Below are 144,179 nucleotides of genomic sequence, written 5' to 3'. Positions count from 1 at the left end.
AGAATCAGGCAGCCAGGCTTATCTGTAAACAACCAAAATGGCAATCCATCAGACCAGGACTGGAAAAGCTTCACTGGTTGCCAGTGGCTCAGAGAGTTACATTTAAAGCTGGCTGTATTATTTTTAAGGCTTTGCAAGGTAAAGGACCCAAATTCATAAGGAATTTGGTTGGCAGATACATCCCTTCACGGAACCTTCGTTCGATCCATCAAGAACTGCTAATGGTCCCTTCATACAAGAAAAAACGACTTGGCGGCAGTAGTTTTCACTTTCTCGCCGCCTCCTTATGGAATTCCCTACCAATATCATTAAGACAGAGTAATGATCTTCTCTTTTAGACAGGCTTTTAAAACCTGGCTTTTTAGACAGGCCTATTTTTAATATAAATTGAGGCGACCATACTTTTGTCCAATCTATCCAAATGTTATGCTGTATTCCCAAAAAACTCCACTAGCGCCATGAAGCCTACTGGCGTACGTGCGCTGTATAAATAAAATTTAACACAACATAACATAACGGCCAGCCTCCAGAAGCAATGGGCACAAGAATGGTGACTGAAGGGTGCAGCTGATATCTTAGGCGGGAGAACGCCAGCCAAAACAATGAATGCCCCAACAGCGTAGCGCCTCACCAGATCGGAGGATGCAGAGGGAGGCTAGCGTGCACACCAAACACCACCATGAAGCAAGGTGATCCTTCAGCGTGAAACCCTCCCCGTGGAACCAGTTATGGCGGGGTTGAGCAAATGGCTGAAAAATCAGGAAGAGGCGCAGGATAGCTCCTCAGTGCCACAAATGCCTCTCGCGTGAGTGCCGAGCGTGGATTGAAGAGAGGCAGGTGCTGTTGCAAAAAGTCTTCGAGATGAGATCACAGTGCGCAGAGGTGCTGACCAGGGGTAGTGACACTTCAAGATCTCACATGTGCGGCCCAGGCCCCCAGGCAGTAACAGATGCTGCCAGCGAAAAAGAGCAGGCCCCACTCCAGGCCAGCGCAATCCCAGGATCCGCAACAGTTCCAGGCACCAGCGGCAGGGGCCTAAGAACAGGAGGCGAGGTGGGCTGCGGAGAGGCAACGCAGAGGAAGTTCCCAGGGCACTGTCCCAAATCACGAGCCGGCTCACGGAACTCCAGCTAAGGACCACAAGGGCAGTACAGTAGGTAAATCAAGTGGGGTCCCAGAGCCCAACACCCCCAGGCAGCAAATGGAGCACCTGCCTCCAGTGGTGATGAAGCCCGTATATCTCGGTCCGCAGATGGTAAGATCCGGGGCATAGTGGAGGTGAGAGCACCTCGCACACCACAGCAGGTGGGAGGCTGGGGGACGCTCGCCAAACTGGGGCCTCAGTAGCAGGGAGACACGGGGGTTCATCACTCCCTTCACCAGGCCCGGGCACCCGCGGCCGCCAAGTAGTGCGACCGGGTTGAGGGGGGAAATGGCACCCTGGCCACAGCAGCCCGGGCCAGGCGGAACAGCACGTAAACCCCCAACCTCACCAGAGATGGCCGCCGCCACCGCATCACTCACCAGACCTCGCAGTGCATAGTCCACCACAGTAGAAAGCACCGGGAGCCCCGCTCGTGAGACGAGGGAGGGCCGACCACGGCCAGCCACGGTGCGCAGATCAGGCATTGTCCTCGGGCGATCTTTCTTGGTCACCAGTTGCCGCGAGGAGACATAAGAGGGAACAAACGACTCCACCGGATATGCCAAATCGGGAAATGCTGTTAGAAAGCAGGTATGGTTTAGTTGTCAGCAGGACAGTGTTGGGTTATGAAGCTTGGCCAGCAGAGCCCACTCAGAGTGCGGCCATCTTGCAGCCGGCCAAGCCCCACATATCTGCAGCTTTTGATTGGAGAACACCAGGTCAATTGAATGACCCGCTGCAGGAGTAGGCTGGCTAATGAATTGGGTAAAATTGAGAGAAGAGAATGTCTCCTTTAAAAGTACTGAATCTTTATTAGTGGCCCAATACACGTGATTATTAAAATCTCCAAGTACTATGATATGTGGGAACTTTATTGCCCAAAGAGAGAGGGCATCACCAAGAGAATCAAGACATGCTCCAGCCTGGCCAGGGGATTCTATAAATTAGGACACCACCAACAGATTGTTGAGGTGCTAAGGAGAGACAAAACACTAAAGCCTCAGCACCTCCAAGATCCTTGAGCTCAAAAACCTAACAGTTATAGTTTTGTTTGAACAGGGGGCGCTAGGTGGCGCACAGCGGAATGGCCGTGGTTTCGTGAGGCTCCCGCTGTCCTGCCAATTATCCTGTTCTACGATCCCCTGCAGCTGACCAAAGTGTCGCACTTGACAGCTGTGAACTTAGTGGTGCGAGCGGTCTAGGAGTTTTGACCCTCCCGCAGAGATATCGGGGACATTTGTGGCTCGAGGCGTCCCTGCGCCGATACCCTGTGGTGAGGTGGAGCTTGGAGTGGGGCACGGCGGCTACGTGAGTGCCGCGGCCTCCACGAGGACATCAGGCCCAGCAGAGGTATATGGCGACCCCTCCTGCGCAGCGGCGCATGTGAAGCTCGAGGGGGTCGGGCGGCTGAAGGAGAGCAGCAGCTCAGAGACATCACCCTGGAGGATTGAAATATTGGCGGTGAGGAGAGGCACTGCGAGAGGTTTGTGGCCCGGAAGGCTGCCATTGCGGACATTCGGCCTGCGCTCCTAGAAATATCAGTGGCTGGCTGGAGCTATCGGGACGGCGGAGTGGAGGAAGAGCGAGGCTGCGGCAACTCGAGAACTGCGGCAGGCGAGAGGTTCTCAGGGGGCGCCGACGTGCTGGCGACACAATCTGTATAGCGGTGGCTAGAGTGAAGAAGGGAACGGCGGCTACGTAAGCGGTGAGGCTTCACAGTCGAGTGCAGGCCCTGGTACAGTGCGACGTCTGAATTATCGCGCCAAATCCTACTTGCCAGTTACAGGAGGAGGAGAGAGGTGCTACCTAACCTCCGATTGCTGTGGTGGGGCCCCATTGCCATGGACGATCCTAGGTCCTCGGTGACAAATAGGAGGTGAGCTGCTGATTCTTTGTGTGCGAAGGCTGCGGTAATGGCGGCGGTCATTTCCTAATGCAGTTCGCGGAGCACGCTCTGCATGCAGCGGCTTAATGATTGTAAGTCCCCTGGACGGAATAGTGGTCTTTCCATTTACTATGCACAGATACATACCTGCTAGCCACTGGGACACCTGAACCCCTCACCTTCTGCTGGGACGGTGTAGACCAATGGGGAGCTGAGGACATATAGTCGCAAATTGTTGGAGTTCCCTACTTTATGATGCCACTGCTGGCTGATAGAACTCTGAAGGAGATATACTTTGTGGGCATCACCAAGGTGCGAGGCTACTTACCTACAAACGAGTGTTGTGCATTGGTCACCATTGCAAGTTAAGACGCTGGATGCAACGGCTTTCTAAACACGCAGGAGTGGTAGCGCTGCATAGGGAAGGTGGCGGCTTTGAACTGACTGCACGATCTTGAGGGTCTGCTTCTCCTGGAGATGAAGCATCGCTGGACATAGGTGTGGGGCTGATAGTATCATCCGCGCTACCCAACTCCTATCCAATAAGACTACTGTAGAATCTCGTGCAGTGGGCATTGGAGATACGCCATGGGCAGGCTAGAATCTCGTCAACCGTGTCTCACGTTTGAGGCTAAACGCAACCCGAAAAAAATCGCCTGTGGAGGAGGCGGCTGGTGCGCCTGAGGTGATGGCTGGCGGGCTTACATGCTCTGAAAATGATATGCAGTTGCTCCTCACTGAGATGCGGCAGGGCTTTGCGACGATTGCGGGGAAGGTGGACACACTCACGACACGCATGGACAACATTACACATAAGTTGGATAATCATGATACCCAAATCAAAGAGGCTGAACAGCGGATTTCGGACTCGGAGGATGTTACGGAGCAATTGAAGACAGCTGTCACACAAATGGACAAACTCCTGAGAATAATAGACGCTAAGAATGAGGATATTGAAGCCCGCAGCCGCCGCAATAACGTGTGAATTTTAGGAGTGCCTGAGAGTACTAACACAGGGCGCCTAGAACAGTATGTTGAGAAAATATTGACGGCAGTCACTGAAGAAGGCACACTATCGGCCCAATTTATAGTGGAGAGGGCGCACAGGTCGCTAGGCCCAAGGCCACCTCCGGGAGCGCCTCCTCAATTACAGGGACCACGACGCAGTCTTACGAGTGGCGAGAGAGAAGAAGCAACTTAATTGCGACCGTGTCAACTTTACCATATTCCCCGACTTCACGATGCGGGTGCAGGAGCAGAGGAAGAAATTCAATGTAGTGAAACAGAAGCTGAGACAAGAGCAGGTGGATTATGCACTACTATATCCTGCACGGCTACGCATCACGGAAAGCAGACAATCCATAGGACGCCGCAGTCGGTGGAGAAGTTTCTAAAAATGCTTAAGCGTCGCAAACGCTCCTGCAGACCGGGAAGAGTTGGAAGAAGCGCCATTGTCGGAAGTTGAATGAACACATACAGTTCTTGCTGTGCTGTCACCTGTGGAGGTGGAGGGGCCTGCTCGACGGGGAGCAGGAGCTATACGAGTTGCGGACAATGGACAACTGTAATGTATGACAGTACACGTTGAAAGGGGTGGCACTACCTGATAATGTATAGGTATTTTCCAGTTGACAGGAGGGGGGGGGTGTAGTTTGTTCAGTTCATGTCACCGGACGCCCTTGCTGGTATTGGGGATTCACTGGAATACGTGGCTTCCTGATTGAAAGCAAGTGTTTGGGTGCGTCCCCTGGAGAGGCAACCCCTATGGGTGTACCCCTATTGACGTCTGGTGTTGCTTGGTTGGGGGGAGGGAGGGGTGGGGAGTATTTTCGGGTTGGCATGATTGGGATGCACCAGTGGGTGGGGGGGGGGAGGGTTTGGGCACCTTTTTCGTATAATGGTTGGTATGGTACTCAATGTGGTCCAACTGAATGCACAGTATTGGTGGACAGGCAGGTCTTCATTTGTTATATGATATGCATGACCTAGGATGACGGAGACTGGCACATAGTCGTCAGTGACGATCCTGACTTGGAATGTACGAGGACTGAATGATGCGAGAAAATGTAGGAAGGTTTTGGCATACTTAGAGCGTCATCAGATGCATATTGCACTATTGCAGGAAACACATCTACATCCACAGTCCCACAACACCTTTGCCAGTAGATGGGCGAATGTCCGCCTTTTTTCTTCATACTCATTAACGCTAGAGGCACTGCCATATTGATTAAAAAGTCAATACCTTTCACGGTGTTGGGGAACTTCCAGGACCCGTATGGGAGATACGTGATCCTGTGGGGAAGACTAGGATCCGACACCATAACCATTGCGAACTGTTATGCCCCTAATGTAGACTCGCCTGCTTTTTTTACGATATTGTGGGGGCGCATAGTGAATATCAGATCAATGCATATTGCCTGGGGGGTGATTTTAATGTGGCCATGGACCCTACAAAGGATAGAGCTGATGGGGTAGCGCACTACCATGCTGGGGCTAGAGAGGGTCTGCATGGCATTGTAGAAGAGGGAGGACTGCTTGATAGCTGGCGCGTTGCACATCCCCTGCATCAGGAGGGCACGCATTTCACATCTTACACCGGTACATGGGCACGACTTGACTACTGTTCTATTTCTCGAGCGCTAGGTGCTGGTCTGTTGGGGGTGTCGCACCTCACCAGAACCTATTCTTACCATTGTCCTGTTCGGATGCAGCTGCGAATGCCTAGGTATGATAGACCTAGACCTGCATGGCGCTGGCAGCCCACCGCTTTGTTAGATGAGGTGTTCAGGACTAAACTTGGGGAAGAGATAGAAGCCTTTTTCCCCTGCAACAAGGGTTCGGTGGATGGTGTGGAAGTCATGTGGGAAGCATTTAAAGTTACGGTCCGAGGGTACTGTATCTCTAAGAGTTTTGGGGTCTTACGTGATGTACAAAGGAAAATACGTACTTTGGAGCGAGAATTGACGGGGCTGGAGGTGCAGATGGCGCATGGGAGACCGGGGACGGTACAAAAGGGGGTGGTGATGGACGGAGCATCTGAACCAATCAAACACTCACACCCAGTCAAAAGATCTGGGTTTGATCCATCACCGTTCTTTAGCCCACTCTGCCACCCCAGTTCAGACATGGCTATATGCAAATCAGTCTGACCCTGTGCCTCATGTGGACAGCGCAAGAGGAGTTTCAGACTAAACTGTCAGAGTATGAAGAAGAAGCTGCACGGGAGGCTAAGTTCCGAGGCTGACATTGGGTGGCACGGAGGTATTGTGAAGGGGAAAGGCCAGGGAAGGCATTAGCTGAAATTACCAGAAACCCTAGATTCAATACTTGTATCTCGGAGATAGGCAGGCCAGAGGGAGGGATGTGTCAGGACACAGAGGGGATCTTGGGCCTTTTTGTGTCACATTATAGCCAATTGTACACTATGCAAAATGGAGCTTGATGGTTTCATGGCGGATATTGCATTATGTTGGCTGAGTGACGTGCATAGGGCATTCCTAAGCGCCCCCTTTACACTAGACGAGATCAGAGAGGCGATAATGTCCCTTAAGAAGGGAAAGGCACCAGGGCTCGATGGATTGCCCGCGGAATTCTATAAATGCTATATTGACATTATGGCTCCGGTGCTGCGAGAGGTTTTTGATGAATCGCTCGAGATTGGTATACTGCCTCGGTCAATGCGAGAAGTAGTAATTACGTCTCTCCCGAAGCCTGGCAAGGATCCACCAAGCTGCGACTCTTACCGGCCTCTATCATTGATTAACTGAGATGGGAAAATTTTAGCTAAAATACTTGCTACCAGATTGTCCCTTTTAATGACAAAAATTATCCTCCCGGATCAGGCTGGGTTTGTCCCTAGCAGATCTATGAACCATTAATGCAGACTGTCTTGCCTGATTTCCCGGTAGCTGCGTTTTTTTAGACGCCTCGTAGGCGTTTGACTCGGTGGAGTGGCGCTACTTGTTTGGAGTCCTGCAGAGAATGGGATTTCCTAAAATGTTTATTTCCTGGGTACAACTCCTTTATACCCAACCCACTGCCCGGGTACTAATAAATGGACGCCTCTTCACCCCACTCACTTTAACGAGGGGTACTAGTCAGGGGTGCCCACTATCCCCCTTACTTTTTGACATAGCGATTGAACCACTAGCATGCCGAATACGGCAACTTCATCGCCATAGTGCGTTCAAATGCTTCCAGCGCCAAATCGCGATCTCCCTTTATGCCGATGATCTAACATTGTATGTTGTAGACCCCCAACAGAGTTTATATTCAGGGAAAAAATATTTGGTTGGTATAAATCTCAAATGAGGGATGGAGTGAGTAAAGAAACAGAACCGTTATTTTCATAAAAATTTTAGAGATGACTAGCAGCAGCGGTTTCTGTACACGGATGTCAGGGCTCCGCCTCCTTTACTTACACAGTGAAAACAAAACTATGATTGCAATGTTAATTTTTTTATGAAATAAAATACTCCGTTGTAAGTTTATAGAATGGGGGCATTGCCTGCTCCACTCACCGACACCAGCATTGTTGTTGCTATGCTCAACAATAGCAATGTGGACATGTGACTGACACAGCGCTTTAACCCCTCCCCTGAACAGGCCCAAAGTCTAAGTTATGGCCAGGCTGACAATATCACAGACCTGAGACCTGTGAGGTCATCAGCTCGGCAAACACTTAGCAACAAGGCCCAGTCTCCACCCCCGATGGTGTGGAGGTAAAATTCGCCCTGGGCGTTTTTTGATACAAGCCCTGTAGCGCTTTGCCTCCATGTCAATCAGGAAGTGGAGAGCATTGTGACCCCACCTTTTCCCAACTTATTACAGGGTGTGGGTGGGACCCCACCCTGTGACGAGTCAGGGTGTGGCAGGCGGGAGGCAAGAATTTAGGAAAGGGTGTGGTGTATGAGATTGCCATCAGGCCCATCGCTCTAACACATGAGAGCTGGACATCATTTTAGAAACACTGCATGCCGTGTGTGTCTGTTCAGACTGTCAGACGGACACATGATTTACTGAAGTGCCGGTATCTAGTGAACTGCTAGACAGAAAACAGTGCAAGTTCCTGTCGTCGTGACTTGTGGATCTAGGTGAAAGAGTCGGGCCGGCACTCTGCAGTTCACAAGGTAAGGAGGACTGTAACACTAAACTGACAACTGCCAGGCCCATTTGGTTAGTTGATATTGGGCCCATTGTATGTGGGGGTGTACAACAGCAGGTCTGGGGGGGGCATTGTTCCTCAGGAGTGGACTGTGTACACATAATTGGAATTTTAGGGGGACATGTTTTGCAGTCTGCCCCACTCGCCAATGTGCGCCTGTGCATAACCCTTGCCATCTGCCATGATTGATTATTATCAGGGCCGGACTGGGAGCCAAAACTTGCCCTGGCAAAGAGCTCGGCCGGTCCCCCTGGGAGTAGCCAAGCTGTTTGCCAGGGCCGGTCATGGCCGATTTTGCAGCTATGCAGCAAAAACGGCCTTGTAACAGAAACAGCCCCCGGGGCCCAACATTGGCCCCCACCCTAGTGGCCCACCGGGGAAACGCCCGGTGCCCACTACGGCTAGTCCAGCCCTGTTTACTATGTGTACAGATAGAGGGTATTGGCCCGTATAATTATGGGACCCAGACCACATAAGTAAAGGCATACTATGGGAAAGTCCGTTTTCAGAAACACAGCAGCTTTTCTGTTGAAATCTGACACTATTTTAAAACATCTCGTCATGTTTTAATAAGTTACAGTTCCCAATGTTAATAATTTAAGGCTGGCATACATGCTGTTAACAAGAAAATAGAGATTATATGAGCGCAACATACTTTAAAAAATGTGTTGTGTTGCATTTGGTGTAATGTAAGTGTATTTTTGTAAGCGCCGAAGGAGATACTCCGAACCAATGTATCCAGCGAAATGTACAGTGCACATATTGTGAAAATTGCATCTGCTTTTTAACATGCACGCACCTGCCTTTCACTCACTGCGCCCTACTTTATTTCAAATCACAAAATGATCATGTGTCACTGTCTATGGTAACCTTTCAATATTGCCAGGAGTAGGAGGCATTTTATATATGGTAAATGCAATTGCAAATCAAAGCAATTCCGATGCATTAATGGCATGAGTACGCTTCGTTATAGGGCCTTCTCTGCGCCGTAGGTGGGTGGTATGGGGCTTTGTAATTGTATGTCATCATAGCTTCCAAGCTCCCAGACTGCTTAAATGTGACATGTCCGTGTTTTGAGTGTGTTTGCACGTGACAATCAAATAGTTATACCTGTGTAATGAGGTAAATGTCGGAATAGAATAGAATGTGAGACACTTTCGGCTATTTTTGCTTTTTTAGTCAAAAGCAAAGTTATATTCTGGGATTTGGCTACTTTTTTCTGTAGCGTTAGGTCCATGCAGAAATGTAGGGGTAGTCCAGCATCTTTTTTTTCTAATATATACTCAGTTAATTAGGTGACATCTGCTGGGGGCAGTCAATCAACCCTTGCTGGTGTTGTGCTCAAACTTACAAAAGCTATTTCTGCTGTGCACGTCAGAATTTGCAAATTATTTGTTTACGGTTATTCACTATAAAATTAACTGTGCAGGAATAGTTCCTCTCGCGTGGCTTTGTGTAGAAATCCATATACAAATAAAAAAAAAGCATCCAGAGCTTTATCTTTATATAAGAGTACTTTCAAACTTGAAGTTGTGACTGACTAAAAGTAAAACAATGGCACTCGAAATATAAGCAAGCTTAAAAAATGTCTCATTAACAATCGGTCAGCAATATGTCTTCTTTTTAGAAAGATTCAATAAAAACAGTGAAGCATGCACAAACAGTGATTTAAATGCACCAATAAAGTAACAGGAAGACTGGCTTTGGCCGGCCCTTAGCTACAAAGCTCCTCTTCAAGCTATACTTACAGCCCTCTGATAGCAGCCCTAGCCCGCATGGACTGCCATATCTTCAAATTACGCGGATGACACTCAACTCATCCTTAGGATCGACAACTCTACCCATTCCCAGGAGCTGGCGCTAAACCTCCTAAGATTTATAGTGAATTGGATGACAACAAATTCACTAAAAATCAACCCAGATAAAACTGAAATCCTTGTGATCCCCACAAAAAACAACCCTTTGAACGATCTCTTCTGGCCCCAAGATTTGGGCAACACCCCCACAACAGCACCTGTTGTGAAAAGTCTGGGCATTAATATAGACTCCCAACTGTCCATGGCCAACCAAGTCACCACAGTGGTCGGTACTTGTATAGGGCTCATGAGACAGCTGCGGAAGCTTGTCCCTATCCTTTCAATAACATCACTTCAGATAATTGTATCAGCCACAATTGTCTCCCGACTGGACTACTGGAATGCCCTTTACATCGGTCTTCCCCAGAGCCTCATCCATAAGCTACAAGTGGTGCTGAATGACGCAGACAGGATAATTTTCCTGCTCCCCCAGAAGTGCTCACGCCACACCTCTTCTACGTAAGCTACACTGGCTTCCCATTAAACAGAGAGCGAAGTTTAAAGGCCTCTGTATTGCCCATAAGGCAATCTAAGGAAATGCCTCTACCTATATCAAAGATCGCCTCAAGAACTACGTTCCAGGGCCATGCACTGCGATCATCACATGCCTGCCGCCTGCACACTCCACTTTGCAAAACTGTATCCAAAGGGGGCAGAGCCTTCTCTGTCCTTCTCCCACAGCTTTGGAATCAGCTGCCGGATCACCTTCGTATGGAACTGGCACTCCATCCATTCAGGAAGCAACTCAAGACTGTCCTCTTTAAAGAAGCCTTGAATATCGTTTAACTCCGCCCCTACCTCCTCTCTCCTCTCCCCCCCCTGCCTTAGATGCGACAGCCTCCCTCTCTACAAGCGTTTAGAGACCCGTCAGTGATTTAGCGCTATAAAAAAAATAAATTAACATAACAAAGCAGGGAGCACACTGTTAGCTCCCCATCTCTCCTCTTGGTGGCTGAGGCTGTGCTCAAAGCGCCATTTGGAACATGAAGGCAGGCATAAGCTGCTACCTTAGCGTGACATTACATTTCAGTGCGGTAATGCCTGGATCCGCACTGAAATGCATTACTCTAACCTGAGAGGATTGGCACTTGGCAGTGCTATCATGCATGTTACATTTCCATTCAGGTAAACCATTACCGTGTGACTGTGTAATTCCCTGTCTGTGTAGAAAATAGTTTTACATGCACTCACATTGTCTCTTAGTGAGATGTGATGTTTGTAAAGAACTATTGCTCTAGTCATTTACAGACAGCCCTGTAAGTGAAACACCGTTGCTGTGCATTTTCACGGTGCTCCAAATGTAAAATACAGAGTCAGGCTCGTTTCCTTATTATCCTGTATGTAAACCATACACTGTTGTGGCTGATCCACGTCATTGCTTGTTATGTTAGACGCCATTGCAGTGCTGTCTTGCTTCTCATCCAGGGCCCAGTACCCAACTCGCTCATTGGTAGCACATTTGCACTTCTCCTCCTCCAATGTGGACATAACCCTCTATGCACTTTGTCTGGAAGTGCATGGTGGGGGTGGTCTTGTGACCCGGCAGGAGCCCAGGTCCAGCTCTGAGCCCCTGAAACGATAGAATCCACTGGTCATGACAAAAATAAGCTCTTATGAGTTATATCAGAATCGCCTGTTCCCTAGTTCAGCAGCAGGATGATAAATATATTTTTTACTCTAAAGTGATTTGATAAAGGAGTAAATATTACTATGAAAGTTATTCCTTTTTGTTCTTTTCATTTAAAAATATTAAGCCGAAAAATGCACCTCGTTATCTCATTTTTGTTAGTTAAGGTGTGCACAGGAAATGGCGACTTACCTCCCGAAAAAAATGCCATGCCCCCTGCACAAACCAAGCCCAGCCTCACCACCCGCCACTGGTGGCTACTTTGACACTTAAACTACTGCAGCAGCCCTTTGAATAATCATCCTTAGTGCATGCAACTACTGAAATCATCTTTCACCCTGCCCTTACCACTCAAACACAAACAGGGCCTGTGATGCCTACATTCCAGGGATAAAAAGTGCCATAAACAATTTTACGATCCAAAAAACAGCATATTGACATTTATATCGTTTCCAGCTCAGGTTTTAAAAACTGGGTGTTCCACTTGTATTCAAATGCAATAAATGTAATTAAAAATCATTTACATGGTGGTTGTTCAGAAATTCTGGGGTAAATCCGGCCCTTTTGGACCCGTTTTGGACAGCCATCATCCACATGGTATAAGATAAGAAACTTTGAAAACCGCTACGAATTAAATGTGCAATTTTACACCACTGGAACGTTCACTTAAAAATATTGTTTTGTAGACTGTAAAGAAACACTTATGCAGGTTATTTGTTAGTATTATGCGGTTCAGCACTTTATGTAACACCAAGAATGGCCTCAAAAATGGACCAGCAATTATGTATTTGCAAAACATGTAGCGTGCAAGGTCCTCATGTTAAAGTAGCGAGGTTGATCTAATGGAGCCAACTACAGTTAGATTGTGAACTATCCTGTGGAACCTTCAAACAGTCTCGGAAGACAACAGTAAACACAAAATCCAGAGATACAACTTGAAATCCCTCAAGACACAATAACACTACTCACCAATGGCAAGAACTTACAAAAAACATCAGCACGACAAAGTTACCTTGACCTTGCACTTTCACAGGAGTGTAAAGTGCTGTTTTTAAAACTACAGTGGCTCTTTTATATTAAGACAATGTTTCTGAAACTTGGTCGCCCAGAACTTTTTGTAAAACCGGAGGGTATTGTCAAAGGGTATATTAGCTGGGTTAAAGAGCAATACCTGTCCTTAAGGTCCCAGGAACGGGAGGGTGAGGAATGAAAAAAAAAAAACACGTTAGGGCTCATTTCCTATTAATTACTTCTCCATCTATCGAGCCCTACTTAAAGCTAGTAACAGGGCCATACCATCGCTGGTTACTAACTAGATTCCGCTTCAACCAGTATCATCTTTTATTGGGAGAGTTTCAAGGTTGGAGTAAGCCTGAGGATGCACCACTTTGTAATTGTGACAATAGCTCAACCCAAAATACCATGCATTTTATGTTCGTTTGCGGTTATTACTATGAAATTAGAAATAAGTATATAACACCGCTATTAAGAGGGAAGGGGTTTTTACAGGCTAAGCCTAGTCTATTTTATTTACAACTGCTGGATAACCCCTGGAACATTTTTAATATTGCAAGTTTTCTTGTAGCGGCCGTCCGGGCGAAAAAATTAAGAAGTCAAATTACGATTGAACCATGAATTTCTCCGTTTTTAAATTGTAATCTTAATCTGCTCTGAATTTGTATTTTATTAGTAATCACTAATATTTTTATTACTCTAAACGTATTCTATGATGTGTTTGACTTGAATGTCTACTTTTATGATTTTAATTAATCGATTAAATTGGTTTAGACTTGACTTGAAAACTACGCTTTGAACTTTTTGATGCGAGAGAGAGAACATGGAAATGTAAGAGCGTAAAAACAGCCTGTCGCTTTTGTTCCTAGCGCAGAAAGGTAATGGCTCACATTCTCTGCTTTTGTAACTGAAAGTCAACAGGTTTATGGTGACAGAAGACCCATAAGCTCAAACCCATGCACTCTTTTGTAACTTGCAAAACACTTGTACAGGGTGTAAAGTTCAAAACTTCTTCAATATAGATCACTTTTTAAAAACTTTATAATTTACTAATGGGTGCCGATCTGTCCCAGTTCAACCAGGAAGGTCCCCGTCACTGGGCAAACAATTACAGCAGCAATATTAACAAATACAATTAGCCTGCGCTCAGTAGAAGTAATTTGCTTCAGAAGAGCTGTGAACCACTGAATATTCAAACTTGTAGTGAGGGATAAATCCAAAGAGGAATGCCGGCCATTTTGCAACCCGGATTACTAAATGCAGTTTCTTTATTGTACAGTTGAGACGCATGGTAAGCCCCATATGCAGGAAAAGAGGACACATTGCACCAAAACACGTAGGAACTAGCACGCTTCGCCCACTGTATCTCAAAATAATTTTAGTTAGAGATGGAGCAAAGTGAACAGCTGCAAAAAGGAAAGTCGTTTAACCATTTTGTAAAAATCTTTTACTGTAACGTCGGCCAAAAGATACCTCAAAGTAAAAAATGTTTAAATTTAGGAACTCAATAAAAACGTTGTAAGAGAAAAACAAGCATTGGCATAGCCAATAGGTCTCGCCTTAGGGACCTTATAAGTGCTTAGCCATGCAACAGTTGATGTTGTTGCACCAAGGACATTGTGGTGCATAACTAAATACTTATGAGATCCCAAAAGCGAGACCTATTGGCTATGACAATGCTTGTTCCACATGAACCCAGGAGATGTGCCAAGGCTCCCAACAATGCATGCACATTGCACCAGAAACCTCAGCCCCCAGGGGCTGGGGTGGAACAAGACATGTGGCCACTATCCTTGAAGGCGTTGCCATTGCCAGCATAAGTATGATGGTCAATGATTTACCACCTCCTTGAAGATGATGAGCATACAGAGTGTCAGGTCATCTCTAATCACCCACGAAGCCAAAGCCAAGTGCCCTCCGTTTCAAGGACTTCAGCAAATGAGAAGTAATACTGAACCGTCCCATTGTCTGGGCGGGAGGGGCATGAAAATGTGTAGTCCATGAGGTGGTGTATGCATGATAATAAGCAATGAGTCCGGGTGGCACATGGCGCCACAAATGTTCCTCTTTGAATCCTCACATCAGGGCAGTGCTTTATCTATCTATCTATCTATCTATCTATATATATATACATATATATATATATATATATATATATATATATATATATATATATACACACACACACACACACAGGGGTCATGGCATTTCACTATTCTACAGAGCCCTTTGCACATTGGCCCCACAATTCAAAGAAGGGCAGTTTGAAGGGCGGTGTTGGTGCACAGGATCACCATATAAAGACAGGCGAGAGGAAATGCTCCATCAGTGATGATGATTTATAACACGAATTTCTGTGCATGAAGCTTCCAACAAGCATTGGCTGAAAAGAGCTTACCTAAAAGGTGTTATTGTAAGGTATTTCGTAATTTTAAATATGATACATTTTTGCCTTTTAATTTTATCTGTTTTCAGTCCACATTTCGAATGTAACGGTTCTTTGACAATTTCAAACGATAACCGATTAAAGGTGCCAAAGATTTACTATTAATATGGTGAGGAATGCAAGCACAAAATTATTTGCTTTCATTATTTTAAAAAATGGCTCTATAAAAACACTACTGCTCTCACTAAGGAAATTACCGGAATAAAGCATAGCAACTTTCCCATTTCTGTCAACTGTTCTCATGTCACACATGGCACGTTCAGCAATACTTTATTTTGTAGCAAAAGCACATTGTAATTTGGAACATAGAGACTGACAGGGCATTATGTAAATGACCTATAGCTCCCAGCATGGAAATCGCCGTTGACTTAAAAGTTAGTAACTTGGCAAAGCAGGAGTACAAATAATTCCTGATCACGATGCTTTTTTTTTTTTAAAGTCTTTAATTGTAATTTGTCAGGTTTACGCAACAGCTGTGAAAGTTTAAACATGGCTGATTAGGAACTGTAACAGCACATTAAATGTTGCCGATCATGCCAGCTTATCTACAAGTCAGAGGTAATTATTGCTTTTTAAACATGGGAATCTCACGCACATGAGCTGAAGGAAACAATGCAATGCAAAGTATATAAATCACCGAGAACAGGAAAGCGGCCGCGTGGCTGCGAAAGTGATCGCGATCAATCGCGGCGAGCGATGCGCTTAATGAGCATGACGAGGAATGCCATATGGCGCCTCTGCTCTTAAGCGCGCGCCGGCGCACATGCACGCAAGCTGTAGGCTGGCCATGAAGCCCTTCCTAAAAGTCTTGCCAGACCAGCGCATGCGCTGGGGGGTAAGGCGAGACCTAAAAAGTGCTGTGACCTGGCTAGCGTTGACCGCGTCTTAGCATTTAAAAAAAAAACTCTTTCATCCATTTTGCACTCGTCAGCACTGCTGTACATGTACTGCAAGTCCCAGCAGGCATTGTGTACTATGCATATGCCCACTGAGGGGCGAAGCTCACCAGAATAAATCATCCTTAATAAGCACTGCGAGTCTGAGCTGTTTGTTTGCTGCACTGACGAAGAGGTTCGCCTTGAAACACGTTGACTGCATCAAATTAGGTGGCGAAGCGAGGCAGACTGCATTTTACAGCCCTTTGGCAGAACATCATCGAGAGACCTCTCAAAGCTTCATGGCTTTTGTTGGACACACAATCTATCTATCTATATCTATATATGTCTACAAACAACAAGGTTACTCTTCAGTGGGGACGCCCTCCCGGAAAGGACATCTCTAACAAAGAGGGCTGCAGGCACGGTAAGGTTTTCACTCCATCCACTTTAATAAGATTTCCAGGCTGAACATGTTTTAAAAACATGCAAAACAAATGAGCCCATTTACCGTGATCGAGGCATTTGCAATGCCGAAACGCGTAGGATTTTGTCATCTCTTTTACTGCCTAAAAACTGATGCATATGGAAGAAATATCTGAATAAACAAATAACTTCATGTAAATTACGAGTGCGGCCTGTTTTTCCCGGGTGACCAGGGACCTTGGTTTATATATATATATATATATATTTATATATCGTTAAGAAAATATCTAAGCCTACAAACCCTGTATAAAAATTGGCTTCAGTTATCCTTTTTAAAGTAGTTGTGACAACCCTGCTCACCTTTGAGAAGAAAATAATGTAGTTGCTCAACTATAAAGACTTCATTATGCCTGCTGCAAGAGCCAGCAGCCAAGGTGAAAGGGAGATTATGCAGCAACATGACAGGCGCTGTTTGAACACTTTTCTTTGTGAACTGTTTTTCTAAAAAGAAAAACGCTTGTCTTAAAGTGGAGAAACATGGCAAATGGTTTATTTATTTGTACAATATGCTACATTACAGGAAATAATCTCTGCTGGTTACTGTTCATTTTGAGCTTCATCCTTTTTCTATCTGATTTACATTAAACTGATTCTAATGTTTTTTGCAATAATTTACCAACTACTTTTTAATTTAGCTGTCCAGATTCATCTATGCTTAATGTCTCCATCTATACTCTTTCGTATGATGGCACAGCACTACAAGGATTTAAGGTCTGTGACGCGGGTGAAGGTGTGACTACATATTACAAGGAATTAAATATCCTCTTCAATAGGAGGACATTATCCCATGTCTGCATACACCTACATATCACCACACACTGGCAGTCACCACTGTGTAGTTCTAGCTGGGTTCAAGTTTCCATAGAAAGGAATTTTTTGGTTATTCTAATAACTTTTGAGCCGTTTGATAACTCTGCATTCAACTTTACAAGAAATATTTCATCCACACCTTGGCAGTCAAAGCAACGTTCGTACCAATCAGTCAACAGCAAGACAAGTAAAAAAGGGAGAGTGGGAGGCAAAAGTGGCATTTCCCATGTTAATTCTCCGAAGAAACGTTGCTCTCTAGTACAGAAATAAGACAGCTAAACAATATTACACCGAATTTGGCAAACTGTTAGAACTTTATTCTGAAAATGTATTTTTTGAGATTTGGTTTAAATCTGTTCAGCAGTTTGAGAAAAATCCACCTCTTAACTTATAATCGAGGGTCAACTGAACTCTTTAAGAGGGTGAACCTGCTATGTTTAATAGAGGACAAACTTCTTGGACGGCGCTCAAGGTTTAAAAAGTGGGGAACACATTATAGTGTATGGAGGCATGTCAGGTAGGTGAATACAAGTAAGAAAAAGGTTAACATACACCACATGCGGATGACTCAACATATGCTATGCATTCAGATTTTGGTGAAAGGTAATGTCCATTATCACTTGATTGCTGATAGGATATTAGACAGTTGCAGCGTGTTGAATTCCTTGTAGTCCGCAAACCATGTAAGTTGCTTTCACAATGACAGGATAATGTCATCAATGCAGTCATCAGTTATTTCATTTAACATGTCATGAGGGATCTAATATGTGACTTCAGCAGTGCATGACAGGGTACAAGTTGTAGTTGGTTCACTAAATTATAGTGGGGAATTTCAGAAGGTTTTACATTTTTAAACGTTAGTTCATTTCAATACTGAACTTAAAAGTCAATTCAAACTTTGTTTTTTTCCAGTGAATTTCAATTTTTTTTGTTTTAGTTAGAAAACTATAACTTCACTCACCCTAACCACTTTCTGTATTACATTTCTTTTTTAAACAATGGCAGCTGCCTAGGTCTGTTTATGTTTCAGGCACTTGCAATTGAAAAGGCATTAAAAAATAATTTTTGCCTAGAACATGCGTACATGGATAGATTTGCATGAAACCTGGCAATCCGTTGGCATAGTCCGCTAAGGTACGGCACGCCAAGCTCCGTGAAGATCTGTGCAGGGAAGGAATATGCTACTTACCAGTATGCTTCTGTTCTTGGCATGTAAAGCTGCAGTCTTATACTGTGCATTAGATCGCCACCTGGTGTTGGGCTCGGATGATTGCAGGTTGTTGTCTTCATGGAAGAAGTCTTTGTAGTCACAAGATGGGTGACTCCTCCCTTGGACAATACTGCGCATGGTCATCGACTCCATCCTCATTGTTTTTCGCCATGATGGAGTTAGTAGAAGTAAAGATAGAGAAAGGATGTCCATGCATGTGCATCTAATTAAGATCACTGGAACGGATACAAGCCCCGGGGAGGCGGGCAGCTCTACATGCCAAGAACAGATGCATACTAGTAAGTAGCATATTCCGTTCGAGGCATATGAGCTGCAGATCGTATACTGTGCATCGATTGTGCAGCAGTGTCTCCCCTAGCGGTGGTCGCCTGTATCCGTTGCAGTATTCTGAAACAGTATTCTAAGGACAGCTTGGCCTACTGCAGCTTGCTGCTTGGCTTGCACATCAACACAATAGTGTTTAGTGAAGGTGTGTATTGTAGACCATGTCGCTGCCTTGCATATGTCCTCTAGTGGTATATTTCCTAAGAAAGCCATAGAGGCTCCTAGTTTGTGAGTAGAGTGTGCTCTAGGAGGAACTGCTAGTGTACGTTTAGCTTTTTGATAGCATATTTGTATTCACTTTACAATCCTCCTGGCAATTCCCCCCTTAGAGATGGGGTTGCCTTTGTGTGGAGGAGAGAAAGAGACAAACAATTTCTGAAGGTTTTAGTCCCATCTGTGTAGTATAACAGGGCTCTTCTAACATCTAAGGTGTGTAAAGCCATTTCTGCAACAGAGTCCGGGTTTTGAAAAAAACACAGGTAGCTTTACTGATTGGTTAAGGTGAAAAGGAGTAATAACTTTTGGCAGGAATTTTGGGTTAGGCCTAAGAACCACTTTGTTAGTATGTATCTGAAAAAATGGTTCTTGTATTGTGAATGCTTGTATTTCGCTAACTCTTCTGAGAGAGGTGATGGCAACAAGGAAAGCAGTTTTCCATGTTAGGAACTGTAATTCACACTTATGTAAAGGCTCGGAAGGGGGGTCCCATAAGTCTTGTAAGGACCACGTTTAGGTTCCATACTGGAGCAGGTGGTAACCTAGGTGGGATTATAAGTTTTAATCCTTCCATAAAAGCTTTGATCGCAGGTACTCTGAATAGAGATAGATGTTGTCTATTCTGTAAATAGGCTGCTATTGCTGCCAGATGCAGGCGTATGGAAGAATACGCTAAATTGGACCTTTGTAGGTGTAGAAGGTAGCAAATGATATTTTGGATGGAAACATCCAGTGGATCAATGTGATTATTGTTGCAATATATTGCAAATCTTTTCCACTTAGCGGCATAACATGCTCTGGTAGTGGGTTTTCTAGGTTCTTTAATTATGTTCATACAGTCTGGTGGTAGGTTTAAGTAACCAAACTCTGAGACTTCAGGAGCCAGATCGCCAAATTCAGTTGGCTTGGTTCTGGGTGTCTTATTTCTCCATGGTTCTGTGTTAACAGGGAGGGCGTGAGCTTTAATTTTTGATGTGGAACTAGTGAGAGCTCCAGCAGTGTGGTGAACCACGGCTGGCGTGCCCATGTGGGAGCTACTAGTATCAGTTTGAGAGACTGTTGTCTGAGTTTGCGCACTACTAGTGGAATGAGTGGGAGAGGTGGAAAAGCGTACGCAAATCTGCCTGACCAGTTCATCCATATCGCATTCCCCTCCAATCGTGGGTGTGGAAACCTGGCGGCGAAGGTTGGGCATTTTGTATTCTCGTGGGTGGCAAACAGATCTATCTGTGGATGCCCCCACATTTGGGAAAATGGCTGAAGAACTTGTGGATGTATCTCCCATTCGTGAATCTGTTGTGACTGTCGGCTCAACAGACCTGCTATCTGATTGTGAATTCCTGGTAGGTGCTCTACCGTCAGGTGTATGTTTTGAGGAATGGCCCATCTCCAAATGTTCTGTGCGAGCTGGGACAGTTGCAGAGAGTGTCCCCCCCCCTGTTTTTGTATATAGTACATGGCTGTCATATTGTCCGTCGGATTAAGACAGCTTTGTTTTGTACTTGCACTTGAAATGTTTTGAGTGCTAGGAAAATTGCTAGCAGCTCTAGATGGTGGATATGGAACAGTTTTTGTTGGTTGTTCCATTGGCCTTATGTAGTATAGTGGAAGAGATGGGCTCCGCATCCTGTGAGGGATGCGTCTGTCGTGAGCACTATCTGTGGAACAGGCTCTAGGAACGGCCGTCCCTTTGTCAAATTTTTGGTGTTCCACCATTGCAGAGAGCGATATGTACGGCTGTCCACCAACATCAGGTCTGAGAGCGACCTTGAGCCTGATTTCACGGTTGTGCTAGACATTCTTGTAATGGGCGCATTGGCAGTCTTGCATGTGGAACTATGAAGATGCAAGACGCCATCATGCCTATTAGTCTCATGAACACTTTGGCTCGGAGAGACTGCTGGTGTTGAAAAATGCAGACTAAGGTTTGAATGCTTTGTATCCTAGTTGGACTGGGATACGCTAGAGCTGTAGATGTGTCTAGGATTGCTCCTAGATACTGATAAACGTGCGAAGGCTCTAGGTGCGACTTGGTGTAGTTTATGGTAAACCCTAAGTCGTGCAATGTTTGAATGGTTTGCTTTGTGTGATGGACACATTGACTGTATGTTTTTGCTTTTATGAGCCAGTCGTCTAGATCAGGGAAGACATGTATCTGTTGTCTTCTGAGATGTGCCGCTACTACTGCTAAGCACTTTGTGAACACTTGTGGTGCTGTTGTGACCCCGAATGGAAGGACTTTGAATTGATAGTGCTGTCCTTGTATGACAAACCTTAGATACTTCCTGTGAGCAGGATGTATAGGAATGTGAAAGTAGGCGTCCTTTAGGTCTAGTGTTGAAAGAAAATCGCCTTGTTCTAGTAGTGGGAGTACTTGCTGCAGAGTGATCATGTGAAAATGATCTGATTGTATTTAATGGTTGAGAGGCCTGAGGTCGAGAATTGGTCCTAGTGTCCCGTCCTTCTTGGGAATTAGGAAGTACAAGGAGTAGACTCCTGTTCCCTGTTCTTCTAAAGGAAGTACTTGAATAGAATCCTTTTGTAGAAGTGCTAGAACTTCTTGTTGAAGTAGAGTAATATGGTCCGTGGACATTGGACGCTGCCTGGGTGGTATGTTTGGGGGGGGGGGTTGCTGTGAGTTCTAGGCAGTAGCCATGTTGGATAATTTGTCTTGCCCACCTGTCTGTTGTGATGGAATTCCAGACAGGTAGGAACTGTGATAATCTGCCCCCCACAGGGGTGGAATGCTGTGGGGGAGGCAGAGGGAAGTCACTGTTTGGGAGTGGAAGGGGAGCGGTTGTTATTACCTTTACCTCTTCCCTTGTTATTATTTCCTCTGTATCCTCCTCTGAAGTAACTCTTGTTAGAGGAGGTCTGTGTATTTGTTTTAAAAGATGACGTATCTGCGCCGGTTTGCTTAGAACCTCCTCTATAAAAGGAGCAGCGAAAATAACTTCTAGTCTGTGTGGATTTTAATGCACCCATAGACTTAGCTGTGTCTGTCTTTTTATCATCTTTTCTAGTGTGCGGTCTACTTCCGGCCCGACCAATTGGTATGATTGAAGGGCTGGTTTAAGATGGTAGTCTGTACCTCGGTTTTAAAACCTGAAATGCGTAACCATGCATGTCGTCTGAGTATTACACTAGTATTGACTGCTCTGGATGCTGTGTCAGCTACATCTAGTGCACATTTAATTGAGGCATTGGATATCAACTTGCCTTCCTGTATGAGCTCTGTTGCCTGATCTTTGTACTGATCTGGGAGGTGCTCCATCAGTTTTTCTAATTGGTCGTAGTGAGCCCTGTCAAAGAGTGAGAGTAGGGCCTGCGTATTTGCTATGCGCCATATGTTTGTTGCTTGCGCAGCAATCCATTTCCCCGACGCGTCAATAACTTTAGATTCTTTGTCAGGCGGGGGCGTGTCACCAGAGGTCTGGGATTTGGCTCTTTTTCTTGCATTAGACACTACTAAAGAGTCTAGTGGCAGATGTCCCTTAATATAGACTGGATCAGATGGTGCTGGTCTGTATTTCTTTTCTATTTTTGGATTTAATACCCTACAGCGTACTGGGTCTTTAAATATTTCTGGAGCATGTTTAATGACTCCTTTGATCATAGGTAGTATTTGCGTAGATCTTTGTGACTGCTCAAATGTATCCAGTAAAAAATCCTCATCAATGGCATCAGAGTGCATTGAAACTCCGTGGTAAAGGGCTGCTCTATTTAATAAATGATTAAACCCAATACTATCCTCTGGAGGGGAAGGTTTTGTTGGATAGGACAGAGGATCAGGAATGTCGGGCACATTGTGTGGTGGGAAGCCATATATGTCATCCTCTTTAGGATCTTCAGGATTGACATCTTCATCTAAAGGGTATTCTTGTGGCTCTGGTATGTCATTCCCGCCACCAAGATCATACTCCTCGTCAGTGTGGTGTGATGATGCAGGAGATTGAACAGGAGAAACTGTAGGTTAAATGTAAGGAGGGATAGGAGAGGAAGAAGGTAAAGGAGAGGAAGGGTGCATTGGAGAAGTTGCACAGTCCTTTTTGGCAGGAACCACAGGTAGAAGTGGTGTGTCTGCTGGTCTTTTCTTATAAGGAATAGCCTCTACATGTCCAGTCTTTGGATTGATATAGACTTTCTTTTGTTTAGGATCTAGTCTAAACAGTTCTTCCTCCTCTACAACCTTCTTTGGCGTCGATTTTTTCGGTGCAGATAGGGGTTGTTTCTTGTGTTTTGCTGTAGGAGGCGTTATTGAGTCCCATGGCAAAGTTTTCGGTGCCGAAGGTGGTTTCGGCTTAGTAGGAGTCTTTGGTACCGAGTTTGGAGATTTTGGAGTGGAGACAGGTCTCGTTGGCCTTGCGGCGTCGGACTCTGGCTTCCCATCTTTTTTTTTGGAACCGGAAGGCTTTGGAGTCGGAGCTCTTTTCGGATCCGGTGCATTTTTCGGCTTCGGCACCGATGCTCTTTTGGTTTGGGTGCCGAAGGCTCTTTTTCTTTGGGCACCAAAGGGAGTTTTGGCGTCGAGGAATCCTTCGGTGCCGAAGGATGTGTGTGCTTCGGTGCCAATGGAAGAGGTGGAATTGGCACATGTGGTTTTGTCGGTGCCGAGGCACCGGAAGGCGTAGTTGTTTCCCTCGGCGACGAGCCCGAAGGCGGGGCGTCGGAGGGGGTATTTCGGTCCCGACTGGGCCCCATGGGCGGAGTGCTGACCGTTGCCTTTGGATTGGGTAGTGTTTGTGGTGCAGGGGCAGGGGTACTCACGGGTTGTTGAGATGGAATCGAGTCGTCTGAGTCCTCTGCCCCCGATATGATCTGGAGATCAGGCGAGTCTTCCTCGGCGACGAGTGGAGCCTCGTCCTCCAAGATGTCTTCGAGTGGATCCTCATCCTCGGAGACGTCTTCTTCGACGATCTCCTCCTCAAAGATGGCCTCCGGGGCTGATCTCTTCATCTTGTGTCGACGCGCCCTCTGAACCTGAATGGTCTTCTTCGATCGGAAGGACGCACAAACTGTGCAGGTCGACTCGTTGTGTTCCGGCGATAGACAGAGGTTGCAGACCTCGTGATGGTCACTATGAGGGAACTTTGATCGACATACCGGGCATCTCTTGAATGGAGTTCTGTCCATGAGGCGTAAGCCGTACGACGCCGATAGGCCCAACGGCCCGCGTCGACGCACCGGAATGTAGTTGATGTCGAAAGTAGTTCATTCGATGTCGATGTTTTTATAAAGTTGTTTGCGCTTCGAAATTGCTGAAAAGTATTTTCTAGCCGGAGAGGAAAACTTTCATCCGAACCCAGCAGCGGAAAAAAACAATCTAAGGATGGAGTCGATGACCATGCGCAGTATTGTCCAAGGGAGGAGTCACCTATCTCGTGACTACAAAGACTTCTTCCAAGAAGACAACAACCTGCAATCATCCAAGCCCAACACCAGGTGGCGATCTAATGCACACTATACGATCTGCAGCTCATATGCCTCGAACATAAAGTTAGCTACACTAGGAAATTTTGCTGCAAACTTGAGATGAAAGCAGAAATTTACTTTAAAGCATGTACTCATTGGTTTGGTGTAAATCTGTTCAGTAGTTTTGGCAATCTAAGCATTTTGAACAGTTACGGGACAGCGTTGAAAGAGTCAACAATTGCATATTCCGCCATTTAAAATTTTTGAGTCCGAAAATGTGTCCGTAAAAAAAAAAGAAAAAACCTTTTTCAGCCCATCTTAAATTGGGATTAACAAACAAAACACTGGGGAAAAAACAAGGAAAAATGGGATCACTGATGGCTGCTATTTTGTGGACAGGAAAAAAGGCATTCCGCCCTGAAAGTTTCACTAAAATAGGGGGAAATAATATTTCCATAAAAAAGAAAAAATCTTTAAAGGACACATATAGCAGGGGTTGGGCGCAGGGCATGGCCAAAATGCACTGCGGTGGCTGGCAACCTGTGCGGAGTTGGTTGCTGTGCCGTTCTGTGGCCAACCACCACCGTGCATGGTCAAAATCCATGGTCAACGGGGTTTCACAATATTGAAAATTGTTTTTTGTAAACTATAAATTCAATGAAAGAAACAGCTAAACAGAATTTAGCTTTAAGGTGTTAAACCCTTTAAATTAGACAGTAAAGTTTAGAAATGCAAAAAACACATAACTCACAGTCTGCCATGCTGAATACACTCTTTTGCCAGTGCCCAGGAACAAAAGACTATCTGAAGGAAAAAAAAACAGTGGGTGATGATTTATAGCATATGCTGTGTGTGTTGTCAACCAAAACTGGTGACTCAGTGATTTTGCATGTTTGAGTGAGAACCATAACTCAGTTTTTAACAGGAAAGAAAACAAAGGTTAAATTGGAGTCATGCTTTGGTTATGAAACCAACATAAAGAAACAAACCTTAGAAATTCACTTACCCATATTTAAAGTAGTTACTGTTGAGAATTAAAACTGAAAAACACTAGGGGCCAGATGTAGGAGCCCAAATACCGGTCGGTAACGGCCGAATTCGGCCGTTACCGACCGGTATTTGGTGATTGAGATGTAGGGGCATCATTTTACAGATTCGGTAAATTTTCCGAATAGGTAAATTTCCAGAATCTGTAAAATACCGAATCGGTATTTTTACCGATTCGGTAACTTCCAGATGTAGGTGGGACTCTTCTGAGTCCCAAAGGCCTTTCAGATTCGGTATTTTACCACCCAATCCAATTGTGTGGTAAAATACCGAATCCAGGTGTGCATGCACACCTATGCCATGTTACAGACAGACATGCCCTTAGGGCATGTCTGTGTGCCACATGGCACACATGCCTGTATTTGGGGTGCTAGAGGGTGTCAAAGTGACACCCCCTGCACCCTTGCTGAAATCGGTATTTACCGATTCTGTAAATACCGATTCGGTAATGCCCATTGATTCCTATGGGCTTCAATGCCCATAGGAATCACTGGGCATTACTGAATCGGTATTTACAGAATCGGTAAATACCGAATCTTAACGATTCAGTATTTACCAAGTCTGTATTACCTACACCCCCCCCCCCTCTATTTTACCACTTCTTAAATACCGAATCGATATGATTCGGTATTTAAGAAGTGGTAAAATAGAATTACCTACATCTGGCCCTAAAATTCGTAAATCATGGTTAGAACAGCAAACAAACACACAAATATGTGGTGAGAAAAGGCAAATTATCATAATGTGATAGTATTACTCCATTACTTGGTCACCTTTACCATTTACGTTAACCCTGTCTGGAGAAAGGTTTTGCCTCATTACTATCAGTTTAACACCACAAATACAGCACTATGCAACTGAAAGGTGACCAGTCAATCTTTATGCAGAATGAGGGAGCTCGACATTAACATGATAACCTCAATCACCAAAAATAGATAAATAGACTACAGCCCACCACCCCAATTTGACCAACCTTGACGATCTTTCCGAGCATTACTTAAACACTTTTTCTAACATTCTACACTGTGTTGCTCCTAAACAGCTCAAAAGGGTCCCACTCAAACTCTCTAAACCATGGTTTAATGGTGCCCTAAATGATGAACGGCACAATCTAAGACTCTATGAGAGACTATGTAGAAACTCCATCACAAAGCTCTCTCAACTGAGGAAAGTGAGATGCGTTTACAACAAACACATACGCTTGGCAAAAATCGAACACTTCAGATCATCTCAACTGGATGGAGCCACAAATATACCAAATAAACTCTTCAAAATCATTAAGGAACATTCTAACCAATCTTCTAACCAGAGCTCTACTAAGTTATCCCTGCTCCCTAGTGGTGGTGATTTTACAGTTCACTTTGCTGTAAAAACAATGAGAATAGAGCTTGAGCTATTACCCACCGCCCCAACTTTGTTATCCAAAACACCACCCGCAGGATTAGGGGAGGTGGCAAAATCCATGACAATATACCACCCGCCTTTGGGCTGCTCTCTCAAAAACAACGCCTCCTGGAGCAGATTTCTCCTACCAGACTGCACTGAGATACTTCGCAACATGGCATCCATCAAACCCTCCAATCACGTTGGTCAATCTCTACCCGCCAAGCTCTATGAAGATTTAATCTCAGACGTCCTCCCTCTTTGGTCCAGGATCATGCATGAATACCTCTGACAGGGAAAGATTTCGGACTGCCTAAAAGTTGGGCAAGTTACCCCCATTCCTAAGAAGCCCAATGCAGCCCTATCAGACCCTAACAACTTCCCATTTATCACCAGCAGCATGACTCTAGCGAAATTCCTTGAAAAATGCATTAATTCGCAGCTCTGCAAACATATTGAGAAAAATCAAGTCCTGGATTCTCATCAGTCAGGATTCAGAGCAGGACACAGCACTGAAATGGCACTAACTCAAATTGTTGATGATGCCGTAAGACCCCTTGACCAAAATGTCCCTTGTCTCCGGATACTTCTAGACCTGTCTTCAGCCTTCGATCCCATCAAACATGAAAACTTGATTGATCTCCTACAACATAGGATGGGACTGACGGGGCCCGGTACTAAATTGGTTTGCCTCCCTCCTTCACAACCGCACGCAAAGGATCAAAGTTATTCATGCCCTAGCTTCCTGTACCCCAGTCCTGATAGGAGTCCCTCATGATTCTACGCTCTCGCCCACTCTCTTCAATTAATTTATGGAGCCTCTTGCAGTCATGCTGAACAGAGCCAACATTCAATATAACGCATGAGGATGACACAATTTTTACCTGAAGATCTCATTGCAGGAGGACATAAAAACTTTAAAGGCTGCACTTGCCCAAACTCATCAATGGCTTGCCCAGAACCATCTCTTACTAAATACTCTCAAAACAGAATTTCTTTTGATCACCCCACATAATCACTCAGCTCCCACCCTTCACTGGATTAAACACCTAACTGCTCTGAACTGCACACCTCACGTTGTAGACTCTGCTAAATCTTTGGGTGTCACCTTAAATAAACACCTAAACATGCAAGCACATATCAGCGCTACTACTAGGGGAGCCAATTTCCAACTCCACATACTGAAGAAAATCAAACCATTCCAACCCCCCGAAGACCTCAGGCCGGTGGTCCAATCCCTGATTAGCCCTAGATTGGAATATGGGCTGGTGACCCTCGCAGGACTTGCCAAAGCCAGCTAGACCCCACTCCGAGCTATCTTAAATGCTTCAGCCAGGCTTTCAATGGGTTCTAGGAAATTTGATCACATTTCACCGACATTTTGCAGCTAAACTGGTTATCTATTGAAGCTAGAACCCGACTCAAGATAGCTTGTCTGACTCAGTCATACACAACAATACCCCATACTACCTCGCAAATAAACTTGAGCTATCGGGCTTTTTCCAGAACCTCAGAAGTACGTCCACCCTTGTCTTGAAGCCTCCAAGATTCAAAAAGAAAAGATCCTACAACTGCGCGTTCACCGGTCTTGTTCCGAGAATCTGGAACTCCTTGCCATCCGAGATCAGATCCAATCCTTCCACTATTTCCTTTAAAAAAATTGGTCAAAAGACTACTAATGATCGAAAGTTAATCACACTGATCATGCTAGTGTGTTTTGTTAATACCCAAAATCTTGAAGTATTGTCACTGATGATCTATATGTATTTACCTTATTTTTGCATTCTTTTTGTTCCAGTCCTCGATAGCTCCTTTACCTGCATCAACTGTTGATTTTTGCTCGATCCCTCTTTGTTAATATTCCTTGATGCTCATCGCACATCTTGGTTCTTTCTATTGTATTATGTTTTACTTGGAGCGCTCTACGGTGCCTCTGATCCACCCTACTCTTTAGTCTTGAATGTTTTCCCACAGGTTGAACTTTCACTTACCTCTTTTATGTTTAGTATAATGGCTAAAGTCAACTCTGTACAGCGCTCTGATACCCATTTGGGTCTTGCACGCGCTCTATAAAAGTTTTTAAATAAATACATTTTTATCAAGCACCTTCCACTGCAACATGTTTTTACTATCTTTTAATCAGTCTGAGGTACAAACAAAATGTTTCTGGTTAAGATTTGTAAATTATACAATAACATTTTGTGGCAAATGTGACTAATCCATAAAGATGTTGAAAACGTCACAGCACTATATAAATACAGTTTCCCAGTCTATGTGCTCCCATATATTCAGGGGTCACAAACCGGGATAAAATTCACCGACGGCTCCTCAATGAGCTAGCACGGCCACCACAGACATGAAAGAAGATGTCCTGCCACAAGCAACGTGGCTACTGGAGAGAAAAGGATGGGGATAGCATTAGTTCTTCGAGCCGTGGCTGCGCCAGAACTAGGTGAAAACGCGGGGAGTCGCCAGCAAGCGAACGCTGACGTGAAGAATTCCCCCACCACGGACTCATGGGGTTTTTCTGTAGGATCTATGCAGTCCTAAAGAGAATGCTCGTCTTTCACTAAAATCTAAGAAAAGACTGGAATACTAACAAAATTCCATAATCCTCACAGAACAGAGGTAACACATCTGAAGTTTTTTCCAGCACAACGAACAAAAGTTGGTAAAAACATATTGCCTTGAACATCCATCCAACGTGAGTAGGCACTTTAGGGGGTGTACTGCCGCGCTGGGTGAGTAATTTTTATCACTGGTCCTGAGGAATGCTGGGTCGAATAAGACCATCTAGCTGAAACATGTCAACCGTTTTTTAGGACAGGGGGTTCAAATTTACTTAACTCTTCACTGTCCGCACAAGCACATTGATTTTAACCAGAGTTCGAGTCACCCCTCTATTAAAATTGTTGGTTGAGGGAGTGATCTACACTCTTTTTAATTTGCACTTCTGTTTTTCGTACCTCTCACATACGAAATAATGGGAACCCGATGAAGACAAACGGCTACCTACCGAGTGTGGGTGCCTGAGGGGCCCATTTTTTCCTTTTGGTATACTCGTTCTTCCTTCTCTCTCTATATATTCATTACGCTTATTAACACAGTTTCAGAACCACGCATGGGGCACTGATGTTGGCTGGTGAAAGGTCTTTTCAACATCTCTCCCAGTGAGTTTGTTATTTATTGATTATGGTACTCTCTAGTTGTTTTTGATAGATAGCATTATAGCATCAGAGCATGGGTTTGTGTGGGCTATTTTTGGAATGGGTACCTATGCCAATCTGCACATCACCAGAAGAGACAAGAAACAAAAAAACAAATTTCACAGGATACAGAATGGAAAGGCTGCTTGCAAAATTGTCCAGTTTAAATGTATCACTATGCGACCCCAAGCACTTACCGTGGCAATATGTTTAACATGTCAAGCCAATAAAGTACACCTGGGGAGTTTTTCCTCAAGTCATCCTCCTGGAGTGAAAGTCATCCTCCTGGAGTGAAAGTCCAGGACCTGTGATGTCCACGTCCCACAGACTATCGCTGACCTGTCAGGCAGAAGTATTGAGCTCTGGAAACTACATCTACATCACATAAGTGAGGGGGAGAAACAAGGTTTGGATTCCATGTCTAGAACACAGTTCTCAATTTGTTTCTCCTCCTGAATCTCAAATTCCAGGTAAATGAAGTGGGTTTGAAGTAGGATATGAACCTAAAAGCCCCTCCCCTGATCTTCAACCTCCACTTTTTACTGAGCAGTGTTTCCCATGAACCTCTCATCCAATCATGAACCATGAATATGGATAAAAGGGGATGCACGTGTGGCAAGGGTATGAATAGAAAGTGGTCTATCTTGTCTAGGATCTCTGTCACTGCCCCCAATAATTTAACTACTTCTGTATTTAAGCCCATGATACCTACTAGAGACATTCTCTTGCACCACGTTAACTACATGCTGTTGGATACTTTGAACTAATGCCAATGTTCAGTTACTCATTTCGCACTATCGCTCCATCTGTCATGCTAACTTCTTAACCTCGGTTGTCCCTCTGCTGCGTTTGCCAAGAATTGCTATAAAATGTAATTAACAACAAAACCAGAAATGTTTAGCTTTTTGCATACTGGGAAGGAGACTTGACACAAAACAGGCTGATATTTAGCTTATCATACATGAGTTATGTCAGAAGTTACACCTTATTATACTGAACGTAGCTGTGGGGAAAAGGGGTTAAATGAAGGTGCATTTTAGACTTCTTAAAAAAGAGAAAAAAATACTTTAAAACGGTATCTAAATTGAAACATTTTCCTGCATAAACAACAATAAAAGGCATGAAAAAGCAAGCCAAAGTTAGATTAACATAGTTAAAAAAATCTATCAATAATGAAAATAAAATGACTTTCCTATATATTAATGATTAAACTTCCCTCTCTGAAGAAACTCCTGACTGCGACAGACACCGGTATAAAACAATCATTTGCAATGCAATAGGCCTCGCATTTGTAAGAGTTTAAGCTATTGGCATTGTAAAGGCCAATGCCTTTTATTTATCGGTTTTGAGAACTAACACATTAATAAAAGGTATTGTCATTTTAAATGCCAATAGCTCAAACTCTTGTTAATGCGAAACAGACTGCATTGTAAAGAAGCGGCCGCCATTGTCCCAGGCTGCTTTTAAAGTGAGCGTGCCCGCAGAATGTTAAGGGAAAGCACGTTGTGCCTGCAGTAGGACGAAACTCATTAGAGAAAATAGTGCTTACAGACTAAAAGCACCCCGTTAACAACAGAAGAAAAAGGGTCAGTCCTCATGGGAGGTTACAAATGAAGACACAGTAGTACTTAGGAGGGACTAACAAGCCTATTAACGAATCAGAAGCCAGCATTTACAAAGTACAATGACACATGCAAATGAAAAATATGGGCTGGGAGTGGGCGGACCTTCAAGCCCATACTCTAATACAGCATGCCTTCCAGAGCAGCACATGTGCTGCCCAGGCGTGACCTAAATAAAATGATTTGGAGACATGCTCTAATGCATGTTGTTCAGTTTGTCATAAGCAATACATTTTCCTGCCTCTTTGTTAACAGCACCAGTGTGGGTCTCACAAAATACATTCATGTCTACACATTCATCAGTATCCATGGCATTATATGAAGGGACGCAGACAATCTGGTATTGAAGCGAAAATTTATAGCAGTAACCAGGACAGAAAAAAATACATAAAACAAATTAGTATTACAGTTTTAAAAAAAGGTATGACCTATTCATAATCCGTATTCGTGCTTTCCTTCTCAAGTTATCCTAAAAACGACCAAATGCACTTATGATCCACATAATGAGATTGTTATGTGACAACATGCTTATAAACTTCCAGCAATAGTCCTTCCACACAGTCTTCCACGCCCAAGAAAATTACTTTTCTTCAATTGAAACCATATCTGGGTTTGAGCTTGAAGCAGAATTTCGAATCTGAATAATTTTAACCAGGCTTAATTTTAATACAGAAAAAAAAACATAATACCAATTAGGAGTCACTGGATTTAACAAACATCATTTTATAATTTCCTTTTTTGTCTTGCGGGTTGTTCTCTTCACTCTTCTTGGTGGATTGACATTTGTCTGCAAGATCTTCTTCCTCAGAGTCAGATTCCGACGACACAGACTCACTTTCACTTTCGGAAGCTTCTGAACTACAAGGGCTTGGAGGTCGCACAACATGAACGGGTTCCTCTGCGTTATCCTCACTCTAAAATGAAAAACAACTAATGGTTAAGGATTTTATTATCACTCATTACCCTGCCACAGTATTAGATTTAGAAATGTCCAACTCGCATCACCCTGTTTATAATAGCACAGTTCAACATTTCTAAGACTCATCATTACTGCTCTAATATGCAATTCTATTTACTAATATGTAAACGAGGACATCATAGTATTAAAAACAAGACTAAGCCCTTGGAAGAACATATACAGATGTGAAAGGAAAACAAACTATTTCTAACAAACAAATGGATGGTTGTTCTCCCTAATCATAACTTCAACTGTGATAATGTACATACACAAGAGTGGTTGTGTACAAAATTAAAGAGATTAAAATTAATCACCACATGCATATTTTGGTCAGAGAAATAAAAATCTTCAGCACTGCGCCAATTATTTACACGAGAAAACTTTGGGCCAAACACAAATTCCCTGGGGAAAGTCTGACACGTACTCCTGCAGACTTTTGCCATTTGACCATGTTTCACTTTTTAGGAATTCTCAAAAAATTCCATAACTCCTGGAACTTTGCTAACTTTAGTTTTTTTTCTTTCCCTTGGCAAACAATTTCCCCCTAGAGAAACCTGCACCTCCCCTTCGATATGAGGAGATCCTCTCAGTCCTTAAACCCATACTTTTAGTCAGGTCCTGGAGGTCAATAAATCTACATGAACGTTCCGGTTGGGAAATTCCCAGCAAATGTGAGGCCAACATACTAAACAGTTCACTAGATTGGTGCCGATAGACCCACAAAGGAAAGCGAATAGACTGGTAGGATATTCATGTAAGCAATTTCCATTTGGGGAATATACCACCATTCTTGGGCCTGTTCATCAGGAACATGATTTGGCTTCACAAATTGGATATTCTTGAGTAATTAAGATGGACTTCGGACACAAGAAACAAGATTTACTAAGGATTTGCACTGGTGCTAGGGTAATAAGTGGAGATTGCTTTTTATTATCCAGCACAAAAAGGTGATTTGAGCTGGAAAGGTTAATTTTTCACAGTACAAAACCCACTTTGCATCATGGGAAAATTAGATAGGCAGATCAACGTAAACAGCCAAAGTTTTACACAAAAAACCCCTATCAACTAAGAAAGCTAGACTGTGGTGGGCATTAAAAAGAAGCAGCTACTTTGGTACTGGGAGTTAATAAATGCAGAGGATTAAAACGTGAAGACCCCACACCACCCATGAGAAGGACCCTTTCCAACACAGGATTAACTGAACTTAGGGCAAGCTTCTCTGAATCTTTTATACTGCGCTATGAAATATGCTATCTTACAGAAGATAACATTTTTATACCTCATACAGAATACACCTGACACCAAAGAAGCTCACTACATTTATTAAAGGGAAAGAACCCCATTGCAAAAGGTGTGGCGAGACAATTGCCAATGATGAAAAATTAGGAAAAGTCCTATGATTATGCAGAGAAAAGCTGAATTAATCCAGTACAAGGTTGTTTCTATCCCCCAGGCCCACTCAGCTGAATTAAACCTTCAGATGGCTAAAGTGCAGTCTTGTTACAAATCTGACAGCCAATAAGGACTTAAAACCAAAAATAAATACGAACACATACTTGAAGTAGGTGCAAAAAAAAGGAAAGATGAACTTTTGCCAATTAAAAACAAAAACATACTGCATGTGTGCTGCAGTTCACAGCACACATTCAATAAATATGAACACTCCGAGCTTGTCTACGGGTAGGAATTTGTACTGGAAGGGTATGCCTCCTGTACAAATCCCATGCTAGACAGAGCTGCTCACCTCAGCACAAAGGCATCCTTGTTTTAACATCAGCACAGGGGAGGACGCAAGCAGCAGGCTAATCTTTGTACATCCCCAAAAACATTGAAATTCACCAGTTGTAGTTAACTGAAGTAACAATAACTTGCCATGCATAGTAATGTCATTAATGATGTAATTATGTTATTTCAGATGTCTTCAGTGAGGTTATCAATGAAATCATAGAACAAGTCATGAGTGATGTAATATGTAAGGTTTATAAGCAATGCAGCTACTTCTGCTAAAGTCTACATTTCAGTTTTTATTTTGTTGAAAGTGCAATTTAACCGACCTTTTCACATAACTATAATGACATTTAACCTTTGGTTTTGTGAATTTCCAGTTTTTTTTTTAATGTGAAGTAAGATTTGAATACCATAACAAACTATCGCAGTCTCTAAGGGCAGACCTTCGCCCAATGAACACTCCACCCAACTTTTTTTTTGGTCCACAGTTATCTTGTGAATTTTCGCAAAGAAGGGGTTGCGCAGTGTACAGCTAGTCCACAGAGATGCAAACATCTTTTTTGCACTTTTACGGAGGGTGGTAATTCCCGTTAGGACCTCCTCCCACAAGGGCCAGGCGGTCAAGGTACCCCCTACCCTGACCCTTATTGGACATTTTAGATTTCAGGACACGGGGATCGAGTCCTAAAATGTGCTGTGCCACATTTCTATTCATGATGCAGAAAGTCACTTGCAGCACTCGGGACTAGCCCATCAGAATGCTTAATTTGTCATGCTCCCATATAAATAAACAAATAAATAAATACAGGAATTTGTAAAGCACGAACAATTACCTCTAAAGGTGTCAAGGCGCGGGGGGCTGTCGGGAAGATTAAGCGATCTATTGCCCAGATTCGCATGGTGCAGGGCTAACCTGCTGGCGGCAATCGAACCGTTACCACTGGGCTCCAGAACCAGCCGCCCTGGCTGCTGCAACACGCTTCTTCCACATATACAAACATACTAAATGTATACAGATGTATAAATATGCTAAAAATGCACACACAATCAGAAGCTAGAAACCGTGATCACAAAGCTCCGATTCAACTGCTTATGTCAACTGTCGAATGAAACATTGCCGCAATCTCACATTGCTACTGCAGTCAACATGTGCAAACGTAAAACGATCACTGCATTCAATCACTTTGAGGATGGAAAACAAGCCATTCAAAGAATTAAGCAATAGAATGAGATGGCATTAACAGTACAGGAAGTACAGATCAACTAAAACTGATCAATGTAATTAATAAACCGGCTAATATATCAAGATTCACCAACAGCTATGAGAGAAGGAGGAAAGTGAGAAACCTTTCTTAAATTATGTACGAGGTAACCAGTGGTGTGTTACAGGCATCCATCCAAGGTATATTGGATACAGATTAATGCATTTATAAAGTTGTAAATAGCGCAAACTTGACCCTTATGGTTATCAGAGCGATTTACAGTTGTTCTGGATATAGATAGAATAGACAGCAACATCATTAAGGACAGCACAAGTGTAACAAAATCCTCAAAGAAATTCTCTCAAGGACCACATTATAAAAAGCATTTGCAATGTAATAGGTCTCATATTTACGCGAGTTTGAGCTATTGGCATTGTAAATGACAATGTCTTTTATTTTTGTTTTGCTTTTTAAAAACATAAATAAAAGGCATTGTCATTTACAATGCCAATAGCTTAAACTGGCGTAAATGCGAGACCTACTGCATTGCAAATGCTTGTTTCATTCCTAAACGGACTGAAGCACAGCTGTGGGTGCCGCTGTGCTCCCAGATAGCCCCATTCCCCGGTTTTCTATAACAAGACTCCTTACATGACAAAGGATCGCACCTTTAATGCAGCACGCACCTCCACACCCGAAAGAAGCCTCATCACCAATAACAAATGCTTTACACCCGGAAGAAGTCTCATTTAACACAGCAGCCGAGACCTCCCACCCGGATGGGGTATTTGTTCTCACTTAGCACTGGATAAGCCTGTATTCCTTCCTTACCACCTAACCCCCCCCCGCCCCATCCCATCAGCCTCGTGGGTCTTAGTACACAATGCTGCCGGTTCCTCCACTCACAAGCCTGCCTCCCACCCCCACAAAAGCTCTATTCCCAAGTTCGGTACAAAAGGGGGTGGTGATGGACAGAGCATCTGAATCAATCAAACACTCACACCCAGTCAAAAGATGTGGGTTTAATCCATCACCGTTCTTTAGCCCACTCTGCCACCCCAGTTCAGACATGGCTATATGCAAATCAGTCTGACCCTGTGCCTCATGGGAACAGTCCAGCCCGAACTGCCAAGCCATGTCTTCCCTGGACTGGAAACAAGCTTCCGGGGACCGGTTTCTGGCATTCCAGCCGTCTTCAGCCCGGCTTGCTTGAATCCAGTGGCAAAGTGAGCAAGGGACTCACGTCTGAGCATACCCTACCACACTCATGGCGGCCAAAAGCGGTACAAAAGGGGGTGGGGATGGACAGAGCATCTGAATCAATCAAACACTCACACCCAGTCAAAAGATCTGGGTTTAATCCATCACCGTTCTTTAGCCCACTCGGCCACCCCAGTTCAGACATGGCTATATGCAAATCAGTCTGACCCTGTGCCTCATGGGAACAGTCCAGCCCGAACTGCCAAGCCATGTCTTCCCTGGACCGGAAACAAGCTCGGCTTGCTTGCTCCCGCTGCCGCCAGCAGCCATGGCGCGGGCGCTCGCTGCGATCCTTGAGATTTTACTTGGACTTGTGGCTGCGGTGCGGAAAGGCGAGACCTACACAGGTAAGGAGAGCTGCGGATGGGGCGGATCTGGGTGCTGGGGGGCGGTCTGCCCCCTGTGTGTTGTGTTTTGGTTGATGGCCGCCGATGCAGCAGAGAACCGGTGGCATGGGACGCCGCCTGCCCCTGTATGCTAACAGTGCCCTTGCCAAGCTAGGGGGGGTGCACGGGGACAGGGTGCATCTGTAGTTTGAGGGGTGGGGGGTGTTCATGTACAGGCCCGTGGTGCTGGTGAGCCCTTCACAATCAGTGCATGCAACAGTGTGCAGACTTGGCAAACTCCTCACTTGTGACTCGAGCGGCCTGGCACGGCACATGGCATCAGCAGCAACTTTAGGGTGGCGCCCAAGGCTGCCCCTTGCCTTGCCCCAAAACTACCCAATGGTCTGTAACGAGATATCTATGCTTCCATTCCTGTACCCTTTCAGCTGCCATCGCATCCTTTGCTGTAACCCCTGGTGCTACCCTCTTCCCTGCCCGAAACCATGCGGGTGCCCTCAGCTCCCTGCTGTATCCCATGGGGGTGTCCAATCCAGTTGTAGGTGCCCTCATCCCTGTTCGACCCTGTGTGGCTGCCCTGTGCCCTGCCTAGTGTGGCCGCCGTCACCCCTGCTCTGCCTCTCGCTGCAGCTGCTCTGTCCCGTGCATCTGACCGCAGGTCAGTCCTATGGGCATATATGCGGTGCCTTTACTCGAGATCTGCCCTTCCAGTTGTCCTGTTCTCTGCTCCTCTCCATAGCTTAGGATCTGTGTATTTTTGCAGTCAGTGCGGGGGTGAATCGAAGTCTGTGTGGGTCACTGGGGGTGCACCGTATGCTCCCCGATGCAAGCGCCCTGTAAGACCACCACCTCAGCGTCAGCGAGCGCTTTAAATGGGCAGGTGCAGTAGGGTACTGAGTTCCTGCACTTTAATTCTAAAGGGAGAGCACCTGCCCTCAGCAGAGCTGCAATACTTTCAGTGGAAGCAATACTTGAAACGTCACTTCTTGTTTCTAAGAAGTGCTGATACTCTCCAATTAAAAACATTACATTTTTCTTGGGACGTCCACGTACTCTCCCTCTCAAAATAAACAAGGCTGTGCATCTGACTTAAGGTTATTCACAAGCTCTATTGCTTGTGCAAAACACACCCAACCGACCTTTGCTGTGAACCCTTGGTACGTACAGACCCTCTCATGGATCTCTGTGTCCGAGCAGAGGTCAGAACTGTGCTTTAATGTTGGTACTACCAATGCTCTAAATAGAAATAAGCTAACAAAATGTCTTGCAGCAACAGCACAAGCACCGTCTAAGTAGAGACCTAAATAATATTGTCTATCTCAAAATTGGGGGTCAGGGTGTGGAAGCAGAAAGGGTAGAGCCAAAGAGACGTGACAATGAAAAGCAGTCCCTATCAACTTATACATTTATTTTTGTCAACTCTGCCATAAAGAAATTAGCAGCAAGCACAAATGTGACAGAAAACCCGTTCAGACTTACTTAACTCAAACTGGCTGTATTCTAAAATATTGTATAGGGTTAAGGAAACTGCTGCAGAGATTTATGTACCCAGCATTTTTTCAGAAATTAAAATAAATGTAGAGAGATCTGGGTTTTCTCTAGCCAGTTTTGTCTCATCATAGAAAGTAATGTGCCTGCGGCAAAGCACAACATGTAACATGCAGGTCACAGATTTACTTTTTATATAGGTAGGTCAGTGGGTTACTGCTTTTGGGATAGACTCTTTTGCTACTTGCAGTTCCTAAATTACAACCCTTCTAGTATAGTTCTTTGAGCTATCAACTGGTCCCAAGGACCCACATGCAAACTGCATGTAATAGTAGTTTCCATTGTTTTCCTCAATCTCTTGCTATTTTAATGTAGCTTTAAAACACAAAAGTTAGTTCAGGTAGCACTAAAGTCTTATTAGTACTGAGAACTTCAACCATTTTGTTACGTTTTTTATCGTATGTATGAAATGTGACTCCTACACTTCGTAACCATCATTGTCTTATTCAACTTTTCTTGTAAAATGATGTGAAGCATCCTGACACACTATATGGAGAGGAATAGCGCTATAAAAGAAAAGAAAAACTAAACTAAATGTGGCACCCTGTGGTGCAACGCACTGGAGGGCCCTTCGAAAAGGTTGACTGGTCTCTTTGCCGTTGCTTATTTCTGTATTTGGGTGTCAAAGTGTTGCTAATAAGTTGAAACCTGTGGCCAGAAAGTGTTAATATTTGTAAAAATACCAAAATAAGGTCACAATACTAACCCAAAATGTGCCACATTACACCACATAATTTGCCTTTGCTACATAATTTAAGTCAACTCTGCTGAAAAATGTAGTCCTCCTCTGCTACATAATTCCTGTGGCTTTGGTTAAAAACTTAATAACTCACAAGGACAGGGGGATACCAAGATATACCACTGTTATGCAAGGGTCAGCATTTTTCCAGGTGTGGGAATAGTTCCCTAGATACCAACAAATTTGCCAAAAAGCACCTGCCTTAGGAGGGGCAGAATTTTAGCAGCCGAGGGCAATTGGTTTCATCCCATGGATGCCCACAATTTGTCTGGAATTAGCACTATCATAGGAGAGTGAGAATTTTACCTGAGGTGCATATAATGCCTTGCTGTACATGAGTTGCCAAGAATTACTAACCGTGTGCCAGATCCAGCATCAGTTGTGAGATTCACCCCCATGAATCCCCACAAGTTGTCAAGTATTATCACCATAATGCGAGGGCCAGCAGGTTTCCATGGTGGGCAGTGCGGCAAGCAGGAATGGTGCCTAGTGAGCAGCTGTGAGTGAGAGGTCAAACATACTGTCTCACAGAGGGGACAAGCAGGTGTGCCTCTGGGCAGAAGACACCGTGTCTGCCACTGGGAGAACCCCTAACTCTATCGGCATATTTCCCTCTAACACGTAGGGGAGAAGCATGTATGCTTCAGCCTGCAGCGAAATGGAGGCAAAACCTAAAAAGACTATAATTCAGGCTCAAAAGCATGGGTGTTATCAGGGTTCTCTGGGATTCTGTGTCTGAAGTCAGTCAGTGCTGAAAAATGAAATACCTCCCGAGCCCAGATGTGAGGCGGTCTGCACAGATCGGAGGTCTTCCTGTGGCGTTCCTTGAAGGGAATTGTAGGGGGCACGCAATGGATCACAGCAGATAAAACTGTTGTGGCCACCTACAAAGGGTGGGGTGTGTGTCTATATATACACACACACACACACACACATACTTATATGGATATATACGTACAAAAGTCACACTTAAACATTTTAAGTGAATATGGCTATTCCTACATAAAAATATACGCACACACATTTGCGTAACATGTTTAAATGTGACTGTGTACGCGTGCACGTATATTGATGATTGTATATTTAACACGCGCATACATTCAAAGTCCCATTTAAACATTTTACGCCGATATACTACACGCTCCCTTTGGGGTGAGGTAGCATTCCTAGCATTGATACTCCCATTACAAGAGCCTCGTTGCGTGCACGTCCTCTTCTCGCAGACGCCGAGCGCGGTCTGAGCTTGCACGCTGCCCCGGGACCGCCCTTTTGGAGGCAGGTTCACGTGAGGGGTCAGCCGATCATGGTGACAAGGAAGTGACACCGAGTGAGTCCTCCCTGCACGAAGTCACGTGACTGGCCAGACACCTCCCAGATGGCACCTCAAAACAGGAAGTAAAGGCCCTGGGGTATTCGGTGTTGTAAGAAGCACCTCAAAGTCAAGAATGGTGTATAGCGCCTCGTAGCACAGGAGGCACAGATCCCACCCCCTCTTCAAAATACAGCGAGCACTCCAAAGAGGATAACACAAGGCCTTCATTATTTGAGTTGCCTTCAACACCTCTGGATAGGAAGCAAAGGACGTGGTGCCTCGAAGCGCTAATAATCCACAACTTGTTTATATTAAAAAAAAATTTTTTTTTTTAAACTTATTGCACCTCATGATTGGGCACAAGGTGCAAAGTCCACAGAGGAGCACGTCGCCCAACGTCAGTGGCGCACTCAGTGAAGAACCCCCATTAGCGGCGGGTTTGGTCTCAGCTCTGCATCCTTGCTCCTGCAGTTTCACTCGTAGCAATGAGAGCGTGGACTACAAACATCACAGCATGATAGGAAGAGCTGTTAGTTAACAAGTCGGCCTGGAGCGCAGAACAGCCTTGGAAAAGACGCGGGAGGGCAGGAGAGTGACGCCGTGAGCGTGCACGTTGGCGTTCCCCGCGGCTCGTGCCAGTGGCAGCACCTGCAGTCTTCGCCCGCTGTGCATGAGGAGTGCTGCACGGCTTGTGAGGCTGTGGGACGGGACCGCGTCTTAGAAGCGCGTTCACAGACCGGAGTCTGCTCGTGCACCGGTCTGTACCACTTGGGGAGGCAACACAACCACAATAAGGCTCGCTGCAACGCCAGGCGAGCCCTAAATACGGCTACAAACTTAATCTGCACGACCTAAACAGGAGTAAATAATATGGGATAGACACTCTGACACTTTACCGTAGAGTAAAGTGTCAGAGTGGCGTACAGTAGAGTAAAGTGTCAGAGTGGCGTACCGTAGAGTAAAGTGTCAGAGTGGCGTACCGTAGAGTAAAGTGTCAGAGTGGCGTACCGTAGAGTAAAGTGTCAGAGTGGCGTACCGTAGAGTAAAGTGTCAGAGTGGCGTACCGTAGAGTAAAGTGTCAGAGTGGCGTACCGTAGAGTAAAGTGTCAGAAGCGTCAAGGGAACGGCGTCCGAGTGGCGCAAAGGGAACGGCGTCCGAGTGGCGCAAAGGGAACGGCGTCCGAGTGGCGCAAAGGGAACGGCGTCCGAGTGGCGCAAAGGGAACGGCGTCCGAGTGGCGCAAAGGGAACGGCGTCCGAGTGGCGCAAAGGGAACGGCGTCCGAGTGGCGCAAAGGGAACGGCGTCCGAGTGGCGCAAAGGGAACGGCGTCCGAGTGGCGCAAAGGGAACGGCGTCCGAGTGGTGTAAACGGAGGATCTGAGTGGAGGAAAGGGAGGAGGAAACAGAGGGTGAGAGTGGAGGAAAGGGAGGAGGAAACGGAGGGTGAGAGGGAGGGTGGGAGTGGGCGAGAGGGAGGGTAGGAGTGGGAGGGAGGGTGGGAGTGGGCGAGAGGGAGAGTGGGCGAGAGGGAGGGAGGGTGGGAGTGGGAGGGAGGGTGGGAGTGGGCGGAAGGGAGGGTGGGAGTGGGCGGGAGGGAGGGTGGGAGTGGGCGGGAGGGAGGGTGGGAGTGGGCGGGAGGGAGGGTGGGAGTGGGCGAGAGGGAGGGTGGGAGTGTGCGAGAGGGAGGGAGGGACAGAGTAGAGGAACGGGAGGGAGGGTCAGAGTGGAGGAACAGGAGGGAGGGTCAGAGTGGCAGAACGGCATGGCCAGTGGCAGAAGGGCAGGGTCAGAGTGGCGGAAAAGTAGGGTCAATTATATTTTACATCTTGAATTAGGGTTACCTTATTTGACAGACACTAATAGATTGCCACCAATTCTTTAATGGTTCTCCATATGGCATAGGACCACGTTCGAACCCAACGTATCATTAAAGATTGTCTGGAACTGGATAAAAAGATCGGATGGCTCAGATATGTAGAGGCGGATCCAAGTGCACTTGGGCTGGGAAATTTATTTTGTGATCGAACTGCTTGTAGGAGGCTGTCCAAACAGAAAGTAATTTAGGCGTATATGCAGAGGGCTAACCTTGCTCATAGAGAAAAGAATTAACAACAAAAGGCGTTCCTCGCCTATGACCTTTCTCCCCCCTAGATTAGAGGATGGATACTCCTACTTAGCACACACTTCAGTAACGCAGCATTGATACATCCTATTGCAATTCATCTGAACCTCATCCCTTTGATGTTAGGGTATCCAGATATGAAATTTAAACATTCAGACCTGATCCAATGACCCTGCGATAAGCGATCCCCCCAATCGGATCTGCACTTACATCTTGCAGAACAGTACTATAAGGCAGAAAGAAGCTTTTATACTTTCAATTTTAAGGCACACGCACGCAACCTGGGCTTCATCCTGGACTCCTCCCTCTCCATGACCAAGCAAGTCAACGCCGTCTCCTTGTCATGCTTCAACACCCTGCGCATGCTACGGAAGATCTTCCGGTGGATCCCCACCGAGACCAGGAAGACTGTCACCCAGGCACTCGTCACCAGCCGACTGGACTACGGCAACGCCCTCTACGCCGGAACCACCGCCAAGCTCCAGAAGAGACTCCAACGGATCCAGAACGCCTCAGCCAGACTCATCCTCGACATCCCACGACACAGCCACATCTCCGGACACCTAAGAGACCTGCACTGGCTCCCGGTCAACAAGAGAATCACCTTCCGTCTCCTTACCCACGCACACAAAGCTCTTCACGATCAAGGCCCGAGCTACCTCAACAACCGCATCAACTTCTACGCTCCCAAACGACACCTCCGATCAGCCAGTCACGCCCTCGCCGCCGTCCCCCGCATCCGAAGAACGACAACAGGAGGAAGGTCCTTCCTCCTACCTGGCCGCCAAGACCTGGAACTCCCTCCCGACCCACCTGCGCCTGACCCAAGACCACCTCGCCTTCAGGAAGAAGCTCAAGACCGACCTGGCTGTTCGGGCAGTAGCAGCACCCCCCCCCCCCCCCTAGCGCCTTGAGACCGTCCGGGTAAGTAGAGCGCTCTATAAATGCCTATGATTGAAGGCGATACAGCTAAAAAAAAAAAAAAGGCCACCCTACACTGTTTGAAGTCACTTCCTGACCCTTTAATTTGTTCCTCTGTAGCCTCCTTTGTATGGGCCTGGATGAGAAAGAGAAAGTTGCGAGTCTGCAAATTGACCCGAATGCCTTAAGCAAGATCACATTTTACATACATTAACTGTCTCCGGTATAAGTGACACTCGAAGCTCACCATGATTTTAAATGTTTTTATACACTGTATTTGTCTGTTTTTGTGGGGTATTTGATGAAGTTGTGCTTTTATGATATATTTTTAAAGAGATCGAATAAAGATTTAGTGGACTAGACAAATCTTTCAATCTGGGTGATTACTTTTCCGCGACCCGTGTGCTGATATCACAAAGCATAAGAAAAGGGGTCACTGACAGGGATGACAGGATTGCCTTGTGCGGGGCGCTTTTCATTGCGGTCCTCACACATTTACAATTCGACAGACGTCCTACTCATGCTTCGTGCAGCATGTCTATAGATAGTGATCAGCTCGGGATACGATGCATTTTAAGCAAGGCCGTCTGCAGTCCTATGAGAAGGTTGGATAGAGTGGGTGAATTTGGATCAACTCCTGCCCCATCCTGAATCCTGATAAGGCTGCCAGCAAGGTATCTTCAGTCTTTGCATAGATGAAGGCTCGTGTAGAAGATTCGCCATGGCACAAAATCTTTGATTAGAAGAGCTGGATGAAATGCATCCTAAAAGTAAAGTGATGATGACGTATTTCAGCTGTAGGTTAATGAGACGTTATACAGTGGGTGTGCGCCGGTTGGTATCCAATGACAGATGAAAAGTACAATTTCTTTTTTTTTTTTTTACTTCGGACTGCAAGTTTGTCCTCAGAAGGATGAAAGGCAATGTTATGTTATGTTATAGGGGCATTTGTTAAGCGCACGGCTACTCCTAGGAGTGTCCCTGCGCTGTCTTAACCCCACAACAGAGCAAGTGAAGAAACAGCCAGGGGTAACTGACTGGACTGCGACTACTGTTGGAAGAGCCAGGTCTTTAAGCTTCGTCTAAAGCTGAGAAGATCTTGTTCCTGTCTAAGGAAAAAGGGAGACCATTACATAATTTTGAGGCTACTACTTGAAAAGAGCGGCCTCCTTTGTAAGAACGGTAAAACTTAGGCACATAGGTACAATTGTCAGCTGCTGGGAGGAGGATCTCCGCGTTCTGAGAGGTTTGTACAGCTGAATTTTGTTCCTGATATACGGGGCTCCTTATTAAAAGTTAGGACCAGGGATTAAAAAAAAGACTCGGTCTCACTGGAAGCCAGTGCAAGGATCTAAGGTGGGGAGACATATGTGACCTGGGTCCAACCATAAGCACGGACCTAGCTGCCGCATTTTGAACAACCTGCAGGCGGTTCAGTAAGTAGTCCGGAAGTCCCAGGTACAACACATTTACATAGTCCAACCTTGATATACTCAGGGCCTGGACCACAGTTTTCCTATGCGGAATAGGAAGCAAAGGAAGAAAATTCCTCATCATTTTTAAAAGGCCAAAGCAGGTGCCAGCAACCGATTGAACCTGGGACTTCATCGTCATGCCAGAGCCCAACTTCACTCCTAAATTTTTTGCAGTGGAGACTGGTCTTTGAGGAGGAGATAGATTTTTAGGCCAACATTGACGCCACTCATCGCCTGGGGTATGTCCAAAAAAGATCATTTCTGACTTGTCGGTGTTGAAAAGCAGCTGATCTTGCCTGAACCACTCAAAAGCCTTGGTTAAGCAAACATTGGCTTTGCTGCCATTTTGCACCTCATCCTTCTCACAGGTGAACAGCAATTGCGTGTCATCTGCGTACGATATAATTTTTGCCCCGTATTGTTCTGCAATAGGAGCCAGGGGGGCCATATATATATTGAACAGGGTTGGACTTAAGACGGAACCCTGTGGGACCCCTACGCTCAGTGGTAGAATGCAGGCTGAAAAATGGGGGACCCAGACTGTTTGCTGGCGGTTTTCCAAGAAGGAAGAACACCATCTGAGCACCGTGCCCCCAATGCCGCTCTCCCTCAATCTATGAAGGAGGCGATCACGTGGCACGGTGTCAAAGGCCGCTGATAGATCTAATAAAATCAGCACAGCCTTTCCGCCTCTGTCTAAGGTGGTTTTGATCGTCTGTGAGATTTCTAATAGAGCAGTCTCTGTACTGAAATTTGCTCTAAAACCAGACTGACTCGGATGAAGTACCTGGCTGACCTAAATAAAATCTGTGATGATGGTATTCACATATTTCTCCAAAACCTTGGAGAAATAAGATAGAAGCGATATAGGTCGGTAGTTGCTTACTACTAGGGGATCAGCTGATGTTTTTTTTTTTAGAAGTGGAAGATTTTTCCCATGTCACGCTATGAGGGGCAAATTAAACCTATATCAGCAGCAGCCCCCTTGCTCCGTTAAGCTATCTCATTAACACATGCCAGGCCTTTGTTTGCCCAACAGATTCATGCACATAGCATTTCCGGTAATTTAAGTTAGGAGGCCATTGTTAGTAAAAATCCGTTCATTAGTCCGTCATCACGGATCAGTGAATCCATCTGTTAGTGCTCTAGATACATTCTGTTTTATTTTCCTAAACATGCATCGGACAAACCATGCCTTTTGGGCTGCTTGAATTTACATTACATAAAAACGATTTGCTGCCCTTTCAATGATGGCTGTACGCAAAACAATGTTAACACAAATACACACAACTGCATACAACACCTTTAATTTGGCCAGGAAGTCCAGAAGCGGAATCTTAGCATTAAAGAAAACCCCAAGCTTGTTAGTTGTAATTTTAATCACAAAGGAAAAATCTAAATAAATACTATTGGTGTTCGTACTTAAGGTGAAATGCCGGATAGTTAAAAGCCAAGAGGGCTTAGCATCTACATATCTCATTCTACTACTCCCCTCTCTTGGCAAGCTTATTCTTTCTATTCTGGGTTTAGTACATGTTTCGTAAAAGGTATTTCTTTATCCTACAGGTGCAGGTCTGGAATAGTCCCCTTCCTAAAATCCATGCTGCAACCCTTGAGGGCACACCCTTCTTGTTTCATGAATCAATTTAAAGTCTGTTGGACCTAGAGACCCTTCCTAGAGTACAGTAGACTATAAATGCATACAGTCAGTTAAAAACCCCATATTTCCAAGAGGGGAAATTTCAACAAATGTCAGGTAGGTCAGTCTTACTGAAGCGGAAGGAGAGATAGATGCATTGTGTGTTTAGAAGATCATGTATGACAGATGGAGGCTGGAGCAAACGCAGACACAGCGTATAGAATATCACATAAGAAAGAAATGGCTATACTCCATTGCATAGGAATATTCTGCTTTAAAGAGAAAGCGGATGGGTAAAATGTGTAGAGTATCCTGAAGGAGGGAGATGGCAGTGCCTCAGAAGCGACTGATGTTGTGTACCGGTCTAACATCCTGATCTGCATGGTAGAGTTCCGGCAGCAGTTGGAGGGTGCAATATTCTATACACTGGAGAGGCCCTGCAAGAGTTAGGCACGTAGTCAGTTTATCCTACACACCAGTGATGGAGGGCCAGGCAGGCATACTGTGTCCCACAAAATCGAGAGTGTGTCCAATTTATTTATTTTATTTATAAAGTTTTACATAGTACGAACGTGACCCACAAGGGTATCAGAGGGCTTTACAGTACATAGTTAAAGACTTAGGAAATGAGGTAGTATACATGCATTTGATATTCATCATTACTCACAAAAGAGGTAAGAAGTATGAGATAACATAGGCATAAGACAACATAGGTGACCAGTGGACGACACATGATGATCATAGAGGGCAACATCACATTACAATTTAAGCGTTTATTACGCCTTAGGTCAATATTGTGGAAATAAACGAACATATAATGATCTCTTACAAACCACACGAGGTAACCAGTTATAAGAGGATCGTAACGTCTTAGGATGTAAATTTGTTCATTAGGAGTATTTTTACTTCCTTTTTGAAGGCGGTAAAGGAAGAGATTCCCCAAACCACTGAAGGAAATGAGTTCCAAATCTTAGGAGCGAACTTGAAAAGGCTCTGCAACCAGTTCTCTCTTTATGAAAGGATTGTGGTTTCAGAAGTAAAGAACTAGCGCTTCTCAGTTGTCTGCAACCTCCGGATCGTTCAAGCTTTAGGGCTAGATAACTGAATGTGTTGTTATAAAGTGCTTTATGGGTCATGCAAGCAACCTTTAGTTGTATTCTTGCCTCATATGGCAGCCAATTCAGCCTTTTCAAAGTCGGGGAAATGTGGCCATTTCTTTTAGAACCCGATACCAATCTTGCTGCAGCGTTAAGTGATGCCCTCAGCGGAGCCAGCTTGTATCTTGATAACACTAAGGCTTGCACTGCCATTTTTAAGTCGGTCTGAGGGAGGAAGGGTTTAACTTTCCTTAGTAAGCTCATCTGGTAATTGGCTCCCTTGGTGGCCTTAATGATGTGCGACTGCATATTCAGGTGTTTGTCTGTGGTGACTCCCAGGGATTTCACGGAGTCAATGAAGAGTGGTGCACAGTCCTTGGCTGTTAGGTGTTTCAACCATTGCTCTATCTTTGGTGTGTGATTGGGTGGGGAGATGAGAACGAATTCTGTTTTTTTTTGTATTAAGCATGAGGTGCTTGTTCATGAGCCAGCTTTGCGTGTTCAGAAGAATAACGTTGAGGGAGATGAAGTCTTCTGGAGCAGAGATTTTCAAATACAGTTGGGTGTAGTCCGCATACAGGCGATATAAGATATTCACTAATTTCAATGGGTTAGCCAGGGGTTCTATTAGTAGGTTGAAAAGAATAGGTGAAAACTGCTGAGCCCTGGGGAACGCCTATGTCGATCCCAGATGGTTGAGAGAGTGCAATCTTCATCTTGATTCTTTGAGACCTGTTATTAAGGAAGGAGGAGAACCATTGTAACACTGTGCCCGAAAGGCCCTTCCTTCCTTCTAATAGTGATAGTAGGTTGTCATGTTTAACCGTGTCGAAGGCGGAGGATAGATCAAGCAGTATCATTAGGCAGGATTCGTTGCGGTCAAGCATTAATAGAATGTCATCCAATATGTGTGTGAGAGCAGATTCTGTGCTGTGACCATGGCGGAAACCAGATTGGTGAATGTCTAGGAGGTTGTAGTTCTCAATATGGTTGCATAATTGTATTTGTACACATTTCTCCAGCAGTTTCGACCAAGGTGGGGATGTTAGATATAGGGCGGTAATTGTTAAGATCAGATAGAATGGTGTTGGATTTCTTAAGTATAGGCGTAACCTGCCCTATTTTAAGGCAGCCTGGTATGGAGCCTTGCCTCAGGGAGGAGTTTACAAATGTTGTCCATAGTGGTAGGATGGATGTTTTTATCATATTGAAATGGGCAGGAGGAAGGGGGTCGGAGAAGTGGTTGGAGGGACTGATTCTCAGAATAGTGTTATACATTTTTTGTTCAGAGATTGGTGCGAAGGTCTTCCAGGAGGCGTTTTTTTTTGTGACTTCCTGTGGAACACTGATGAGGACCTTGAATTGTGAATGACCATTAGCATCATTGGCCAGAGGTTGTGTGAGGGCCTTCTTAGATTGGATGTTGGGCTCGACGACCTTCATCTTTTTACGGAAGAAGTTGGCAAGAGCATTGCAAGAAGGTGTAGCCAGGTCGTTTAGATCCGTAGATTTTGCTGTGTTGCGAGTTTGTTGCTTGACAATTTCGAAGAGTGTTTTTTGGACAGTTAATTGCTTGGTTCAGCTGGGTTCTAAAAAAGTCTGCCCTGGTCTTTAGAATCTTCCTGCTGTATGAGTTCCTTAACGTTGTTCAATAAGAGTTGTAGTGATTGGTCATTGACATTACTCTAAACAATCAATCGGGCGTTTATGGAACGCGCTACTCAGCAGTGAGGATCCCAAGGCGCTGGGGGGAGCCTGGGGGGTGGGGGAGTGGGGTGCAGCTCCAGCTCAGTCGAAGAATCATGTCTTGAGGTTTCTCCTGAAGGCGTGCAGGGTGGGAGAGCGTCAGATGGTGACTGGTAACTCGTTCCAGGCCTTGGCTGTGATGTAGGAGAACGTTCTGCCACCCGCTCTGGCTTTGCAGATCCGGGGACGGGGGTGTTTGCGAGGGCGGCGGAGCGGAGGTTCCTTTAGGGTACGAGGAAATAGACTCTTTCGTTTAGGTATTTGGGTCTGCTGTTATGGAGTGATTTGTAGGCGTGAGTGAGGAGTTTGAAGGTTACTCTCTTCTCGACGGGGAGCCAGTGGAGGTTGTGTAGGTGTTGGGTCATGTGTTCGTGTTGAGGGGTTACGAGGACCAGCGGCGGAGCGGAGGTTCCTTTTGGGTACGTGGAAAGATACTCTTTCGTTTAGGTATTTGGGTCTGCTGTTATGGAGTGATTTGTAGGCGTGAGTGAGAAGTTTGAAGGTTACTCTCTTCTCGACAGGGAGCCAGTGGAGGTTGCGTAGGTGTTGGGCCATGTGTTTGTGTCGAGGGGTTCCGAGGACCAGTCTGGCTGCGGCATTCTGGATGGTTCGGAGCTTGTGTATGAGGGTCCTGTCGATTCCTGCGTAGAGTGCGTTGCCATAGTCCAGCCTGCTGGTTGCGAGTGCCTGGGTTATGGTTTTTCGGCATTCGGGGGGTATCCATTTAAAGGTCTTGCGTAGGATCCGTAGGCAGTTGAAGCTGGTGGAGGCAATGGAATTGATCTGACGGGTCGTGGTGAGGGAGGAGTCTAGGATGATGCTGAGGTTGCGTGCATGGTCAGTCGGAGAGGGCGGGCTCCCGATGGCTGAGGGCCACCAGGTGTTCTCCCATGCGGAGGTGGAAGGTCCGAGGATGAGGACTTCCGTCTTCTCAGAGTTGAGTTTTAGGCAGCAGCCTTTCATCTAATCGGCGACATCCCTCATTCCTTCTTGGAAACAGATTTTGGTGTCTTCGGGGACTTTCGTGAGGGAGAGGATGAGCTGTGTGTCGTCGGCGTAAGATACTATGTTGAGCCTGTGCTGTCTGACAATGGTGGCGAGGGGGGCCGTGTAGATGTTGAGTTTGGGGCTTAGTGATGATCCTTGGGGTACTCTGCATTTGATCTTTGTGGGTTCAGAGATGAAGTGGGTTCGGAGATGAAGTGCAGTGAGATATGGTGTCGAAGGCGTCGGAGAGGTCTAGCAGGATGAGGGCCTGGTCAAGCAGCATGCGTATGTCGTCGGTGGCGGCAAGGAGGGCGCTCTCAGTGCTGTGGTTGCCGCGTAACCCAGACTGGGAGGCGTCCAGGATGGAGTTCTCCTCGATGAAGGTTGTCAGCTGTGTGCTCACGAGTCTCTCAGTGACTTTGGCCGCGAAGGGGAGGAGTGAGATGGCCTGTAGTTCTTCAGGTCCGTTGGGTCGGCCGAGGGTTTAAGGAGGGGTTTGACTTACGCCCGCTTCCAGTCGTCGTGAAACATGCCGGATTCGAAGGAGGTGTTGATGGTTCGTCCTAGTTCGGGTGCAATGGTAACATCAGCCCTGTGGTAGATGTGTGGTGGGCAGGGGTCCGTGGGGGCTCCTGAGTGGGTGTTCTTCATGGTTGCTGTGGTGAGCACAATGGTGGCAGGCTCCAGGCGGTGATGGTCGGTTCTTCGTCGGTGGTGGGGGGGGGATGTGTGGTGTCTGGTGTCTGTTCGCTGAAGTTGTCATAGAGGGCCTTGATTTTCTGATGGAAGGAGGTGCTGAGCTGGTTGCAGAGCTCCTTGGACGGTGTGATGTCCGTGGCTTCGCTGGGGGGTTTGGTGAATTGCGGAATGACGTTGAAAAGTTCTTTGGCATTGGTTGCATTGGTGTTGATTTTGCTCTTGAAGAAGGTCTACTTGGTGTCTCTTATGCGCTGGTGGTATTCTTTCAGGGTACTACGGTTGGCGTTAAGATCTTCTGTGGTTTTGCGGTTTCACCAGGTTTTCTCGAGGAGTCTCCAGGATCGTCTGGCCTCTTGGAGTTCGGTGGTGAACCAGGCTGCTTTTGGGGGGAGCTTTTGTTTGCCAGGGTGGCGGCGGGGAACGAGCTTGTCCGCGCAGGTGGAGATCCAGCGATGACATTCCTTGGCTGCGGAGTTGGCGTCATTCTTTGTGCAGGGTGGATCTAGGAGGAGGGTGGTGGTGTTGAGGTGGTCCTCGGATCTTACTCCAGTTCCTACGTGGCGGGCGCGCAGTGGATTTGGGTCAGGTGGGAGTGTTGAAGGCGAAGTGTACGCAGTAATGGTCCGTCCATAGTGGCTGCGAGGTGTTGGCTTACGTGGATGTTGAATCCTCCAGCGAAGATGGGGTCAAGGGTGTGTCCTGCTTGGTGAGTGGGGTGGTGACTAGCTGCTTTTGTCTGAGGTTGGCGAGGCTGTCGAGAAGGGAGATGAGGCGGGGTCACTGCGGTTGTTTAGGTGGAAGTTGAGGTTTTTTGAGGAGGATGTAGTCCGTAGAGGAGATGGCGTGGGGTGCGACGAGGTCTGTGATGGTGGTTTCGGAGAGGGTGTGTGGTCCTGGGGGTCTGTAGACGAGGGTGACACGTAGTGTCATCTTAGGGTTGGCCTCAATCTGGAAATGGAGGTGTTCGGTGTTGGAGAAGGGGTGGCTCGTGCTGGAGGTGGAGAGTCGGAGAGAGGTCTTGTGTGCGATGTGGAGTCCTCCGCCCGTGCAATGAGGGCGGTCCTTTCTCTGGATCTTATATCTGTTGGGGACAGTGGCGGCGATGTCTGGGCGGGAGGTGGTGGTAGTCCAGGTTTCGGTGAAGAAGGTGACATCGGGTGCGGCGGTGTCCTGCAGGTCTCAGATCTCTATGGCGTGCCTGTGTAGGCAGCGTACGTTGAGAAGGATGCCAGTTAGGGGTGTGGTTGTCTGTGCCGTCCTGTTGATGGTGAAGGAACATCGGCAGTGTCGGCAGGAGAACTGTCCTTGGGTTGCTTAGGGTGCGGCTTTGTGGCAGTCATCGTGGCTTCCGGGGTTGAGATCGTTGTGGTCGGCGGCAGAGTAGCGGTGGGGCTGAGTATGTCCAGGGGTCATGGCGCTGGCTGCGGTCGGGCTTGCCTTTGGCGTGCCAGGGGCGAGGCCGCTGAGCAAGTCTGCTGCGTGACTGCCATAAGTAGGGGAGGAGGGCAGGGCTGGATTCAGGAGACAGGAAACGGAGGCTGTGCCGGGGGAAGGGGCTGGAAAAGTAACCACACACAGTCAAGAGAGTAATAACGGTGGCTTTGCAAGTCACAAATACAGCACAATCCAATCCAAAAAATGTAACCAAGGGCTATGCAAGTCACAACAATAGAGACAGGGGGAACAGTAAGATAAAATTACGGAAGTAGTGGCGATCAGTCAGTCACATCAGGGACACAAGAGACGGCGGCGAAGAGGAAGGGAGGTACTGCGGGCGAGTTGCAGGTGCGAACCCTCCTAAGGCGAGGCTCTGCACTGGAGCGGAGAGACAGTGAGGCGGAGCTGCTGGGGAGAGTGCTGGCCTGGACTGGAGTCTACGCGTCACTCCCTTCTTTCATGTTCTATAACTAGAACAGAGTGTATGACAATAGGTGGAGAGAGGACCAGCGTCTCCCATCTCTCTCAATTAGTCATTGGGGTTGGGCGGACAGCGTCCCCTTGCCCCAGAATAGTTGGGGGGCTTCTGAAGGTCTGGGAATTCCCTTACACAGCAGGGTGTGCAAGAGCCTGCATTACACCCCTGGACACATCTTCCAGCGACAAGGCACAGAACACGGTCTCTTTCCTCTCTCTCTCATACAAGACAGAACTGACGTTTTCTAGATCGCTCCTACTGTCTGGGGCCCAAGAATGTACAACTGATGTAAACTAGTTTCATCTTTTGAGTTCCATGTTATTAAGTTGTAACGTTGCTGTATGAGCATGTAAGATCTACCTAGCACGTGTCGCTTGATCTACCAAGCACTTGTTTCTTGTTTTTGTCAAAATGTAGTAGAGAGCTAGACAAGGCCGAAGACCATTAACGACTAATTGGAGGGGGAGCTAGCTTCTGAGAGTGTAACTTTACCGTCATGTAATGCTCTTTAATGAAATGTGTTGTTAGCTTGCTATTAAGTTTGAAACAGGGTTGGGCTGGCTTCATGGATGTCAGATTGCCATTGTAAATCTTGGATGCTTCGATAGAGAAGGCCTAATGTCTTGTTTTTATCCTTTTTGCACTTCATCTCCGGGTCCATGGTGTCCTATTTGTAGGTGTGCCAAGAACCATCAGAGCTGGTTATGTTTGTCACATATGCAGAGGGTGCTGGTCACAATGGCATTGTAGATGATTCTGCTGGTTTTGAAGGTGGTGCAGGCTGGCAAGGGGAGCCAGTTGAGGCTGGAGGGTCATGTGGTAGATTTTTATGACCTTTCTTAGTTCCTGCCTTTTTTTTTGTAGTCATTTTTTTTTACCAGTCAGAATATTCAAAACTTAAGTCTCAAGGAAAGAAAGAGTGCAACTATACACAACAGAAAGCGTCAATATGGTCACATAAAAATGAACGCCAACATAACCCAATACATATAACAAAACAAAACATATATATATATATATATATATATATATATACACATATATACACATACACATATATACACACATATATATATATATACACATATATACACACACACATATATATATATATACACATATACACACACATATATATATATATATATACACACACACACACACACACACACATATATATATATATATATACACAGAGGATTTACATACTTTTCTTTAATAATCCTCATGTATTAATATATTGATACTATCCGGCTTGAGTATATACCATTAATCACTATTCTTTCCTCCAGGTAGTCAAGTTCCTTGTTACCTGGAGGTTATTTCGGCCTAGTGATTATGTTTAATCAGTTTCCTTATACATCACTATATCTTTCTGATTCCGTCTAGTCAGGGTCCCTGTTAGTCGGAATATATGTAATTCTCTTGACTTTTTCTCCTTTTTTAGTAAATATATGTAATTTATTACCTATATTTAATGTGAGATATTTTTCTATTTTTCTACAAACTCTATTATTCACTGGGTGTTTTTATGAATTTTAATAATTTAAAAACATACTTGCTTGTACTTGGAAATGCTTTTTATCAAATGTATTATATGGAACAAAATGTGGTGGTCAACCCAATTGTCGATATTATCTGATTGAAGTATCATATGTACGAGTAGGTTTCAGACTGCACTCAAGCACTTTTTTTCCCCTTCCTCCTTGACACAATAGTGGTCACAATAATTTTCTTGCACTTTCATGGACATGCACTGTTTGCACTTTTTGAAATTAATGAAAAATATCTAAAATGTTGCCCAAATGTTATTGAAATTATTTAAGTCCCGTTTATGAGATGTGGACATACTTTGTAAGTAGTGAAGAGGGATTGCTTATAATGGCTTTATCCTCTTTTCTTTTGCCCCCTTCTAGATACAAAATGTTGGATGGATTTATCCAGAAACCACAAAAATGGATTGAGATTTCCATGTGATTTTATATGTATTTATACGGAGATTCAGACATTTGAGTTATAAATCTGTCTTTCATGTTTATGGTCACATGATGCAGGGAGGGGTGGCTACACTTGGGAGAATTGGGCACTATAAAAACAGAAAATGTACAAACAAAATGTTGCATGTGAACAAGGGCTCAGGGAGCCCGAAACGCGTAATGCACTCTCTCACGGCGATGAGCAAATAAAAAAGAAGAATTCAGCATTTGGTCCTGTGGTCTGTCTCCTGCGTTTTCAAAGGAGTTTTTTGTGATATATATATATATATATATTTTTTTTACATTAACATCACGAGCCCCGAAGAAAGAGTGTGCATTTAAAAACACCGCCCAGTTGTTTGATAAAGAAGCGCTGCATACTGAGACACTTAGAACTCACCACAATGTCGAATACAGGAGAACTGTTGCAGGAAAGGCAGTCAGCAGCCGAGGTAATGTTTAAATCAACTAAAGAAAAAAATCGGCAAAAGCAGCCACCGCAGCAGTAACAACTGCACCTCTTAGTAACTTAAAGATACTGTATCAAAGGCTAGAAAAACTGATGAAGAGAGAGGTCAGGAAATGGTGGGAAGCCACCTCCCTGCAACGCTACGTAGATTGCGACCGTATTCCAAGAGGTCTGCGTATTTTTACAATACCATCCTATGAAAGGCCAAACCCAGCCCTATTGAAAGAATGGGCAGAGTACACGGCGGAATCTGCAAAGGGAATGGTAAGGATGCTTATTAAATACGCATGGATAGACAGGGATGACTGTCTGAAAGAAATAGCAGACTTGGAAGAAATGATCGCTAAAGAAAAGGACACGAAAACGAGTGATGATTTAAGATCAACGATGACAAAAAGAGTTAAAGACTATGAACTGGTAATCAGAAAGAGGAAACAAAACAAATTTGAAAGAGACGAGCAAGATTACACGTCAGGGAGGATACTGACGTTTGCTAGAAAGTTTGATGCAACAAGAAAACGCTTGGCGCAAGGTATTCCCGGACCAACAAATGTAGAAACTTCTGAATCAGAAGTAGAAATTTCAGATGAAGAAGGTTTGGAGGCACAAACAAACCGAGAAAGAGCTAGAGATACACACAAGGAAAATGCTTTTTTAGACGAATTCCAGATCATCAAAGAGACGAGATTGAGGCCACAACAACGAAACCAAAGAGGAAAACAAGGAGGGGCAAGAGGGGGAAACGCAGCCACCGCCTCACCAAGAGTAACGAGGAGTGCCTCCAGGCGGGCAAAATGGTAAAAGAAACTACAGATCAAACCATCATTAATCTCTCTACAAGAGAGTTGACCAAAGCGGAGGAAAATGTACTCAAAAGAGGCCTTAGCTTCTGTCCATCCAATGACTTCAATCTTGTTGATACCAAAATAGATCTTTTCAGGTATATAAGAAAGCTGAAATTCCAAAAGATTTTCGCAATGCATCCGACCTTATCTTCCCACATAGAAGTCTCATCCAACGAGAACGACATTGCTACTGGAAACCTAACACAACTATTGGACACAATGAATAACTTAGTGTCTCCAATATCAAATAAGGAAAGTGAAAATGCACAATGCTCACAACGTGGAAGCGAACAGATCAGAGACCCCAGCAACTTGAAAAATAAATCGAAAAAGCTCCCAAAACGATGCGATTGATATCTTTAGTGATGCTATTCTCATGGACCTTGAAAAACTGGCAAAAGAGAAAATGAATGTAAAGAACTCAAACATAACACAAAAGGAATGGGAGGCAATAAAATCTTTGCGGAACGATGAGTCCATCGAGATCAAACCCTCTGATAAGGGTGGAAACATCGTGATCTTCACAAAGGAACATTATCAACAGGAGGCTCTTAGACAATTAAGAGACACAGACTGTTATATAACAATTAACAGGGCTGAATACGTCAAAAGCACCACGGACTTCCAAAATTTGCTGGTAGTCTGGAAACAACAAGGAATGCTCAACATGGACGAATTCTTATACTTGCAATGTGAAGCACCCATTCTACCAACGTTCTATCACCTGCCAAAGGTCCATAAAAATCCATTGAGACCACCAGGATGGCCGATTGTCTCTTCAATTGGCAGTCTTTTGGAGAATGCATCGAGATTTATTGATAGATATATTGCACCAATTGTGAAGGAACTTCCCTCATATGTAAGGGACACACAAGACTTTTTGCGGTTAATCGATAACATCGCCTGGGAGCCTGGTTTCCTTTTGATAACTCTTGACGTTGTTAACCTCTATACTTGTATAGCTCACGAAAATGGTCTGGCAGCAGCGAAGTGGTTCCTGAACAAAAAACATGATCAATTCCGGGAACACAATGAAATGCTGCTAAAAATGATGAAATTCTGCTTATATAACAATATATTCTTATTCGCAGGGCAGCTGTACAGGCAGATTAGAGGTACATCCATGGGCTCGTGCTTCTCTCCCAGCTATGCGAACTTGTTCGTGGGCTGGTGGGAGAAGCACGAGGCATGGGGGGAGGACAACGACCAGTGGACAGATAATATCCTGCTCTGGACAAGGTATATAGATGACCTTTTTGTCGTCTGGCGCGGTAGTAGAACCTCGGCTGAGGAGTATATTGCTGCGTTAAACGACAACAGGTGGAATCTCAAATTCACCAGTACAATTAGTGACACCAGTGTTTACTATCTAGATCTGGAAGTTTATGTTAACAGGGGTAAGATTCAAACCCGTTTGTATAGAAAACCGACAGCGGGTAATGCTGTCTTGCATGCAGCTAGCCATCATCCCAAATGTCTCATTGCAAACGTACCCTTCGGTGAACTCTTACGCCTGAAAAGAAACTGCTCGGACGAGGAGGAGTACATTTAGGCGAAGGAGGAGGCCAAAAAAAGATTCCAGATTAGAGGATACTCCCACAACATATTGAATGTTGCGGAGGAGAAATCCGTGAAAATTCGAAGAGAGGAACTGCTGGTAGTCAAACCTGTGCAAAAACAAGATGAGATCTCCAGAATGATCACAACTTACAATGTAAAGTCAGGAAAGATCATGCACATCTTTCAAAAAAATTGGCACATCCTGGGTACTGATGTAATAATGAAAAAAGTTCTCCCAGAGCGACCAGTGATAACTTACAAACGTAGTCAATCATTGGCGGACCACCTTGTACATAGCCATTTTACGTCCAAGAAAAAACCTGTGCAACTCTCCACTACTAAAGGATTTTTCCCATGTCGAGGCTGCAAGGCCTGTAAGAACAGTAAAACAACTAAAACGTACCCAGGTAGAACTGATGAAGATGAGCCAGAGAGAACAATTAAAAAATTGCTTAATTGCAACTCTGACCACACAATTTACTGCCTCCTCTGTCCTTGCGGTAAACGCTATATAGGTAGCACCATCAAACCTACGAAGATGAGAATCCTCGAACACATGCGAGCAATTGCGAATAAAGACAAGTCTTACCCTGTGGCAATACACTTCGCAGAACTCCACCAAAGCGACAGGGACCTGCTCAGCTTTTATTGTATAGATCAGGTGGAGCGCACAGAAAGAGGAGGTGACAGGGTGAAAGCACTCCGGACTTTGGAGTCAAAATACATCATCGGTTTAAAAACAATGGTTCCCTGGGGACTCAACAACAATGAAGAGATGTGGGTACACCTTTAAAACTTAATAATTCAGTAATAGCCTGGTTAAACTTATCACAAAATACAAGAGTCTAATCCTGTTAGTAGATGTATGTATACGAAGAAAGTGAGCACGTTATCTGTTCCTTGGACTGAAATGGCCGATTCAGGGCTTAATTGAATAGTGTCCTTGTCAGGAATGCAAGTATGCCCACTCAGTGTAGTAATTAATTGATTTTGACATGGCTCAGGGTAAAAATGGATGAAATGTGAAATGGAAAATTGCCTTGCCTAGCCGTGTCGGAGTGCTCAATTAACTTGTCTCAAATAGTATGTAGAAAATTACAAATGATTAACCTGTTGCTACAATTGTTTTTTAATCTGCACCCAAGCACTTTATTTACATAACGCCGTTTGATAAATTGACATTTGTTTGCCTATTTGCACACTATAAGATGGCCACTGAATTTGTTCTCCGAACTACAAACAAACCGTCATCTATGTTGTTTATGAAAATGTGAAAGGTGGCTTTAAATGGCGTCTTGTACTTTTGCACTGGTTAACACTGACGAAGCCTGTTGGCGAAACGTGTCTGTTGTGGGGGTTAGGGGCTTGAATTAAAAGAAATCACATCGATATGGCTGTGCTGGTCATTTTTCTAGCCTAATTGGAGTGGATCGTGAGACTAATATATATATATATATATATATATATATATATATATATATATATATATATATATATATATATATATATATATAAATAAATAAAAATAATGCGCAGGATATTTCTAAATACTAACAAAAATGTGTTAGTAATATGTGTCATGTACCAGCTGAGAACAGCCCAAGATTTTCAAATTTTCTGAGTGAATCTATGAGTCAGAGTGACTCGGACTCATAGATTTGTCTCAAAGGACGTCACCATTTAGTTGCTTTAGGGGGTATACCAAGCTTACCGTTAATTCCTTCGTACTGCATTTACACAGACCATTAGGACAGAATCTACAAAATACATCGGGTGGCAGCAACATGTCAAGTAATAATCTCTTCTTTGCAGATTTTAAAGAAAAAGTGATGCAAAAGCCCATAACTAGCCTGTAAACCAGAAAAAGAACAGAAGCCATTCACCCAGTGGTCTGTACCCCATATCGATCCCGTTTGGATCTTGAAACACTGACGGGAAGGCAGGATTGCCCCACAGTGGGGGTGAAATATTTCAAAAGGAAATTTAATATTGGTTACAGATTTCCTGCCAGAAACGAATAGCATCCTTCAAGACCTTAAAGCGGACCCTTTTGTAATAGTTTGGGTCCAAAATTTAGTATTAAAAAAACCTATAGTCTACACCTAGCGAATTGATAGCAGGAATCTGATTTGACCGGGACTAAAAGGCTACGCAAATGCCCCAAGTACGCAGCCCAGAAATAGAACTTAAAATCGGGAAGTTGTAGCGACCCTCTCGTTTATATAGTAGCTTCATAAGTCGGATTGACCGTCTCGCTCACCTGTAGCCTCATAAAAAACTTCCAGTAACTCCTTCCAAACGTCTAAAAAAGGAGCATGGGACCCACAAAGGAATAGCCCAAACTAGATAAAGAAATTTCAGGATGATATTCATTTTGATATTACATCGTCTGATTATAGTGAGTGGTAATTTGTTCTATGCCTTCATTTTGGCGCTGACAGACTTTAAAAGAGGCTCATAGTTTAACTCAATTATTTTCCCCACCTCCAGGTACAAATTTATACAGTGATAAATAGTGGTCGGAATTACTACTGCCATTGGGGCATCTAGCTCAAAATCGTAAGGACCTGTGTTTTAGAGGTATTGAACTTACACCCAGAAAGCTTACCAAACTCAACAGCCTACTTGACAACCTGTCCCAGGGCATTAAGTGGATCTGAAGCATATACGGCCACATCATCTGCGTAAGCAGTGATTTTGAGATCATAGCCACAGAACTCAAGCAACAGAATGCCAGGGTTCAGTAACAATGCTCCCAAATATGATACAATATGTAAAACAAATAACAGAAGAGACAGCGGACATCTGACAAGTTCCGCGATGCATCTCCAGTTTACTTGTGTACCTCTCAATATGTATCATCCTAGAACCCGGAGTCTTATACAGTGCCTGCAGTATTTGTATGAATTTACCCCCAACACGAAAGGTGGTTAACGTAGCCCAAATCAAATTCCATGCACCACGATCAAAAGCCTTTTCTGCATCTAAAAGGATCATACCCATCCTAGTATCGGTTTTCCCTGCAACATCGAACACGGAGACTGCTATATTTATATGACTGGTGGTATCCCTTCCTGACACAAATCCATGCTGTTGCTCAGACTAGCACCGGAACAAAAGAAGCAAGTCTCATTGCTAAGACCGTAGCAATCCATTTGGTATCCGAATTAATCTGTCAGATGGGTCGATAAGCCACCAGAGGACATGGGGTCCTACCTTTCTTCAGAAAGACCATAATATTAGATGCTTTCCAAGAGTCAGAGATACCGCCCCTCCGTCAAAAATATGCTGTGCCAACGTTAAGAAGTCCCCAGCAAGTATATCCTTAAAAACTTTAAAAAACTAAGGGACAAGCATCCTCCCCTGCCGCCTTGCCCGAAGGAAGTGCAGCTAGGCTTTTACGTGGGGCAACCTACACTTCTGTATGTATAATCGCAGTTTTAGACTAGTAGTCTGCATTAGGCTGATAATAAAGATCCTGTAAAATAGAAATAACTGCTCTGAAATAGAGTTTGGTGAGTTAGAACTTGCCCGAACCCATCACCATATTCATATTTTAGCGCTTTATTTTTGACACACTTTGTTGCCATCTGCTCTTAAGACTAGCCCTGACACGGACCGCTTTTAAATTAGTTGTTAACAGATCGCTTGTTCGTCCGTACTGCCTTGAGCAATTGCCTGGGCATGGGTAATTTCAGGCCGTATGATTTCTTTCCGCAGTCGGCATGCAGCATCCAAAGCCATTCGATTTTGTTTGATGATAAACTGCAGTGTACTGACTTGAATAAAAAGCTTTCATAGAATCCCAGACAATAGAGGGTGTCGAGGTACTTGTATTATGGACAATGAATTTCATTAATAAGCCTGTAGTCTATGTTAGATAATCATAGTCAGCAGATGGCGGGGAAATGAAAACTTAGATTGCTAAGTGAGACAGAATGTAAATAAAAGTGAGTTGTGATCTGATACAATCCTAGGGCAAAGATCTACTTCTGCACTTACTAATGGAAGCCTCCTGACGATCACCATATCAATCCTGGAATACTGCCTATGTGGGCATGCATCAGATAGTGTATGTAGGAGGATCAGTGCTTTGATTGATAACCTAATTGTAGTCATACGAGGGGTAGTTTTAGGATAGGTTGAATCAATACTGTAATCCATTACACAGTTGAAATCACCCATAATGATCAGTTCCCCTGCTCAGTCTAAAATCTCGGAGGAAAGCATATCGTAACAGCTGAATCAATGATGTTAGGCCCATACAATGCACAGATAAATCTCTGAGAATACAATAGCAGTTGGGCAATGACTCCTCTCCCTTTTGGATCAGCAGTAGTTTAAGATATTACATTAAAAATTCTTTGCAGATAATAAAGTAACCCCCCGGATAGAAACAGTTTGGGAGGTGGTGCTCACTATATCATAGCCAATGGGGTTTAGTAAAAGACTATACTTATACGTCAAGTGGGTCTCCGTTAATGCGGTATATAAGTCCCTATTTCCCCCCTCAACATTTGTTGCTTACATCACGAGTTTAAGCTGGAAACATTCCAATTCATATATTTAATCCTAGCCATTAATCCAACTGATTATACTGCCTGATCCTGCACCCAAAAAACACCACCCAAAAAAGCCCCAAAGCACAAAATCTAAAAATATTCTGACTTATTTTAGCCCCCCCCCCCCCAATCCTAGATCACATCATAAGTTGTTCCCTCCGTCCTGGAGTAATATAACATAACCAAACCTCCCCACCACATCACCTGCCCTGGTCTCTCCTCCGTGATTATGAGAAATCACCCAAACCCTCGAAGCTGTCTGAGCCCTGACAACCCAGATGGTAGCCAGTGCTTGATGCCGCACCCGGCTTCCCGCAACCCACCAAACCTAGCCTCTAATTCATATCAGGGGAATGAAAACCCAAAATAATAAAACAAAATACATGGGAATCCGGATATAAGCAGAGACAGATTTGAAAGAAAAGGGCATGAAGATGGTAGTGGAAGCAGAATGAAGAAAAACAAATAATCAAGAAATACATCAGTAATATTACGATCATAAACAGTTCTAATTGGAAAAGCTGTTAAGGCTAGTCAGAGCCTGCGAGGTGTCAGACTCGGAGTGGCACATCTGTACGTAGCCATCCTTAATGATCTTGAGCCGGGCAGGTTCCTGAAGGAATACCTGTACCCCAATGGTTTTCAAAGGGCCAATAAATGAACGCAGCTTCCACTGTCGGTTCACGGTGGATTTGCAGAGGTCTGATCGGGCTACAATCGAAAATGCATCAACCCTAATGGGTGTTTTTGGGCGTGTTTTAAGAGAGGTTGCCTGTCTAAGAAGGAAGTTGCAACATAGATTAAAATTGGACGAGGCGGCATGGCGTTGGAGTTATCCGTATAGCGATGCAAAGGAAGGCTGTGAGCACGCTAAATCTGAGAATCACAATCCATTAGGCCTGGAAAGGCCTTGCTAAACAATTGCACGATGAATTGTCAGGGGTCACTCGCCGCCCTTCCTTCCGGTATTGCAAATATCCTCAAATTATTTCTCCTCTGTCGTTTCTCCATATCTTTAATCTTGTTTTGAAGGGCCTCCAACTGTCGACCTCAATAGCCAACTGCTTTAACTGTAGCTGTCCCCACCTCCTCAGTGTCGGAAACAAGTTGTTGTAACTCAGCGACCTCCGTAGTGAGGCTAGTGATCTTTCCCGCCATATCTGAAACTGTATGTTGTGTTTTCAGGTTGTCAAAAATTACGAAACTATTGTGGAAACCCTCTGGATTTTTAGCAAATGCGATAGAAAATTGTGCTATGCAATCCATTATTATGTTCTGCTGCTTAAACATTTTCGCAGTGGGAGAAACCACCAAAGACACCAGGGGTTTAGTTGAATTAGCCCTCCAAGTTCTAAATGAGGAGAACACCTTCAATTGGGAATATCGCTTACTGCCAAAATGAATACAGGTAATCAGCATCCACTTAGTCTTCAGGGCAGATGGTGAGTCATCTGGCCAGTTTACAAGAGTATACTCCAGCCTGCAGAATGCCCAAAGCAAGTCTCCAAGAATTGACAGAAAAATGACCGAAGTTTTTTAACCTAGTTTTCTGAACAGTGCTGAAACAGAATGGCGTTGGCTATCAGGCATTCTGAATACAACCTGTAAGCCACAATAAATCTAAAGAAATTGACAAGGCAAAGGCTAAAGCCTTCCTGGTATGTTCCTGGAATAATAATGGACTGGTTGGCAAAATGGGCGACCCTGAAATACTAGATTACTGCGAACCTTCCAAAGGGTGCTGCTTCAGGAGACATGGGCTGTTGATTCTGTGCAAACGTAGGGCTTTACATACAACTTTGTCCCTGTGACCAAGGCCCTCAAACACAGGCACTGTAAGGGGGGGGGGGTCTTGTAATTTACATTTAGATTGCCCTTGCAATGGAAAGCAAAGAGGTCTGAGACACTAAAAATGGACTTCAAGTTGTGGAATTGGTCTTGGAATCGTTAAGAGGGCACCTTCATAATCCTTGTAGCAAATGTCTACATTCCTCGAAACAAGAATCGAGGTATCAGAAAACCTGGTAGATGAAATTATGTAATTGCAAAACAAGAATGTTCGGTCAGAACTCAGTCTCTGGAGACTTTAATATGTGGCTCATAATTACTAAATGACATACTGATGGCACAACAACGACATTGGAACATATCACAGAAGGAAAGAATGCATCAGCAAAAAGGCAATAAGAAAGGTCAGTCACTACTTGGAAGTCATGAGCATCTGTGCCTCCCAGGGCTAAATGGCCACTGCAGCCCCAACAAACTGCCTGGATTCTCATACCATTCAGAGACAGGAGTCTCGCCGACTGATTATACACTGGTGAGTTTACTTTTAATGCATTATGGGTGCTTTTTCAGACTGGGAGATAGGTCCGATACCGATCATCTCCCCCAGGAGCTAGAACTGTCTGTTGGAGATCATGAGAGTTCTGCCAAACAATCATGTTCAATTTACACAGTTGCTTATAAACCGATAAAATGTATGCCTGCCTCCCTGCAAGCTCTATCCAATGATGCTTAGCAAATTTGAGAGGAAGTTAAGAAGGAGGCACGAAGTCCCACCCACCAGTTACTGGGAAGACTTCAACAGTCAATTTTCAGGACGACATGTCAGATCAGTAAACCATCGGAGGCAGGTGACCAGCAGCAACGGTAATCTTCAAGTTTTCTGGGTGGGAAATATTCTTACTAAGAAATTAAAAAAGCAGATATACAAATTTTAGAGGGCACTCAGGAGAGATCAAAGTGGTCAAGCGATACATCTTGAACTTAGAAAAGCCACAGAATGCTTAAAAAAACAAAAGTGGAAATTGCTGTGGGAGATCAAGAGGAAGAACTATACCTATTTCTGGCACACAGTAAATTATATTAACAAATCTTTATCCACAGTAATAAATTCCAAGATCCCAGAATCCACACAGGTACACAGTCTATCACAGCATATTAACACAGGGAGCATAAACTACACCAGACAAGATAACCCTTACTTTAAAAAGTCTGCGATGAGAATGCAAAAGCTTAATACCTTCGTTGAGGATCCTAACAAAAATACCTCCAAGGACAAAGACAGTTCTACAGGAAATCAGCTGGAATGGTCCAAATGGGGTAAAATGTTCCATGCTGACGCCAATCACAATTTGACCTGCAGCTGTTGAGCACCACCATTGCACCCCATCTCCGCAAGGCCATCAACGCATCCTTCAAGACTGCGACCTTCCCGGAGATCTGGAAGCCCGCCGAGATCAATACCCTACTCAAAAAACCCAAGGCGGATCTGAAGGACCTCAAGAACGTTCGACCCATCACCCTGCTCCCAGTGAAGGTCATCGAGAAGACCGTCAGTCAACTGACCCGATACCTCGAGGAGAACAACATCCTGGACCCGTCCCAGTCCGGGTTCTGCAGCAACCACAGTACCGAAACTGCCATAATCGCCACCACCGATGCCATCAGGGCCCTGCTGGACAACGGCACAACCGTGGCCCTCCTCCTCCTGGACCTGTCAGCCGCCTTACCCTACGCACACGCCTCTACGACACAGGGATACGAGACAAGGCTCTGGAATGGAACCCCTCCTTCCTCTCTGGCAGAACCCGAGTGTCTGCCTCCCCCCTTCTGATCCGAAGCCACAGAGATAACCTGTGGCGTACCCAAAGAATCATCCCTCAGCCCGACATTGTTCAACATCTACATGGCGCAGCTCGCTAACGTCGCCCGCGCCACAACCTCAACATCATCTACGACGACGACACACAGCTGATCCTCTCCCTCACCACGGACCCCCTCACCGCCAAAACCAGCCTTCACGACGGAATGAAAGCCATCGCTGAATGGATGAAGAACAGCCGTCTGAAGCTGAACTCGGACAAGACAAAGTCCTCATCCTCGGCTCCACCCCCTCGGGCTGGGACAACTCTTGGTGGCCAACCACACTGGGAGCAGCACCGACACCCACCGACCACGCACGCAACCTGGGGTTCATCCTCAACTCAACACTCTCCATGACCAAGCAAGTCAACGCAGTCGCGTCCTCCTGCTTCAACACCTTCCGGATGCTCCGCAATATCTACAGGTGGATCCACATTGATACCAGAAGAACGGTCACCCAGGGCCTCATCAGCAGACACTGACCAGAGATGCTGAGGTTCCTGCATGCAGACACTACAGCTCGCAGTGGTCTAACATCATTCGCGGGGTGTCCAGCTCGAGATCCCACAGTCTCACTTAAGGTAATGGGGTTGACTAGATACTAGAGGGGTTCTTGGCTTAACACCTACACCCACGCTAGATACTCTTAGCTACATGTAAATAGGGAAGCATCGTAGGAGTACACATCTTTTATCATGTGTTTTATATACCTGAACGTAATAATGATTTTAGTAAGATGGTAGAATTCTACCATTCTTTTACCTTCGTAGTACTGTTCATCATTTGTATCATATTCTATCAAACTGTTGTTGCAGCACATCTATTTTACACCAGAATAACAACTGTTCAATAAATGATTATTGAACACGCACTAAATAAGATCAACAGCCTTACCCTTAAATTGGGAGGACTCCATCTCTCCAACCTACTTTACGCTGACGATTTAGTGCTTATCAGCAGGATAATGGTGGGCCTACAATAGCTTATGGATGCAACTCTAGCTTTTTCTGAGATCAATGGGCATATAGTGATGAAGCAAAGCTTCGCATATTTTGCGACTTGCTGTATTCATGAACCTCGTTTTTGTGTAACAAGGTAATAATTGTATGTCTTACTAACGTTTATTTTATGTTTGGGAAAAGTTTATGAAGCTTGCCTATGTGTATTTCTAATGCATTTAATCCGTGTCCTTAAAACATGGCCGCCGCTTGTATTTAGTTACTGCGCATGAGTCAGCCACACTCACGTGTCCTGACGTATCTGCAGAATTGGAGGGAAAATAATGCGCATGCGTAATACATAGCTTGTACTGCTCGTGCAGTTCGCTCTTGTTCCTGTGTATGTGTAGCTAACATTTAGACTGCATAAGTATATTTTATGATGATAAGTTGAAAGTACAAACCCAATGATGTGTTTTCATAATGTTATTTCTATGTATTAATTTGTTTTCGCTTGCTTTTCATGTACCGCGGGGAATGGGGGTCTGTCTGTACCGAGAGCCATCTTGGAGGTCCCTTCTGCGCATGATCGCCTTTCCGGGGACCTGACAACTTTGGCTGATGGAACTTAGCCAGCTGGCAGTGATGGGCAAGATGCTCCTGAGAACTGACCTGAAAACCCAGGAAAACGGAGCCATTTGTCCTAACTCGGCAACAATGTTAATTGTCACTCGTATTTCTGCGCAGTTTCTCATGGGAACCCCAATCTTGCTAGGCGGTACCCAGATATGTAAATGAAGCATCCAAATAGTGTGTTATGATTGGTGTGTTACCCAAATCCTACCTTAGGACCAATCCAAATTGAGGGATTCTGACACTTTGCAACATTAGGGGGTGGTACACTGTCCCAAAACTGTATGTCTACCCTGGGTTCACCTAGGGAATCGTCCGACTTGTCTGGTTTAGCTGACCTGTCACTGACCCATCGTACTCAATAGGTGACTGAAGATACAGAGCGCTGCGGAGCACTCTGTCCGAATTTGACCATAGACTAAGGTTCTACTGAACCTTAAAAGTGCTGGCGAAGCACTCTGCTGGGAGTTCGCTGATCCAATCGGGGTCTTGATCGATAGCTGCAGAGAGGGTGGAGCGCAGGCGTTGCTTCCAAACTGCGGGTGCGGTCCAGTCCTGAGCGGTCCTGTCCTGAGGGTTTGCTGTCCTGTCCTGAGGGTCCTGTCCTGATTCCTAATCTGAGGGTATCCTGTCCTGTCCTGGGTGTCCATTCTGCACCTGCTGTCCTTTGAGGGGTATCCTTCCTTGAGGGTTTCCTGTCCTTAACTGACCCGTGGCCAGGGTTTGGTTTCCACACCAGTCTAGGTAAATACTGCTCTAAATTCTTTAAACTTGCACCTTTCTATTTTTCTGTCTTTTGCTTTAATAAAGAGACACCTTTGCACATGTTGATTTTTTCCATGCTTTTGCCGCAAACTATTGAAACGAAAAGTCATTTGCATATTTTCATAACTTGTTCCTATGTTCCCCTACCTTTTAGAAATCATATTTTGCATTGCAGTTTGTCATTTCCTGATATGGTCTAGAACGGCCTTACTTAAATTTTCTAAAGAGTTCTTGCCTTGAATACATAGCATTTTTCTTTTGCATCTCATATTCGCACTTAATGATTACCCTGACTTTATTTCTCTATAGTTATGTACTTTTCATTATCTTGGTTATTGATTGCCTTATTCTTGTAAGTTTGATGCTTGATGAAAACGAACTTTAGATAAACATTTTAAAACTTCCAGTTGTCCGTGGTCATTTACAACAGTATTGAATGCCATTTGAATTTGCATTTGCTGCCTTTCCTTTTACAGCTAGGCCCCTGATCCATTGAGGTCATAGGTACCCGTATCGGTGGATGGTAAGTCGGGTACTCTGAGTAATAACGGTAGGGAACACACACAATTGGTAGCAGCCCGTGAAGTCGCCCTGTCAATGAGTAGTGTGAATTGAAAGTATATGGGCCCTGAAGCCGGAAACGGCGGAATCATTGGCTGGGTGACCTCGCGCGCTCTATCAGTTTTCTGGTAGATCAGAGGCTGGTTAGGGACTAGTGAAAGGATAGGTAAGGTTAGTTAGGCTAGTTAAGTCGGTAGCTGCTAGTACGTTAATGCTGCTATAAGAGCGGTCACTCCGAGAGACCTGATCAATCTCTTGTGAATACGCATGAATAATCTCTTGTAAAAACAATTCATGAATTGTTGCTTCATTATTATTCTTGTTCTTATATTATTGTATGTACTAATCCATGCATTTGTAAACCGTCTTGTATTGTGTTGTCCGAACTCCCCGGGGAATTGAAAGGGCAAGTGGTGAATAGAATCCATTGTCCTGAGGTCACAGGCTTAAGGAAAGTTAGGTGCAGGTTAGGATAACCGGGAAGCACTAACTAGGGTTTTTCTGAATACATGTGTGAATAAATGTCAGTAACGAGGTTCATTGGCAAAATTCCCATAGTGGCGTAACCTAGTAAGGGTCACATCGGAAGAGTAGCAGGTTCATCGGAGCTTGTGTGAAGGCAGAGAGGTCCGCTGGGAAACCTTAGACTCAGATATATCCCGGAGAAGTGGATGAGTTTAGGGAAATAACAGGTTCACCGATGCTAGAGTGAAGGGTAGGCGGAAGAGATCTACCCGCAGCGCGTGAAAAGTAAATGGAAGTAGTTTACTTGCAGTAAATCAAAGCTATCCTGTCTAGACACTTGAGCACTGTGGCGAATGTGTATTTGTTGTAAAATAACCAAGCACTGAGCACTTTAGAAAGAAAGAAAGTTTCCGTTACCTAGTGAAGGGAGGGAGTCAGCCGTGAAGCGTCTGACGTCACTCCGTGCCGCGCTGGGATTGGTAGAAACAGCGGGCGTGTAGCGGGGCTGGAATTGTAAAGGAGGGGTGAAGCGCCGAGGAGTGAGAACTGTCTCACGGAGGGGCCGCGCACCCATTGGCCGAAACTATTTGAACGCGTGCACCCCATTGGTCGCACGGAATTGCAAGGCGCATTCTGAGTGGAGGTAACTTTGTAAACGGAATTAAGCGTAGAAATCGTATGTGGCACTCGTATTGTCCAGAGACTAGACCCGATCCGAGAAACCAAGGGTTTGAAAGGGATCAGTGGAAAGCCAATAGATACGATATTATGTACGGAGGAAAGAGAAAGATGTCCCTTGTAAATAGGGTAAAGAATTATTTTAAGACGGACAAACCGATTAAATCTAGGGAGGGCGTTATTGTCCCCCCACCGAATACTCCTGCCTCATTCATGATGTTTGACCGAGGGTACAATACCTGTGTGTGGTTGGAGAATTGGGTGAAGTACACAAAAGATGACGGAGTATTGGCTTTTCCGTTAGATGGTACTTTTAATGGCAGAATTTTATTTAATTTGAGAACCCGAATGAATGAATTACATCCCAGACCGAGACTAACGCAGTATGAGGCATTAGAGGAATGGGAGATTGAGGCTTTCGAAAGAGAGAAACCCCGGATGGACAAAGGTCTGACCAAGTGGTACCCCAGGCTGAAACAAGAGACCAGGGATAAAAGGATGAAACAGTGGAGACAGAGCATGATTGTTGAAGGTCTGTTTCCCATGATGCCAGCAGGTAACCCTTCGGAGGGAGAGAAAAGGACAGAAAAGAGTAAGCATTGGGGAGCCCCTGGGGAGTCAGACGATGAATTGTTAGATGACATCTTTACGAGAAGTCCGCCACCTTATAATGAGGGAGCCCGATCTTCCAGTACAGGAGAAAATCCCCAGCGTCCATCTATTAAGGAGGAGGACAGATCCCTATGTAGGGGGGAAGGTGGCCAGGTACTGCCCTATTTTGAGAATCCCGGACCCGCGGAGGTACGAGGTATATACCCTAGAATGCCCGCGAGCCCGGAAGAAAAATATTCCCGTGAAAAGCTCTTTTTCCCCAGACCACTTTATGAAAACGAAGAAAAGCCATTAAGTTCAGGAATGCCCTTTTTGCAGCCTCCATATGGGGAGGAGCGCAGGTCATTTGGCACAGGAACTTTGTTCCCGAAACCAAATTATGGTGGGGGACCAAGTGAAACGCATCCTACTGCCCCGAGTTTTACCCCTCACTTGACCCCACAGATAATACCTGACCGAACATTAGGAAGAGCACTAGATGAAAGGGAGCAAGAGGCCATAGCTAGACAGAGAACGGAAATAATTCAGAAAATCTCCCAGTTAAATACCAGTCCTGAAGCTTTGACTATTCCGGTAACAATTGGACCAGTGGTTCCGTTATATGGGAATAATCAAGGAAGCCTAAACTCTCCAGTTATGAACCCAGTAATGGCCCCGCCGAGGCAAGAGCCCCTACTGATAGACGATCAGTCCAGTGAGTGTGAGTCTGAAGTTGCGTTTTTGGACTTGCCAAACAAACAGACCGGAAAAGGAGTGCCGAGGCGGCATAATCCTTTTGACACAAAGGAAATTAAATTAGAAACAGCAACCGGTACCAGGAGTGTCTCTTTGGTAACCCCGGAAGAAATTGAGAATTGGAGTCGTGAATTAGAAAAACAGGCTCCGCAAACGAAACCTTTAGACCTCTACAAACTGAGAGTAGAAATAGAGGAATTGATGGCAGGAAATGTGGGATTAGACAGATTGAATACTTATTCTGAAGAAGAATTGCTGTTTATGTGTAAAAGCCTTACCAGAAGTACAAGAGTGCTCCATGAAAAGCTGACAGACACTGCAGCTAGTATGGGGATAGATATTTCGAGATCCAAGCCCTTGCAGAAACCATACCGAGCTGAGTTCTCAGACAAGGATTTAGAGAACTTGAATGTGTCAGGGAGGAAGCTGCAGATTAAAGAATTACTTGCAGTTTTGCAAAAATGGGGAGACGTGGAAAGATGGAAAACGAGGTGGGCACGAAAGAAAGATGAGGCCCGATCCAGACAAGCTACCCCTGAGTTCCCTCTGAGGGAAGTAGAAAAGCCCGAAACGTTATGCCCCATGCGTGAAGTACCAGGTGGGAGGTATGTGCACGTTCCATGGTCCAGACAGGATATTGTGTCCTTTACTAACGATTTTCCGAAACTGCGCGAGAAACCGGTTGAATGGTACCGGCAAGTGGAAAGGTTCGTAAAGGTGCAAAAATGCCTGTGGAAAGACCTGGATGGGTTTTTCGACATTGTGGTCCCGGTCGATCTATGGACCGAGTGTAAAATAGCAATAGCCTGGCCTAGTGAAGAGTACACAAGAGATAAAGAAACAGGGGAACCTTCGAAGGAAGTCATGAGAAAGTATGAGCAGGTAATTCAGCACTTGAAAGAAAAGGTGCCCGCAAAGGAAACTGATTGGACCAGGATAGATAGAACAACGCAGGAAAGGGATGAGACAGTGCACTCCTATTATGAAAGGCTGTTGCAGGTGTTCAAAACCTACAGTGGTATAGATAACATCGAGATGAAGGATATGACGCACTTTATTTACAGGTTTGTAAACGGTTTAAGACCTGAAATTTGTCAGTGGATAAAAGATAACAAAATCTGTTGGCACTCCAAAAAGGTAGACGAGGTCCTGCGGTACGCAAAGTACTGCGAGGACGAGATGGCAGAAAAGAAAAAGGCTCTCAAAGAGAAAGTCATGTGGGCTCAGGTGAAGCTCGCAGAACAGCAGGAAAAGCAGTTGAGTAACATGGTCAAAAATGCTAAGAACGAAGGTCCTGGAGGAGGGGGAGGAGGTAAGCCCCGGCCCAAAATGAGCAGGGAAGAGGCTATGAAGAAATTTCCCTGCCATCAGTGCGGCGAAATTGGACATTGGCGTAACGAGTGTCCTTACTTGACTGATGATAACCCCAAAACACCTGATTTAACTCCACAGACGCAGAAAGAAAGACTCAACCACAGGTAAAAACAGTTCAGGTGCCCCGAGCACCAAAGCAAGTATACAGGGGAAAACAGGCAGAGGGAGATGAGATAGAAGTCTGGGAAAGCAATGAGAACAGAAATGCAGCAACTTCGCAGTATCTTTTAAATGATACCTTCCTTTGTGATGACCAGTACTGACGGGGCCTGAGAGGGGAGGACGAGGAGTGCGTACTTGGCGCCTCCTTGCCGGTAGACCAGTCCGGACCATACATTGAAGGAAAGGTTGACGGAAATGATGTCACCTTCCTGTTGGACACTGGCGCTACCCGTTCTACTGTGAGAACAGTGGACGTTCCAAACCTACCCCTCTCGGGAGAAGCCATCCAAGTAGTGGGTGTATCTAATCAATTGATTAGTACTCCTGTTACCAAGCCCATGAAAATATCAATTGGAAACTTTAAGGAAATGCATAGATTTGTCGTTTGCGACACCAGTCCAGTGAACTTGCTGGGACGTGATTTGCTGTGCAAAATGAACTGTACCATCTTTTGCACACCAAAGGGTGTTGAAATTCAGACCCCAGATGAAGACGGCATTTATAAATTAATGTTGGTCCGCCCTGACTCGGAAATTAAACGAATGACCATGCAGGATTTACCCAAAGAACTCCAAGAAGCAGTGAAGCCAGAGGTGTGGGACTTTACTGGGAAAGATGTAGGATTAATGAAAAACGTGGACCCCATACAGATAGCCATAAAGGACAATGCAGTATACCCCAATACTAAACCCTACAGAATGAATGCAGAAGTGAAAGCTGGTGTTACTGTGGAAATCCAGAAATTGCTAGAAGGGAACATCATACAGGAGGTAATGAGTAGCCCATGTAACTCCCCGATAATGGGCATTAAGAAGCCTAGTGGCAAGTACAGAGTAGTGCAGGATCTACGAAAAGTCAACAAGATAGTAGTTCCCTGTTGCCCTATTGTCCCGAACCCAGCAGTGATTCTGTATCAGATTCCCTGGGATGCTGAGTGGTTCACCGTGATAGACCTATGTCATGCATTCTTTTCCATTCCCTTGCATCCAGATAGCAAATTTCTTTTCTCATTTGCCTTCAATGGTCACGTGTATTGCTGGAACCGGGTCCCTCAAGGGTATACAGAGAGCCCCTCTATCTTTAATCAGATGTTGAAAAAATGTTTGGAAACTTTGGTCTTACCTGGAAACTCTGTCTTAGTGCAATACATAGACGACCTCTTGGTGGCGTCTAAAAGTCATAGGGATTGCGTGATTGACACCATTGCCCTACTGAATCACCTGAGTGATAAGGGACATAAAGTGGCCCCTGAGAAATTACAGTTCTGTACAAAATCGGTAAAATATCTGGGGCACCAGATAGAAAAAGGTGTCAGAAAAGTGACATCGGAGAGAGTGAGAATAATTCAAAAGATGCAGTTACCCCGTACTCAGAAAGAGATCAGAATGTTCCTGGGTGTGATAGGATACTGCAGGCAGTGGATTCTGGGATTTGCAGTCCTAGCTAGGCCCTTGATAAAAATGACCAAGAGAGGTACCCCAGATATTGTAGAATGGGATGATGAAAGCTTAACAGCCTTCACCAAACTACGAGATTGTCTGTGTACAGCCCCTGCATTAGGAATGCCAGACTATTCCAAGGAATTTGCCCTATTCTGTGACACTCGCGATAATTGCGCGTTGTCAGTCCTGACACAAAATCATGGCACAACGAGAAGGCCTGTAGCATATTTCTCTGCCACCCTGGATCCAGTGGCTGCTGGATTACCAGGTTGTCTGAAAGCAGTAGCTGCTACCTGTGCCAGTTTAGAGCAGAGTGAGTCAATTGTCATGGGACTTCCGGTAACTGTGTATGTTCCACATGGAGTGGTAATTTTGCTGACCAGAACAAAAACTCAGTATCTCACCCCTAGTCGGCTGACTAAATACGAGAGGATTCTTGTGGGTGCTGCAAATGTAAACATTGTTCGGTGCAGTATTCTGAACCCAGCCACCTTACTCCCCGACCCAAAGGACATGGAAGGGGGGGTGGATGATGAGCATGATTGTATTGATCTAACGGAATTCAACACCAAGCCACGTCCAGACATTAAAGAAACACCATTGCCCGAGCATGACAAGGAATTATTTGTGGATGGTTCATGCTTAAGACATGAACAAGGAGGCCTGAGTGCTGCCTATGCGGTAGTCTCCTTAGAGAAAATTGAAGAAGCAGGTTACCTGTATCACATAAAGTCTGCACAAGTAGCCGAATTGATTGCTATGATAAAAGCTTGCCAAATAGGAAGAACTTACGCATAACAGTGTATACTGACAGTCAGTACTGTTATGGGGTTGTGCATGACTTTGGCCAATTGTGGCTACAAAGGGAGTTCCTGACTTCATCAGGTACCCCTATTCGAAATGGAAAAGTTGTTCAGGACCTTTTAGAGGCAATCCAGTTACCAAAGGAACTGGCAGTGGTAAAATGTGTTGCTCATAAGAAGAGCATGGACAAAGTATCACTGGGAAACGATTATGCTGATCGAGTTGCCCAATGGTGCGCCAGAGATCGGTATATCGTAAATCCAAAACGAGGGGGGCCAGGAACCAGCTACCAACTTCAGGTGTTTGAAGAAGTGCCTACATGGGATGAAGTGAAAGAGTGGCAGCAGGTGGCACCTTGGCAAGAAAGAGAGAAGTGGAAGGACGATGGGTGTAGACCAAGACGTGTGGATGGTGTTATCTTAGGTCCAACTGGTATGCCTGTGTTGCCTAGACACCTACTTAGCACCATGGCGAGGTTGATACATGAAGGATCACACATTGGTAGGGATGCCATGATTCTAGTGTTCCAACAGACTTGGTACAGTAAAAAGTTCAGGAAAGTAGCAGAGTCCCTCTGCCAGAGGTGCCTGTCATGTCAAAAAATGAACCCAGGGAAGAAAACTTTGGTGGAACTGGGCAAAATTGGGAGGTCCGGGGGTCCTTTTGTGAGAATACAGGTTGATTTCATCACCATGCCCCGTTGTGAAGGGAAGCGGTATGTCCTTGTCATGGTCTGTTTATTTTCAAAGTGGGTGGAAGCTTTCCCTACTCCCCAAAATGACGCAAAAACGGTAGCTAAGTGTTTGTTGAAAGAACTGATACCTAGGTTCGGGGTTCCAGTCACTATTGAATCAGATCAAGGCTCACATTTTCAGAATGCAGTGATCGACGAACTCTGTAAAGCCTTTGGAATTTCCCAAAAGCTTCACTGTGCCTACCGTCCAGAGGCTTCTGGAGTAGTGGAACAAATAAATGGAACTATCAAAAACAGACTAGCAAAACTGTGTGATGCATCTAAATTGACCTGGGTGAAGGCCCTGCCCCTGGTCCTGATGGGACTCAGAAGTGTTCCTGATCGCAAGACAGGCCTAAGTCCTCATGAAATCATTATGGGAAGAGTGATGAGACAAGCATGGGTGCCAGGAAGCAAACTGTTGAGTATTACTGATGATTTGGTGCTTGAATACTGCAAGAGATTGGGTGACCAAGTGCGTTCTATCTCTCGCCAGATCGGAGAAGACGCCATCCTCAATCCAACGACTCCTCTCCACAAACTGGTCCCAGGGGACTGGGTGAAGATAAAGAAGCATACTCGGAAGAGCTGCCTGGAGCCAAGGTGGGGAGAAAAACGTCAGGTAATCCTGGTAACCACCACAGCAGTAAAGTGTGCAGGAGTTCCACGCTGGGTACACGCCAGCCACACCCAGAAGGTACCACCAGACGAGGTGCCTGAAGCAGAAGGACATCCAGCAGAGGACTCTGCAGGAGCCAGACCGGAAGTAGCTGACGACGTACAGCCCAGTACCAGTCGAGCTGCAGAATCAGCAGACGTTGGCCCAAGAATAGTTGATGACGAACTACCAAGAGTCCAAGAAGCTGAGCCAGAAGTAGCTGAAGACGAGCTGCCAAGCATATGGCCAGAAGAGTGGATTCCATTGATTGACCTCACAGAAGACCCTATTCGAACAAGTGAGAGACTTTGGGAAGGTAGAGAGTGGACTAGTCAGGAAAAGCAAGGCACAGGCGAAGAACCTCAGAATCTTGAGATTCACATCAAAACTGAGGAAGGAGAAGGTCAGACAGGGACAGAGCACGTGATTGATACAGAACAAGTGAATAATACTGAACAAGTGCCAGATACTGAACAAGTGAAGGATACAGAGCCAGTGTTTGATACTCCTCCACTGACTCCTGATATCGGGAAGGGACAGACTAGACAGTGTAATAGTTCGAGCAGAAGAAAGTCCAGAGATCGAAGTGCTTGAACAGGATCAGATAGAATTAGGAGAACGTGTTCAGGAAACAGAAACAGAGACATTTGAAAAGCAAAAACAAAATTCACCTGAACAAGGCCAGATTAGTATCCAGGCAGAAGAAACGGATACGAGACCTGGAATTAGTCAGATAGAAGAAGAAGAGACTGAAACAGAATTGCCAAACGTTAAGGAGAACAAAAGGGCAAGGGAAGGAAACGAAGTCCAAGTACCAATCAAAAGACTTAAGAAAAGAAAGCATCTTGAGCCTAGATTCGTAAAGAAATTGAGACAAAGGATAAAGACGGTTGAAGAAAAACGTGCAGAAGAAAGGAGAAGTGCTCGCATAGCAGAGCAACAAGAAGGTACTTCCAAAAGAAGGAGTGAACGAATAAAAAGACAAAACAAGAAGTACAAGACACCTGAATGGACACTTGTGTTGGAAGAACTTGAAGATCTTGATATAACTGACGTAAGCGACGGAGAGCCCGTCCCTGAGTATTCTGACGAAGAGGAAGAAGAGCCACCGTGAATTTGCACAAAGTAAGATACTGGTGTAAAAGTCACAAAGAGGGGTCGAGAAACTTCTTCTGAAGCCAAAATGTCGGATTCAAACGTGAATGGTAGCCCTAGTTGCAGTCGTTTCAAAACATGCTGCAAGGTATGTGTCTGTAGTGTAGTTGTCCTGATATTACTTTGGATAGGACTAACAATTTTCATTCCCTTTGCTGTGAGTAAAGATACTAACATTGTCCCTACTGAAATTGTAAATACTGACAGTGAGGAGCTGACAACACAGAGTGTAGCAAGACATGAGAGAGCACTGAGACAAACAAAACAAGACTTAGAAGCATCAGATGAGGGAGGACTACATTATCATGGAGTTAAGAACAAGACACACTTAAATGTTTTCGCAAATTTGTTAATACACTATGTAGAGACTATGGAAATTGAAGATTGCTATGTCTGCATGAAGCTACCTACCTCTGTAGCTGAAGGCGTGACATACCATCACTTGCCGCTGACATATGGAATCTCCTGTAGCATTTTAGCTAGTTTATTTTACAAAAGAGGACCGTTACAGTATTATTACTCTAACAATGACGTGATCTTTTCTGAACTTCCTATACGTGGGAACTTGAATCCTGTACATACCAAAAGTGACACAATAAGATATATGGGAGACTACTTTCTGACTATAGGTAATAGACATAGCTGACGCACACAGAGATAACTTGACTTGTTCTTTGCGTGAGCAGGAAAAGATGTTCCTGAACATGGCAGAGAAAAGGAGAATTAAAATACAAAAGAAGGCAAATGACGAAAGTCAGAAAAGACCAAGGTGGGCAGAGAACATGGAAGGCACCTCAACTGGTGGGGCGGGTCCTGCTCTGTTGCTGGATTTTGAAAAGAAAGGCAAGCTATGTCTTCACCGCGAGAAGACTAGCTATTATAATAACATTTTCATTGGTTCCAGTGAATGCGAACATAATTACAAGGTAATTGGAGGTTGGGGTTTCAAAAATGGGTAAGAGCCTGTGTTTCCTGGAATTTATTATATTTGTGGGGACAAGGCTTATTTCAAATTGCCGGATCACTGGTATGGAAGCTGCTATTTTGGCATTGTCTTCCCGAAAATATACCATGTGAATGGAAATGCTGGAAGCAGTGAAAATACTAATGGCTTAGTGCGTAGTAAAAGAGAAAGTATAGGTGAAATTATGGGTAGTATTTTCAGTGCACTGATACCTGGAGTGGGAGTGGTTCTGAACACTCACAGAATTTGTAAACTGTCCACTATAGTGGATGTATTGTCTACTGAGACAGCTCATGGATTTCTGCTGGTCAATACCGAAATGGTTGCGATTAGATCAATGGTTTTGCAGAACAGACTTGCTCTTGACACCTTATTAGCGAAAGAGGGCGGGGTCTGCCGGATGTTGAAGGCGCAACATTGTTGCACTTATATTCCGGATAAAAGTGTACAGATCAAAAGATATGTGAAAAACATTACTAATTTGGCAAAGGAACTCAAACCACTCGAGGTTGATAGTGCCTGGAAGAGACTGGTAGATGGTCTCTCAAATGTAGGTCATTGGTTTGCTAGCTTAGGTAAAAGCTTATTGTTCAAGGTACTGATGCCAATTGGAATTATAGGTCTCATCCTATTTTTCATATTTGTCTGTTGTAAATGCCATAAGCGCACCAGAAAGCATGAAGTGAATGCAAGAGGGGTGAAACGAAGTGTGGATGAGCTCGAATTAGAAGAGGTGAATAATCAGATTTATAAAAAGGTGAAGAATTCTCATCCTACCAAGACTGAAAGGGAAAAGCTGGAACGATTGCTGGAAGAGATAGAGCTGTATAAAGTATGAGAGAAAGTTGGCATCTGGTTCCATTATATTTTGTGATGATAGTAAATATCATCAAAGAGGGGATTGATGAAGCAAAGCTTCGCATATTTTGCGACTTGCTGTATTCATGAACCTCGTTTTTGTGTAACAAGGTAATAATTGTATGTCTTACTAACGTTTATTTTATGTTTGGGAAAAGTTTATGAAGCTTGCCTATGTGTATTTCTAATGCATTTAATCCGTGTCCTTAAAACATGGCCGCCGCTTGTATTTAGTTACTGCGCATGCGTCAGCCACACTCACGTGTCCTGACGAATCTGCAGAATTGGAGGGAAAATAATGCGCATGCGTAATACATAGCTTGTACTGCTCGTGCAGTTCGCTCTTGTTCCTGTGTATGTGTAGCTAACATTTAGACTGCATAAGTATATTTTATGATGATAAGTTGAAAGTACAAACCCAATGATGTGTTTTCATAATGTTATTTCTATGTATTAATTTGTTTTCGCTTGCTTTTCATGTACCGCGGGGAATGGGGGTCTGTCTGTACCGAGAGCCATCTTGGAGGTCCCTTCTGCGCATGATCGCCTTTCCAGGGACCTGACAACTTTGGCTGATGGAACTTAGCCAGCTGGCAGTGATGGGCAAGATGCTCCTGAGAACTGACCTGAAAACCCAAGAAAACGGAGCCATTTGTCCTAACTCGGCAACAATGTTAATTGTCACTCGTATTTCTGCGCAGTTTCTCATGGGAACCCCAATCTTGCTAGGCGGTACCCAGATATGTAAATGAAGCATCCAAATAGTGTGTTATGATTGGTGTGTTACCCAAATCCTACCTTAGGACCAATCCAAATTGAGGGATTCTGACACTTTGCAACATTAGGGGGTGGTACACTGTCCCAAAACTGTATATCTACCCTGGGTTCACCTAGGGAATCGTCCGACTTGTCTGGTTTAGCTGACCTGTCACTGACCCATCATACTCAATAGGTGACTGAAGATACAGAGCGCTGCGGAGCACTCTGTCCGAATTTGACCATAGACTAAGGTTCTACTGAACCTTAAAAGTGCTGGCGAAGCACTCTGCTGGGAGTTCGCTGATCCAATCGGGGTCTTGATCGATAGCTGCAGAGAGGGTGGAGCGCAGGCGTTGCTTCCAAACTGCAGGTGCGGTCCTGTCCGGAGCGGTCCTGTCCTGAGGGTCCTGTCCTGATTCCTAATCTGAGGGTATCCTGTCCTGTCCTGGGTGTCCATTCTGCACCTGCTGTCCTTTGAGGGGTATCCTTCCTTGAGGGTTTCCTGTCCTTAACTGACCCGTGGCCAGGGTTTGGTTTCCACACCAGTCTAGGTAAATACTGCTCTAAATTCTTTAAACTTGCACCTTTCTATTTTTCTGTCTTTTGCTTTAATAAAGAGACACCTTTGCACATGTTGATTTTTTCCATGCTTTTGCCGCAAACTATTGAAACGAAAAGTCATTTGCATATTTTCATAACTTATTCCTATGTTCCCCTACCTTTTAGAAATCATATTTTGCATTGCAGTTTGTCATTTCCTGATATGGTCTAGAACGGCCTTACTTAAATTTTCTAAAGAGTTCTTGCCTTGAATACATAGCATTTTTCTTTTGCATCTCATATTCGCACTTAATGATTACCCTGACTTTATTTCTCTATAGTTATGTACTTTTCATTATCTTGGTTATTGATTGCCTTATTCTTGTAAGTTTGATGCTTGATGAAAACGAACTTTAGATAAACATTTTAAAACTTCCAGTTGTCCGTGGTCATTTACAACAGTATTGAATGCCATTTGAATTTGCATTTGCTGCCTTTCCTTTTACAGCTAGGCCCCTGATCCATTGAGGTCATAGGTACCCGTATCGGTGGATGGTAAGTCGGGTACTCTGAGTAATAACGGTAGGGAACACACACAATTGGTAGCAGCCCGTGAAGTCGCCCTGTCAATGAGTAGTGTGAATTGAAAGTATATGGGCCCTGAAGCCGGAAACGGCGGAATCATTGGCTGGGTGACCTCGCGCGCTCTATCAATAGTAAATATGAAAAAGACCCTAACCATAAACAAAAAAGAGTTAAAACACCATAACTGGCATATGTGTAGAGACAAGCCAGAGGCTGTTAACGAGTACAAGTAACTTGGAGTGCTTTCCAATGCCAATGGAAGAGTTGAATTTGAAAAAAATAAACTCAAGCACTAAATCCCTGTCACTCTTGGAGGATAAAACCACCCTAGCCAAGAGTAGCCATGGCTCGCTAATTCTTAATAATTATACGAAGCCAATGCCTCTGGGGTTACCTAGAAGACCTCTATAACAACCTGATGAATATAAAGTTCTTAAAATACAGGCTGGTAGTAGGCCTGCCTGAATTGAGGCATGCTCCACCATGGAGAAGAAAAGAAGATAAGGACAATTTAAGGATGCACGGACAAAGGATTGGAGACATGGCCCACAGATTGTGCCTGTGCAAAGCCACTTAGGAAGACCAATGATCAATCCTACGCAGGAAATTAAAAAAAAGGAATAAGTACATGTAGAGAGGCAGTGGTAGCTTGATTTAAATCAAATGATCCTCAACTGAACTGTGCAGTGGTAATATACCTTCAGAGGCTCGAGAAAAAGGTGTCGAATTCAGCAACAGAAATAAAAACAGACATAAAACACAGTTGAACTGGAACTAATTAAAATCATCATGTGAACAGCAAGAGTGAAACAAGATTCAAATTGTCAGCATGCGGACCTGAAAGGTCTAACTGGAAGATGAGCAAGGTGCACTTTAAACACAGTTTGCAGATCAGCGCCAGGCTGAGATACACACTACAACACTTTATATTGCGAGCACTGTAGAGTTTCTTATGCTCCATCATTTTAAAGCTATTTAAAAGCTTAGAATGTTGTAGTTAAGTTTGTTTAGTATATTCTTGTTATTTTATATACGGGTTTTACTCATAGTATATAAAAGGGCCACATGCATCAGCGTAAAAACCGGTCGAAAATGGGTAGATTTGCAGAAGCTGCCCCTTTGCGACCGGTATTTTTGCATTTGGGGTGCATCATCCCAAATGCAGTAATCGCATTTTAAGTATTCACAAAATTTGCGATTGCTTAAATTGAGATTGCATTTAAGGATGCAATCCATTAACCAGTAAAAATTTGCAATTTTGCAAATAGGAATTGCAAATTACCGTCAATCTAAAGTTGATGGTAATTTGAGATTTCTTTGAAAAATGCACTAAACTGCATTTTTCAAAGTCCCATGTTACACGCGCACAGTGTGTGCGCAACATGTGAATAAATTGAAATTTCAGGGGGGCAACCGGGTGTCCTTTTGGAACCCTTGAAATTGCATGCGCAATTTGCGAGTACCTATTCGGTACTAGCAAATTGCGCATGCATTTCCCATTCCTGCCTATGGGCTTATTGGCCCAAAGAAATAAATCAGAAGCAATTCTTTAATTGTGAGGTGCAATTTGCGAGCCGCAATTAAGGAATGTGTAGGAATCACAATTTTTGTTACAGATTCGAATATGAATAGGTAATAGCGATTCTTTAATTGAGATTCCTTATAAATCGCAATTAAAGAATCACTATTGACTATTTAGATGCATGTGCACCAATGTCTTTCCATAATTACGTCTTAAATCATTTTTCTTTCTCTTCTACTTTCTTATGACTTATATGAACCAGCGCTATATATTTTTTGCACCTCCAAACATTTAATTGTATGAAGTATTGATGTTTGACGACTCTTTCAATAAACCTACTTGGAACTATAAAAAAAACGTAGTTAAGGAATTACTTAAATAATTTGTGCAAGGTGTATACTAGATACAAAAGTACAATATTAATGCTAATACATCCGTTTAGTAATTTTTGCTGCTTACTGTCACTTTAAGTAGGCAATTAATATCCTTGAATATAAATTGTAAGTGCTGTAGCCAAATCTCAGGACAAGTTATTATTGAATTGCATGCAGCCACTATTTCTAGTATTATTAAGGCACGATTATACTTTACTAGCTTCGGGTCATGTATTGGCACAACCATGCCTATAGAAGTATAAAGGCTCTGCCTATATTTCCTATACTCTTATTTTATTTGCACTTTGGGGTGGAGGTGAGGGAGGGGTGAGAGTGCAAGATGACGGAGGGGAGGGACTGTGAGTGTGCGAGGTGATCGAGGGATGACTGCGTGTGATGTGAGAGAGACCACACTGCGAGGCTCAGGTTACGGTGAGGAGAGAGGTGCTGCAGGGAGAGAGGCTTTGAGGGTGGACTGTGAACACGTGCAGGGGTTCAAGGTGAGGTGGAGGAGGGGTGGGGGTATGCAAGGGTGGATAAAAGAGGTCAAATTAAGGGACCAGAAATAGTTTTTGGAGAAGATCTGGAGGGTGTCATCGGTGTGCTGTAGACTGGGGAAGACGCAGAGGTGATAGAGACAGACTGAGGATGGAGATGGTGTGGGTCTCAGAGGCACTCAGCGAGAAGGTGCAAATGGTGAGATTTTACAGGAGGTGAGATTTAGCCACAGTACTGTATTTATTCCCAAATATTTTTTTTTATAAAGTCCCCAAAATTTTACTTTTAGAAAAACGGCACGGTGTGCTACAAATGGGAGTCGATATAGTCCGTAAAGGGCTCTCTGGAACAAACCAACACGGCCTCTACATACATAAATCCAAAGCTTACTTCAAGCCCACTTTCAGCCGAGCCTCCTCTCATGCTCCTCGAAATGATAAAAGATGGAGTCAATCTCCCTTTGATTCACCGAGTCACCACGAGGGTTTGCTAATCTTACAGCTGCTCCATGTCCTGAAGAGCGACCTCTCTAGTCTTCTTTACATCTTCTTTTGCAGACTCTTAAATGTGCAGCCATTACCGCCTTGTCCGTCTTCATGCAGCAGACATCACCAAGCGAGCGGTTCCCCTGCTTGGCAAACAGTGACACCTTTACTGTAAAGGCTGTATCACCACTTGTCAGCTAATACAAAATGATGGGGCCCCTGCAGAATGTGATGAGGGGCCAGAGTCTCTTGTGTCTTAGATATTCATCGGCATTTGGCTAAATAGGGGGGCCTGCTGACGGGTCCCCCCACACCCTTTGAGCAGCAGGGGCTTGTGTTATGTCCCTGTGTGTTATTGTATTGAATTCATATGTAAATGTGTGAGAGGCTGCGTGCATAAAGCCTGTATTGTGCCGCTGTGTATTCACTTCAATCAGTGTGCACAGGCTCCAGTCTCTTGGAGGGTCTCCTATTGCTCCCTCCTCTTGTAAAATCCTCCAGCATTAGCGCCCCCTTCCTCCGGTTCCACACCCACGGGGTCAGGGCCTTCTGCCTGAGGAGGAGATGCGTATGTTTTCGTATCATTTGTGCTTGAGCACACTCCCGACAGCTAATGTCCTATGCACACCCTCTAAACGAGCCGTTTTTTACGCATTTCCCATATGCTTCACATCAGCCCGTTCCTAAGAGCTCCAAGAACTGGCGACTGTGCCAGTCCAGACACACGGACAGCAGGGGCGGATTGGCAAGGCGGGCATTCGGGCATGGGCCGAAGGGCCGGTGCCTCAGTGCGCCGTTTTTTTCTCCCCTGTCCCAGTCCACAGAGAGTGGACTAGGTTAGGGGAGAAAAAAAACGGCCCACAGAGTGCACGGAGACAGACAGAGAAAATGAAAGCAGCCTCGTGTGCGGCTGGACAGCGATTGTCAGCTGAGTGGCCTCTCCTTCACCCCTGCCTTGCCAAGCAATCAAGCTGATGCTGGGCTGGGGAGGGGTGATTGTTTGCATGAAACGGCCTCTCTGGGGGCCAGGTGTTTCTCAGGCCTTTGAGCCATTTTCACCTCGGCCCCCCTGGGGCCCATGCAGCCCAGAAACGGTGTTAGTATTAACACCTCGCCCACAGCCCTTCACATTCAGGGCATAGTGGGCGAGGAAGAATGGGTCTTGCTGTGCGGGCCAGGTGATGTTTGGAATTTTTTTATTTTATTTATTTATTTATGCGATTTTATATAGCGCGGACTTTACCCGAAGGTGTCAGAGCGCTTCACACTAGGAACAGCAATAATACAGGAGGAGAAAAATTACAAGTGGACAAATTACAAAAGCAAACGTTAAGTTACATGAATCAAAAGTGACAATAGTGAGCAACCAAAATACACGAGGTAGCAATCGGTACATTACAGGAGGAAAAAGTGATATGTGTGCAGGTTACAAAAGCGTACAAAGTACAAGTAGAGGTATAATACTGCAATAAATGGCAGACACTCCAGCACAAGAACAAACGTTACGTAGGCAATGGTGGCACTTGTGCAAGTATCTAAAGCAAACAAAAGTGAGAGGTAGCATACAGTGGGATACCAGAGAAAAGTGACATGTGCAAGTTACAAAAGGGTACCATACACAGGTACAAGGGTAATACTACAGTAAATGATAAACACTCAAACTGCCAGAACACACTGGGAAGGCACTTCTCATGCACCAGCTTCACCTCAGCCTCCCCCTGGCTACCTGGCTACCTTGGATGACCCAGAAAGCTGTGTTTTGTGCTCCCCTACCAGGACATTTTCCCGAGGCCTGGAGGGCTGATTCATTTACTAATTGCAGGGGCCTTATCTCTGTTCATGTGCTCCTGAGCTGAAGGTCTGGGGAGGGCTAAGTAGGTTAGTAATAGCAGGGGCTTTGCTGCTTTTCAGGTGCTCCTGTGCTGGAGGGCTGGAATAATTTTGTGACAGAAAGGGGCCTTGCTATTTTTTTTAGTTGCTCAGCATGTAGGCCAGTCACCTTGGCCCTGTGTCCTGTGCAAGAACAGTATCCTCTCACTTTCATTCCTTGTCTGTGCAAACGGTGTTTCATGAAAGGGCACGCCCCTTGAATGTGGGCCACGCCCCTTAAATATGGGCCACGCCTCTTGAATGTGGGCCACTTTTTTCGTCAGTGCCCCGGCCGAATTGTGATCCCAATCCGACCCTGACGGACAGAGAGAAATCTTCCAAGGACCAAGCAATGTGGTCAGCAAGGGAAGACGTGGGTTGCACTCGGTGCCCAGGTTGAAATCCTCACTGCATGTATTATATATCACTAGATGATACAATCCTTTGCCACAATTAAAACCCACAATTTCCCAGCCTTCCAACCAGCCTTGAAATCAAACCAGTTAGCACCTAGCATTGATTCTGTTCACAAGGAGGAGCTATAGCATCCAAGCTCTCGTTTTAAATTACGCACCTTATTACGTACGTATCATTGGGATTCCAGGGGAAATTAATCATGGGCGGTTTTAATATACGAGGCGACATGGTACTTGTGAAAGCGCTAGACATACCTAAGTCACGCCAACATTCCTAAAGTCAAGCCTTCAATACGGGTAGCTCGAGTTCGGTAATTCAACAGTAACTGACGCCGTTACTTCGTTTTCTGATTGACCAGTCTGCTCTGTGGACCTCTACATTCACCGCATGGGTCGGAATTGACCCCTTAGGCTTTTCAAATCCACGCTGCCTTGAATACTTCCAGGGTCAATAAAAAGAGTAAAAATACGTATCCGCTGTATGTCAAGAGCGCAACGATGTCCCACGGGGCCGTGCCCTCTATTAATACTTACGTTACATTCTTAATTGGAACGGGTAGGAGAAATGAGGCACGGGGAGGTGGTAATACCTTTAGGAGCCTTGGAAGTGGAAGGCGCCGCAGCTGTACTCACAGTGGCGCTGGCACCGCAATGAAGGCTCCACGGGACGCAGGCAGTCTGTCTCCGGGCCACCCACTGCTGGTGCAGAGCTGAAAAACCAGCAGCAGCCAGAGCCCGCAGGACGGTGCACTCCAAGAGTCATACCAGTACACTAGGGAGACAGCAGGCGGCAGTGTCGCACAGGAGCCCAGCTCTATGCAGCCACAGATACCCCTTGGCTTCGGCCCCCACGGTCACATTCCTCAGCTGCCCGTCCGGCGCTCTTCCCGCCAACATGTCAGCCCAGGGCTGGAATGCGCGGGCGTGACAGACAGCCCTTGTGAAGACTTTATCAGCTTGCTTAATAAACAAGCTGATAAGAAAAGTCTTTACGGCAGCCACAAAGCAGGCGATGGTGTCTGAGGGACCGTCTAAAAAACCCGGACAGGGCGGCATCAAAAAACCCTCCTGTCCAATGGGAAGCCAGCATTTACCAAAAACGCTGATGTTACCCAACAGAAAGGAGAGGCGGGGCTTAGAGTGCCGTTAAGAAATCTTACAAAATACAATATCTCTCGCAGGGGCGGAGCACCGCTATGCGCGGCCACGCCCACACGCAAGACCTAAAAAAACATTTGTGGTAGCAAAACAATCATTTGCCCATAAAATAGAACAAGCATTGGCATAGCCAATAGGTCTCGCATTTGGGACCTTATAAGTGTTTAGCCATGCAACAGTTGATTTTGTTGCACCAAGGTTATTCGGCTGCATAACTAAATAATTAAAAGGTCTCAAAAGCGAGACCTATTGGCTATGCCAATGCTTGTTTAATAGTTCTGCCGGCACCAACATACACAAAGACAGACACACAGGGCGCATGCAGGAGGACACCAACGCCGCGCGGCAATAAAAAAAACAAAAAAACAAGCATTGGCCGCTGGCGCTTGTTCTGCAGGCACAAACATACACAAACACAGACACACAGGGCGCATGCAGGACACTAACCCTGCGTGGCAATAAAAAGAAGGCAAAAGCTAGTTGGATTGCTCGGTAAAGTGGTTAATACCTTTAGTGAATGTGCAACAACTCCCTGACTGTGCAGTAGAGCCTGGTGGGGGGGCGGGATGCGAGCGAGTGGGAGGGAACGGGCCAAGCCGCGCTGGAGAAGCATCACGGAGAAGCGAAAGGGTAAGAGAAGAGGCATGGGGGCAGGGGAGAGCATTCCATTGAAGTGTGAAGCTCTCGCCAGGTCTGATGGGGCGGTGAGCGGCATCAATGCGGGACTCTGCACACCAAGGACTCTTGCCTCGTGGCCCCTGAGAAAAAGGTTGCGATATAGCTGATTCTTTCTTTTTTTCACGTTTTTTTCCCTTTATGTCGTCATTAACATGCCCCCAAAACAAAAGATTTCTCACAGGTGTGCTTCTGCCAAAATACTGCAAAAGCAAGTCTGGCGACTAAAGTGTTGCAGCCTCTCTTTTCCAAACAAGCAAAGAGAAAAAAAACAAGATGACCAGGAAGTAGGGGGAGAAGGGAGGGGGTAGCATGAAAGAGATTCTGCAAAGCGGACACATGGCTCCGCCCGGAAGGGCTGAAGCGGAATTAGAATAGTAAACAAGTTGTGAATAAAAGAAGGGACAGAGGAGGAAAGGTGGGAGGGAACACTGCCTGGGGAGGGGGAGGAGAAACGCAAGTAAGGCTGTGTGCGGGGAGAGAGAGGGGAGGTGCTGGAGCTGGGGAACAGATGGCCATGAAAGTTTATGGCCCAAAAGCGCGTGCCTGTGGCCACGTGAACTCGAAGAAAACCGCACGAACGAAACCCTTGGTTTCACGAGTTTTTTGAGCACTTGAATTCTCGCTCCGCTCAATGCGCTTGCGCGCATTGATAGGTCGCGAGACCTAAAAATATATACAGTCTAATTGTTTAAACTCTAGCACACTGCAAAAAGGCAACATTAGAACACTGGTACATTGATGGATGTAGGATGCTTAAACAATATGTTACCTCACTGAAACCTAGCCCACAATGTCGACGATTTCTTCCGGATAATTTGCTGTCCATGCCTTGATGAAACTGATTCTCTAGTTCATCACAAATTTTCTTATCTTCTTCACCTAAAAGTACAGTATACAATAGGTTAGGTACGATTTTAAAAGCTTGCACTGAATAAAAAGAGCAAGCGATATTAAAAGTTATTTTTCTATGCAAACTTCATTACTGTTTCTAAAAGACAATAGCTGTATCAGTCCAACAGCAATGGGTGGAAAGTTTCTAAAAGACAATAGCTGTATCAGTCCAACAGCAATGGGTGGAAATGGGTTATCTGCAGGCTGACACGCATACCAGATGCCGTGGCACCGGTTATGACAATGACCGTTAACATCCTGCCCTGTTAAGGCACCCCCATTGTTCACTTTACCAGTTTTTCATCCGTAGATGTTATTAGAGCTGTCTCTGGCCGCATTTCCGGTCATTGGATCCCGCACAGATTGGCATTTTCAGGAACATTACATCCACATAAATTAAAACCAACTAGTATTGAATATAACCAACCATTAAAATAAGGATTTAATTTCTCCGCGTGAGGACATCCTTATCACCAAAAAAAGTCTGTTTTTTCGGAGGAACCATCATTAGATTGTGTATACTGTGACGGAACCCTGATGAAGGCTTCGCCGAAACACGCGTAGTGCCAACATACCTCCAGTTGTCCTATTGCATTATGCTATCTGAATGTCTATCATATCAGAAATGGTTTTCTAGGCTCTAGACAGGACTTCACGGATAAAAACAAACCACTAGAAGTAAATTATGACTGATGTAAGAAATCTGTATTCACTGACATTTTGAGACAACAGTAACAAAATTTGGTGCATATCTGTGGACATCTTTTTGTATAAGTAATGCTTTCCACAAAATTGTTAATAGTTTATAGAAAAAAAAGTGTTTAAGGAAAAAAATATATTTAATAGACTTATGACAATATCATTAGTATTGCAGGTTTTCCCATTTGACATTCACTATATAGTTCATGTACTAGGTTTTTCTGCCCATTCTTGTATTTTTCATCGCCTTGCCTAGGCTTTCTTTTTCAATTGTGGATTTCAATGTTAATGGCAAGTACAACTTGTTTACAGGGGCCCGTTTTGCAATGTAATTGTAAATGGTGTTATTACATAAACATAACATAACTAAAAGACATTTATTAAAAAATTGCAATTTAGTGAGGAGACCTCAACTTTAGTAATAAACACCTCTCCAAAATAACAGTGGTCAAAACCATTACAATATACCATCTAATGTTGCCATTATTGGAGAATATCCTGGGAAATCAGTATTGATCACAGCAGAAACTAATGCCAAATTATAGAATAGATTCAGACTCTACATACATTGGCTTGCTTGCACAGATCGCTACAAAACGAATTGGTGTTGTAATTGTGATTGCATTTATAAAGCGCTTACTACTCCAGACGAGGCGTTGAAGCACTTTTTCGGCAAGTAGCACGCTACTCCGGAACACAAAGGATTAGTGTTGAATTAGTACAGTGAAATATTTAAGAAATTTGAGTGGTGGATAGGTTAGTCAGTTATTTGGATTGAAAAGGATAGCGGAGGGATAGAAGAGGGAAAAAGGTTTGCATTTATAGAGCGCTTGTTACCCGTGATGGGGGTGTTGAGGCACTTTTTTGGCGAGTAGCACGCTACTCCAGAACCCATAAGGATTACTGGTGAATTAGTTTTGTGACACATGAAAATAATTTGAGTGTACATAATAGATGCCATCATCCAAGCATCTTTTGTACACATTGCTCTATAACCAGGTATTAGAGCTCTGAAAGTAAGTGCACAGTAGCTCAGAAGAATATAAAGAAGAATATAAAGAGTCTTTCATACATACAACCACCAGAGGTAAAGCAAGCTTGTATTATTTGTAACATTATCCCTATACCAAACACTTTATGAGCAGCCAAGTTCATGTTGACTACTACCCACAGATGAAAGGGTAACCTATCCAGCACACAGTGATCAATATGTACACAACTGTTCAGGGAAAACCAAGTTCCTTTAGATACTTGAGCCCTGTAACATAACTAATGCCCTACTATGGACAGTCTTTACGTGTACCAAACTGAACCTACATTGAGAAATTAATTGGATACCAGTAGAAATGTGGTACTTCTAACAATAAATAAATGCTAGATTTCAATAGGAAAGTTGAACCCTCAAATTTAAATTTCCTTCACATTTACAGAACTTGTTTTTAATTTGACATTTGCCTTTGTTTTTTATATACATTTTGTTAATCTTCTAAAATTATTTATATTTTCCAAGTAGTTGTGGACCCCCTGAATAAGCTTCACTGACCTCAGTTTAAGAACCATTGACCTAAGGGAAGGTCTGTCAGAGGCAATTGACAATTCACAGTAATACTGAAAACAAGGGGCAAGATGGCAGCACCAGGCCAGTAAAAACCTCACACAGATTCCTCCTGCCTCAAATTCAGATGCCTTTAAAAGAAAGAGCATGACTGGAGAACACTAAACCATTTTCCAGGGAGGTTGAACAGACGTGCTACTGGCGAAAATATTGCCTTTATCATGCCTTCGTGAGTGCTTAGGAGATTTTACACACAAAGGCTTCAGACAAGCACAGTGGATGCAGGCCGTGGTGGCTAACATATGAAGCCAAACGCTGTAAATTTGATGAACATTTGAGGGAGAGCCAAGACAAAATACTTCTTTTGGATATGGTGGAACCTAACGATATTTAGCACCCATGATCTTCGATGAAGTACTATAGACATAACAGGAGTGTTGGGGAAGCCAAGGAACCCCTCAGGTCAGTCCGAAGCAGATACATTAATTATTTACACGAGGTAGCCATATCCACTATCTTTAAAATAGAACCCATGGAAATGGTTGGATATTAGAACCTGCAAAGGGCAGGAGTAAATCCCTTTCCAAGGTGGTAAGGAAGAGCAGAACAAACCCAGTCATGGTGAAGCTCTATTGGTAAATGTTTCCCCACAATGCAATAGGTCTCCCATCTGCCTGAGCCTAAGCCATTGGCACTGCAAACTAGTCAAGTAGATAACTCAAAAAGTTGCAGACTACACAAGTTTAAGGTTTTGTGATGACTCATTTGGGCAAAGTTATTGCAAAAACTTTCCTCTAATAAAGGATAAAAGTTTATCCAAAGCTTAAGCCTAAAACAACTCTTAGGAGTAAATTGGGTAGGTAGTGTAGTGTCTTGTATACATTGGTATGGCAGAACCCTTCTGGTCCCCGGAGGACTCCATAGAATTACGGAAGGGTTGGGGTGTGGTTAAATAAAGCTGGTGATGTATTGCGAGTCAGCTAAAGGATGCACTGTGAAAAATAAAGACGTACAGTACAGAGCTCTGTATGTGGCGTAGTCATTTGCATGTTACCAGACTGGGGAGGATGCTACAATTGGCGACGAGTCAGTGATATGTAACCAAAAATCCAACAGTGCCCTCCCAGAGAGTTTTCAGAGTTCCAGCAAACTGCTTGTGCATGCCACAAGTGCCTTAGCGAAAGTGCCACTCCAGCCAGTGCAAGATTTTTGAAGGCCAATGCTTATGTAAAATTAAGCCAAAGTCGACCCTGAACCTGCTGGTAAGGCTGAAAGAAGACATTTTGCGCTATCACACAATATCGAACTTTCAAGTGTACATAACCAGAAGCCCAGAAAGCAGTGACAGCCAAATGCGAAAGCGTCCCAAAAGTAAGAGCACACAAGCGCCGAGAAACGCTAAAAGGCACTGAAGACAATGCACAAGGTTGAGAGCAGCTATGAATATATGTAAGATATAAACCTGACACTTGCCGATTAAATGAAAAAGGGGCCCTACAACATCATTGGGGTCACCGACACTGGTGCAAGATCGTGGCTGGGGCATAGAGATGGTATGAATGGGACAGGTTATAGCGGACAGTAGATGGCACCAGAGCAAACTCTGCTCTCGGCAGCAGAAGTTCCACAGGTCATTATGATGCCGCCACCTTCCTGAAACCACCGCTTCCATTCAACATCACCAAAAAGTTTGGCACCAGATGGACTGTCTGGTTTGAGAAGTTTGATATTTCATTGATGCGCTAGAGGAGAAACATCACAAGAAGATCATCAACTACTTAAAGAATCTTGCAGGTGACCGACTGAAAGAAGCAATAAAAGAAAATACCACAAGTTGATCAAATATTTTACGACCAGATTAAGGGGCATTAGAGGCCAAGTTCAATCCAATGCCGAACAGACTATGACAGGTACATCTTCACCCAAGCTAGACAGCAAGCTGGGGAAACAATCAATGAATTTGCTGAAACACTTGAGACTTCAGCATTGCAAGTTCAATGAATTCAACAATTAAGAAACCATACTTCTTCGAGTAATCGATGGGTGCCTATCTGACTCGTTCAGACGACATATACTGAGCAAGTCACTCAGTCTAGAGAGTGCGCTCATGGCTACAACAGCAGAAGAACGTGCAGATCAACATGCAGCGAATATGGAGGCCGGAGTAGCCCAAAATGAATCATCATTGGTCATGAAAAGTAAGCAGAGACACAAGGTCAATTGCCATAAAGTGATGTCTCCGAAGAAAAATAAATTGTGTTTCCGATGCAGATTCTCCTTTCCGCATGAAGGTAAATATCCCACCATTGGACAAACATGCAAGGGCTGCAGGAAAGAACCATTTCATAATGGTTTGTAGAGTGAAAGAGACACCAACTAAGTCACCTTGAGAAGAGAAAACGGATGCCAGAAAGTTCCAGAAGCATCGCAAGACCAAACTGCAACATCAAGTGAGGCAAGTGGATACTGAAATAAGGCAATCGTCATCCACATCCTTGTCCACATACAATTAAACATCAATGTTGAGCGACAGTGAAGAAAATGGCTGTGCGATGGCATCTACTAGTAAATGATGTACGCTTGCCGGTTTGGCTTCATGCAGGGAAGGGCCCAATCTAAAAGACATTGCCACTTGGAACAACCAAACTTCTTTGGTGAGTGTCCTAAGATAACACTCCAAGTGGGTGTTCCATACCTTTTATCATTGACAGTGGTGTATCAATAAACATGTCGCCCGAAAAATATCAAATCCTGTACCCCGTCCTATGCCTTCAGAGACCAAGGTATACATGTGGGCTGCTTCCAAGCCATTAGTGTGTCCAGGTTTGTTAGTAGCAAACACGCGGCAAGAGAAGACCAACATAAGCGAATAAAAAACATTGCTTTTCGACCAAAATTAACAAGGTTCAGGCTTAGATCATTCTCCCTCTGGAGTTCGCAAGAGTCCTGAGATATTACGGTGATTTGTGCACTCAATAAGTTTGTGACAAGTGCGATACATGTTCTTAGAGGCACTTTGTCGACTGCATGCTTACTCAGCGTCACCACTGCTCCTGAAATGGGTCTGATTTCTATCAACTACAATGTACATGCACACCTAGCAAGTCCGTTCCTGTACTTATTTCATACACTAGGAAAGCTTAAAACCATTAAGGTGCAGCTTCACATTGAGGACTTTTGTCCTGTGGCTCAACAACATTATCAAATTACTTTTCACTTGCAGGAAGCCGTTGAAAAAGAAACAGAAATGCTGTTAAAACATGACATAATTGAATGCTCTACTGGTCCCACGCCCTGGGTCTCACCCATAGTGGTAGTGCTAAAGAAGGACAGTGGAGGTGATGTGCACCTCTGTGTTGAGATGCACAGGGCCAATAAGGCAATCGAGCTAGAATGACAACCAGGTCCACACATTGCAGATATTACAACACAGCAAAATGGTGCCAAAGTCTTTTCCCGCCTGTTTTTGAACAAGGGGTATCAGTTTGAGCGTCTTTGGAGGGTTGCTTACTCCCCGCAGACCTCCGCGCAGCCCAAAGAGAATACTATACCGCAGTTAAGACTGCGAAGGGTGCCTACTTTGCGTCAAGGATCCTGAAAGCAGATAATAATAAGGACATTTTTACCATAGTCCAAAGCTTCCTGTCGCCTCAAGCTGAGCATAAAAAAATTCCGGTTTCTGCCTATTGGTGTGAGGAGCTCTCCTCCTTCTTTATTAATAAAATTAAGCTTATTGAAGAGGAATTAGCTTTGAGTAACGCTACCTCACACCCCTTGGCGGAGTCATCTGGTGGCCCTACGTGTAGCTGCCTTGCTAAGTTCACTAGGGTGGATCAAGTAGACATCCTTGCTCTGCTGAAATCTCTTAAATCAGGCTCCCCCTCAGACCCATGCCCGGCAAGAGTTTTGGCAGGAGTGGCAGAGTGTGTAGGGTCTGAGGTCACTGCTATGGTTAATTGGTCATTGCAAACGGCTGTGGTACCTAAGCAGTGGAAGCAGGCAAAACTCCTGCCTCTCCTGAAGAAACCTTCAGCTGATCCCCTTAGTGCAGCTAATTACCGTCCCATCTCCTTGCTTTCGGCACTGACGAAAGTCTGCGAAAAGGTCGTTTTTCGGCAGCTGAATGCCTTTGTGGAGGATGTCTAACCATCCCAACACACGTTCAGCTGGGAACAAATCCAATAAAAGAGTGACCCCTAAACAAACACGAGTGGAAACAAAGGAGGGTGCCCTCCCGAAGGGGAACAAACCCACAGCAATTGACTTAATGTTAAAGAAAGTCACGGGGGAAATAGAACGTATGGAACGGAGTTTATCCTCCTCACCCAACCTCAATGTTATCACTCAAACACCCACAAGAGACCTATCAATAGTAGATAGCCCAAACACCCAGGGCAATATAACTCAACCAAACAATGATATAGAGGATGTCCCCTGTGCACAAACCCCGGGCCAAGAAAACTCTGAGTTTAATGAAACGACCCACCAGGAAAAAAGGAAGCGACAGGGGAGGAGTAAAGGGCCCCAGAGACAGAGGAAAGCGTTAGTAAGAGACAATCCACCAATACGCACACAAGAGTTTATAACAGTAGAAAATAACTCCCAAGTAGAAATCCTTCCACCAGGGTGGATCGAGACCTTAGTTGCAGATCTCAAAAAACAGCTAGAATCTTTTATTGCGGCACAATTAAAGCCCATTATAAGCAAGGTGGACAAAATAATGTGTGAGCTCTCTAAACAATCCAAGGCATTAGAGCACACACTGGCAAAAACTTCTACTGACCCAACTCAGACAACTGAGGCAACCACTAATGACCATGCAAACACAAAGAGAGCGCAAAATAACAACTGTGTCAGTCACACTCAACACGCAATTGTCCAGATACACGACGCCCCAAAAACTGCCCAAAATCAAAAAGGGGGCATTAATGACAATTCTAGAGGGGCACACAATCAAAGTATGAAGAACATAAATATGGAAAAACCCCGTTTACAACCATAATGCAATGGAGACAGGAAGACTGCCCTCAGAGGGAAGGTAATTACGATCACTGTTACACAGACTCCGACCCCTTTCATACTACTAACAGTCACGCCCCACATATAGATCTCCCCCCTGAGGCAAGCCCATTTGTAATAGTTTTTGCAGGGGTACCAGAAATCAGGCCCACCGAGAGAGAATCACACCATCAATTACTCACCAAAATCTCCAAGTGGTTGAATATCCACAGACCCTTAAATAATGGGGAAAGAGGAGAGATAGAACAAGTAAGAAGAGTAAACTGGATTGGGGGGGGAGGAAAAAAAGATATAAGAGGGGACTGTTAATGTTGCAAATTTTAGGGACACCGGTCTGGTTGATTACATCCTGAAGAATTCTAACAGGAATCAAACCAGCACTATTTGTGCACTCCCACTTGGGTATTTTTACCCAAGGAGTCGGAACATTAACCGTGCGGGTGATGAGGGAGGGTGGATTCTTGGAAGACCACAACGTACATATAGACCAAGACCAGTAAGCCAACCCGAACAGTCCCTTCCTCCTCGAGATTACGCACAATGGAGAAATAGATTTGCCCAGATTCAATCACTCGAGGATATTGATTGACTGATCCCAATAGAAAATAACTCTGAAGCAAGTTTAGCGACTAGTGGATGCCTGGGGCCCAGAAAGAGGGGGTGAAAGTGGGAATGTGGAGAACACACAAACCGGGAGGCTACACCCACATTTGAGACAGGGGGAAAACAAAGTAAATATCCAAGATATATTAATAGTGGGGGAGGAAAGAACAAATGAAATTCACATAGTAAAAGGTAAGGAGAATAGGGTGGGTCTGACCATCCTATCCTGGAATATTGCAGGGCTGGAAGCCAAATTAAAAAGTAAGGAGTGGTTAGAATTCATAAGGCGCTTTCATGTCATAGCGCTCCAAGAAACGTGGGCACGGGATTCGGACCCTTGTCAATTGGAGGGCTATAAGTGTTTCTTTAGACCTGCCCAAGGGACAAATTCTGGAAGAGCAAAAGGAGGCCTAGTAATATACGTAGATTTAGACTTGAATGGCACCTGGTCATACCCAGACTGGATGTCAGACAATATACAAGTAGTTACACTACAACTCCAGGGGGAGAGTCTACTGTTTCTAAATTTCTATAATTCTGGGCCAGTGGAGGGGAACTTCCCAATATTAGCAGAGCTGGAGGGCAGACTAAATGAGGAACTGGATCAAAGGACGAAGGGCCCAGAACCAACTGTCCTGTTGATGGGGGATTTTAATTGTCATCTATGCCCCAAGCTAGTCCCTCTATCCGCCGACTGGTCAGCATGCCCACTAGAAAAGGGTCCCCATTTTACACACAATAAAGAGGGTACAACTTTGATGAAACTATTAGATAATTTTGCGCTCACTCACGTCATGGATCTAGCTGCACTTAAAGTAGGGGAATCCCCAACACCCACATTCAAGGGAAAAGGTGGTGGGTCCATAATAGATTTTATAACGATCTCTGCCTGTGCCATAGAACAGATCGTAAACACTAGAACAGAGTGGAGTCCCTTTAGTGATCACAACCCCATTTTAATAGAAATTAAATGTAAAGATGTAACGAGAAAAGACCCAGGGGTGATCCATGAAACTGATATCCAACCAACAGACCAAGGGAGACGTATAAGGTGGTCACTGATTAATCCTCAAGAGTTTTACGTCAAACTAGTGGGCGAAGGGAAAGCCCACATAGAGACCTGCTTAGATCCCACAATAGAGGGTAGAGGAGTGGTAGAGGCTTTCGAATCTTTAACCAAAATTGTGGAAGGATTATTGAAAACTAGGAAGCCCGTAAAACAGTCATCCTCTCCAAGATGGTTTGATTCTAACTGTTCCAGAGCGCTAAGAGACTTAAAGCAGAGCTTAAAAAAGAACCCAAGGGACAAGATTGAAATTATCCGTTGCAGACAGAACTACAAAACCCAGATAAAGATAAGGAAAAGGGCCCTTCAAAAAGAAGTCTGGGCTGACCTAAGGGAGGCTGGTGAAACCAAGGACTATGCACAGTTCTGGAAAATCATAAATAGACCATGCTTTTATGACTCAAGCTCCCCAGTCATCGGCGTTAATATACTACCAGAACAATGGATTGCTCACTTTAAATCCTTGTATAATCAACAGGAGGTTGACTCTGGTGATGGAATATGGATGGGACCAAGGGCAGAACAACTTGAATTATCCTTGGAGGAAGTCCTTAAAGCAATCTTAGGGCTGACACGAAACAAAGCCCCAGGCCCGGATGGCACCCCCCCAGATCTATTCCTCAGCAACACCGAGTTATGGGCCCCAGTGGTAACGAGAGTACTGAATGCAGCAATCAAATCAGGCCTGCCAAGATCATGGTCCACTGCGGTGATTGTCCCGATATATAAGAAAGGCTGTAGGGACAGCCCGCAGTGCTACAGACCCATTTCATTGATTGATGTTTCCGCCAAAGTACTCGGGAGGGCGCTCCTCAACCGCTTAATAGAATGGACTGACACCCATAACATCCTGGTGGATACCCAGTACGGGTTCAGATCAGGTAGGTCAACTAGTGACCAATGCCTCAACCTATACCTCCTCACGGCTAAGTACACTAAGACAACTGATGGGACCATATACATGGGGTTTATGGACTTAGCAGCTGCTTTCGATAATGTTAATAGAGCCAAACTATGGTCACTCATGTCTAACTTGGGAATTGATTCTGATCTTATTAATATTTTGAGGGAGCTGCACTGGAGCACCACTGCCAAGGTCCGCTATAGTACTGGGGGGGGGGCGAGTACCGATCCCTTCCCGTGCTCTGGAGGGGTGAGGCAGGGGTGTATCCTGGCGCCGTTCCTGTTCTCCCTTTACATAAATGGACTGGAGAGTGCCCTGATAGCACTGGGAACGGACTGTCCTAGGGTGGGCTCGCGTCATCTCCCGGTACTCCTGTACGCTGATGACGCGGTCCTCCTAGCACGAACGGCAGTTGGCCTGCAGCTCTTAATTAAGGGTTTCTCTGACATCATGAGGAATTTGGACCTCTCCGTTAACATGACAAAATCTTTCATCATGGTTGTGGGGAAGAAACCACTGAAGAAATTTGTGTTCAAACTAGGGGATCACGTCTTGGACACTGTCAAATCATTTCCGTACTTGGGTCTTTTATTTGATGAAAAATTCAAGTTCGCCCCTCTGATAGAGGAGAGGGCCAGGAGACTAGTCTCAGCTAATGGAGCTATACTAAATTTCGCCCGTCGTATGGGACGTTGGTCCCCAGAGCAGGTGATGACATTGTATAGGTCGATCAGTATCTCAAAGACCATCTACGGAGCTGAAGTGTGGGGTTTCAGTGATGCACAACTAATACAAAGAGAGGAAGATAAATTCCTAAAAAAACTGCTAAAAGCTTCCGTTGAACATCCCAGCAGTAATAACACATAAAGAGTTGGGTATCCCATACATAGCCGATCTGATCAGACTGAGACCCATACTGGCCTGGCTTAAAATTTGGTCAAACCCCAATGCGGAATTGACCAGACAGATCATCCAGGATTGCCTGATGAAAGAGATGGCTCCAAATCCCCTGGCTGAAATATGTCAAAGACACATTGGGGGATATTGACGAGCAAAGGTTATTTCTGGACCCCTCTAGCGTGGACATATATTCCAGACATTTTGTACAAAAGCAACTACTGGAAAAATATGATGGCAGGAGGAGGGAGCGTGACTCTACTAAATCCTCGGTAGGTGCTCATTCGCTTGTTTGCAATGAAGTGGGCATGGAACCGTATCTCTTTTTAATGTACAGTCAACATGAGAGGTTTTTAATGACTCGTTTTAGGCTCAATTTGTTGCACCATATTTTAGCCTATCCGTCTGGGTTTACTCAAACAATTGAGCAGAAGGGTGCCTGCGGCTGCGACAATAGGTCTCCGCAGGACACCCTTCATTTTGTATTACTGTGTTCTTTTTATAAAACACTGCGTCAAAGATTTTTAGTGGATGTTTTAAAAGACTCAAACATTATCCATGCTAAATCCGCTTTATTGTTTTTGCAAAGAGCCACTGAAATGCGTACTCTGTTTGCTATCATGAGTTTTCTGAAAATTGCTTTTAAACTAAGAAACACAAGAGGTTGATAAAGTTGGTGGGATAGGAAGGAAACTAAAAAGTCATATGGAGCCTTGTGTCATATTTGCACTCTGTTTCTATTATTCACAAAAATCCTTTTTTAACTTGCCGATCTGTTTTTGTTAAAAAAATCGGTATGTTGTTCAGTATGTTTTATGTGATCATGTACTACTATGTATTTTTATGATGGTTTTTTACCTTCGAAACAAATAAAAGAACTACTGCCCATTCAGTTTTTTTTTTAAACAAATGGATGAGGCATAATGTGGAATCAGTATGTACTGTGCCAAATTCAAAACTCTTGCTAGTGTTGGGAAGGCTATACTAATGACAATGTCAATTTATGTAGTACCACCAAGGATTTTTAAATGATCTGGCTGGAGTGGAGGGAAAGCTGGTAAATGCACAAGTGAGAACGCGAAACCAGTGAGAACGCGGTGATAGATTCGGTAGGAAAACATTTAGAAACTTTGATCCAACATTTGCTTTATTTGCAGGAGGCACTGGGTAACTGAAGACACAACATCAGTTTCATATTCAGCGAAAATATGAAAATTTTCAAGTGAGGTCTTCACGGGCATGAATAAGGGGCATCAGTTCTCTGGGGCATAACCATGCTTCTCAAACAAATTTCATAGTCAGAAGTGGGAGCTCTGGCTCACGAAATTTCCTTCAAAGTTTTGATGGCTTTTTTTGTTCCTCCACTTGAAGCCTGCAGCATTTCTAGAATGCTATAAGCTGAATGTTAGTTTCACACAGTTTGATCAAGTATCTCTACCTCTTATCTCTCAGCACTGGTTTCCCTTTTGCAAGAAAATTCAAGCCCTGTACACCCATTCAGTCAAAATAGTTTATTCGGCTCCACCAAGTCATAAAAGTCATAGCAAATAAAAGAAAACCATATCAAGTATTAAAATACATAGGTTTGAGGGAAACACTTGTTAAATATATTAAAAACAGGTACTAAAAGACATCTACAGCATAAAGGAGTCATTCAATAATAAGGTTTGTACATTTATGGGACTTAGCATGTAACTGAAAACAGCATGTATAAACAGTTTCATTTCGCAGACAGAGCAAATAAGTAAAGGCGGCAACATGGGATCTTATTTTTAGTGCTCGTACTATAGGGCGGAGAAACTGCACTCTTTGTGCGGTGTAAAATGTGCAAAAATAGCTAAAAGTGCAGAGCTATGTTCCACTGGGAATTTGCAGGGACAGCTAGGAAGAGAGAACAAGCATTTGCAATGCAATAGGTCTCGCATTAGGAAAGTTTGAGCTATTGGTATTGTAAATGACAATTTTTTTATTTATGTGTTGGTTTTGAAAATAGCGAAATTAATAGCTTTGTCATTTACAATGCCAATAGTTTTAACTTTCGCAAATGTGACACCTATAGCATTTGAAATGCAATATGTATTGTATTTACGTGACTAAGATGTATTGATATTACAAATAACAATGGCTTTTATTTTTTTTAAATAATTAATATTTACAAGTTATTGTAATTTATAATGGCAATAGCTTAAACTTTTGTAAATAACTTTTGTGAAGATTATGTTCAGTGTATTTTATTGTGACGAAAATACAAGAACAGAAGTGCAATATAAACATCTTTTTGTGACATTTGTAATAAAGCTTGAAACATTGAGAGAACATATTTGAACCAGTTGTTGGGGCGACGCCGGTGAGTGGGAGAGAACGAATAACAGGACTCACTCATCACCGGAGGCAGATGAAGGCAAACGCATTGAGAGAGTGGAGGGCGGAGAAGAAATGAGGGAGGAAGCGTAGGTTAAGAAATAACAGAAGAGGCGCAGAGACAGAAGGTAGAAAGGAGCGAGAGGCAGTGGATGGGAAGGGGAGGGATGCCAGAGAGCTGTTTTGAGTCCGGGGTTTTTAGAGAAAAAAACATCGTTCCCAAGAGACTGCAGTGTGAGCTCTGATTCTGAGCTGAATGTACCCCCTTCACACCATCTGCGACACAGAGGTGCACAAGGGGACTAGTGCAGCCTTGTGAAATAATAATAAACAGAGTTACTACGTCATCCCATCGCTCCCTATAAGAGACTGCAGTGCTAGCTCTGATTCTAAGCTGAATGTACCACCTTCACACCAGCCGACACAGAGGTGCACGAGCTATTCTGTAAGAATGCAAAAGGCTAATCACTGCGATAAGGAGAGAAGGTGGTGCGAGTTATTCACATCAGCTGTTTGCAATGAAACAACAACACAAAGGCAGCACTGGGAACTATTTACTAGACCCTGGGATATTCCGACATGACAGGAAGCCTCTGGAAGATGGTAGGCAATGCGCTCGCTAGTGAAGGAGACTAAAGAGGTAACTCTACAATGCGATGTATTTCTAAGTGCTCGGCAGGACAGTTAGGTGTAATTTTTTGCCGTACACTTGGTGCCATGTCTGTAAACACGCTTTGACCTTCCGGCTTGCCTAGAGATCGCATCTCAACACAGCTTAGAGTAGAACCTTAGATAGGACGGTTAAATAAGGAGAGGAATACTAATAACGGGGACGGATACCTCTGGCTGGCAAAGCCTCCAGTCTCTACGTGCAATACATTTGTTTACCCAGCATGTGCGAATAGCGCTTCAGTAGTCTTCTAACATTCCCTGCAAACATTTCCGTAAGAGGTCGGCATCTCTCCAAGATTTCCTGAGTGTTTCCAAACAATAACTAAAGTGCATCAGATGGGTAAGAAACATTACCAGTGCCTAATGTGGCAGGCACTGACGTGACAGTCGTGGATTCTGCGCTGGATGTAGGGAGAGAGAGGGACAGAGGAGGAAAGGTGGGAGGGAACACGGCCTGGGGGAAGCTGGCTGGGGAGGGGGAGGAGAAATCCAAGTCCCAGAATTGCTTCGCGTTGGTGAAAAATATAGCAGACATGGCTGGAGGTGCCCCGGTGACATGGGGCTGTCAAAAGCTCGGCACACCGTCTTCATAGATTTCTATAGCGTCTACATATGAAATGCCCTCAGGCACTGGAGTCCAACACGTGATTGTGAACAACACTGGGCTTTCAGTCTATTTCTACACGAAAACCCCTCTAGCACAGGAAAGACCAGATTACTTGTGTGCACAAGGAAATCACTTGAGGTTGTAGAAGGAGTTCGCGAGGCAAGAGTTGTGTAGAAGGGGGCTGGGGAGGAAGAAAGAATGAAAAGAGGGTGGACAGAAGAAAGATGAAAGGAGAGAAGATATGATAACGCCTACCGGAATGAAATGAGACTGGGAGTTAGGTTTAGGGACGTGTGGATGGAAAGAGAAAAAAAAATGAAAGGAAATGATGCAAAACGAGGGTGACTAGAGAAAAGGTCATGGTAATAAAACAGAGGAAAAGGAACAGAGAAGAGGGGAATCAAATGGAATGCAGATACACTAAAGAAAGGAATTAAAGAGAAGAGGCAATACGTGAAAGAGACGAATAGGAAGAATGCTTGATGAGATGTGGTGAGAAGAGAAAACGGAAGAGAAAGAAAAAAGGGTACTGAAGTGGGATGGGGGTGAGAAGCGAGGTGAAAGTAGATGAATTTACAGCCGCCTCTTCAATTCAAAAAACGTCAGTCAGGCTCTAAATTAATGCAACGGGCAAAACGTAGCACCACATGACTGCAAATGAATCTTATCGGACCGGCCGGTATCTAACGAGGTATCTGTGTCCCAGGGAGCCGGCGGTATGTCTCTGGCAATATGTGCGTGCTGAGAGCTGCATGCTTTGTGCTCACTTGCAGGCAGTATTTTCTCTCATTGTTTCGGATATCCTCGTGAATCTGTGGCGCGTGGAATGCATTCATACTGACAGACTTCCTATTGTTTCGCCCCTCTGGAGCTTTGTTGGCGAAAGGCTGCATCACAGCCCCTGATAATTATATTGCTTAATTAATCAAGGCGAAACAAAAATTGTGAATGTTTGCGTGGTTGCCAAGTGCGGGAGATAAACAAGCTCTCGGCATTGTTGTGGCGGGGGTGGCCGAAAAGCACGGATTTAAAAACAAGTTCTGCAGGACGTAGGCAGATGTAGGGAGGGGGTGGGCAGGCTGATTAGCTGGGGAGCGGATCTCTGAAGTAGCTCACGGCCTTGAGGCCGTGAAAATTAAAGCAATTAGGGGGGGAGGTGGGAGGGAGGCTGCCGGCAACTCGAGCGACCATATGGAGAGGGAGGGGGTGGACTGCCTGCTGGGAGAAGCTTGTGTGAGGGAGACTGGGCTGCCTTTGTAATGAGGTAATACCACAATACCACTAAGTTGGGGAAACTTATCAGCCCTTTTGAAACCTGAGCGAGTTGTTGCAGAGACAGAAAAGTGAAGAGTATAGGCGGAGAAGCAGATGCGAGTCACGGCCTGCGGCCGTGAAAGTGTGAAGCAGTGGGTCCCGGCCGTGAACAGGGATGTAATTAGGGGGGAGGAGGGACGGAACTGAAGTGCTCTGGGTTTAATAGACGGTCAATGTCCAGCTGGTTTGGTGTGTTATTTTATCTGCAGCAGGGTGCTTTGCACAACTTCAGCGTGTTCTAAGAGGCAATCTGCTCTGCACACCCGTGTCCCACGGTGCATGCGCTGCACAATTTCCGACTCGCTTTACCAACAAACATCAGTATTATCGACTCAGTGAGCTTAATAAAAGTGTTGGTAAAATGCCACACGAGCAGCTTAGTCTCGAAAGCTTTACGCCGCTCCATATGCACAACACACTTTCTTGCACTGTGTTTCACGTTCTTTCCAGCGTGAGGAACAATGAGAGGAAGAAGGAAGCGAGAGAGCGAGGAAGAAGGGAGAGAGTGAAAAGGGCGACAGGGGGAAAAGAACATGGTGAAAGATGGAGGGACAGAAATATAAAGATAAGACAGCTCACAGATGGGCTTGGAGGGAGAACGAAAGAGAAAGAAGAGGGAAAACAAAGATGAAACAAGGAACTGGACGACAGCAAGGGAGTGGGAGACAGAAGGAGGTGGGGGCAGGGTGAAGGGTTAAGGGGTCGGGAGAGACGGCACAGGCTGGGCAGGCTTAAAAAACATGTAATTATAAAAATTTCGATCTAGCGCTGAGAAACCCTGGATACGTTGTAGCGCTTTAGAAATAAACATTTATTTTCCTCAAAAGAAAAGGCCCTTTTCTGATTTGCTCACAAAGTTTACAGGTGAAATAAGATTAATCTATAAACACCCGGTTTGCAGTAAGAAAATAATGAATAGCTATTTTTAAATGGTACATTGTTCAGCATAGTCAGTGTTTTGTATTTACAACATTATAAAGGAGTCACGGCCTGCGGCCGTGAAAAAGTGTCTGGCCTAATGTTTAAAATTGAAGCAGAATGCCTTCACAGCAGCACATATAAAGCATTACAACTGGCAAATCAGTGGTAAAGGAGTCACGGCCTGCGGCCGTAAAAAAGTGAAGTGAACGAGCGCACACTGGGGAAGCTTGGAACTCGAGCGACCATATGGAGAGGGAGGGGGGTGGGCTGCCTGCTGGGAGAAGCTGGGCTGGGCTGCCTTTAATGCGAGTCACGGCCTGCAGCGCTGGTTGGGAAGCAAATGGCTGAGGCTTTGAAGGCTCGTGCATGAGAGCAGGTCACGTGATTGGGATTCACGTGAACTGTTGGAAATCCTCATCGTAAAAAGTCAGTTTTGTGGATGGGTGGCATTAGGTCTCTCTGCGAGACCTAAAAACCACATACCTTTAACTGGGAAAGCCAACTGCAAGTGTATAGTTTGAAGACGGAACCGTGTCTAAAGAAACTTGTGCCTCTTTTATAGTAATCTCTAAGTAAGGTGTGGGAAGTTCAGGTAAGACCCCCAAGTGTGTTTCCTAGCCATTCTACTCTAGTCTCTGCCCAGGTCATTTGTGCTTCTTGACTAAAAGGTACTTTGGTCTGGGTTAGGGGAATGTTCAACAGACTATCCCGGTTAGGAAAAATATTTGGGACACCAAGTCTTTCAAAATGCGTTTTAATGTACTTAAGGCATGGGACATCCAGACAGTTGTCCAGCTTCAGACCGTAAGATTGACCTACATAGATGAGCTTCTGGGTTTTTTCCAGATTCTGTGCCATAACAGAAGCAGTTGGAACTTGAAATAACCTTCTATATAATGAAGCTTAATCTCTTCATGGCAAAAGGCAGTCAACAAATAACGTCCAGCTGCCAGTATTCTTCTTATAAACTTGCTCTCCACAATTTGTAGAAATTTGCCACTAATATAACCCCCATAAACCTGCACCAAATGTTGCAACAGACACACATTAACTTTTAAAGATACCAAGCATTTCTCTAAGTGGTCTGTGGCTTAGTCTTTTACAGAAACAAAAACTTCATCAACTGGTCTTTGGAATTGCATGGCTCTTACAATCGAGAGTAATTTCCAGTTAAAATCTAAGTATCGGAATTCCCAGATATGTAAAATGTGGAGCTTTCATAATTTCTTCCCCGCCTAGTAAAAACATTTTAGTCTTGGCTAGTTTGGGACAGCATGTCATCACAAAGGACTTATTCGGATTTGTTTTTAGTTCTAAAATACTCATACAACTATTAAAAGCATCTAGTAAGACCTGGAGACCATAAGCAGTTTGTGCGATTAGGAACGCGTCATCTGTGTAAAGCACCACAGGGATTTTTCTCTCCTGGATCTTTGGCATATCCTTACCGGTCGTTATCAGGTGCTCTCCCAGGGAATTAATACAAGTTAAAAACAGAAAAGGTGCCAAGAGACAGCCTTGTCTAACCCCGAGTGATTAATGGGAAGTCCTCAGATAGATCTCTGATCCTGTTATACCACACTCTGGCTGTATTATATTCATGTCACCTAGTGATTAGTGATATTATTGCGCTATCAATGCCTTATTGGAGCATTATGGTTGATTGCTTGGGGAGGTCTACGATAACAAAGGCACATGTTAGGTCCATGAATGGAAGATTTAAGGATTGCTGAACAGTGCTCCGACCTGGGCGAAAACTAAACTGTAGATCTAAGAGCCTGCATGACTGGAGCACAGGTTTCCAATTTGGCCAATAATACCCCTTCTTAGGATCTTAAATATGCTATCTAAGAGGGATATCGGGCGGTAGCAGTGAGGTTTGCTCTGGTCTACCTTTTGACAATAGGGACGAAAATAGCGTCCTACCATGGGCCTGTAATTGCACTAGTTATTACACTGGTTATTAAGGGTGCGCAGAGCTGTGGCAAGATTTGAAAAGGTCTGAGGGAATTGGGTCAGGGCCCAGTGCTTTGATGGAGGGGCAACTCTATTTGGCTAAAATTACATCTGGCACTTTTATTGAGATACTTAATTCAAGGGTAGCAGTTGTATTCCAATTAACTATTTTGCTAGGGCTTGCATTCAGAGTCTATTCTTTTGGGATGAAAACTTTGGAAAAATGGGCCACCCAGTCTTTGCTTGGGGGATAACACAATCCATTGTTTGAGGGTCCCCCACCTAGGGGTTCAGGGAATTTTCTACCTGCCAGAAAGCTCTGGAGTCTTTCGGCTCACTTGCCATCATAAGATCCTCCCAAGGTTTTTCCTATATCCATTTCTTTCTTTTTTGGATTGAGTCTCCTCGCCTGGATAATTCTTGGTTGTTCTAGTGGGTGTTTACTCAAGGCAAGCTATAAGAGTCCATGGGCTTTAAAGCAGGTTCCATCAAACCCCTTAAATTGTGACTAAATTGTGTCGCACCCTTGGTCAATCTGTCTGCCATATAATTGTTTAGCCTGGTTTATGCAGTTATTACTTCTGTTGGGTTTGCATCTTTTTGGAGGATCTTGTCTATTACTGCTTGGTTGTTCTTAAGAAGATCTCTATGGAATGCTTCCTTATCTATTTCCTCCCATTCATTTAATAAGGGATTTTCAACATGACCTTATACTAAGCTCTAGGATAAGTGGGTTGTGGTCACTTATACATGAGGCCACAACTGTACAGGTCATAAACCATGAAGTCCGCTCCTCGAAAATTAGAACTTGATCAATTATGGAGTTTGAACTAGAGCCCATATAGGTCAGGAGCTTTGATAAGCTCTGTGTACAGCATTCTGATGAAGAGATTAAATTATTTCCAAGGATCACTCCGTTTGGTGAGTCCCCATAAGAGTTGTGTTCAAAATGTGCGAGGGGCTGATTAAATTCATCACTGATTCTGCATATTGTAGAAACTCTAAAAGTGCACATTTTGATATTGAAGTCACCTACTCAAATAATTGATACAGCCTTTATGTTTTCACCTAAAATGTTATGTAAGGTATACTCCATACTGTCCACAACTTTGTTCCTGATGATCAAATATATTGTAATCAAAATTTACAAAAACCAAATAAAATGGCTTCTGCGAGGGGATCAGAAGGATATGGTAGAAAGAAGTTATGACCTTCTCATATATTATGCAATCAGTCAAAGAAACAGATATGAAAGTAACTAGGGCCCCCTTTAGCTAGGCCTGACTTCGACATGGTGGCTGCAATGTGGTAAGTGACAAACCCATTTATATGTGGCAGGTCAAATAACCATGTCTCTTGACAACATATTATTTGGTGATGGTCAACTACATTCAGCCAGATGCGAGCCTCCTGTTTAGTCATGTACACCCTCTTTCCAAGGCCATTATGAAAAAGAGTCTAATAACTTCCTCCATATCACCAAGCTTTTCCTCTTTATTTCTACTCGTCCTTTAATTAGAAATTTGCATGTTAAAACTTATTGGATATGGTAAGTGTTTATTTACAGTTCCAAATCAAGTCTCTGGGAATTCTTAAAAGGTACAATCCAAAGTGAAAGCAAGAACATGAAAAGCCAAAAGATGTTAAACACCATTTGTGCTTAACGGTACTACTTTAAAAAAAAGAAATGTTTCATTCTCAATAGCGCCAGGTTGCCTTTAGTCAAAAAGAACATGTCATGCAACAGGTAGGAGAGTACTGCACCTTGGCAGATCTGTATAATTAAAAAAGCAAAGTGCAGCTGATAAAATTATATGTGTATTACCCAAACATAAAATAAGTGTTTGAATCAAAGACACCTATTATGCACAGAATTCCAATCGTCAAAACAGTTCAATAAGTGTAAATTCTGTCAAACAACATCTAGGACATTTTATGAAGATCCCAGATATTGTCCGATGCTTTACGAGAGGGGCCCTTTCTTATGGCTTTTTCTGGAGGTGAATCCACTGGTGATTGGAACCACTATGAAGGACTGAAACCCCTGTGACAATCTAAATCCTTCAAAATCTTCCTGGGCCTGTCCAAATACTGCTGTAATGGGAAGAGCACTAAACACACTACTGGTATGTTGTGTATTTACATTTCCATCATGACGAACAGCCAATTAGTTATTTGTGCTTGGGTGTGCGGTTTTTCTTCACATGGGAAGCATTGCACTAATGTTTGGATTTTGTGTTAAATCTTGGAGTATGTCAATTGTGGATAGAAATTTTAACAAAGCAAATGCGAAGGTTCGCCTTTATTGTAAAAGGTTTTGAAATTATACCAATGAGAGCCATTCTTTTGAGTTCAAATGGATGTGTACATAAACAACAAGGACAATTCCTGTGCACTACAGATCTACACAATGATTACTATGCAGTAGATCTTACAACATTGCCTTTCTCAATTTCTGGCATCCGATGGCCTCCTTGAAATGGACTTAAATGTAAAGTTGGTTGGCACATGCGACCTCTTAAAAGATTAGTCAGTACACTCTACGACTCTAATCAGACACCTTAATACTTAAGTATCTTTTCTATCACCACATTTCACTTAAAAAGATAAAACAATAGGGATATTGTGCACACCCTCAAAACCATTCGCTGTCTTGAAGGTAACCCGTCTTCTCATCTAATCAAATTGGTTACCCACAATTCTGGTGCCATGCTACAGAAACTCCAATCAATTCTCAATAGGAGCTGCATTTTTTATAACTTACTTAAAGGTCATATTGGGCCCACTGGAATTCAATGCATTGTCTGCAATACTGAATTAAGTGGTACTAAGGGAGTAATGTGATCTCTTCATAATATAACGATTTTGGCATTTCTGAAAATTCAAAAAAAATATATACTTGGCCTTGCTGTCCAACTGCCTTAAACAGATAGAATCATCTGAAAATTACCATTAGATCAACAGGTTGTGCCAGAGGGATGCAAGCGAAAAAAATGGTGTACACTTATACCTATTCACGCATGACAGCCACATTACAACTTGTTTCTTAAAGGAACAGGAGTTTCAATGCAGAAGTGTTACTACTTTGAGCGCAGAAGAGGGGGGATGCAAAGAGGAAGATGCCAACTTAGGCAATGTGCCTTATACAAAATAATGAGCTATTTTCACCATCCAAATAGTGGCTCCTAGCAAAATTAGTGTTTTTATTCTATAAAGGTTTGCAAAGTGATCATATCTCGCAGTATTTGGCGTATGGTGTCATAACCCATTTGAGAACTACTTAGAGACACCAGATGAAGCACCACATCTCCTGCTGCCAACCACACTACTTTTTTCTTAAATTGTTTAAAACGGTGAGAGATTAGCTGTCAAGACAATGTTAGCTGATCTGTTATTTGCACACTCCACTGAATAAGACAGTTGCCAAAACACAAAACAATTAAGACCCACTGTGTGTAAGCCCAGAGCAGACAACCTACAAAGACAGTCATATAAAAAATGCACATTACATTAAAATCAAATGCGCTACCACTGTACATCAAATAAACACTAACCTGTTCGGAGGTGTGATGTTGACTTATGGTCTCCTATAACAAGACGTCCAGTGTGTTCTTTCTGCAGACCAACAAAAGGAGAAACGGGTTGGTTGTACGTTAATTATCCATAGCAATTAAATCTGCTCATCATATGAAACTGGTTCAACCAGTGACACAAGCACTGGCTTTAAGCCTGGTAGCTATTGTTTGCTTTTTCAGTTCATTTTTCCACATTGGATATATTATATTTTGCAAGATTTATGTACCTCTTTGCGGTTAGTCCTAAAACCATGATGTTAAAACAGCACGTTTTAAAATGGTACTGTAAATTAATCTTTTATACACTGAAATAATTTTTTTACATTGTACTAAACCCGTTTAGAGATTCAGAAAAGCTTTTCTGAATTGGAAAAGGCATTTTGCGGATCATTCCTAATAACAATTTGGAGGGGCGTGAAAGGGGCTTTCCCTCCTATTTAGGATTCACAATGAGATGTATCAGTGATCTGCGACCACAACTGGGTCTACAAATCATTGGACAGTTACCAAAACCTGAAATTAGGTGGTAGCTAACTTGCAAAGACAAAGCTATCCCTTCTGGACAGCTTTTATTTTGGGGAATTGTGTTGGGCAACCTCAGGGGAAGCAGACAGCAGTCTGAAGGATCTCCGTCTACCCTACCCCACTCAAGCTAATGAGGTCACAACTGGGAAACTTATTTTTTTAAGCAGCACCTGTCCTTTTAAGGTACACAAGCTTCTTTAAAAATAATTCCATTTGGGAATATAAACTTAGGAATGGAGGTCTGGAGTTCTCTAAAAGCTGCAGACTCTGGACTGGTAACCAATCAAAGGGGGTTGTAAACAACGACATCCCCAATTAATATGGAGTAGGAAAGCTGTCCCCAGGCCCCCTGCAAATGGGCATTTTGCAACATGACCTCGTTGAACATAGGCTGTATTGCAAAACGACAAACTAGTCACAAAATGTCAGCGAGTAATATGCAAACACTATTGCGACCTGTCTGTAGGGACATCTGGCCTTATGTTCTCTCGATCAATCTCTCCAGAGAGCTCTTGTAGACAGTATCTTTATCTTCACAGAACTCAAACATCTTAATTTTTTTGTTACAATACAAGAGCTATTAAAATACAGCACTGAACATTTTTTTTTGGTATAGGCACTAAAAGCGTGGATTAATAAATTATATAGTTCAATTTAAGCTGTTAAACGAATTGTTGCAGATTTTCCTCTTCAGCAAATACAAATACAGAAAATGGCCAAATGCACCACTCTATACTGCCCATATATACACTAAGCAGTGAGGTTCATGTGCCTTTATGCCCTAATGATACCTCAACAAGTTTAGGAAAGATAAAAAGCTCCCATCATACATGCAGTCTACAAGTACATGCTACATCATGAAAGTACTTCTAGACCAGAAAGAATTGCTAGAACATGCAAGTTAAACAAACACGTTAGCTATATTATAGTATGTCATACGCCCGATTATGTGAGTTGAAATCGTGGAGCATTAATTGCAGCTATAACGAATGTAAGAGGGAATCCTTTGTTAATGCCAAACACGCTACTGATGGCGCCAGCAGGAAGATTAAGCCTCTAATATAGGCGATCACAATGTAATTATGGCAGCATAATCTCCTGTAATACGGTGCTAGGTGAACTGTGCAAAATGTGCAACTGGAATACTAGTTAGTTGTGATATTTGACCGTGGGAGACGAATAGGAGTAGAAAACAACTAGCTTAGAGACATTTGCTCCTTCAACAATATATTTGGTCTTCGAACCAATTGCATGCCTGTATCTCAAGTGACTTATGTGAGGTGTACCCTCAAGGAAAAAAGTTACTGGAGATATAGGAAAGAATTTGTTCGTGAAAATGACACATACATGCACAATCTTAACAGAAATCATTTTTCAAGTCATAGTTTATGAAACAAATTCTCCTTCTTGTGTCTTCTTACAGACATTTTTCCCCACCACCCTTTTCCATTTTTGCAGTTATTCGGGAAGTTGCGGTAACACCGTAGTGCCTTTCCCATAAAGTTAAACCACATATGCACACACATTACAGTATTTTACACACTAGAGGTTTATACTGTACACTTCAAAGTCATGTTTTTCTACTGTATTTCTAGAACCACCATCTATAAAACCTATTGTGATCCCCGCGGGTACGTTGCTAAAGCAGAAAGCAAAAGCAGGAATTCAATAGCCACCTCCACAAATTATAACTAGATAAATATTTTAATTATTTATACAGTAGATAACTCACTGTATAAATAACTCTAGAAAAACATTTATCAATATCTTTATAACAATGCATACTAATGATTCATCAATACATTTTAAAAAATATTTTCACCAATATTTGCGACGACGTGGATAGTTGTGATATCCCCGCGTTGGTACGAGGGGGCTGTGCTGGCAGGCGTGTCATTGGGAATATCACACACGATTAAAAAAGTAAATTTTGGACATATCACTTCTGTCACTAACATCTCCATTTCTCAACCATGGGGTCATATTATGTCCACCCTGACCCCTTATGTGGGCTTTCACACAGATGATTTTCAGCCTCGGGAACCATTTCCGTTGGATAAAATGGCTGTTGCAACTTTCTATTCAGGTTGTGTCGAGACAATCAGTGCATTCCCGGTGGCGTGTGAATTCGTCATTAATCGCGAAACCACAGCGAAATATCCGTGGCCAGAGATAACACTATAATTTTATACATACATGTCTCAAAAGCTACTGAACGGATTTACACCAAATAAGCAAAAGGCACTGCCTTGAACCGACATCTTGCTCCCTGCCAAATTTGGTGTAAGTCCGTTTAGTGGCTCTGGCTGTAGAGGTGGCTAAAGGCTACTATGGGAATTAACATTCCAAATGCAACCTTATTTGGCATCTCAAAATCTCGGTCCCCACTGCATGGATCACCCCCAAACTTTCCCAATCAATAGTAGACACTGACACTTTTTTGGGCAAAATGTCATGCAGATTGGTCAAACGATGCCAAAGTTATAGCCAAACCAAGTCAAAAAATGCTTTTCCTAGGGAAACTAGATCCCAACTACATCTACCTACTGGCGATCACCAGTAGAAGAGATATATATAATGTACACTTGGTGTAATATACATTTTTAGAAAGTAACAGATTTGAGCAAAAACATTAGATGTCCTGCTTACTGAACGGATTCAAGTGAATTTAAGAGACAGTTCAAAGAAAGACTCACCTGGATATGAATATGTAAATGTAGTGCTTATATAGCGCACGTATCACCCCCGAAGGGGTCTCAAGGCGCTGTACACATACCGCTGTGGAACCCTTCCTGGCCTTTCCCTGTGAAGTGCCCACTCCTGGGCACCCCCAAGGTGAAGCCAGGCATCCTAGCTCTGTTGGGGCCGTTGTGGAGATTAAGCAAGCTATTGCCCAGAGTTGCAGAGTGGGACCCATGCTTAGAATAGGCACCGAGGCGAGAACTATCTGGACCGGGGAAATTGAGCCCAACACCCGCCGAGGCGGGAATTGAACCCTGGTCCGGCCAGACCTCTGCATCAGGGTCTGCCGCTCTAACCATTGAGCCACACTTCCACCCGAGCAGCAGCTTGCGCTCACCAACTGACCATTGGCAAGAGCGAAAAAAACTCTGCTGTGCTATGCGGAGCGCAGAAACACTCAAAATCTGCAGTATTTTTGCAGTGGACAAAAATGTGCCTGCCACAAAAATACTGAAGAGCTGGCGACTCTGCTATATCACAGTTTGTAATGTTGCAGAGTCTTCAGCAGCGCCTGGAGCCGGAGGGTGTCTGATTCCAAATTGAGTAGATTACAATATGAAACCTACTCTTTTTGGTATCAGACAACCTGTGTGTGCAGGGAAGTAGGGGCCTTCAGAGTCCGCAGGGGGCACATAAATGTATGAGGAGGGCTGCAGGCTAATCGCACAGGAAAAGGCCAGTGCATTTCGAAGGCAGGCAACAGAGGAATTGAACGCCTCAGCTGCCTATTGCGCACTCTCCCTTTACTGGCAGCACAGATCCAGTAAAGAGAGGGTGAACAATTTTTTTTTAATACATTTTTCGGCTACTTCTGTCAAAATCACGGTATTATTACAAAAGTGACCATTTCACAATTTTTGGGGCAAACCGCAAAATCCGGTGGGGGTCTGTATACCTCGTGCCCTAATGTAGCTATAACTCACCCCCGCTATGCAAAGTTTTTTCATCAATAATTTCGCTACAAATGTTGCAGTCATATCAGCGATGTCATAGAAGAGGTCATAAGTAATGTAATATGTGGGGAAATTAGCAGTGCGTTGCGAGGGTGTGAGTTATAGTTACAGTCACTTGCGATAACTAGAACGGTTGAATTTCTATGGGTTCTCAAGTACCTCTACCTTCACCTCTTCTAACACTTTTTAATTTTTATTTTTCCAGCTGGGAACAGAGTTCCAATGAGCAAAATGGCGGCAGCAACTTTCCTCTCCGGTTGCGGCAAGCCAATTGCAGCATTGCTGTTTGCACGTGGGTTTGTGAATCTGCATCCATGGATATACAAATAGTTTTTCGGTTAATACCTCTAAAACTACTGAACGCATTTACACCAAGTCACAAAAAGGCCTCTTTCTGGACCAAGAGCTAGCTTTCTGCCAAATCCGGTGGAATTTCGTTCATTGGTTCGGGATGCAGTCGTGTTCAAAATATCTTTGGGAATTAACATGGGAAAAACGCATTTTGGGGACCCTCCTTGATACCCACATACACACACAAATATACATCTACTAACACAGACACTCACAGATACAGATACATATATAAACATACATAACACATATATATCACCCACTGTAGTTGGAACATGTTTCCATAGGAAAAGCCGTTTTTGACTTGCCTATATCCTTAATTATAAGTTGGAGGGGGTCACACACCCCCCATCTTCGACTCGCAAGAGCCCTGGGGAACACTCCCCGGGGCTTCAATTATAAACTTGAGGGGGGTCACGCGTGCAATGCCGGTGGAGGGGGGTGCAGCAGGGACTACAGGGGCTGTTCCCAACATTGCACACTGGGTGGGCTCTAGGGGGATGGGTCACTAGGGATGAAATCTGCCTGGGAGGAAGCCACATGGACCCGTTCCCCCAATTTTTGTCTGGGAGCGGGAGATGGAGTCCCTGTGGGCAAAATCGGGGAAGGGAGGCTGCGTGGTCTACCTCCCCTTCCAATAACTGGCCGCGCCCCTGGTATAGAATTCAGCCTGAGGGGGGCTCTGTGGCCATTATTCTGGTCCTCCTGCTCATTTCGGAGCTCTATTCTGCCTCTTTCTGCTAGTTTCTGACCTCTACTTTTTCACGTTCTACTCGTTTCCGACCTCTATTTTGACTTTCTACTCGTTTGACATCTATTTATTGCGGAAAGCCCAGAATTACAGGATTCTGATCAGACGCCCAGTCTCTTCGCCCCGCCATGTTGAGTTTAGTCTTGCCCCTCGTAACACAAACAAGCATTTGAAATGCAATAGGTCTTGCAAAACTAAAAGTCTGAACTATTGGCATTGCAAATAATAACGCAACACCAGTAGCTTAAACTTTCATTTCATTGCACATGCATTTTTGTACTGCACCTCTGGTACCTTCACTTGCTCTACCAATACTGAGACATGATGGATAAAGCTTATTTGACTCACTGGGGACTATAAGGAGGAACAAGTATGTTGTAACGAGACCCATGAAACAAGCACTCTTGAGAGCATGAGCACATGTGCCCAAGTAGCGTGTTTCACAAATGATTTCACAAACACAAGAAATGAGACATGGCGACTGATCCTAAGTTGTACATGCAGAATATTGCAAAACCTGCGTCATACCGTTTATATTTTATTCATCGAGAAAAACAGACACGAAGTTTGCGTCCCTAACTGATTGGGGCATATATCCATGACGGAATGATGGCACGCATGGTTAGTGCCGTTAAATTGAAGGTTCCGAAGGAAAGGAATATTTGCAAGTTGATGTTCAGAATGACCTGCAAAAGTTCATACTTCCGAGAGTAACTCCTACCTGCAATGTTATGTTATGTTATGTTATTAATACTTCTAGAGCGCGCAATTACCCTAGGGTGTCCTGGCGCTAAGTACTGATTGCCTGGGAAACATAACATAAGCCTAACAGTGAGAGAAAAGCAAAGTCTTAAGGCCTTTGAGAAAAGAAATTAGATCTGGGGCATTTCTGAGTTGGAACGGGAGTTCATTACAGGCTTTAGCTGCACAAAGAACAAAACTTCTCCCTCCCCAATTAGTTTTTTTTTTTTTTTAAAGGGGGGAGGGTCAATGTCCTCCCTGGAGTATACCAAGAACATTTATTCCTCATGATATCCGGACCAATACTGTTGACCGCCTTAAAAACAATAGATAGTGCTTTAAAGCGTGATCTTAACGGAATTGGAAGCCAGTGAAGTTTTTTAAGATCTCCCTTGACCGAGGTGAACCTTGATGTTCCGGTCAGCACTCTAGCTGCCGCGTTCTGGACCAATTGCAACCTGTTCAATTTGCAACCTGTTCAAATGTTGTTTTTGAACATTAAGATATCAACTGTTGCAATAGTCGAGACGTGACTGTCACCACAGTCCTGAGATTATCTTTGGTCAGGAAGACCTTTATTTTCTTAATCTTGTCCACACAACCTGTTCAAGGGGACACACGGACAAAAGCTGATCTTGTGGCAGTTACCTTGCATTGCCGCCTGCTTTCTTCCTGCAGGATGGCATTTGAGACCGGGTGGCACCACTGCTCAGGAGTGGGGCCGGAGAGTGAGGGTGTCATATGAGTTCGGGGAGCAGCAGCGCTGGAAGGCGTAGAGCGTGTAGCAGCTACTAGGAAAGTGAACGCACGGTTTGCACGCTGTTCAAAATGAAGGAATCAATATCCGCGTGGTTAATAAATGCAAATGAACTCCACAACATGAGAAGGAAAGGGTGAGGCTAAAGCAACACAGTCACCCACAAGCCCAAATCGCTGCAGCGCCTTAATACAAATTAACTGCACAGACAGAGTGGAGACAAAAATTACTGCGCACAAGTCTAAAAAAAAAAAAAATCAGGAACATGTCTAACAAAAAGAACAGCATCCCGCAAGTGGTGCGCGAGTGCTGTTAGGAAGAAAAAAAACGAGGAATGCAGCTGCCTCCCTGCGTGCCACTGCTCGCTCCCGCAAGCAAAATGCTGTGGGAGTGAACCTTTGCAAAAGAGGTGCCAATTGTTAGGCTACGATAACAAAATGACAGGCAACAACCAACCCAATGCATGGGGGGAGTCAGACTCACACAAAGTTGTTTAGAGTGCTTACAAGAAGCCTCGCAGAGCAGCGCATGCGCGCTGGCTCAAGCTCGACCTAAAAAGCGCTATGGCGTGGCCTGTGGTGACCATATCATAGCGCTTTTTTCAGTGACTTTCAGCCATGCTGAACAGCAGATGTGCTGCTAGACAACATGGCTAAAAGACATTCACATTGCAAAGGCCAAAAGCTCGGGTTTTGCTGATCAAATGTGGAAGTGATAGTGAGAAACAGTTCAGGTGTTTTGTAGTGAAGCAAGGAATGGGCAGAGCAGCGGACTTGGGAACTGGTGAACCAGGTTTGAATCTCTGGGGGTCGGATGAACAAATTTGTAATTCTGGGCAAATCACTTTAGCTTACCCCTGCCTACTACATTGAATGTGCCACTGTGTAAAGTAACTAGTGAGCACTGAAAATGCTCCAATACCAACGTCTGCTGTTAGCACTTTGGCAAGATTGAGGACAGAACAAGCGCTCCAATACCATTGGGCCGTGGAAAAAACAAACAAACAACATTGACGAGGGAGGTAGTAGCAGGGCGGATCAGGTAAGAGATGGGAAAAAGGGCAAGCAACAACTGTGAAAAAATTATTTGTCAAGATGGACGACGGAGCGATGATACAATACCATTGGATGATTACAAAAAATAAACATGTGTTTACACAACTTTAAGAAACACATTTGTTAATATACATGCCCATGCATTTTAGTGGTATGTGTGTATGTGTACAAGGGAGATGGCCTGAAAACTCAAGTATTCCTATGGAGTGCTTTAAAAAAAAGAAATAAATTGCTCCTCAAACCGGGAGCAGTGTAAAGAATCATGCACTTGGTCCATGATAATGATGATGATATGGAACTTATTAAGCGCTCAATTGCAGAGGCGTCTTGGCGCTGATGTGTGTACGCAGGGCAGAGACTGAGCTGGATCTACTCAGGAGTAAACAGCCGGGATTTCAAGGCTTTCCTGAAAGATACAAGGTTAGGCTGCAGTCTCAGCGCCACTGGCTGTTTATTCCAGTTTTGCTGCACAGCTGGACATAGACCTGCCACCCCATAGGCCCGTCGAAACTTTGAGGTACAGATCAAGCAGAGACTGGCCGACCGTAGGTTTCGTGAGGGGGTATAGAACCTGAACAGTTCCTGGCAGTCATCTGAACCTCCACCATATCGTGCCCTGTGCACCAGGCAGAGTGCCTTAAATCCAATTCTCTGCTGGACAGGGAGCCAGTGTAATGCCCTTCTTCCCTGTGATGTAGGATGACCCTTAGGGAGCTTTAGGATTAATCGTACCGCAGCATTCAGCATTGATTGGAGTTTGCTGATCTGGTGTTTATCAATGCCCAGAAACATCACATTACAATAGTCCAATTTGGATAAAAAAGAGCAACCATTACCGCCTTCTGTAATTTGAGGGAAATAAAAGGGAAAATTGTATCCATGTACTATGGTAGGGTAAAACACAATAAGAGGGCAGGACGCTTGCATGCAATGACAAATGGTATCAAAGAAAATGAGCGATGCTGAAGTTTACCAATGGCAGGATATGGGCGGCCCATAAGCCCACAGTTACACCACGTCTCTTCGAGACAGCACATGCATTGTCTATCTGAGATCTAAAAAGGATGGGTACTCCTTTGCCAAATGTTCTGACTGTCGCTGTGCACGTTTTTCTAAACTCATGGACTGCTTCTTGAGGGATCTGGTTTAGGGTGTGGCGGCAGCCATGATTTCTTAATTAATAAGGTATCGCTAACGTGCATCCGGATATCACGAATTTCTAAACTATCTATCGGTAGGGAGTGCATATACGGTATTACGTTAAGGCAGTGTGCTGGAGGCTTAACTACTTGTTTTGAGGGAGGAAAAGCATAAGAACAGGTGGTGACCGCTACTAGTCACAAGTTATTTAACCTCCCAGTCAGCTCTGAATGCAAAGTGGATTAATACATCCACTGCAGGGATTTGTATTTCACCTCATGGTCACAGATTCGAGCACTCTGCCTTTCATACTTCTGGGTGCAATAAAATGAGTACCATTGAGGTGGATAATAAACTCGGTTCAGCACCAAGCTACCCTTCAGGGTGTACATGCCCTTTACAACGACAAGTTGAATTAAGTAACATGGTTCTGCTCTATAAAGGTTAATGTAGCTTCATCTGAAATTAGACTCTAGTTTAAAAAATGAATAGTTAATAGATACCGTAAAAAAAAAAGACAGGAGATCAGGGTGCAGCCTGACAGGGCCTTCATGAAGTGTGCAGGCAGCCTTGCATTAGGCTCACCTACGTGGCACTCTCACTTTTAAATTGTGAATTGGTCATACACATGGTTCCCCGCAGTTCAAAAAGCTGTAAAACTGATCGATACATGTCAAAATGGAGGTGAGATACTCCAAGGAAGACTGTAGGCAGTAAACAGCTGAAAGTGCACCTGGCAAAAAAAATAAGCCGATACAATTATGAAAGGTAAACAAATTAAGTAGGATAGAGAAAGAACAATATGCCACACCTAAAAGGTGATAGTGTCTACTTCAAACAAAAAATCATGACATCAAAGTGTCCCTGAACATATTTTTGAGATGATCTGCGACCTCTAGAAACATTATACAGTCTTGACCTTTGCATGAATTTGAGGGGACATTCACTGCTGGGTAGATTGACAACAGTCTTGAATTTTGTCCATTTGTAATTTATCTTTCTCACTGTAGAGTACGGGACATCACATTGTTTGATATTGGCTTTATAAAACTTCCCCACACGAATAAGAAGCAAACATTCTTTCTCCCAGACCATCGGAGATTTAATTTGAAGCAGCCTTTGGGTGTTAGAACAAACATGAACGCTCACGACCAAACTGACAGTTTGGGATGTTATCTTTAGGTGGTACCAATTCCTGATGTGAACTTCTTTAGCAAATGCTTCGAATTACATTCTTAAAGGATGTGAAAGCAGTAAGGTGCAGTTAACTTTGTCCAAACATTGCTTTTGAATATTAACTGACATTTTTGTTTAATAATTGAGGGGCACGGAAAATGTGTTGGTGTTATTTGAGGCTAGATGAATGTATTGTGAGGACTTGTTGAGGACTAGACGATGGCTATGTATCTAAAACCATAAAATCTAAGAGGGTGTGCTTTCTTTTTCACATCACTGTATATGGTACAAACATGTTCTATTCATCACAGTATGACATTGTTTCGTGCATCTTTTGTTGATCTTGTACTTGCGTGTACACACCTCATGAATACGCCATGCCTGAAAAATAAAAAGCTGCATCCACAGAAGTGTAATCTACAACCTATTTTGAGGAGGAAAAAGAAAAGGAATTTCACTAACACAACAGGGCAACTTCTTAAATAGCCATTGCAAATCTGGATGTTTATGAAAGAGTAAACGTAATAGACAGCCTACATCATAAAATTTAGAGTACGCCTACAAGTGCCTAACAGCATTAAAATAGTTGAAAGAAATCCCCTTTAATGAACAACTCATCAACAATAAGATTCATACTTTTAAAGAGTTATAATTGAGTGACACCTTTTGCCCATTCATACCTCAAATACAGAGACAAACTGAAAGCAAAAAATAAATAATGTGTCAACCTCATTCATGTCCTGAAAACCCGCATATTTCCACTGTACTGATATCTCGTAGGTATTTCAATAGCTAAGGTAGTAAAAGGCCCAAAATGGGGTAGGGAGGGGGGAGACACTATGGCATTTTCCAGAGGTATTTTTGCATAATGTGCTTTTAGATGGGTAAAACTGAAAACCACAGCAACGTCTGAAAAGGTAAAAGGTTAAAGTGAAAAAGTAAGATAGGTAAAAAATGAACATCACTTTTTGTACAAAATAACAAATGTTAAGTCTGACACGGTTTGTTAACACAACCAACAAATGATGCTCACCTGCTCCCAAAATAATAATTAATGCAGAACGTGGTTGAAGTTCAAGTTTCAATATGCCCACCTGCAACCACTCCTTGTCTCACTTAAAATATTGGATGACACTTACAAAGGTTTACACTGGATACATTTGTGATAAACACAACTTGATATCAGTTTTGACAGTCATGTAGAAAATATCAACATAAGCAGAGCTACTTTGTTTTAATAGTAGGTTAATTGTAGGAACGTGCCTCCTTAGGGTTCAGATACCAGAATATGTCATGCTACCTATAGATCAGAAAAAAAGTATGAAGGCCCCTGAACGAACGAAGCCACTGCATTTTCTATCACCCTTAACCTTTGAGAACGCTTCTTAATTGCACACAATATATGTCATTGCTCAGAACAGCTTTTCATTGTACAGAGACCTCCGTAACAACTAACAAGGCGCCAACAGTTTATCCATATAATAAGGCCTAGGTATTCATTTAATTAATGTCCTTATATAGCACACTAACTAAATCAAATAATGCAAGAAGTTCATAGGTATGTCAGAGCAGGGGTGTAACTCAGGAGGCAACCGAATCCATACTGTTAGGTCGGGAAGAAAGAACAAAGTAATACCCCCCCCGTACCAGCCAGGATGGGAGATAGGCTGTGTGTGAATTTATTCAGACTGTTTCTTGTGCTAGTCAGTCAATGGTTTAGCTCTGTTCTCACTAGGGTTTGAGAGCCTTCCAGATATAGAATAATAGATCATTTATAGAGCGCCTGGCTACACATAGAACAGTGTGTCCCCGCGCTAATCACTGATAAATTCTACAGAGGACCGATGTTATCGGGTTTATGAAATGGGGAAAAAGAGTGTTTTTAATTTTCTCCGGAAAAATATAGCTCTGCAATGTTACACACACACACACTGTGCCACAAGCGATTTTAGCAAATTATATACAGTGGTTAAAAATGACATTTTGGACACCTCTATTCAGCAAGGCCAGCAAAATACCTCAAATACACTTTGAAGCAACATTTGTGCTCCATTTGATTTTTTTTAAAGAATTCTTACCTTTGCAGCTCCCATAAGCCTCAAGAATTTTTGCTTTCGCTCTTCATTGCCTAAATCTGCACGTGTCCATGTATTATCTCCGTCCTGCAAAATAAGGGCATTATCAAAGCATCATTAACCACTCAAATTTCTGTTACACGTTGCACTATGTTTTAAGATGCTTCTTTGGACACACAAAAAAAGAGGGGCTTCATTACAGACACGTTTCGAACATTTGAAATGGTTTAAGTGCACCTAATCATTCTCTATATAATTATTCATCAACATCGTGCTATATGTACTGCAAAATAATAGAAGGCAGTAATGGCGAGGCAAATCATGAATGGTTTCCATTTATTCGCTTCTTTTGATGCATCAGATTAGACTAGCGCCTCCAAAGCTTCAGCTATGTCCGATTGTACGTGCATGTCTTTAGAAAACTCGAGCAACGGACAGTGGACCATAAAGCAGATGTGCAGCACCAATAACGTAAATCACCAAATTATTTTGAATAGGAAACAGTTTGTGTGCAAGTCCACAAATGTGCCCCCTGTCCAGAGGCACTTCCCCTTCACAAGGTATGTGGAAACAAAAAAACTAAATTGGAACAGCACCACTACTTATAAACAAAGTCCATAACTTGTTATTCATAAATATTGCAAAATCCAGATTCGGAGAAGAAAGTCGCTGCTAATGAAAATTAGATGACCTTTCTCTTCTTTATTTTTCAATGTGTACAAAACCATCAGCCAACAAGTTTCATCCTTTTTACATAGGACTTCTTCAGGGCTGGAAATTAAAAAGATATATACAAAACACTATACATGACCAACAACATTTATATATACACACAACATATATATTACATAAAAAAGACATTAAAACCACAAGACAACGGAATGATGTTATCTGCAGCCATTAGAAAAATCCATGAAAAGAACCATACCCAAACTGACGGACAAAAATCTCCACAAGAGTAATTACCTAAAGTGGCAAGTGGTAATAACATACATGTGTCAGAGGTAATACACAATAGGAGAGTTTAAGTGGTCTCAAGGTACGGCCAACATATATCTTACAACATTTGCAGCCCAATACATATACCAAGTACTTCGTCTTGCAATTTATGAAATGTCTAAACTCATACTCCTTCCTAGTATTGTATTGGAATTTTTTTATCTTATTTCTCCCAAGGACACATACATTGCAACTCTGACAAGTGAAAAATCCATTAGGAGCTGCGGGGAGCCAGGTTTTGCTGGAGACACTCCTGATATAGCTGGGGCAGAGCAGATTTAGAAGAGTTTTACCCCTACGGAAAGTGACCTTCAGTACAGGCGTTACACGTGCCCTCAAACTTGGTGTGTCATACAACAAACCCCAATGTTTCTTCAGAATTTTAAAAACTTCAGAACTTCCACACAACGACATGTAGCATCTAGTACGGCAAAAATGGGAGGTGGGGGGGTTGCGTGTGACTATTTGCCCTTGACTCTGCCATTTTATCTCTGTTCTACTCTGTTCTAATATCCTTATGATACTATCCCATCTGATTTTCAACTTTAGAATTATGATACTTTATCTTCGTTCTCCCCTCCTATTGTTTATTACCTCTGACACATGTATGTTATTACCACTTGCCACTTTAGGTAATTACTCTTGTGGTGATTTTTGTCTGGCAGTTTGGGTATGGTTCTTTTATGGATTTTTCTAATGGATGCATAAAACATCATTCCGTTGTATTGTGGTTTAATGTCTTTTATGTAATCTATATATGATATATATACATACATAAAATGTTGTAGGTCATGTATAGCGTTTTGCAAAGGTCTGTTCATTTAACCCAATCTCCAAACAAATGTCCCTATTCTGATTTGCTGAGTCCCACCCACAGGTTTTGAAATCCAGTTCGGAACATATGTGATCAGAGTTCGACCGACATTTAATTTTATAGGCACGTGCATGGTTGGTGCGCACGCCATAGTATGAAGCAGTTTTTATTTTTAATGTAGGCATGTTGCACTGCATCAGAGATGTTATAAAGCATAATTAACAAGCATTGGCATAGCCAATAGGTCTCGCCTTTGGGACCATAAGCACTGCATAACTAAATATTTATACGGTTCCAAAGTTGAGATCTATTGGCTATGCCAATGCTTGTTAAGATTACGAGCAGAGGGCAGGCGGGTTGCAGGACAAGTTCTCCATAGGTTGAAAACCATGCTGACTTTGAAAGGAACTGTTACTCCGAAAGTCACGCATAGGCCTCTTCGTATACCCACTAGGCGGAATGCCATTTGTTTTTAATGTTTACCAGAATCTTGCTGCAGTTTAAAATTGTCATAGAGAGGTCTTTGGGAGTGATAGATATAAAGGTTTGTATAGTTCAGCGTAGATCCAACTTGTGCTGCACACCAGTGGAGATGTAGCCGGTAAAGCAAAACATTTGTCACTGGAAGTGCAGATTAACACATCTTTAGATTTGCAATGTAATCCACATCTATCCAGAGTCTGACGCTTCAGAAATTTACTTATTTTGATTGTAACAGCTGAGTGCAATATTTCTTTCTAGAAGTAGACCATGAGCCATCTCTGAGACGTCCTGTTTTTGACTACACTAGGTACACCTATCAAAAACATCAAAATTGTAAAAGTCTTGAATAAATAGCATTACTGTCAGTGCACAGTGTAGGCTACACATATTAATTTACTATTCTGTTCTGTAGGAGTGAAATCAAAAGGCAACCGTTTGGAGCTATGGGGAAAAGGCAAGACACATTTAAGATAATTTGGAATCCAGGACTTGGCTGTTCTCAAATTCCACAGGCATACAGAAGCAACTGCATTCACCAAGAAGGAATGGCTGATACAGACCTGGACTTGATCATAGTTATCCAAAGCTAAAACCAACGACACCACATGAACAGCCACTGCAATATGCACAATACCAAAACACTTCCCAGATATGCCACAATGCATTCATACATTTCCTCTGAAACCACATACTTAACATCTTAGAAGCCTAAATGTTGGGACTGTATGTTTTACAGTCATGCTCCCCTGCCCTGAGTGACCAACTGCATATATTTTTCAATTTTGGCTCTAGCCTCACACTAATCTTGGGGGACACAAACGTAGGGCTGTCCCTTAACATGAATGGGATCTAAAGCCTGAAAAGGAACCTGGAGACGCGTACTAATCATGCCCTCATTTTACTAACAGTGAAGTTTGTCCTGGGCTAAACATGTACAACAGTGGTGGAAATATACACGTTTTGTGAATCCATAGTTGTGACCAGAACTTTTTTCCTGCGTCACTGGAGTGAAGGTCTACTGACCCAGTAGTATAAGGTTCAGCTTATATTCACTAACCCAGATCCATTGCAGAAACTTCCTACGTGTACGCTGTGCATGTTCAGTGGCCTGCGGTGCACATGTAATGTGTAAATGAGTGAATCTGGGTAATGGAGGGCTGCGAGTTCCATTTTGGAAGCCTCTGTCCTGTTCCGATGCACAAAATAAAGGCGAGGTTGTTTTCCCTTACAGTGGAAGCACATTGTTGACATTTCTGAAGATGGAGGGAGGAGACCTAGGCACTGAAGTGATGACAGAGGAGACATGGCTCATTTGTAAACACAATTAGGTCCTTTGCAGAGGGGGACTGCAGCTTCTGATCTTAAGGTAAAAGGGACCCCTTTGGGTGAGGCCACATTTCACTGTGGCTGATAATAGCCAGGTGCACAAAGCACACACCTCTCTGTGTCTCTGTTGGTATAAAATGTATGGATTTATGGGCTTTTTAATGAGAAATTTTGTTATGCAAACAATAAATATATGTGATTTTTTTTTTTTAGGTCGCGCTGGTGTAAGCAGCGCGAAGCGCTGCATCCAGCGAAGCCTCTTTTGTTCGCCACTTCCTGGGAATGTGAGACAGGGGATGGGCAGGCGATTTCCCCATGTGTGCGTCCACATTCACCAACACGCCGTGCACATCTCCTGTCCCAGATTACGAGTAAGTGGATAACACACAGACAGATGCGCAGAGTTTTTTATATAGCGCGAACTAGACCCGAACCGAATCAGGTATCAGAGCGCTTTACATATTTTCCAGTTATGTTACATGAGGACACACTTTCATTTTAGGCACAGGCACACACACACACACACACACACACACACACGCACAAGCACACATGCCCCCCCCACTCACCGGGTCTGTCGGATTCCTCTCGTCCCGCGGTGGTGGCAGCTGCACGAGTTAGTAGGCGGTGGGGGCAGGCACCGGCAATGTGCCTCGAGCCCCCTCCGCTTTTCTCCCCAGACTTGTCACGGCAGCGGTCCAGGCCCAGCAGCAGGCGAGGCTCTCTCTCAGCACTGGAGCCCTGCTGGGTCACACGCTTGCTCCCTTCTCTTCGCAGGAGCGCGGTGTAGGCTCCCGTCTGCTTCCTGTCTGTGCTGGTGGCCCCGCCCTCAAGCAGGCAGTCCCAGGCAGTCCCGCCTGGCTTCCTGTGTCTCGCACGGCACCAGAGCTGCGGCGGTGAAGTCGCAGGGTCCGTGGCTTCTTGTTAATTATAGTATCTGTGCACAGTACGCTCTTTCGTTGCTCTTTTTTAAGTACAATATTGATTTCACTGGGCAGAACTGGTGGCCTGTTTTGTCTCTTGTTCTCACGGGTCTTAACTGTGTTGGTAGTGAGGGGACAATAGCTACGGAATAGCAGCATCCCTGGTCCGCGCACATCGGTGTTTCTGGAGGGGGCGCGGGGGGGGAAATCAACACATCAGGTTAAACAGCCTATGCGAGAGGCTGTATAGTGAAACGGCGTAACATTGCAGCCTTACTGTGTGGAGATATGCCCACGGTACTGAGATTTGTGAAGGCAGTTTTCAGAGTGGAGCTCTCTCTCAAGTTAGCATCCTGCCCTTACCTAGCTGCGAGGCGCGGTAAAGCCGAGCTCACTGCACACGTCCGCGCGGACGACGGCACGTGCTGCTTCCTGCAGCTATATTAGGACAAACTAATGCTCAATAAATAGGACGGTGGGCTTTCTAGGAGTTTTGACAATGTGGGGCACAGACATAGGTTTAGGACATACAATTCGGTCTGGGACCTAGACGTCAGGGGAGATTGTTGTTAAGCGACACCTCTTATTTATTCAACAACTTTCCTGAAGCATAAATTGGAAATATGTTCTGTGTTTTTAGGTTTCGAAACCTGGCGAGGGGCGAAGCCCCTCCCAGATCGAAATCTATTGTTTTCAATAGTGAGGTTAGGACAGCCTCGGTTTCCAATTGGCTAGCTCCATAAATGGAGACTAGCCATTGGGAGACAGAGGCTGTCAATCGCGGTTTCTCACGAAAACGTGATTCGGGGGCGTTTCTGGTGCTTTTTTTAAGCCCCGCCCCTTTGTCCCGGGCCGCGCTTGGCTGCCGGCCCGGGACACCCCCGTGACGTCATTCCTGGGCCGCGCTGTGATTGGCTGCCGGCTCGGCTCCCCCGTTTGACCAGCTGTGTTACTTTAGAGACACCATTTCCTCTTCCTGCTGCTCTGTTTCCACATCAGCCTAGATTGGGCGCCCTTTGAAGCGAGCTGGTAAGTACAGCTCCTGAAATAACTGGCTTTTTCAGCAGAAACTTCCTCTGCCCCTTTTCACTGTTTCGCCTTAACCGAGCCCGGCAATGCCAAAAGCAACAGCCTCCTTGATTATGCTCCAGTTCCTAGGGATGCCCCCGCCTGCTGTGATCACCATGGCAACAGAGATGAAACAGCCTCTCGTTACTGCGAGTCTCCCTATTAAAATGCAGATCGTCTTATCCTTACCCTGTCCACGAGCACTCCCTGGAATCCGGCCATTACCACAGAAAAGACCAAATAAATAACCCTTGGGGAGAAAACATGCCGAGATGTCTAAATTGTCGACCGTGGAGATGTGCGTTCCAATCCCAGCAGCTTCCCTGTGCAATCACATTGTGTGATCCTGTGCAAATCACAAAATCTTTCTGTGTGGGAGGTTCCCTTTTCTGCCAAAAAGCAATACAAATAAGCTAAAAGCCACGTTAAGTTCTGCACAAAGCGGACATTTGCTCTGCCCCCGTGCACAGGCGCCTGCCTTACCGTAGAGCCCCTTCCTGGGTGGGGGGCTGGAAGCAGGTCAGGTCCGCGGCTCCCCCACGTCGCTGGACTGGTCCGTCCTGGCACAGAGGCAAGGAGGCATCAACACAGGGAGCAGAAACGAGGAATTAGACAGGGAGGAGGGGGGGCTCGGAAGACGCCGGGGTCTCCAGTCTGGGAGGCGGGAGGGATCCTCAGTGCGAGCCGAGCGCTCGCTGCCTCTGGCTTTAAAGTGAGATCTTGCTCTGAAAGCACGCCCCCTGCAGGGGCGGGGGCGAAGAGCACCCCCAGGGAGAGAGGGGGGACCGGCATTCCAAGACTGTCGGGCGCGCGGACCCCGCCTGAAACAATGAATGGACGAGCGACCGCACGAATGAATGAATGGATGAACGAACGAACGAACAGAATGAATGAATGAACGAACGAACGAATGCATGAATGAACAAATGCACCACGAGTGAATGAAAGTGATTTAAGGTGCAGTCCCTTTTTCATCTCCACACTCAATGTGTGTGCACGCGCTCACAGGTTGTATTGCAAAAGACGTCATAAAAACAATAATTGTAGTCAGACTCAGGCCGGCGCCTTATGGGGAGGAAATACATACTAACGGCTACGTTGAAGACCCCAGCTTCAGGAAACCAGCAGGGTTTCACGTGAAGCCTTTCCCACCTTCTTGATCAAAATGTGTGATCTTGGGAAAACCCTTTGCGTCACTGAGGCTTTCTTGTCTTACCGCTACAAGTGGATGATTTACGGGTAATCAGTTTGCTGTGTGTGCTTTCCTTGAGAATCGCCATGCAGTGTTGTAATACACCTTTTTTAAGTTAACACGTTTTATTTTTGCTTTATGGAAAGTGATAGCGTGGTTTTAAAATGATGTTACAAACAGTACCACCGCACTACATCGTAATAGTTAAATTGATTTAAAATATCTTTCATCCACTAATCGACCTTATCACTGCATCGAGGGAGATAAATATATGTACATATAATAAATATATATTTACTGGACCATGTAGTGGAGGTACTATTTTTTAGGGTCACTATTAATGACCAGAAAGTCGTCATAGAACAGAACCACGAACAAGCCTCTTCGTTAATCATTTTGTACAGTGCTAACCACCAAAGTTACCCTTCGCTGAACCCTAAAGTATAGAACAACTCATTACACTGTAGATGTGAGAATAAAGTAACACAGGCAACGTGTAAGGATGTCTCTTCGTCATAGTAAGGGCTGTCACCACCTCATCTTACCTCCTTTGCACACATAACTCAAAACCAACACATAAATACAAATGTTGTCATTTACAATGCCAATAGCTCAAACTTTTCCAAAGGCGAAACCGTTGCATTGTAAATGCTTGTTTTTGTTGCAGTTTTATATAGCTCAAACTCGACCAGGAACATTGGACCGCTTTACATGAACACCAGTTACATTACTTAAGGCATGCGAAGATTAAGTGATTTTGCAATGTAAACACAGGCGGTTGAGCCGACCTGGAGCTCGAACCAGGTTCCCCACTTCCAAAGTCAGCAGCTGTGGTGCTTTTCCATTCTCGCCCACCCTCTGCAAGCACTCAGATTCTTTTCGACCAAATCTCATTCTTTTCCACTAGTTTACTCATCCCAAACCTTTCAAACTTCAATGGACTCTCATAATTACGTTCAAACCTCTCTTTATCTACTCCTTCAGCTAACATAGCCACAAGTTCCCACTAATGCCTCACGTTACATCTATTCCTTTTACTTCTTTTAATCTAAGTTCATCATAAAACTGGAGTAAATACATGAGATCTCAAGAGCTACAGTGTGCAGATCTATCAGCACCGTTGATACATTTAATTTGATCAGAATTTAGAAGACTACATTGGAAGGCTAAAACAATGTTTCGTGGACTTTTAAAAGTGGATGAGCCTTAATTACTTAAAGCTCATAGATTGGTATATATTATGATTTTGTGACTTTTTTGGTTTAGTGACATTTTGTGTTGGGTGTTATATATTGCACTGATTACTTGCCTGGTCTCTTCTAGCACCAATATACCTCAGTGAATTAGCATGTGATAAATATAATAAAATTCACAGTACAGTTAATGCAAAGGCACACCCACACACAGCATCTGTGGTCTGAGCTTACAAAGCACACAGAGAACAAGTAATTCACGAGTGGGAACCTTCTCATTTACAGCAGCTCTGGTGGCGGTGCAGTGTTGGCTCTGGTGAAACATGAGTGGGACGATACAGATGCCAGCCGTGGAAGTCGGCCTGAGCCTGCATTGATCAGGATCAGTGGTAGAGACGCACGGAGGAAAACCATAGGTGATCCACTAATTAGGCAAGTACAGGCCAGACAACTCGCTGGTCTGGATCAGGCTATTGAAAATCTGTAACACAAAACTAGCTACCTTTAAGGAGGTTCCTAGTGTTGTCTAAGCACAACCACACACATATATCTTTCGCCCTCACTCCACCCGTCTTTCGCCCTCACTCCACCCGTCTTACGCCCTCACTCCACCCGTCTTACGCCCTCACTCCACCCGTCTTACGCCCTCACTCCACCCGTCTTACGCCCTCACTCCACCCGTCTTACGCCCTCACTCCACCCGTCTTACGCCCTCACTCCACCCGTCTTACGCCCTCACTCCACCCGTCTTACGCCCTCACTCCATCCGTCTTACGCCCTCACTCCATCATTCGCCCTCCCTCTAGCTATCTATTGCCCTCACTCTATCTATCGCACCACCACAGCATCACTCAGGGGCACCACAACATCACTATGCGCTATTACAGCATCACTGAACGCCACTGCATCACTCGTCGCCACCACAACATCACTCAGCGCCACGACAGTATCAATCTGTACAACCATTCAACAACAACTGGTTCAAATAGGTTCTCTCAATGTTTCAAGCTTTATTACAAATGTGACAAAAAGATGTTAACATTTCACTTCTGTTCTTGGATTTGTCACAATAAAATACACCGAACATGATCCTCACAGAAGTTATTTACAAAAGTTTAAACGATTGCCATTATAAAATTACAATAACTTTTATTTAAGTATTAATTATTTTAAAATATTAAAAGCCATTGTTATTTGTAATATCAATACATTTAAGTCAGGTAAATACAAAACATGTTGCATTACAAAGCTATAGGTGTCACATTTGCAAAAGATAAAAGTATTGGCATTATAAATGACAAAGCTATTAATTTCGCTATTTTCAAAACCAACAGAAATAAAAAATGTGTCATTTACAAGACCAATAGCTCAAACTTTCCTAATGCGAGACCTATTGCATTGCAAATGCTTGTTACATAAAGTGTTGAAGTTGTTTTCCCTATTATATATGGTCCAATCTTGGTATGTGTGGACAATGAGAGAGTATATAGGTATGTGTGATATATGAGAACAGGTTCTACTCTGTAATACAATTTACCCAAAGAGATCTTTCTTTTCTCACTGAGTAAGTGCCCTATTCCTTTTGGGTGTAAAGGGGCCCCTCTTTTTCCTAAACGTCTGTTGTGGGGTTTCCAGGCTAGAGAAAGAGGACCATCACACTACACAAAGTATGTGCCTGGAGAGCAGCATGGAAAGGACAACCTCACCAAGCTGGTCCTGAAGGTACACAATGTGAATCCACATCCACCAGTCTGTTCTGAATGTATAAAAGTCGGACCACAGACCCACTAGTTGCTCCGGGTTCCAAGCTCTCTTTGACCAAGGGAGAGTGTGCTCTCCAGAGTACTCAGGGGAGTGCAGTGCAACCAAAGAAGGTGTCTCTGCCTGACAGACAGCTTCCTAGACGTGAGGAGACATCACCTGAAGTATTGCCTTGCTGCAACAAGCTGCTCCTCTGGCCTGAGGTGCCTAGAAGCCAACCTGCCCGCTATGGGAGGGAAGGAGCGAACTGCGGCCAAGGCAGACCGCCATCAAGAACTGCGACCGCCACCGAGAACTGCAGCCAAGGCAGACCGCCACCAAGAACTGCAACCGCCACCAAGAACTGCGACCGCCACCAAGAACTGTGGCCAAGGCAGACCGCCACCAAGAACTGCGACCGCCACCGAGAACTGTGGCCAAGGCAGACCGCCACCAAGAACTGCGACCGCCACCAAGAACTGTGGCCAAGGCAGACCACCACCAAGAACTGCGACCGCCACCAAAAACGGTGGCCAAGGCAGACCGCCACCAAAAACAGGCACACAACCTGGGGTTCATCCTCGACTCAACAGGTTGATCCCCACCGAAACAAAATGAACGGTCACCCAGGCACTCGTCAGTAGCAGACTGGACTACGGAAAAGCCCTCTACGCAGGAACCTCGGCCAAACTCCTGAAACGACTAAAACGCATACAGAACGCCTCTGCGCGCTTGATCCTCGACATCCCTCGCCACAGCCACATTACACACCACCTGAGAGACCTGCACTGGCTTCCCGTCAACAAGAGGATCACCTTCAAGCTCCTCACTCATGCACACAAGGCACTCCACAACACCGGACCAGCGTACCTCAATAGACGACTCACCTTCTACACCCCGAACCGCCAGCTCCGCTCCGCCGACCTCGCCGCCGTCCCCTGCATCCGAAGAGTGACCACCGACGGCAGATCGTTTTCCCACCTCGCAGGAAAAAACCCGGAACACCCTCCCTATCCTCCTATTGCAGACCTAGGACCTACTAACCTCCAGGAAGCTACTCAAGACCTGGCTATTCGAGCAGTAGCAGCTGCTCCCCACCCCTCCCCAGTGCCTTGAGATCCTCATGGGTGAGTAGTGCGCTTTACAAATGTCCTGATTGATACATAGGCACAAGTTTTGCTGGTGGGGTGGAGGATGTGCCCAATTTAAAGATGTTTAGCTGCTTTCTAAACTGTACGAGAAAAGGGTGTAACGAACTGACTTTAAAATGTAGGGGCATGTAGAGAAAATCTTTGTCCACGTATGTGTTCTTTCCATTTCTGGCTCTTAAATCTTGCTGTGGTTCGGTACCACCACATGCAGAACCAGACTATCAGGATTGACTCAGACCAATCCACAAAAGCATAGCAACTAGGCAGAAAAATATGACCCCGATAGCATCTAAATATCCATCCAGGATCTGAAAATGCTCCGAAGGACGGCCTCGATGTATTTCTTGGATTCTGAGGGGGCGGGGTCCTTAGCGGGGTACCCTCTGTATCTCGCGTGGCCCTCCCTTGGTCACACACATCGGTTCCCTCACTTAGACTGGCCATAGGGGAAGGGACCTCATGCTATGTGGAGAAGCTATGCGAGGGTGAGGCGTCGTATTGTACACCGCATGGGAGAGACTGCCCCATGTGTACAATGCGACGGTTTCGCAGCAGCTAGACGCTGAGCTGGGGGTAAAGTGTTTCCTGCGCATGCATAGTGCACCAGTAGCACCCGGTTCGTCGCTATACATTGCTAGGCGTGCAGGGTCTCTCCCTCGGACCACGCACACTAGTGCAGGAAGTCCCACGTTTCTCTGCCGCTGCCCCTCTTACCTCGTCGCTGTGTCCGTCAGGAGTGGCGCTCCTCTTCGAGCCACGCCGGGAGTCGTCGGCCGAGCTCATGCTGTCTTTGGCAGGGTACCTCGCCGAGCGACTTAAGGCAGCCGGCGGCCTAAGCAAGAGCCTTCCTGCAGCGGAAGTGCTGCCCTGGGAGCTGGAGTCCCGCATGCTCTTCCGGCAGGCAGAAAAGACTGCACACCAACTACAAACCCCAGAAGCAATTGGAACAGAGGCTCCGCCCCCGGCAGAAGAGACTAGAGCGCAGGGCGGCTAGTCTTGGGATTGTAGTTATCAGCCTGATACATACAACGCATGCGTTTAAGAACCTTTTCAACGTGCTTATTCTTCCATCATTATGAGGATTTAGAAGCACTTTTCTTCTACTGTAGATGAAGCGCGCCATCTACCGCTATTTTATATTAAATGTATTCAGACTTAAGACACATACTAACATCGCTTTGAAAAAGCGTTTCTTACCATTTTGCCTTCTGGGAAGACCTATTGAATCACTACTGGAATCACTATGGTTCGAACCTCTAAACAATAAAAAAAATACAGAAACAAGTGTACATCAAACAAATACCCTCATTATGAAATATGTATTTAATTCATCAACAAAAACATATGTAATGCAAAGTGAAATTGTTTGTATTTCTAAAAGGCGCTGGACTAGCAAATTGTAGAGAGGCGGTGGAGGTAATTTAGGAGGCGGACACTCCGTGTTTAATTATGTATGTTACTTTATTGCAAGCGCCGGGGAGAAGCTCCAACTCAACATAAGCTGGGCTACTAATGGCCAAACATGCCCCCCCCCCGCGCTCATAGTGTCCTTAGCCACGTGGTGCCTGAAACACTAGAGCACAACACTACACATCTCCCCCTTTAGCAACACTGCAAAGAAATGCAAACAATATGGTTAAAGTCTAGGAAAGTTCAAGCTGAAGGGTGGTTAGGTCTTCATGTCAAACTCGCGGTACTTTTTGGGTAGTACCACAGTTCTGCCGATGCCTGTATGTCTCAACGGGACACGTGTCCTCGTGTCTCTGTTGCCACTGGGTGTGACATCGTTGATCACTTTCTGGGGTAAATCTCTGGTGTGTAAACCACTCACACTTTGGTCTTCTTGTCGTGCCTGCCGGTCCATGTCTTCTGAATTCTCCTGTGTTCTGGCGGTGTTCGCCTCTTCCGTATTAGTGCTTGTGGTGCAGCTGCTGGGTGATTCTGTGTCTCTATCATTGCCTCTGTCATTTACGTCCTCCTCCAGGTTCCCCCAATTGCTCCCTTCTGGTTGTGTCACTTCTGTCTTGGCCCACGTCACCACTTTGTTACACCTGGCCACTCTGTCTTGGGACCAGATCTTTCCATCGCTCAATAGGGCAGACCTGGTGTAAATTTCTCTGACTTCTAGTGGCGTATTATACTTGCTGTCACCTTTCCTCTTCAACTGAGCAAGCTTCACTCTGACCCATTCCCCCTTTTCCAGCGATGTTTCTTTGACGTTGTGTCTCCTGTTGTAGTGGTCTGTGTAGATCTTCTGCGCTTTTTGGCGGCTGGTGGAATTTGAACCTGGTGGGGCTTTAGAAGTAGGCCCCAACGAACGGTAGCGAGCGAGCGAAGCGAGCGAGCCCGACGGCAATAAGGGGGTGTGGGGGGGTTCTCCCCCCAAGAAGATTTTTTTTAAAAATTGCCATTTTCTGGTGCAATTTTCCGCACTATTTCTGTGATAAATGGACTGAAAAATCAGTTCTTCTAGGCATTCATAAAAGAAAACTCATACATTATTTCAGAGAATTTCTGTGTTGCCAAGCAAGACTGACTTCTGAAGAGGGCCAGGGTACTAAGCCAGGTTGCACATCCACAAAGAAACACACTTGTAATTTTGTTCCTACCAAAAATGACAGCTGGCCATTTCCTTTTCTGCATCAGCTATTCAACGTTGATTGCCCAGTAATCTTTATGACATATTAAATAGCTACATGTATAAGAAATATCAATTTGAAACAAACATTTAATTTTTAGGAAGTCAGCAAAAGGTTTGCATTTTTGAGCAAGGCAATTTTGCAAAATAATTAATTAAATATTGTATTCAAAATAGTTCATATAGCGCTCTGAAGCCCTTGGGTCTATCAGTATTTTAGAAAACCACTAAATAAAAATAAGTTAGGAAATGAGTGTAATATGCATTGCTTATAATATAAGAAATATCCATTAAAAATCTTTCATTTATTTAAGAAAGAAAGAACAAAAACATTATTTGCATAAGCAGGCTAGGTACAAATGTTTTACTTTATTTTTAAATACTTTTCATGCCACTCTCAGGCCCTTGTGGCAGTCAGTATAGTAGAAACTGGCTACATGAAAATAAATAAATGTATATTTTAAGAAATATCCCTCCAAAACCAATATGATATTTGTAAACACAAACAAAATTATTTTAAATAATACTATGTAAATTGTTTGAATGCCACTCTCAGGTCCTTGTGCCCTTCAGCCAGCACAGCAGAAAAAGTTAAACAAAAAGAAATTATGGAAATAAATAAATGTACATTTTAAGAACTTTCAAAAACAATATATTTTTAAACACAATTGACAAAATAAAAATAATATTTAAATACTTTGCATGTCAAGTCAAGTCATAAGCTTTTATTCGATTTGAAAATACAAATCACACAAGCATAGACATAAAAACAGTTCATTACATACACGAATAATCTAAAAAGCACAGAAACTCAAACAATCTCAGAGATAATAAGTACAGACAGGAATAGTGATAGTTATCACGCCAAATACTATTCCTGGCAGCTGTACATTTTAGTATTAGTTCATTAGGGGTAAAACAAAGTACAATACAAAAGGAAAGGAAGTTGGACCATACATTTACAAGCAAAGGGCATAATACGAAATTGAATACAATATACTGTTAAAAAAGGAATAAAAATGTAAGAAAATGTGTACAGACAGGAGTGTATATAATTATGGCAGCACTATACATTTCCTGGCAGCTGTACACTTCAGGATAAAAGTGGCAACAAAGAAACAAATATCCACATTCTCTAGGGAAGATAATAACACTAGAGCATTCTTATAAGATCGGATATTGTATTTAATAAAAATAGGTTTTAAATACCTTATTCTTAAAAAGTGATAACATTTACAAAAAAGTAGAAAATGACTGCAGCTTTGGCGTGAGTAGTTATCACAAGGGCAGAGAGTCTCAGACCTTAATTTCTGTACTGGGAAGGCGACAAGATGATGTGCAATACCCAACCTAACACGAGTTAGTACAAACTGATGGGATGGTCGAGAGACATTCGAAAGGTAGGCTTGAAACCCCTGAATTAAATTTAGTTCTTTATAGAACTTCACGGTGGCTAACTTGCCGTACACCTTATCTCGCCCATTCTTTTTAAAGTTTAAAAATGTTTGTTTGATTTCTCTTTTGGGGATTGCAACCGCCAATTCGGGGTCCAGAAGAACATCAATTTCGAAAAGGGTTTTATACCAAAATTGAATGTATTTCAGCCACTCAATGCGAAGTGAATAGTCCAAGCCTATACAATCAAGAATAATTTCTTGAGTGAATCGAGTCTCTGTCTTAGCCCAAATAGAACGCCACAATAAGAGTGGCCAAACGGCTGCTAAGTCAGAAATAAACTCGATTCCCACCTCATCATGGGTTAGTTGTACAGAGGCGGAGGGGGGAAGGCATAACAATCTTTTTAAAAACGTATTTTCATCCTTTTGAAGCGATGGTCCCTCAGTATGACCCCACACACCCGCCCCGTACAATGCAGAGGAGACACAGCGTATGTTGTATATCTTAATCATATCTAAAATACTTCTAGATCCGAGCTTGGTTGCAAAGCGAAAGATGCTGCTAGTTGTTCGCAGCATTTTCATCCGGATATTATCAAACTCGGGTATCCATGACCTATCATTAGCATAGGTAATTCCCAGATAACAAAATGTTTTTACCTGTGTCATCTTGTCATTATCTAAGAAAAAAAAGGACTTCAGTTTATTAGTGGGCTGCCCACACTGCATTACATATGTCTTAGATTTATTCACGCGGAGCCTTCTATTTTGGATAAACAGCATAAATCTATCAATTAATCGCTGTAAACCAATCGGTGTACGAGATAAAAGGACAGCGTCGTCCGCATATAATAGTATTGGGACGGGTTTTCCTCCAATCAGGGGGGCATCTGCCGGGGTATTAACCAAGGTGCAATCAATATGATTAATAAAAAGAGAAAATAAAAGGGGGCCAACACGCATCCCTGGCGAATGCCTCGTGAAACTTTAAGAAATGGCGTACATTCGCCTAGGGTGCCGTAACGAATTTTGCAAGAAAGTCTTTCGTAGAGCCTGGCCAAAAAGTGAACTATTTCCTTTGGTGCCCCTGACTCAAGTAAAACCTTCCAAAGAATGGCGTGATCAACTAGATCGAACGCGCTGCTCAAGTCAGCGAAACATAAAAAGAGGCTGCCCTCTTTTGCTACAGTATATTTCTTTATAATAAGGTCCAAATTTACACATTGCTCCAGGGTGCCCATACCTTTCCTGAAGCCATATTGCACTTTTGTTAAAATATTCATATCTGTAGCCCAAGTTTCTAATCTTTTGAGCATAATTCTGCTCATGACTTTTACTGAGGCGTCCAACAGAGAAATAGGACGGTAGTTTGAGGCCTCGGATTTACTCCCTTTTTTAAATAGGGGGATAATACCTGATTGACCCCAGGAGGGAGGAATGTTACCTTCTACTGCACAGTTAAAAGTCCTCACCAGTATGGGAACCCACAAATCTGGTTCAGCTTTTAGTAGATCAATGGGGACCCCGTCGGGGCCCGGGGCCTTTCCCCCCTTACTGCCAATGAGCCCTTCATATCCCTCCTCCAGAGTTATTTCCAGAGGTAGGGGTATCCAGGAGGAGGGCTCATTAGCTAATAAAGTTAGGGGTATCCCTTCAGGGTTAAAAATATTAGTAAAGTGGGTTATCCACTCCTCACAGGCAACATAAGAAGTTATTTCCGGGATTCCTTCAGTATTCAAAAAGGGACTATTGATTGTTTCCCAGTAAAGTTTGCAGTTTTTAGTCTCTGCTGCTTCCCTCAACTTGTCCCACGCTTCACTTTGTAAACCCTTTTTTCTTTTAGAGATTGCCAACTTATAATTAGCCCTTAGTTGTTTTATTCTGTTGTTGTCTCAGGGTTTAATACCTAGGGCTTTCTTCAATTCCCGTAAAGCTACTGTACAGGATTTGTCAAACCAGCCTAATTTTTCAACTCTTTTAGATGCAGGTTTCCTAGTAAAAATAGCATTAATAATGGTATTAAGCCTGATAAATTGTGTCAACAAGGAATCGGGGTCAATATCGTTTTTGAGGCAATAACTGATTTCGGTTTTACAATTAGCCATAACCTCCCTTTGTTTGGCCATGGAGTTACTTCCTGTCCATTTGATCCTTGGACCATTTGGTCTGATCGGTGCTATATTGGTGGAACAGGTTTCTCCAGTTACTGTATTTACGCCCCGTCCCGGTAGGGTAATGCAAATGCTATTATGATCACTAAGACTTTCCTCTCTAACACATAGATTTACTAAGTCCCCGCTGCTGGAATACAAGATATGATCAATAAAAGTCCCAGCATCCCTCCCTGTGAAGGTGGGGCAAATAACATTCAAATTGTTTTTATTACATTTTAACAAAGTTAAATCTAATTTAGTTAAGAGTTTATTTAGAATAGAGCCGTAATGACAATGTGGAAAATGTAGAAAATCCTTGCTTTCATCCACACACCCCCTGGGATTAACCGTCTCTATACCAAAACCACCTGGATTCCCATTTGATAGATGGCAAGGCTGTAGGTTAAAATCCCCTGCCCATAGGATATCAGCCCTTCTATTTGAGGTGCTCAAAACCTTTACAATTTCCTTTTCCAGAGGGAATAAAATATTCCCTCTGGTTGCATCAAAGATATTGTTATAAAAGTTAACAAGGACCAAATCGTTTCCCTTAACACTTTCGACCCTTACTACCTGGCTGTGAGTACCTACATTAATGCTGCTTTTGACTTTAAAATTACACAACTTGTTGGACAAAAGGAGCAAAAGGCCGCCCTTTGCCCTCCCTGAATTGGATTTGGTGGCATTAAGGCAATAAGATGAATACCCCTCTACATTTATTTGATCTTGGCACCAGGTTTCTTGGAGGAGGATTATATCAAATCCTTCCCCTATAAAACTAGGCCAGAAGGGGGTGTCCAATTTCCCTGCAATTCCGGCAATATTCCAAGAGATAAGGGTAAGGCCAGCGTGCTCAGTTGAGCCATTAGCCACAAACTCTGATTGAGAGGCCTGGGCTGTAAGCAGGGGATCTGCCTTGGCACTCTCACATGGGACAACCTTCAAAGCACGGGGATCTACACACACTTCTTTAATGATGCAAACAGCATCACTTTGACTTTGAAGGTGTCCTACTACAGGACTACAGATAGGAGTCTGGATGTTATTGGCATGGGGTTTGAGAGTGATGGTTTGAGAGGGCCTATCATCATATACTAGGATCTTCCGTAAAACAGCATGTCCTCTGGGAATTACGCAATCAAAGGTAGAGACTGCTCGTTCTCTAACGTGGTCATGTTGCATACGTGGATTCATCCCCATCCCTAACTGCCTATTGTCTGACTGAATTAAAGATGGCAATACATAATGTCAGTCAACCATCTCAAGACAATCAAATCTGTTATTGGTATGAATGCCTTGCCACCCATTGCCCAAAGGTTGTCCTCTATTAGAGTGCCAGGGGCGAGGTACCCACTCCCTATTCCTGTTCTTCTGGGTCAGCCATGGGCCCCCAAAGTTCCAGGGGAGTTCAGGAGGTATAACCCAATTAGGTGGAGGTATTGGGTGATGATAATTGAATGTGGGGGGATAGAAAAAGGAGAGTCGATGGGTGTCAATTCCCCCTCTCTTCTCCAGGTCTGGCCATGAACAGATATGATTCACGGTGGACGCATCTTCACATGTAATGATGACGCAATCCCCCTGGATACTCTTAGGGCTCGTCCCTACCCAAGGTACTCTACGTACAGATGAAATCCTACTGGTGTTTGAAGGCTGTAAAGGCCTATTACTGCTGAGCCATTGGAGGATTTTATTCAAGAGAGACCAGGGTGGTTCATCTGTTCCTGCTGTGAGTTCAGGTACTCCTGTTAAAATCACTGTAAATGGGGATACCTCAGGCGCCAGATGAACTGGGCGTTTGGGTCTGGGTCTCTTATTGCCTTCCGGCAGTTGAGTTTGGGTTTTTGGGGGCATAGGGGTTTTTATTTTAGGTGGCTCTAAAGACACATAAGGCGTGGTATTGTTAACAGATGTTACTGGGGCCAGTGGTGGTAGCACAGTGTTAATCTGCTGACTGGTTGCAGATGACTGGGCTGAAATTTCTACATGTGGCTTGGATTTAACACAGTTTGTAGAAACAGGCGGAATAGGTGTTGAAGGCTCTAAAGTTTTAGTCTGGGCCTTGTTCATAACCGACAGTGTATCCGGGTTAGAAGGTAGACCCCCCAGGATTGGCCGCTGTCAATACCCCACCAGACTTGTTAGTCGCCTCCCTGGTCTGATTGGATAATTTACCCAAGATTATAGCAAGTTGCATTTCTATTAACATAATACTCCGTTCCAACGGTTGCAGGTGGTGTTTTAATAAATCTCTAAAACTTGCAAAGAGCTGAGAGGAATCACAAGCATTCAAACCAACGCCACCCTCTTGATCATTGTTCGGTAATGGACATTGTAAGTTTGGTGAAGGGGGTGGTGCAGGATTTTTGCCGGAGAGCGAATTATTAATAGATGCCGCATAGGGCCCTTTCTTTTTGGTATTTTTGGGGTATTGTTTGGTGGTATTACCCTTATTACCCCTATTACCCTTATTCCTGGATTGTGGCTGCTTTGGGACAGCACCTTCTCTAACCCCCTTGAGCCGGGAAGTTTGTACAGAGTCAAAATCAGCTCAAGGTTCGGAGTAGTCTCAAGACTCCCTAACGAATCCAATACTAGCGACAGGTTGGTGGCTGACAAATCCACAGCATTTGGAATGGAGTGGACTTGAGCTGTTGCATCAGATTGTATTAAGATAGGGATAGGAGAAGCTGATGGAAGCGGGGTTAATGCCGCTGCTATAAGACCCATAGATGATCTCCTTGCCATCACAAGGTCCTGTGATACCCTGCGCTCTAGCAAGGAAATATTTTCATTGATAGCCTCAGTAGTTGTTAAAATAAACTTATCGATTGGACCTGTGAACAAAGCAGTTTTATGTGCTGTCTTGCTTCTG

The 144,179-nt window shown here is 44.2% G+C and overlaps 1 protein-coding gene across 1 annotated transcript; it reads right to left on the bottom strand.

Annotated features, from left to right (window-relative positions):
* Positions 1-32,089: 32,089 nt before the first annotated feature.
* C3_1H11orf58 (chromosome 3_1 C11orf58 homolog) lies at positions 32,090-136,019 on the bottom strand. Its single transcript, XM_078681030.1, has 5 exons — positions 135,831-136,019; positions 124,231-124,314; positions 111,941-112,001; positions 89,691-89,800; positions 32,090-32,662 (listed from the first exon to the last, which is right to left on the bottom strand). Exons 1-5 carry the CDS (start codon positions 136,002-136,004, stop codon positions 32,441-32,443), a joined length of 651 nt encoding a protein of 216 aa, XP_078537156.1. The 5' UTR covers positions 136,005-136,019; the 3' UTR covers positions 32,090-32,440.
* Positions 136,020-144,179: the final 8,160 nt, after the last annotated feature.

This window comes from Lissotriton helveticus, chromosome 3_1 (assembly GCF_964261635.1).
Source record: "Lissotriton helveticus chromosome 3_1, aLisHel1.1, whole genome shotgun sequence".
Classification (NCBI taxonomy): domain Eukaryota; kingdom Metazoa; phylum Chordata; class Amphibia; order Caudata; family Salamandridae; genus Lissotriton; species Lissotriton helveticus.
This window is presented reverse-complemented; position numbering and strand designations above follow the sequence as displayed.

Bases quoted from the DNA above. Each gene is read 5' to 3' on its own strand.
- C3_1H11orf58 (XM_078681030.1), bottom strand. From the start codon at position 136,004: ATGCGGGACTCCAGCTCCCAGGGCAGCACTTCCGCTGCAGGAAGGCTC. The intron at 124,315-135,830 runs GTAAGAGGGGCA...CTTATTTTGCAG, and splicing joins CTGACGGACACAGCGACGAG to GACGGAGATAATACATGGAC. The intron at 112,002-124,230 runs GTAAGAATTCTT...GTTGGTCTGCAG, and splicing joins GGCTTATGGGAGCTGCAAAG to AAAGAACACACTGGACGTCT.